Source organism: Notolepis coatsorum, assembly GCF_963971535.1.
Source record: "Notolepis coatsorum genome assembly, chromosome: 3".
NCBI lineage: Eukaryota > Metazoa > Chordata > Actinopteri > Aulopiformes > Paralepididae > Notolepis > Notolepis coatsorum.
The window spans coordinates 39,502,674-39,618,894 of NC_140167.1; the positions used below are offsets into that span (position 1 = coordinate 39,502,674).

The 116,221-nt window shown below is 45.1% G+C and overlaps 2 protein-coding genes across 5 annotated transcripts in view; one reads left to right on the plus strand and one right to left on the minus strand.

The window, feature by feature from the left end:
• Positions 1–5,359: 5,359 nt before the first annotated feature.
• On the minus strand, positions 5,360–62,594 carry rtn1a (reticulon 1a). 4 transcript variants are annotated; one of them, XM_084310940.1, is made up of 9 exons: positions 62,168–62,594; positions 21,184–21,930; positions 20,124–20,834; positions 9,843–10,050; positions 8,951–9,089; positions 6,410–6,479; positions 5,827–5,873; positions 5,678–5,736; positions 5,360–5,485 (listed from the first exon to the last, which is right to left on the minus strand). In XM_084310940.1, the coding sequence occupies exons 1-9, from the start codon at positions 62,388–62,390 to the stop codon at positions 5,443–5,445; spliced, it is 2,247 nt and encodes a 748-aa protein (XP_084167066.1). In that variant the 5' UTR covers positions 62,391–62,594; the 3' UTR covers positions 5,360–5,442. The 4 variants fall into 4 exon arrangements, with proteins under 4 accessions (XP_084167066.1, XP_084167067.1, XP_084167068.1 ...); XM_084310941.1 differs by lacking the exon at positions 62,168–62,594 and adding an exon at positions 46,309–46,543; XM_084310942.1 differs by lacking the exons at positions 20,124–20,834; positions 21,184–21,930; positions 62,168–62,594 and adding an exon at positions 15,449–15,589.
• A 25,475-nt stretch (positions 62,595–88,069) lies between these two features.
• The window catches only part of lrrc9 (leucine rich repeat containing 9), a gene marked incomplete at both ends in the record, with an annotated part of 76,473 nt that continues 48,321 nt past the window's right edge, over positions 88,070–116,221 (plus strand). The window contains 18 exons of the mRNA XM_084311177.1: positions 88,070–88,113; positions 89,213–89,282; positions 89,369–89,587; positions 91,009–91,149; positions 96,916–96,979; positions 97,078–97,148; positions 98,308–98,490; positions 98,761–98,916; positions 102,993–103,774; positions 105,503–105,634; positions 105,765–105,944; positions 109,002–109,119; positions 110,097–110,220; positions 110,319–110,465; positions 110,784–110,908; positions 111,020–111,181; positions 115,737–115,856; positions 115,978–116,169. Of these exons, the coding sequence (XP_084167303.1) occupies positions 88,070–88,113; positions 89,213–89,282; positions 89,369–89,587; positions 91,009–91,149; positions 96,916–96,979; positions 97,078–97,148; positions 98,308–98,490; positions 98,761–98,916; positions 102,993–103,774; positions 105,503–105,634; positions 105,765–105,944; positions 109,002–109,119; positions 110,097–110,220; positions 110,319–110,465; positions 110,784–110,908; positions 111,020–111,181; positions 115,737–115,856; positions 115,978–116,169 (3,030 nt within the window). The remainder of the gene's footprint in view (positions 88,114–89,212; positions 89,283–89,368; positions 89,588–91,008; positions 91,150–96,915; positions 96,980–97,077; positions 97,149–98,307; positions 98,491–98,760; positions 98,917–102,992; positions 103,775–105,502; positions 105,635–105,764; positions 105,945–109,001; positions 109,120–110,096; positions 110,221–110,318; positions 110,466–110,783; positions 110,909–111,019; positions 111,182–115,736; positions 115,857–115,977; positions 116,170–116,221) is intronic.

Here is a 116,221-nt window from a genome sequence, read left to right on the forward strand (position 1 = left end):
CAGTTTCTCTCACATGAATGCCATTAAAACCAGCAACGTGCCTCCTTGACAAATGAGCATTTGCATCACTGTTTGCGGGTAGCCCTCACTTCCTATGAACCCTCTTTCTCTGCCATTGCCCAGTCAAAGAAGTGCACTCGCTCTCATTAGATGTGTGTATGTAGGCTAGGCCTGTCTGCCCCCCACCCCCCTGATGTTTGAGAGTTAAGAGTGGACAATAAGTGCTAATAAGATGCTGTGATTTGCTGTTGTTGCACAGACATGAAGCACTTTTTCATAAGCTCAGCTGCACTATAAATGTGTTTTTTTGTTCAAGTGTTGATGTTAGAATGTTCAGATGCACATCATGCACTTGTTTGTTTTTTATTTTATTTTTATATTGAAATGTTGAAGAGGAGATGTTGCAGTTGTTGCACAGTCATAAATGAAGCACTTTCTGCAGGAGATGTTGCAGATGTGGCACATAAATGAAGCACTTTTTTTGAAAAGTATACTACTTTTGCAATGTAGTTAAATAAAAGTTGTGAAAATGTGGTTGCGTGTTGTGTCAAGTGTACATATATTCATAGCACGGGGAGGCGCCGTGGCAGTCCGGCCCCTGGCCCCTTGGGTTTCTGACAATGTGGCCCCCTGAACAATTTAGTTGAATAGCCCTGCCATAGACTGTTTGGATCTACCTCTCCATTGTCATTTTACTCCCTGTATCTAATTCTAATTATGTCCCCTTTTACTTCATTTACTAAACCTTAGTTATTTAGCAGGCCTACGTTCAGCCTCCAAACTGTTTCTCTGTCTACTTTTAAGATTTACTGTCATATGTTGCACTATGGTCTGATGTCTGTTACCCCTATCCTGCAGTCTTTCACTCTGTATCTGTCCCTTGTTGCCATGAGAAAGTAGTCTATCCTTGAGTATGTTGTGTGCGGGTGTGAGTAATGTGTGTATTCCCTGTCTAGTGCGTGCATTTCTCTTCATATATCCGTAATTCCCAGTTCTGTCATTTGTATATTCATATATTTGCTGATGTGTGTCCTCCATTTCTTTGTGCTTGTTGTATCCATGTCATAGTTTAATACCACATTAAAGTCACCTGTACAGATTAGAACCCCTTCCACTTACATCGCTATGATATAAAAATATATTCAAATAAATACCGCTCACTGTCCGGTGGAGCATATGTTACCATTTGTCCTTCCATCTTCCCCTTAACCATAACATATCTCCCCTCTCTATCCCTTATTTCTCTGATCATCTCAAACTTCACTGAGTTCCTAATTAATATAGCTACCCCTCTCCTAAGGTTGTTTAAAAGAACTAAAACTTATTCTCATATCCAAATCTCTTCAGTTTTTCGTGTTCCTGTGATATTAGATGTGTTTCTTGCAAAAAAAATAACCTGCATCTCTTCCTTCCTAAATTTAGTCATCACCTTACTCCTTTTGATTGGATTATCCATACCATTAACTTTCAACGACACCATTTTGATACCCTTAGCTTGCGTCATATTTCCTCCAAGTGCTCTCCTGTTCCACCCGTCACATAAAATAATATTTGCGGTTGTAGCCACTGCTATCTTTGCCTGACTTACATATAAAGAAAAAAGAAAATGACAACATTTGGTGCTTCCAAGGTGTTAGGGGATCCTAATCGTATCCCCCTGTGGCCTGTTCCCTGTTGGTGGGTGGGGAGTAGTGGCTCTCCTGATGAGGGCTCCCCCTAGTGGCGAAGATACCTCTTGTGACGGCTCTCCCCAGCGCACTATAATACGTGTCCAACATTGTTCTGTGAACGGCCTCAGAGCTCCCGGTCAAGGCTCTGTATGTCATTTTCATGTTCAAATTCACTTGCATTGTGTGTCACGTGTAATCCTGTGGATCCTTCATATCAGTCCAACGTGTACTACTCCCAATATGTTTCTTGAATCGCCATGTCCTCTTTTAAACACACGTATATATACCTTGTATGTATTATAAAATCGTATTGTTAATGTTCTAAGTTCTGAAGTTATAGTTCTCTAATTCTTCTTGGGATAATTGTTCATTCCCTTTTCTCCATTGAATATATTTTCACTCCTGTATATCCCCAAAGGCCCCCTGTGTGTTTATATTGGGTAGTCTTTCACATTGATACTGTTTTGTCCTTCCTTGGATCACGTGGCCCCTCCCGTCTCCTCTCCTCCGTGCCCCTTTTCTGTGTCTTTGTCGTTCTTCTTAGTTGATCTGCTTTGAATCAGTTCAGGTCCCCTCCTATCTTCTTTCCGTCCTCCTCCCCTCATCCTCATCTCTCGACTGATCCACCTGCGTGCCCTCTCCATCAGTGTAGGTCTCCTTCTCCCGGCACCGTCCATCCTCTCCGAGACATGTCCCTCGCCGCCTCCTGCACGTTGCTGTACACTGTGATGCCCTCCTTCCAATGTACCTTCAGTGTGGTCATTGGTGATTGGAACCGGATTCCTTTCTCTTTCAGAATATTTTTTATTTCTACATAACTCCAACGTTTTACAGCCACCTCTGTTGAATAGTCGTGATCAAAAGTCACTCTCTGTCCCTCCACCTCCATCTTCGCCTGCCAGGCTGCTCTGAGTATGTTCTCTTTGACTTCGAATTTCAAGAAGTTGACAATAACTGCTCTCTGTGGTCTGTTTGTTTGGGGCCTGGGCCCTGGCTATGTGCCCTTTGAATCTATCTTGGCGAGGTCTGACATCTTTTCGAATTAGGTTATTTACATACTTGGTCATCAAGTCTCCCTCTATCCCTTCTCTCAGTCCCCATATTCGGATAGTTTCTCCTTGACCTCCCCTCCAAGTCAGTTAGCTTCTCTTGCATTCTGTTTTGTTGTTCGAGAGTAGCTATTAGAATTTCTTGTATTTCTGTATTCCATTCCTGTCTCGGCCGTTCGTTTTTCTAACATCCCTATGTCTTTCTCTTGGTTCTGTAACTTTCCATCTATTGTCTCGAGTCGCTTATTTATTTCCTCTCTGAGCTCGTCCAGTCCCCTCTTTAATTCTCTGAGTTTGTCGATGTTCCTCTGAATGTTTGCGTGTTAGCTTGGTTAGCCATTATGTTAGCCTGCATGCTGGCCTGTATGCTAGCCTGTAGCTTCTCTGCCCAGCCGGGTACTTCTGCGTTGTCATCTTGCGCCATGCTAGCTTGTTCTACCTGTTGCGTCACCTCGTGTCAAATCTTTTTCTCCGGTGTATTCTTCATCTGGGGTCACTCTCCTTTCATTTGTCCTCGTGTTCATTCTTCCTTTCTTTTGTCATTGAATTGTCACTTTTTATTTTGTTTTATATCATTTTACTTCCTTTTTTGGATATTCTTTGACCGGGAGCTCTTTTCTGTGGCTGCTTACCCGAACATCGCAAGCCGGAAGTCGCTGTACATTGTGTTCTACTGCTGTACATCTTGTTCTGTCTGTACTACTGCTGTACATCTTGTTGTTCCGTCTGTACTACTGCTGTACATCTTGTTCTGTCTGTACTACTGCTGTACATCTTGTTCTGTCTGTACTACTGCTGTACAGCTTGTTCTGTCTGTACTACTGCTGTACAGCTTGTTCTGTCTGTACTACTGCTGTGCATCTGGTTCTGTCTGTACTACTGCTGTACAGCTTGTTCTGTCTGTACTACTGCTGTACAGCTTGTTCTGTCTGTACTACTGCTGTACAGCTTGTTCTGTCTGTACTACTGCTGTACAGCTTGTTCTGTCTGTACTACTGCTGTACAGCTTGTTCTGTCTGTACTACTGCTGTACAGCTTGTTCTGTCTGTACTACTGCTGTGCATCTGGTTCTGTCTGTACTACTGCTGTACAGCTTGTTCTGTCTGTACTACTGCTGTACAGCTTGTTCTGTCTGTACTACTGCTGTACAGCTTGTTCTGTCTGTACTACTGCTGTACATCTAGTTCTGTCTGTACTACTGCTGTACATCTTGTTCTGTCTGTACTACTGCTGTACATCTTGTTCTGTCTGTACTACTGCTGTACATCTTGTTCTGTCTGTACTACTGCTGTACATCTTGTTCTGTCTGTACTACTGCTGTACATCTTGTTCTGTCTGTACTACTGCTGTACAGCTTGTTCTGTCTGTACTACTGCTGTACAGCTTGTTCTGTCTGTACTACTGCTGTGCATCTGGTTCTGTCTGTACTACTGCTGTACAGCTTGTTCTGTCTGTACTACTGCTGTACAGCTTGTTCTGTCTGTACTACTGCTGTACAGCTTGTTCTGTCTGTACTACTGCTGTATAGCTTGTTGTGACAGTGCCTAAGCAGGGGGACTGTCTGCAGCAGATAAGGCTTCTCAATCATAGTCTCCATCCAAACATAGGAACAGTCTCATTTGCGACCTGATGTCCAAGTTAAATTTGTCACCACCTAGCGAACACACACACACAGAAAGGTGTTTCTGTGCCAGAAGGAATTGGCTTGTATTTATAGCATGCCATTTAAACTCCACGAGGTTGTACTGTACACACTGCGAACCCCCCTGTTACGTGTTAACACCTCACCTCAAATAGCACATGCTCAGCCCCCCCCCCCCAACTCCTTGATCCCAAATGAACCCTTCTCTCAGTAAGGTATCTGGAAGAGATGCGTTTTACATCAAGGTACATTTATTTTTCTTACTCTCGTAATTAAATACATACTGTAAGTGCAAATAGTTAAAGTCCAGGGTCTAAGAACTACATAGAGTATAGTTGGGACATAGTACAAAGTTGGACAGTTAATCAAACAAGCTAAATATCAGCAGATACTTCTTGTCTTCATAGTAGTCTAACGGTACCTAAAACATGAGCCTGTGTATATTTTCCTTATAGTTATACAAAAGCAAAAATTAAATAAAAAATTAAACCCTACAATTACCACATCTAAGACGCATATTGTCAAATTATTTTGTGCTTGAAAACACCAAAAGGAAATCGTTACATATTTATATATATATTGACATAATGAGAAGCCCCACCAGCTGACTCAGAAGCATGAAGCAGTATTTAACATTGGCAGCAAAGAGCATTTCTGTGGGTATTTCGACTTCTTTTTTTGTGCCAAACCGTACAGTTTATCTTAAGCACTGCAAAACAAAAGATGTAGCGTGATTAAAAACTGCACGAAAGATATCAAATAGTATTTACTCAAGGCTTGACTTCATGCACTTCATAACGAGCAACACAAAAGAAAGTCTTTTTAAATAGTTTTGAGTTCCCTGTCTACGTAGAAAGAGGATGTTGTACTGTATGTGTGACTGTGTTAGTGAGTTAACTAGACAGTTTACAGTAGGTGAGGCTTCACCGGTGTGTGTTTTTCTTTTTCTTTCCGAGAACACCAAGATGACATAGCACTACCCCCCCCCCCCCCCCCCCCCCCCACACAACATGATGACGCTGTGAGCACGCTGCCTGCCTCTGGGCTGGACTGGACCATTAGCTTTGAAGGCGAGGCAGGTCTACTCCTCCTTTCGTTTGGCCCCGGGGATCTTTGCCTGGATCCTGGAAGAAATGCAAAACAGGAACTTCAGTCGCAGTGTCTTATTTGGAGCGTGGAGATGGGAGTTTCACACCAACCAGTTCAGTCTTCACTGTGAATTCAACATGTCGTCCCTAGTGTCTGGAAGTCCTTACAATTTAGAATAGAAGTGTAAAAAGATTGTCTGCACATGAATGGAAAAATCAAATACTCACTTCCCCACCACAGAGTTCACCTGGGTCCGTATTAGTCCCACGTACTGGTCGATCTGTGCCTGGAGGTGGAAAGGAATCACCCAGGGGGTTAGAACAAAATCCTTTTCCAAACCAGAGTTGACTTGAAACACAGAGATTGTGATGCCTACCTGGTGCTTCTCATAGACCACTGGCATGGTGAACATGGAGACTACAACTGGTGAGAGAGAGAGGGAGAGAGATAGTTTAGTTTAGTATTCTGGCCTGGGGGGTGGGAATCTACTCAAATATAAACACGCTGCGTTAACAAACAAACCATACCCCCAGTGACTACACTTATCTTAAGTAAATAGGAAAATAACCAAAAATGTAGGTTGTGGTACATCTGGCTCTGAGTGAATCGTTTCCACTGAGGAATTTTGGAACATTTTGATCAAGCTGGGAATGCATAAAGTGGGGAAACCTGTCTGGTAGCTCACGTGTGTTACAGCTATTCTTTGAAGAAACAGATTCACTCTCATCATTAATAACATGACATGATGAAGCAACAGCTTTTGTCTCTCGGCGCTGATCCTGTCAGGTCACACTGCCTGGTCTCTTGTAAATCATTGACGGCATGGCAGGGCATCTCTCTTCTACACCGTCTCCTACCTCCACCCATTGAGTTTTCAACACAAGACTCGAATGTAGAGGAGATGCAGCTGATTTGTTTCAAGTGTGTGAGCTGAGTAGGAATGAGAACAAGATCCTCACCGAGAATAAGCAGAGTCAGGCCATTGAAGAGAGCTCCCACATAGGTCAGCAGCCACATGAGAACAGCAAACTGAAACACACACACATACACACATACGTGACATGGCTCTATCAAACCGGCTCATTCATGTGTGACACATTGCATGAGTCAGAAACTTGGCAATGTAAAATGGTAGCTGATAGCTGAATGATTTTCTGACATAATTGATCGTTTCGGATTATCTGCACATGGATGGATCAATCAATGACTGCTGCACAGTATGTCTGGATTGTTATGTAACTTAACTTTTTAGGAGCAATAGATCAACATCCTTAGCAGTGATAGATTTTGTGGAAAATATATCAACAGCAATCAATGAAAAACAACCCTCAATAGGTGTATTTATTGACTTCCGTAAAGCATTTGACACAATTGATCATTCCCTGCTTTTACAAAAAATGGAACGGTATGCAATAAGAGGTGTCACTCATCATTGGTTATTTAAATAATAGGTTTCAATATGTAAACATTAATAATACAGAATCACATCTTATAAGAGTAACTTGTGGTGTTCCACAGGGTTCCGTATTGGGACCCAAGTTATTTATACTTTATTTAAATGATATTGTTACAGTATCGAATATTTTGAAAATTGTTACGTTTGCTGATACTAATTTGTTCAGGGGAGGACATAAAATAATTATTGAAAACAGTAGAAAGGGAATTGATCAAATTAAAGAAATGGTTTGATAGGAATAAGTTGTCTCTTAATGAAAACAAAACTAAATTTATGGTATTTGGTGGTGTTCCTACCGACTGTGAAATTAAACTGAATTTAAGGGTGTGTTCACACCTGAAAGTCCGGGGATAGTCGGACTTTCTGGTGGACCAAATGTGAAAATGATACATTGTTTGATTTTGGTCTGCGTTCACACTACCCTGTTTGGTGCGGATCTAATTTGTAAACAAAGGACATGCTGTCGCCAAGTCGTTCATCTATTGGACTAGCACTCACAAACGTAAACAGTTGCCGACAGCGTCTCTTGTGATAAAGCAGAGACTAATGTCATTACGAGCGTGGCGCAAGTCGACTAGAGAGTAGAGATATAGAGAGATAGAGAGAGAGACTGTCACTGGGCACCTGTCACTCATTTGCTCTAGATTAGATAGATACTATATAAAGTTCGATCGCGTTCACACCAACAGCAAACGAACCATGGTCCACTTTGAAACGAACCGAGTCCCAACTTTTCAAGAGGACCATGGTTCGGTTGTTTGGTCCTCATTATAGTTCGGTTTGCGTTCATACCTGTACAAACCAAACGGACTATCGATCTAAAGGGACCATGGTCCACTTAAAGTGGACCAAACAGGGTAGGTGTGAACGCGCCCTAAATGGAACCTAAATTGAAAGGGTATATGAAAAAAAAATTCTTAGGTGTGATTATAGATCACAAACTCTGTTGGAAGCCACATATACAATATATCAAAGGTAAATTAGCCAAATCTGTTGGCATTCTGTACAAGCTGTTAAATCAGAAATGTTTGCATATATTGTATTTTTCACTTGTTGTGCCATACATGTCATATTGTGTTGAGGTCTGGGGGAATGTTTATAAAACAAATATAGATCCTATTATTAAACTACAGAAAAGAGCTATTAGAATAATAAACAAAGCTAGTTACCTTGAATCGACAAATCCATTATTCACATTGCACATTAAAATCTGTAGATATGGTGTACATAAAAACCTTGGAAAAAAAAATCGTGCTAAGAGTAAAAGCCTACCAGTTTGTATTCAATGTCTCTTAAAGGGTTGTGTATTCTTAAAACATGTAAAAAGGTAAGAACTAATGTAAAAGCTAGATGTGTTTAAATTTTGAGAATTAAATTATGGAATAGCCTTAGTGACGGGTTGAAGTTGTGCACTTCTCAGGGGAGATTTAAAAAAGCCTTAAAGGATAAAATAATTCAGGAGTACAGTTTTGAGTAAAACATCAAACATTTGTTTTTTTTCTTTAAAAGAAAAATATATCTTGCAGCATATTTTAAGTTTTTCTTTCTTATATTAAAATATATTTAGTTTTTAAGAATTTGTAAAGGATAGGCAAAAATAAGCATGTGCTTCAGCCTATTCCTTTTTTTTGTAGTTTTTTCGGTCGTTGATTTTGGATTTTGTGTGTGAGCTTGCCTTGTACATTTGTGATTTTCTATATATATATATATATATATTTTTTTTTGCAAGTCCACACAGGTGTTTTTGATTTGTCTGTAAATAAGACCGCAAAATAAAAACTAGTCTAGTGTAGGTCTTGCACTGACTTGTTTGCCTGTCCTTTCGGACTGCATGTGAGGTTGTGTTGTCCATGTACCATGTGACTTGTCATGTGCTATGTTGTTTAGGTCTCTGCATACTTGATGCGATACCGCAAAGACAAATGTCTGTACATTTATTATCATTGGTCGAATAGAAATGTTTTTCCGCTTCTGATTCGGGCGACACAGCTGAAGTTGTACTGTGATCAGTATGGCAACATGTCGGCACATGAGAGAAGCTAACCTTCAGCGAGTCGACCAGATCCTGGACCAGGAACAGCCTGCGGAGCTCCTTCATGCAGGTGTTGGTATACAGCAGGATTTTGTCTGCATATTTGCTGATCTGGTCCTGGGAAAGGGCGATCTCCACCTCCAGGAATGATCTGAGAGCAAACGCGCCGGAGACGAGAATAAAATAGTGTAATTTGTAAAAATGCAAGATCCACTTCAAAGTTAAAAGCCATGAATCTAAATTAAAGTTGCAGTAGGCAACTTTGGAGAAATTAGCAAAGAGTGAGTTTACCTGCCCGGCAGAAATGGAGCACGCTCTGTATCACTTTTCAAGCCCATGCACATGCAACAATGGTTTTCCCATTGACCTCCAGAGGTCGCCAGCAGCTTTAAGCTGAATTCAAAATATATGTTTCCTAGCCTCTGATCGACAAGTTGTTTAGCACATTGTGTACTTTTTTATGAGGAATGTGATGGTGGTATTGGTTTTCCAATGGGACCCCAGGAACACCACTTGACGGGTCAAAAACATCTGATTGATCAAAAACGACCGCTCCCTGCATCAATAACCAATCAAATGTGTTTGGCCGGTCAACTAGTGTTCCTGGGGTCGCATCGAAAAACTGAGACCACCATCGTGTTCCTCATCAAAAGGTACACACAATGTGCAAAACCACCTGCCTAGAGGTTGGAAGAATATTTGTATTCAGATTAAAGCTGCTGGTGCCTATGGGAGTCTGGAAAACCTTTGTTTTGTGCGTCCATGGGCTTGAAAAGTGATGCAGAGCTTAACTCAATAATTTCTCTGAAGTTGCCTACTTCAGCTTTAACCTACAATGTCTGGTCACGTAGTGGAGGTTAACCCTCTCGCACGCACACCACTCATTCCTCTACCTCTCACTCACTTGAAAGGATGTCCCTCATCGGTCTTCTGCACAGCCTGGAGCACAGACTTGTAGATCCTGAAGCTGATGGTGGCAGAGAGGGCGGCCAGTGCCAGGTAGGCGCCCACACTGACCACGCTGAACTGCGTCAGGGAAAAGAGGAGCAGGAGCACGCTGCCAAACACGGCCCCAGACTGCTTCACATTCCTCCAGTAGAGCAGGTCAACAGCTGTGTAGAGAGAGAGGGAGAGAAGAAGGGGGGGGGAGACAAACGAAGGACAGCAGGGTTAAGAACAGCAGACTCAACATGACACTGACGGCATGACCCCAGCTCACCCTGTGTGGGAGATTAAGGGTCTGCTCCTTCATGCCCATATCATTTACACTAGTGTGGATCAGCCTGCTGCGCACCACACACACACCACACATTTGGGTCACACAACTGGAAGCTGTTCACACCCAAGTTCCTCAGAGACCCCTGGCGGCCACGTGATTCTGCTCTAACCCAGCTTTTTCATTAGGTTAGGCTGAGCGGTGTGTGTGTACGCGCTAGAGTGAGAACTCTTTGGGTTTGCTTTCTTTATATATAGAACGACCTTTATAAAAGATAATAGCCGACTCTTGCTTCTAGAACAGGTGCCAGAGACGAGACCACACTGCCACACGACATACCAGTGGGACTTCTTATCTGTGTGTGATGTGTGATTATCATTGGTGGCCAGCACCTGGTCTGGTCACAGACACACACACACACACAGTCCTGCAGGACCCTACAACCCAGGTGCTCCTGGCCTCCTGCACCGGCCATTTCCAGAGCTGCATTAATGATTGACCTGTAATTCCATGAAGACTGCGGCAGAAATAGACGCTCTATTAGCAGAGTTCAGATAACTGCTCACGGTGACCTGGTCACACAGGCACCTTGGAAATGACGACGAATGAACGCACCTTGAAACTCGCTGCACGGGAAGTGATGTCACCTAACCACCTGACTCACACAGCGCCGTACTTACACAGTATACAGTGTAAGTAGTATCCATCGTTCTCTCAACCGTTTTCCATGCAATTTCAATCTTCAGTGATGTTCCCTCTTCATTTTGGTAGGTGAGAACCTGCGATCGAAAGCCGACTGCACCGGAGAGGAGAGGGAGACGTGACCCGTGGGGATCAGGCCAGTGTGTACCATCACAGCGCCGGTGGGCCTCTACATGGTCATTTCTACAGCAGCAGCCCTGTGTTGGCTGGAAACAAGGGCCCTGTTTCCATGAGAACCACTGCTTGGTTGGTGGGTTCACCTCTGCTGAGCTACAGTGCCTCCCCCACCATGACACGCAGCTCACAGCAGGTCTGATGGCAACAGCAGAGGAGTTGCTATAATTCACTGTTCATCTGTTGATCTTGACACCTGGGAATTCCAGCGTGTGGCAGGGGTGGGGGGGGGGGGGGTTAGAACAGTAGCAGGCACATTCCTGGTGTACAGAGAAGTGAATCACTGCCTGTCGAATCCCCCGGGTGTCCCTCCTCTTCCTCCCTAAGCCCTCCTGCCTGGCCGTGCGCTCGCCTGCTCTAATTTTAGCCGTGGAGCTGTGAACGGCATAGCGATGACGACGGCCATCTTTACTTCCTACAAAAAAGGCATCCGTGGATGTCGAAAAGGCAACGCTACCGCTGGGCACTACAGGGACGCCGCTGTTTTACCCGGAACATCTCTGGTTTGTAGGGAACAGGTGCAGTGTGAACCACATTTCTGTTCCAGCACTCTGGAATGAACCATATGGACGCCTTATCAATAGCCAATATTGACTGACATACCTCTCTGCCCCTCCTGATCAATGACACTGGTCGCTCTCGAGGGGTGGAACCCGACCCTATGGAACTTAACTCTGGTGCCTTTAACACATCTCTCTCTCTGTACAGCTGACAGAGAGCCACTCCCCATGAAGCCCATCCTCACTGTCACTCCTCCCAAACTCTCCATCTGCATTTCAATAGATGTGAATGGAGATGCTCTGGGATGCGCGCACACACACACACACACACACACACACACACACACACACACACACACACACACACACACACGCAGAGCCAGTCAGACGCAGACGGTGCACAAAAACGCAGCTCTACCAGCAGACAAGACAAGCAGGACAGCTCTGACGGACAGAAGGCGGGTGTTGGCGGACGTGCCCTGTGATGCACTGCGCAGAGCAGCCTGCACACACAAACACACACAGAGAAAAGCTTTAGCTAGTGCGGTAGAAGTATGTACTGACCTGCGGCTCCCATGGCTGAACAGGGAAAGAGGCAGCTGCTTTATCCACAGACAAAAGGAGAACATTGGAGGGGGAGTGCACCCTCCCCGTACGGGAGGGGAGTGGCCACAGCCGTGCCAGCCAATCACCATCTGCCTGAGCAGAGGGACTAGGGGAGGGGAGGGCTAAGGGGAGCGGTTGCCAAAGAACCAAGCCGCGATCCAGCACACACACACAAATATGCACATACACACACACACACCCTCCCTGTGAGCGCTTTTATACTCGGGCTTTAAAGCACAGCCTCACTGACAAGTGACATAGACTGCCCGGGCAAAGGACTAAAATAAAGAGACTGTCTCCCTGATTCAAAATGGTGGTTGGGTGGGGGGGGGGGGGGGTATCTCCCTTCACACCACAAGAAGAAGACCATGGAGTTATTTTTCTTCCTTTCCAATTATTTATTTATTCTCAATCTCCATCTATAAACGCCCCACATCATGTGACTCACACACATACACACTGGGAGCGGAGAACATGTGAGGGAGCAGATAAAAGGACGCTTACATGAAGATGAAACACGATGAATTCTAGCGCTCCATTAAAGGGAAAAGGCTCGAGCGGCAGGGATCTGGTGAGCACCTGCCTGATGCAGTTACCATAGCAACCGTGCTCCATTTCCTCCCCTCCACACACTCGGAGATGGAGGGAGGGGCAGGGAGAGAGAGATGGAGACAGTTCCTTGGGGAACAGAGACTTGCTCTAATTTGCTCTGAATCTGGGGAATCAGGGGCATGTAATGTGTCTCCACATACACACACAGCCACTCCCTTTATGGTGGAACACAAAAGGGACAATGGCCTGTTTTGACACCAGGCCAGCGTTAGTCAAGTTTATGTCAACAAGTGACAAGAGGGGGAAAATGGTGGAATGCTGATTTTCAGAGAATGTCACTGATCAGGATCAGACGGCACCAGATTTGGACGTCCAAGACACGGCCAGGTCTGGAGGCGGTTAACTGAATTACTGAATGAGCCGTCAACCTAGAAATGATGCATGTGGAAGCCTGTGAGGACTGTATACATCGTGGGTGAGGCTCCTTTAAAAAGGAAATCAATCCCAGAAAGATTGAACACGAGATGTGAGGTCAGGAAGCACGCTGCTGATGGCCAAGCCCTGATCGCTGATGTGATTCCAGCCTCTGGTATTCAAGAGACGCAGAGAGAAGAAATAACAGGACAATAAATCATTATGTTGATTTACTTTCTACACCCCCCCCCCCCCCCCCCCTTCCTTGTTTTATTTTTTTGCAGTGAAACTAGTTTTAGCCTGACCCCGTTAGAACACTCAGGACATCAACACTGCCTCAAACCATGCCCTCAGCCAGCATCAGCAAACATGCAAATGGAATGCTTCTACTGCTTCTAATGCTCAGTCACAGTAACTGATAGAAAATAGAAAATTCAACTGACTGTAATGATCTATTTCTCCCTCAGGTGCGTTGACCACTTAAAAAGTGCTGTAAAAGTGATATCTGCGTTTTGGCTAACTTCCTGTCAAACTATTTGCAGATCAAATATGAATTAATATTCAGCATTATCTTATTCCTCACCCTAAAATGTTGTCAGAAATATATTTTAGTGAACCGCTTGAGTGGAAAAAGAGAACGTTTACGAGCACAAGCCGCCCTTATGCTATGTGCCAACTAGCGTCACAGTTGGCATGCTTGGCTCACGACATTCAGATCAAACTGTCAAACTAGGTGTTGAAGATTAAATGTGAATTAAGATCCAGCAATTGCACATCCTATTTCCCGCCTAAAATGTTGTCAGAAACATAATTTCTAGTGAATCGTTTAGATGGAAAAAGAGCAAGCCGCCATGTTGGTTCTGCTACCCACGCCCAACTTTGTGTGGATCTCTCTACTGATTGGATAAAGTGGGAATGTGATTCCAGAAATGTTATTTTCTGTCTACTGCAGAGCAAAGGAACCAAGACACCCCTGTTACTGACCAAACACTCTATATCGGTGATGGCTGTCATAATGTAGAGCTATTTAACAAAAGAAAAAACACTTACAGTACAGCACCTTTAAATTCAACAAGGTGATGAATGAAGGGTATGAATGGATCCTAAACTGTTTTCACCCAGAATACAAAAACATGCTAAAAAGATGCTTATGACACTCTTTCAAAGTGAAGAGAATTCCATCTGGTCAATTTCTCCCTCGGATGTGCTCTGTGCTGAATAAATCAGAGAGAATCAGTTATGGATGGACCCCATCAGACAGCCAATCACAGGATAATAAATCATTATGTTGATTTACTTTCTCAGACCGTCATGTGGTCTGAAACGAGGATTTAGGCCACATTAAATGCCCCATGAGTCAGGGGAATGAGAACAATGGCAAATAATCATAGGCTTTATCATTGTGGTCTTCACATTTTCTATTAATCTGTTTATCCTAGAAATACCCCACTGTTAAGGTCTGTGTTGGGATACAATAACTCCACTGGCTATTGCAGTTCCACAGGAGTCCTGTGAATCCCCAGAACCAGGCTTTTGTGTGAAGAAACCCAACAGTGAGAAGGAAAAGGGAAGCCATTTTTTCTCTTGGTCCCCGCTCTTAACCGCGGGTGAGAGCGCATCGACGCACCCCATGCTACGGAAAGAGACAGACGGGAGGGGATGAGGCCCAGTCCCTGCAAGGTGCCATGGCAGCCGAGGCGGGGAGGGGAGGAGGACTGATGTAATGGGAATGGGTGTGCCCTGGTTGCCATGGAGACAGTCTGTCAGTGCCGTCAGGATGCTGCTCTGGGCAGCCTTGTTACACAAAAACAGCCTTTGGAACATACGGCATAAAAAAAAAGGAAAATAACTGCCCCCCTGCAGAGCCGCTAAACAGAAAGGTCTTAAAAAAGCATAACAATACGACACGCCCTGACGCCCCCCACCCCCGAACAATGCTTTCCACATTAACATGCACAGAAAAAGACAGACGGCTCAGCAGCGTGCGGCGGTGTGTACGTTCATCCTAAACACCCGCCGACGTCTCACACCACTTCCCCTCTTTGTCTGGCGCACGGCAGAGAGGAGAGAGGGATCGGCCATCAGGGCGTGTCCGTGCGACGAGACAGGGGGAAGGGGCTGCAGGTAAACAGTGATGTTTGATTACCCCGCACAATGGACGATAGACGTATACATGCATGACACACATACACACATACGACACATCACCTGCTTTCCGGCATCACGCACACACGTTCTACATACATAGCCTGTAGTGCACCGACATTATTTCATCACAGGCAAAATACACCAATGACGACGACACACAGAGGGAGGAAAAAAACAAGACAGCAAACACATTAGTACCCTGTCCCTTCCAACCGCTCCAGGAGCACTCCTTCTTGCCCACGTCTGCAGTGGCCTGCATGCTGGTGATCAGTAGCGTCCCTGATTTCTCTCCTCTCTCGTCTCTTCTCTATTCTCTTCTTTGTCGTCCTCTGCTGTAGCACTGACTCACTCAGTCATCCCAGAGAGGCATGAATGGTCGAAAGGATGCGGGGGGAGAAGCGGAAGCGTAGAGAGACACGAGAGAGAGAGAGAGAGGGAGGAGAGGAGAGGAGAGGAGGGGAGGGAGGTGAGGTTTCCAAGGTGCTGCCGGCTCGCGGAGCACAAAGAATGATGCTGTGGAGCAGCGTTGGCTATAAACAGGAGAGGGAGTGAGTGTGCGTGTGTGCAGGGGGAGTTGATCGAATTGTAAACTCCACACTACCGTTGCTACTGCAGCGAATCATCCATGCACTGATTAATTGAGTGCCTGGGGGGGACGGGGGGGCTACGGCTTTTTCTTTAAAAAGGGGAGGTAAGAACCTTTTCACAATAAAAGCCTTAATGTTATTAGCCTCTGGGAGTAATGGAAGTATAGGCAGTGAAAGGGTTAACCCACATACCCTACGATGAGACACCAAAACAGCCGGATGCACTGTCATGTAATTGTTAGCACGCCCCTCACGTTTCCTTTGTGACTTGATGTAATAACATTTACAAAAAATTATATATATATATATATATATATATATATATATATATATATATATATAGGCTAATGAATACAATCCACTGTGCTACCAGAAAGAAAGGCTAAAAATAACAACAGAATCGTTTTAAGAATCTGACGTCATGTTGCACAGCATTTAGACTGTGCGCAAAACTGAGCATATAGGACTCGGTTTTGTGGCAAACACTCAACTCCACAGTCCTTTATTCTGAATGTTTGCTTGTTGTAGCTAAGGAGATACAAATAGCTATTTTCACTGCCTCACCGATTATTGAAGAACTAAAGTGCTGGTTCTTTAATAATTCATAAGCATACACACTGCCCGTATGGCACAATGTTCTTTTATGATTTAGTGCCTTCAGGATATGTAGGTACGGGTCTGGTCTTTCGGGTCTTTAGGGCCCCCCCCCCGTCTGGTCTTTAGGGTCTTTAGGCCCCCCCCCCAGAATTAATTAGCAATGCAAATGACCCAAACAAAGATCTATGGCTCAAAGACTAATGCAGGATGCTTAAAAGCTACATTCAACAACCGGGCAGCAAAGTCTCCAAGGAAACCACACCTCTCAGAGAACAATTCTCATAGGATAATATAGCTATTATGAACCTGCTTAAACCTGTCCGACTGCCCACCGCCCTGCAGATGGCCCCCCCTCACACCTTCTGCTCACTGCAACCTTGACGGGGCTCTCTGCCACAACAGCCGATAGGCGGAAGGAAAAAAATCATCTCTGAGCCCGCCTGAGCACGCTCCCCTGTCACTGTTGCCAAGGCAACTGCTTTGAGCACAGACTGTGGAACATGATGTCTTCTTGTCTCCTATATAAATTATGGAGCTGTGGATGGAAGGCTGTGGTGCCCTGCACCCTCTAGTGGTGAAGAAACCAACCACCACAACACACAACCTGCTTCTTTTTCTTTTTTTTTTGTATTTCCAGAACCTTCTTTGTATGTTTGTCAACAAAAGGAGGAGGTGGTCTTTCTCAGCTCTTATTCAATCCAACAAGCATGTAAATAATCTGAGATTTCAAATATACCATTTAGTCACCTGATTCATCTTCCTCTCCCACTGGGAATGCAGAGCATCGTCCCAACACGCTATGCAGTTCCCAGAGACCCACACACCTGTCTTTGCGGAGCACAGGACCACATGGGAAAACAACAATTCCTCAGATAGTATCTCTTTTACCACTCGCGTCTGTCTGGGTGATCAAACAGAATTGTCATAAGCCCCCTAAGTCTGAGAGTGCCCCAGTTTTGATATGGCAGCATTACATAAACCCACTGTTTACAAGGACGGAGAGGACGGCCCGGCGGAATACAAACGCACCGGTGCCGTCGTGAAGCGCTCGTCGTCTGGGTGTGAATGTGACTCAGAGAGTCTGTCATGTGTGGGGTGTTTAACCAGGGGATACATATATATATTAGAAGGGTGTTGGGGGGACAGATGGCCAGTTGGGACGTGGGAGTGTGTCCTCACAGCAGGAAGCACGCGCCCGTTTCCTCTGAGAGCAGAGATTACGTCTATACAGCACTGACAACGTAGCGATCCGCTTTCTGCCGCTGCGGCGACTGTTATGATACAGATCCATGCAGCCTCTCTCAGCCTTTTTTCCCCTGTATACCAGCAGAGGGAAGCAGATCTTGTAATCAGACCCCAGATCAGGCAGTTCCCACCCACCCCCAACGCACAGAGCAACCCTTTCATTCCCCGGCCCCATCAACGACAACAACAACAAGAACAGTGAGAACAACACATCAAGGCCCCTCCATGCCAGCTCACACACTCAGGCAGATCAACATCAGGATGCATTGGTGTTAGAGAAGGTCTTCCGTACGGCAGGTTGGTCAAAGAAGTCGAGATCAAGCTATTAATGGTTTTCGTAAGTAATGGTTAGGTAATGGTGCTGTTTTTTTTTAACGAGGCAAACCCCACATGCGATGGATCCTCTATTCAGACACAGAGGCACACCGGCAGATGCAACAACGCTACCTGTTCCATACGCTGGCAGTGACTATTTCTGGGGTGACAGTAATGGGGATAGTGGCATAGAAGCTGATACCAAACAACTGCAACAGAAAAACACATTATGAAAGGGTGTTATGAAACCAAAACAAATCACAAAACACAACGAAGATATGACAACTAGGTTTGCCGCTGCTTCAAGCCACTGTGTTCCCACCAGGGTTTCCGTTCAGTCCACACATTATCTTGGAAGATTTCAATGTCCCGGGGTGAATGGGAGAAATTCTGGTAAAATATTATCTGTGTTTATTGCGCCTAATAACAATTGATAGGCTATATAAAGAATGACATAATCAAGGCATGTAAATAATTTCTTCGTATACATTATATTCCAAATAAAATGAGTCCCGTCAATAGACTCACATGCATAACTCATCCCAGAAGTCGGGGTGTCAGACTAGCTTAGCCATAAGGTTGTTGACGGAAGAATCTTGACTGTTGCCTGTGTTGTTAAGGCAACGGCTCACGGAGCTCAGAGGGTCTCTCCATTTATTTAACTCGACTCAACAACACGGGCAACAGTCTGAGTCTTACATTTTTTTTTTTTTTTTTTTTTTATCCACTTTTTCTCCCATTTTTCTATATTTTCTCCCATCCCAATTTCGTATCATCCAATTCAACCCTCCCCTGTCACGAACGCTGTTTCTTGCCTCCCACAAGCCGGCTGCAATGTGGACTAAGTCATACATAGCACAAGTCCCCTCCGGTACTTGAGGTAACAGCAGTCGCATCTTTTCACCTGCGCAGCTCGATCTCTCAGTGTCGAGGAGTAACGCGTGGGAGGCTCACGCTGCCCCCGACACTTCCTGATTGTACTGCGCAGGCGCACCAACCGACTTGTAGGAGTCGCTTGTTCACAACGTTCGATCCCCACCCTTCAGTTTTCCCTCCCCGTAATACGGCCAATGTGTATTACTGCGGACGACCAGCTAAACTGAAAACAATGTGGAGAGCTGGATTCGAACACGCGAATCCTAGCGTCTCCACACTGGTGGCGAGTGCCTTGCCCACTACACCACCTAGCCGCCCTACATTTTTTTATTTTTTTTTTATTATCTTTTTCCCCCTCCTTTTTTCCGATTTTTCTCCCATCCCACTGTTAGTCGTTATGCCAATTCCCAACCCCCTTCCTGGTTGTTGCGCACCCCCCCCCCTACTGTTGGTCCGGGAGGCCGGAGACTGTCACATGCTTTCCTCCGACACATGTGCAGCCAGCCGGCAGCCAGCCTGGCAGCGCAGATTCTCACCGGGAGAGTGTAACGTGTGGAAGGTCACACTACCTTTCTCCAGATCCTACCCTCGCTGTGCAGGCGCCCCGACCGAACTGTAGGGGTCGCTGTCCACAACGCCCAGGACCCACCCACGGCTTCCCTCCCCCTAACTCAGCCAAACGAGTTAGTATAGCGATCAGCCCAAGCCAAGGCAATGCTGACTCTCCGGGAGTCGAGACCGCAGCCTCTTGCATTGGTGATGAGCACAATCTCCGCTACGCCACCTGACCGCCAACAGTCTGAGTCTTCACCAACACTATGACTAAGCTAGTCTGACTTCAGGGACGAGTTATGAGTCTATTTACGGGAGTTGAGTTAAATAAATGGAGAATGAAAGTAGTCCCCAGTTAAGCTCCTGTCCGGTTCAGCACCATGGACAGCGCCCCCCCCCCCCCCCCCCCCCAACCACACGTACACATACACACAGCTCTGCTACAGAGAAACACTGGAGACGGTGATCAAGCAGGCTATTTTGGCCCACTCTGGGATTATTTTCACAGGACACTTAAATATTAAATAAAACAGATGTTCCCGGTTAAAAAAAACTGTACTTACCACTTACTGGATAACGGAAACCCTGGTACCAAACCCTGGAAACCCTGGTACCAACTTAATATCAAAAGCAGTGATTGATGAACAACAAAATACATACTAAAGGCCCAATGAGACCTGATAACAGACTGTTGGACTAACCTTTTTGTTTGTCAAAGCCTCCCAGGGACATGGGGGCGCTGGGCTTCCCTACGTCCGCTTTGCCCTCGCCGGCGTGTGTCACCTTACTCCCCACGTCCTCCTGGGGGGCCTTCTCGGAGCGTACCTCTGGGGGAACGGCTGCGGTGGGGGGCTTGGGCTTGCTGGGACGATCCTCCTCCATCTTTACCACTGGGCTCTTGCTCTTCTCACTGGCCGGTTTGCTCAGGGGCTCGCTTGGCGCCATCACCGGCAGGCTGCGGGGAGGAACGGCATTGGGAACCAGGGGAGACGGGGCGGTGACTCCCTGCTTGGGGCCGCCGGAGCCCTGCTCCCTCTTGGGACTCTCCTCTGACACGGACTCGATGAAGAGCTCACTGTCGAGCTCCGCCTCTCTCTCCTCCCTCAGGATACTGTAGGCCGAAGGAGGGCCCCCCTTGGTGGTGTTCGGGGGGCCGTCAAAGGGGTTGCCGGGTTGGCTGAACGTGCCCTTGCTGCCAGTGGGGACTTGGGCGAACGGGTTGTTGTTGCTGGCCTTGGCGCCGGGAGTGCTCTCGCGCACGGGAGGCTCCTCAGACACCAGCTCTATCTCGGAGTCTCCGGACTCACCGCTGCTGCCCTCCGGCTCCCTGCTGGGGGCCTTGCTGCCGGGAGGAGCGGGCTTCTTCACCCCGCCGGCCGCCTTGAACATGTCATGGGAAGGCGGGTCTTTTTCTGCGCAGTGAGAAAAGGGAACGAGAAAATGGAAATGACAGGCTAATCATACAGACACAACTACATCAGTCTTCAAAGCCAGGCACCGCTGAAGTAGCACTAAGACTTTCATATCTTTCGTTGTGGGTTCAAATATACCCTCTTTGATGCTTACAGCTTCAAACATGTGAAAGACATTAGACCAAACAACAGGTGTGTGTGTGTGTGTGTGTGTGTGTGTGTGTGTGTGTGTGTGTGTGTGTGTGTGTGTGTGTGTGTGTGTGTGTGTGTGTGTGTGTGTGTGTGTGTGTGTGTGTGTGTGTGTGTGTGTGTGTGTGTGAATGTGTGTGTATGAGAGAGATGTACCCACCTGTTGGTGAAGCGTTGGGAGAGGAGTTGGGGCTGTCGTCCTCTGGCTCAGACAGTGTGACGGTGGGGACACCCTGCAGACCCACACTGAGGACATTCTCACGGTCAGAGCCGCTGCCCGGGGAGGGGGCGCTGCTCGGGGAGGGGCGCTGCTGCGGCTCAGCCCTGTTGGTCGGGGGCTGCGACTCCGTCAGGGTGATCTTCACAGGGCTGGCCGTCTGCGGGGTGCCCCCCAGGTTACGGTAGGAGCGGTAGTCCGACAACTCCTCGTCGGACGGCTCCTCCACATAGGGGAAGGAGTGGGAGTCGAGAGCCGGGCCCAGGTTCTCGTCCTCCTCCTCTTCCTCCTCCTCCTCCTCCTCCTCTACTCCAAGGTTCTTCTCCATGTAGGCGCCCAGGGAGCCCACCAGGCCGTGCAGCGGGGCCTGGCTGTGGAGGTCATCACCATGGCTGATGTCCATGTAGTTGTAGGCCTCCGTCTTGTCCGAGCCCAGCAGGGACTTGGGCAGGTCGTCCGCCAAGTCCGACAGGCCAGAGGTGGTCTTGGTGCCGGAGCTGAAGATGCCATAGGAGTCGAGGGAGAAATGGTCCTGGGAGGAGGAGCCAGAGGACGGCTTGGTGAACTTCAGGTCCTCTGGCAGGTAGGAAGCCTCTTGGCCCGACGGGAAGCTCTGATTGGACAGCAGGGAGGTGTACAGGTCACCATCGTCACTCATTGGCTTCCTGAACAGGCCGGACATGGTGTCATCTAGAGAGAGAGAGAGAGGGGGGGGGGGGGCAAATTAAACAATTAAACTCAAACCAGCTTAATCGCATTTTCTACCAGGATATTCTTGTAAACAAATAAAGTATTCTGAAGGCAGACTCGCTGTGAGGGCCGACGTTCCACTCTACTGGTTAAAGTTGCTTACTCGCGAGTAGTAAGTTTGTTTATAATAAAGCATTACATCACGCGCAGGAGTGGGTTGTGAGAATTAGACCATGGTTTATTTTTCACAAATCACGACTGCAAGTGGTGTAATGCTTTTATACAACTGCCACATTCATTCAACCTTATTGCTATACAATAAACACACATTAATCGAAGATTTATTGAAAAAACCATCCGCCAGAAAAAGTAGTTCCCAAAAAAGAAAAAAAGAGAAGTTGCCTCCATGTGGAAGCAGCTCGGAAGTGCATTCAACTGTTCTCAGTAGGACATCCAACCAACTAACACATCCAACTGTCTTTCAACTAAGACATCCAACCAACTAACACATCCAACTGTCTTTCAACTAAGACATCCAACCAACTAACACATCCAACTGTCTTTCAACTAAGGCATCCAACCAACTAACACATCCAACTGCCTTTCAACTAAGACATCCAACCAACTAACACATCCAACTGCCTTTCAACTAAGACATCCAACCAACTAGCACATCCAACTTTTCTTTAGTTTTTAATTATGAAGTTAGTGGTTGTTATTGGAATGATTGATTGATTGATTGAACATTTTATTACCAGATGCAGAATGGGTACAATACAGTACGGGTCAATACACACAATTGTTAAGGGGATGCAGACCTACTTTCTATAGAACTTCATTCTTAGATGCTTCTATAGAAAGTAGGTAAAACAAATTAAAACGTTTTCTTTGCCCTATAGGGGAAAAAAAGTTTTCTTCGCCCTATTTTTTTATTTATTTTTTTAAACCTACTTTAGAGGGCCTAAACTTAACCAGTTGGAAACCAGGCGTACAGTAATAAAATTAGCAATCAACCAATCAATCAATTCAATAGGCCATGCTCTCTCTCAGTCTGACTCTCCTCCGCCGTTGCAGACAGGAGTGTGTGTGTGTGTGTGTGTGTGTATGTGTGTGTGTGTGTGTGTGTGTGTGTGTGTGTGTGTGTGGGTGTGCCAGACAGTCTGCAGTCAGGGGGAAGGAAGAATTTTTTTTTAATTGCAAATAATCAATCAATCAATCCGCGATTTTTTTTTTGTTCCACAATGATTCATGACCCATAGATTACACAATCCAACATTGTGTAAGAGACTAAGACATTCACTGTGACAGAATCTATTTATATTTAGTCGTTATGACGCTATCAACATATCCATTTGTAAAGATTATTGTCCCCTCTCGTCTCCTCCCCTCTCCGCTCTCCGCTCCCTCTACAAAGTCGAACGGCGGAGTGATGTGATTTGGTTGTGGGCGGGTCCTGGGACCAGGAGCGTGGAATGTGCCCTATACATACGTGTAAATGGACTGTTTCAGCCAATCAGAATCGAGAAATGTGCATGCCGTTGTATAGTGCTATACAATAAACACACATTATTTGAAGATTTATTGAAAAACCCATCCGCAGAAAAAGTAGTTCCCAAATAAAAATAAAAGAGAAGTTGCCTCCATGTGGAAGCAGCTCGGAAGTGCATCCAACTGTTCTCAGTAAGACATCCAACAAACTAAGACATCCAACTGTCTCTCAACTAAGACATCCAACAAACTAACACATCCAACTGTCTTTCAACTAGACATCCAACAAACTAAGGCATCCAACTGTCTCTCAACTAAGACATCCAACAAACTAAGACATCCAACTGTCTCTCAACTAAGACATCCAACAAACTAACACATCCAACTGTCTTTCAACTAGACATCCAACAAACTAAGGCATCCAACTGTCTCTCAACTAAGACATCCAACAAACTAACACATCCAACTTTTCTTTTGTTTTGAACCTACTTTCTATAGAACTTCATTCTTAGATGCTTCTATAGAAAGTAGGTAAAACAAATAAAAAAAGTTTTCTTTGCCCTATAAGAGGTTTTTTATTTATTTTTTAAACCTACTTTCTATAGAAGCAGCTGGGATGTGCGCTGTTTTAACTGAGCATGGGTTATTGAATTGATTGATTGATTGCTAATTTTATTACTGTCCGCCTTGTTTCCAACTGGTTAAGTTTAGGCACTCTTTCAAAGTCGCTCTCTTTCGAAGTTGGTTAAGGTTAGAGTTTGGAATCAGGGCTGGTGGTCTATCGCCCTGCTCTAAAGACAAACTCTAACCTTAACCAACTTCGAAAGAGAGCGACTTTGAAAGAGTGCCTAAACTTAACCAGTTGGAAACAAGGCGGACAGTAATAAAATTAGCCATTGATTGATTGATTGCTAATTTTATTACTGTCCGCCTTGTTTCCAACTGGTTAAGTTTAGGCACTCTTTCGAAGTCGCTCTCTTTCGAAGTTGGTTAAGGTTAGAGTTTGGAATCAGGGCTGGTGGTCTATCGCCCTGCTCTAAAGACAAACTCTAACCTTAACACTTTCCCGGCCACTTGGATGCGTCTAATATCACTCTAGACTGCCAGCATATCAAAACAGACTTGCATAGTTTGTGAGGCTGTTTGTAGAGCTAAATCTATACTTTATATTATTGCTATCTGTCCATTCTCATTGTCAATTGAGACCATAAACCGTCCCTTCAAAATGGCTTAAAGAAATAATTTTTTCATCAATACGTTCTCATTTTATAGCGTCTTGAATATAAGCGTTATAAGGGATTCCGGCTAGGATATTTCCTGGAAGGCTGGATAAAGGGCTAATAGCTACTAACGTTATATCCAATGGCATTTTGGTTATACAGAAGCTACAGTTAAAACTTAAAGTGCATATGATCCGTACGATCCTCAACCATGAATGCATGAAAGGGGGGGGGGGGCGGGGGACGTCGTTTCTGATTATTGATTGCGAATAACCGTGTTCGCCTCAGTAGCCACATTCATTGATCGGCTGGTTGAGTATGATAACAATGCCTGATCAGCGTGTAATTTACGTGAAAAAGATCTTACCGTGGGCCGGTTGGATCCCCCAGAGCATTTCCCAGTTATCGATCGACATCTGGTAGAAAGATATGTCCATTGGCTGATGATATATTCCGTTACTGCATAGTGAAATCCGCGTCCCAAAAGGTATTCCAAGCTACAGGCTACACATCCAGAATCCAGCTAACTTGAAACTACATTGAAAGTCAAAATAAAGAATGCCCCTTTCTGCCACAGGGCACACTGCATTATCGGGACAGCGCCCCTAAGAGGATCTGGCCGGTAATGCACTTTCCAGAATTCGAAGAGGAGGGTAGATCTGCAGTGCAGCTCGGTGACATCGAGTAGGTTATTACAATGTAATAAAAGCCAAAACAACCTTGCCACGGACATGTCCGTGGTTGGTCCTCAACCAGTGGATTCGAAACACGGATTTATCCGTGGCCCGTCCCGAATGTGTTAACCAACTTCGAAAGAGAGCGACTTCGAAAGAGTGCCTAAACTTAATCAGTGTTCCAGAACGTTCGGTCATGACATCATTATACTGTGCCATCACAAATGTTCTAGAACGTTCGGTCATGACATCATACTGTGACATCACAAATGTTCTAGCATGTTCTATTATGACAAATAAGACGGTTCAATGACTTTATCTAAATCCAATCACTATTCCTAATGCCGTTTCAATGTAAGGTTATACAAATAAACATATAAACATTCGTATAATACAATAACCTAAATATATAGCTTTGGCTCCTACACTCGCCAAAATGACAGTGCTGAGTGTCTGAGTCTCACAGCCACATCAAATCAGCCCCGTTCCGAGCTGCTGAATTAAAAACGTGGTCGGTTAAATAAACAGAGCCATGCTTGAGCCAGTGCTGCTGGTGGAGAGAGAAGCTGGCGATGTGCTGTGTGTGGGACTGTGAGAGCAAAGGGAGTCGGTCGGGGGGGGGGGGGGGGGGGGGGGGGGGGTCCACCGTCCAGATCAGTGAGGCTGCACTAACAGAGGGCACTTGTGCCCTGCGCTGGACAAAAGGTGATTGTTCAGACCCTAAAACCCATGGTGCCAGGGCTGGGGCTGGGGCCCAGACTAACTCATTATCAGTGGGGTGCGGGGGGATGGGCTCCCGTTTCATCTCTGCTCATAGATCTTTCCTGACAAGTTAGATAATTGTTCTGAAGACGTGCATACACACACATACACACGTACACACACACACACACACACACACAGACAAAGGTGGCTGTCTGTGCAGTGCTGTATTGCACATAGTCTGTCTGCTGTCTACTGAGAGAAACATCCATACGGAGCAGGGCCCTCATTTATCAATGGTGCGTACGAACAGATATGTGCGTGACCCGTGCGTACGATAATTTTTATTTTTATTTTTTTCCCCCTCCTTTTTCCTCCGATTTTCTCCCATCCCAATGTTAGTCGTTCCCAATCCCCTTCCTGGTCGCTGCGCACTTACCCCCCACAGTCGGTCTGGGAGAGTGGAGGCTACCATGTGCTTCCTCCGACACACGTCCAGCCAATCAACCGCTTCTTTTCACCTGGCAGCGCGGATTCTCACTGAGAGGGCGTAGCCTGTGGAAGGATCACACTATCCCACTTAGATCATATCCGCGCTTAGCAGGCGCCCCGAACGAACTGTAGGAGTCGCTGTTTACAACGACCCGGACCCACCCCGCCAGCTTCTCCCACCCTCTAATACTGCCAATTGTATCAGTGTGAACGGCCAGCCAAGCTGGTGACAACCCCGGAGCTGTGAGCTGGATTCGAACAGGCGAATCCAGCCGCTCCGGGGTTGGTGACGAACGCAATCTCCGTTACGCCACCTGACCGCCCGCGTACGATCATTTCTAAGCAAAGTGTGGGACTTATCAATTTGAACGTGTGCTTGACTTTGTGCGTGTATATACGCACAGCTCAAAGCATGCGTACCTGGCGCCCAGCGGTAGAATATGAAGACAACAACGCGGAAATAAGCTTCCGTGCATCAAGTCAAGTCAAGAGTTTTATTTGTCACGGCATACAAGTATACAATGAAATGCATTAGTTTCAACTGGCGTGTTCTGTATGACCCGTAATTCATTATAGTTCATTGTAAAATACAGATTTTTCTGTGCGTACACACATTCTAAATTCCATGCGTAGGAACGGAAATAGAACACTTTCTACGCATTATTGATAAATGAGGGCCTGGTCTTTAAAAGTCCGGCCCTCATTTATCAACAATGCGTAGAAAGTGTTTTATTTCCGTTCCTACGCACGGAATTTAGAATGTGTGTACGCACAGAAAAATCGGGATTTATCAAACGTCCGTACACAGGTTCTACGCACACGCCGTGTTGATAAATACCATTTGTTCTACGCTCCGCACTCGTGCATGATTTTAAGTATTTGCATATACTGTAGAACCGCCCGTAATTTACCATATACGGTAATGAAACACCCCCATGAAATGTGGAAAAGTGGACTAAGCCGAGCGAAGCGTGTTATGGGAGAAATACACGACAGGCTGACAGACGTGTACACGTACGGTGATGTCGGATATAATATCTATTAACTTCCTAAAGACCATTGCTGCCTGGGCAGCGCAAACACTAATAAAGACCGTTAAGGCGGTAACCACTGTTTGCCATTGGTGTCATTAATAACCATGCTGGAATATGACTGCCTTTTTTCGTTTCGTTCGATTAATACCCAGGGATTAAAGTCAATCAATTTGATTCCAAATCGCGACGGATCTTCCGTAAATTTTCTACCTGCATGGTTTAATATGATTTGTAGAGGCATACAATCTATTTTGATGTCGGTATTAGGTATAGCCTATATAAATTATATATGTATAGCCTACATTATGCAACAGTAATTTGCGCATAACGCAGCATGGCACAGACATGTCACACGGAGCCCCGCGAAGCCTGCATACAGTAAACTAACTTGATTGTTAATATAACTGTTGTCCTTGTATCTTTACGCTTATGAAAACATTTAATAATTTAATAACCTTGGGTCTCTTGAAAGGCGCTATATAAAATGAAGCTATTATTATTATTATCACGTCTGTGCGGGAGCTCACAAATAGACTGTGTTAGTCTCAGTGAAGTTTCAACGGAGGTCATCTATTCTAACCAACAAATTGAAGTAGAAAGCATTTCGTTGTTGTGACCAATCTTATTTGGAAACATGACAGACAAAATAATAGTATTTAACATTTTATTTTAAACAATATTTAATCGCGTTTGGAGATGGAGATGGCTGCACATTAGCCTAGCTTAGCACAATGAATGGAAGCGGACAGTGATGGGTAGCCTATTCATTGTCCAACTAACACCTCTCCCGAAGGCTTCCCGTCACTGTCCGCTTCCATTCATTGTGCTAAGCTAGGCTAACGTGCAGCCAGATAGCTTTCTACTGAACGCACAGAGAGGAAACTGGTATCTATCTTCTTGTCTCTCTCTGGAGAAGATGGTAAGCTAATTTCCCAAAATGTTGGCATGTTCCTTTAACTCAACCAGAGATGGGGCCACATCACCCTCTCTAAAGGTGGAGCATCTGCATCAGTACATCACCTGACAAGAATAGCATTCGACTATGAATAGGCTGAAAAATCAGGCCAATTTTAATTAAAAAGTGAATTGTGTGTTTATTTGCTGCTATTATGGGTACAGTAGTACACTGTCTCTGCCAGTGGGAATCCATCAGATTTGGACACCCGTGAGAACTGAGAACAAGAACCTGTGATGCGTTTTCAGTTCACCTCATATCAATAATGTATTTTAGTTTTTTTTACTTATTATTTACATCCGACTGGAACTTTGGTAGTCGAATTAATTAAAAAAGATCTAAATTAAAATGTTGAAATTCTTTCCGACAGCCCTACCTGCCGCTGTGTAGAGGTCATAGTTTACACCTCTGCAAACTGCTGTGAGTGTTTCTCCCTGTTCTACAGCCCCTCCCCCTCCCAGGGCAGTGGTGGCACTAGAAAATAGCAGCTGGCCTGGGGAGGGGGAGGGGGTTGTCTCGAGGCTAGAACCTAGAGAAGATGCAGGCATGAGTAACAGAGGACCCTATGAGTCAGGATGTCCCGCCCCTCCCCATCCTTCCTCTGAGCGGCCCGGCCACGCCACGACCCCCCCCCCCCCCCTCTCTCTCCTCCTGCTGTTGCACATGGTCATTAACAATACATCATACCGCAGCACAATGGCATCAACACCCCACAGTCCACACCCATACCGGGACACAGTGGAGCGGGTGACATAACACGGCGATAAGCCAGCGGGCGAAAAAGCCTAAACGTCTTGTGCTCTGGTCCACTCTAGTTTTTTACAGCCCATAATAAGTGTAGTAGCCGAGCAACATGTGAAGCATCCATGCACCGGGCTGTTTGTGAAAGCAGAGGGGAGCAGCTGTCCAGCTGAATGGAGTACAGTGACACGAGGGCCCTTGATGTGCTGCTAGAGCCCAGCGGCACCATGTATAATCCTCTTAGGGTGGGTGCCATCGTACAGATCCTCTCTGCCATCACCCTGACAACACCCGCATAATCTACCGCTCACTGACTCACTATGGAGCCGCTACCTCCTGTACAGAATGTGGGTAGCAGCACTCAGAGAGAGAGAGAGAGAGAGAGAGAGAGATGGCACACAAGAGAGGTGACCTCTGGAGCTGTGCATTGCCAGCAGCCCTCTTGACGATTTCATCGCTCTAGGTAACCCCCCCCCCCTCTCTCTTTCTCCTTATCAACCCATTCTACAGTGTGTACTGACAGAGCTGCATACTGCCGGCTCCCAGAGGCATGTGCACAGAGCGATGATGAGGATGGATGCTCAAACCGCCACGAGGGGAAGCGACCGAACAACCTCAGCATGTCGAGCAGAGGCCGCGGTGCATCTGCTGACGTGGCGTAGCACCCAGAGACACCGGAACCCCCCCACCGTGAGGCCAAAACAAGCACTCTGCTCCATTTACACAGGATCGGACGTGACAACAGAGGGAATTCTTAGCTTAAGACGTTTGCCACATAACATAATGATGCTACCGAGTCTGATGGCTTAGTTAAATGAACATGATGTCCTGGTGGATGTGCTGTGAAGGGGGGCAGTCTCTTTGTTATCCTTGTGTGCAGCGCCTGGCCTAACGCAGCCCGACAAGCTCTCTCTGCTGTGCCAGCCTCTTTTTAATGACCAGGAGAGCCGAATCCATGTGAGAACAGACAACATCAAAAGTACTGAACTGGCGAAAAGAAGATGTTAGTTTCCTAACCCAGGGTTTGCTGACCTGTGTGTGTAGGACTTAACACAAAGCAGGGGGGGGTCTCTCTGTACGACATAGCTGTCGATGGGCTGGTTTATTTTCTTCCCCCTGCTAATTGAATGTGAAATGATAAGGAATCGACTCATCTGAGGCACTGGAGGGAAACCCACAAGGGACGAGTGAAGTGCGCTAGTCCAGAATCTCTGTCACACACACAGAGTTGTTTTTAAAGCAGCCAGCCTGCGAGAAGCAGCGTGTATATATAGGCTAGGCAAGCCTCTGTCTCTGCCTCTCCTCACTTCTAGTGTCCCCCATGGAGACACCAGAGATGCTGCTGCCTCAGCAGGCTTCAGACACCAGCACCCTCTCTTCATCCACAAGCACTATTGACATTCAAATGAACTTTCAGAATTGATCAGGGCTACGTTGTGTCCAGTCAGACACTACGGTCGTCCACCGGAACAGTATCATCATAGCATATATAGAGACACATGTGGGAATCCACTGCATTCTCTCTAACGACACTAAATTAATCCATATCTGACCCGTTCGGTTCTGGTGTCACCTTTCGGGAGTTCACTTTCACCTCGTCCTGCAAAAGAAAGCCAATCCGCCAAGATGCAAACGCGCCTCTGTATTGACGACTCACTGAGCCGTTTATTCAAAAGAATACCATGTAGTATCTTACTGTTGTTGTTTTTTTGCACTCTGTAACATTGTACCACTAAATAAGATCGCCCTGGTAACCGTCTGGGGATATTGCTATGTTTTCCGGTTGAGACCTATTAGTGTTAAAAATGGTCTCTCCGTTTCACAAAGTTGGACCCTTATTCACTGTGACTGGAATAACCTCAGGCTGTCTAACCAAGAGTCATCGTTCTATGGTTGTGGTTGTTGTTGTTGTTTTTGTTGTTGTTTTTCTGTGAGTTTTCTTATTTTTCCCCCCTGGAGAATTGTGTTGACCATTAGCCTACTGTCTGGGCTGTCCTAGTCTGTAGGAGGAACAAAATGTGAATTCTTAAAAAACTAAAAACAATGCTGATTTATTTTGCACATAATCTCACACACATCCAAAAAATTGGGGTCATTGAATCCTTGAGTTGTGTTAATTACAGTTCAATTAAATTATGTAGATGAAAAAATAGCAATACCTTGTTTTATGTGATGGATCACAGTTTATGTGGGTTTTTATTTTAGTTTATTCTAGTGTGCTTTGAATGTCTTTCACCGCCGAAACGGAAGACCGTGGGGTCCTCAGTGAGTCAGAGCAAAGTGCTCGCTATTACTCATATAACTAGGGTTATAGGATAACCTTTGTTATATTTCATATATAGCTTTCGCTTTGCTCTGTCTATTGGAACACAAGAGCTGAGCAGAGCGGAAGCCCGACAGATGTACCCGCTGAGGTCCCCTACAACCATCAGAATACCGAGGAGGATCCGGTCCTAGGTCCTCCCTCCGGTCCTAGCGAGGGACGGGAGGGAGATCAGACCCTGACTGTGCGAAGAGGGTTTAGCGCCTCAACGCACAGGGTGAGCAGACCGTGGGACTTACCTTTGTTTAGAAGGGCCCGCGACTACTCAGACACGCATCCCACACGCCACTAGGGTTGCACGATTTTGGGAAATAATCTAATTGCGACAGATATTGCGATTGCGATTAATTTTGCGATTATAATAATTTTTTTTTAATCAGCCCCAGAGGTTTATTGTAAAATGCGGCTTGCATCTGGCCTACACATTGGACTTTTCGGGACACCGAGCCTGAATGTTTCTTTTTACCTGGGAATCGATACCGGTACCCAACGGTACCTTTTTTTCTGTACTTTACTCTCCCTCTCTGAAGTCTAAACTTCACAACACACAATCTAAAACCCCTTACCTCCCTCTCCCAAACCGATCTTGTATCTCAATGGGACTTCCTGGTTAAATTTTTTTTTTTTAAAGTTTGCGATTTTATTTTCTTTGTGATTTGATCATTTGCATCATTCCAAATCGCGATTTCGATTTAAAATCGATTAATCGTGCAGCCCTACACGCCACCAGGGAACAGACGTGAGCAAAAAGCCCCTGTCACAGCCCCCAACATCGCGGGGTCAGGGTCAAACTATCTCTGCTATACCAACACACCGGGGAGACAACCACCCCCCTATGTTTACTTTAACAGGAGGTGATTGCTCCCTTAACCCACTAAGAAACCCCAGAAAACATAACTACGCGTATACACAGGCTATACAATGCAGTTCAAGCGTTTCAGGTTTAAAAAGGGTTAACCCAGGCCAACAGGTCATTGAGGGCAAGGCCCGACCTGGGCCTGGTGGACCGGGACCTACACAGGGATGCATAGAGGAGTTGACAGAAGCAGCCTCCCCGACAGCCCCCTCCCATCCCCGGTTTAGCAGGGAGGGGAGGGGTGAAAACAAATGGAGAAGGACCAACCCCCTAACATCGTGCAAAAGGTACAACACAGTATGGACCAATGCACGCCACTGTTAAGGGCAACTCGTAGTGGCATCTATATGACACACACATTCATGACATCAACCCCTGTGACGTCTGGCCCAACCTGGCATTTTCCCCCCGGAAAAGCACAGAGTCCTTCGGGGTACCAGAACCTGTCTGCACCCCGGTGGACAACGGGTTAAACTGATCCGGTCCGGCGCGACCAGGACCAGTCCTGTGCCCTAGTCACGCCGCCGCCACCCCCAGTCCTAAGAGGGGGGTAGGTACGCGTGTCGATCCAAAACATCACAGAGAGCGCCACCAAGACGGTCAGTATGCGACCACACTACTCCTGGTGGCCCACCCAACGGGCGTGAGACCCCCCTGCCAATGTTTTGATCTACTCTGTCATCTCCCCCCGGAGATGTACGTGAGCCATCGAGTCTAACCTAGTGCACTGGCGCTCGGTAGAGAAAAAAATCTCCTTCCCAGCCGACCGCATAAAAAAAACGCCGTTTTTATGATGTTGGGCAACCAAGGCGCGCGGGACCCACAAAGCATATTCAATCATTGAAAAACACCCTAGGCCAGCACTGATCGGTCTCGTAAGACTATACGCTGATTTCATAAAACAGCGTATATGATTGTAGGGCGGCTACGTGGCGTAGTGGGCAAGGCGCTCGCCACGAAATCTGGAGACGCTGGGCTTGCCTGTTCGAGCCCAGCGCTCCACATTTGCTTTCAGTTTAGCTGGTCGTCCGTACTAATACACATTGGCCGTATTAGGGGGTGGGAAACTGATGGGTGGGGATCGGGCGTTGTGGACAGCGACTCCTACAGGTCAGTTGGTGCGCCTGCGCAGTAGAATCAGGAAGTGTCGGGGGCAGCGTGAGCCTCCCACGCGTTACTCCTCGCCACTGAGAGATCGAGCTTCGCAGGTGAAAAGATGCGACTGCTGTTACCTCAAGTACCGGAGGGGACTTGTGCTATGTATGACTTAGTCCACATTGCAGCCGGCTTGTGGGAGGCAAGAAACAGCGTTCGTGTCAGGGGAGGGTTGAATTGGATGATACGAAATTGGGATGGGAGAAAATATAGAAAAATGGGAGAAAAAGTGGATAAAAAAAAAAAAAACAGCGTATATGATTGCAAAGAACCCGAGAACAGGGACGGCGAATTTCTAACAAGAAAGAGCCTCACGTTTCCCCTTGCTGTCTCGGATGAGCAGCAGGGAGCCGGTCTAGAGACACAGACACAGGCTCACATACGACGAGCCTGGGAATAACAACCGCGTCAATTCTGCTCTTTATGTAAGAGGAGAAGACAGCGATTTTCCCAGAGAGACCACAACGTGAGTAAAACAATTGAAAAGGTTCATGTAACAATTGGACTAAGACTCTATGAGGAGGAGGCTATGAAACTCTGAGGAGGCTCTCTCACTGAGAGGGAGGTTCTGAATCTCAGAGGAGGCTCTGAAACTCCCTGAGGAGGAGGCTCTGAAACTCCCTGAGGAGGAGGCTCTGACCCAATATACACTACTGGTAGGGAGCAGAGCAGAAGAACAAATTGTCTCTACTGCATTGCATCACCTATCCTTTACAATGACAGTGGTCTGCAGCACAGGCCCTGTAACTCACGGACATGTAAACTCCATGATCAAAACTTAAAACTTACTCAATAACCAACTAGGCTACAGTAAAAAACTTAAAACCAGATTCTCAAACATAAACATAAAGACGGACAACACGCTCATCACAGAAAAGCTGGATGTAGCCAATTACTTAAATAGTTTCTTCACAAACATAGCCACAACACTGGTAAACAAACTACCCTCCCACTCAGGGCATTATGGGGTAGAACACATAGTAGCATACTACAAGAACCTAGGGGTCTTGTGACTGCAACTTGTTCCTGTTTGCGGACGACTCAGCCCTGCTGGTCTCTGACAAGAACAAGTTACAGGTTGAAAAAACCCTCAGCTCAGAACTAGGCAAAATCTGCATATGGCTCGCTGATAACAAACTATCATTACACATGGGCAAAACAGAGTCTATTCTCTTCGGTTCAAATAACAAACTCAGCAAGACCGACGGCTTCTCAGTTACAGTGGGTGACAATATTGTCACAAGGAAAGAAGATATTACCTACCTGGGTTCCACCCTAGAGGCAAATCTTTCCTGTGACAAAATGGCATCCAATGTAATAAAAAAAAGTCAACCAACGAACTCGTTTCTTGTACCGGATCTCCTCACTGGTAAACAAGAATACCCTGAAGACTCTAGCAGGAGCACTCATTCAAGGGTACTACGACTATGCTTGCACCTCATGGTACCAAAGCACCTCAAAGGCGCTAAAAACAAAATTACAAACATCTCAAAACAAACTGGTCAGACTACTGCTTGACCTTACTCCTAGAACCCACCTCACCCCTGCCCACTTTGACAACCTAGGATGGCTTAGAGTAGACGACAGAGTACAGCAACTTGCAATGGGCCTGGTCTACAAGATACACTACACGACCAAGGTACCCATGTACATGTCAAAATACTTCCCAAAGGTCAGTGAATACCACAATCACAACACCAGAGGGAGCTCCACAAATCATGTTAAACCCAGATTCGGCTCAAACAAGGGACTAAACACGTTTCGCAATTATGCCACATCAATGTGGAACGCCCTACTTAAAGCTGTAAAGGAATGTGAATCACTACCCACTTTCAAAAACACTCTCAAAAAACACCTAAGGGAGACTGCAACTCGAAACTGACCCCTGTAAATGTCCGAACACAACCCCCTCCAATGTACAGTAAATTACCAAGTATGGTCTTGTCAATAATCCAATGTACAGTTTTGTTTGTACAGTTGTACAGTGTCCCCCACCCACCCCTCCTACCCAACCTCCCCCCCCCCACTCCTACCCAACCCCCCCCCCCCCACCCAGCCAACCACCTCCAATGTACAGTCCCCCCCCACCCCCACCTACCCAATCCAATGTACAGTTTCTACGTCAAATGTATATACTCTTTTTCTGGTCTCTTTTTGTATCACAAACAGTACTGTAATTGCAAATCTGGTATGTCATAAATGTATAGATGTAGCAGTACTGTCTATCTGTATGTCATGTATGTCATATATGTTACGATGAATTGAAAATGGGGGACCCTGATGTAAACAAGACGAAAGTCTTTCTCTGGTCTGCATCCCCTTAACAATTGTATGTATTGGGCTGTACTGTACTGTACCCATTCTGCAATCTGTTAATAAAGTTTTCAATCAATCAATCAATGTCTCTTGGCCAATAAGAAAATGCGCTCGTGCTTCAACGGCCTCTCGAGCCTGGGAATAAAAACGCGTAAATTCTGCTCTTTATGTACTGTAAGAGGAGAAGACAGCGATCCTCCCAGAGACCACAACGTGAGTAAAACAATTGAAAAAGGTTCATGTAACAATTGGACTAAGACTCTGAGGAGGAGGCTCTGAAACTCTGAGGAGGCTCTCTCACTGAGAGGGAGGTTCTGAATCTCAGAGGAGGCTCTGAAACTCCCTGAGGAGGAGGCTCTGAAACTCCCTGAGGAGGAGGCTCTGACCCAATATACACTACTGGTAGGGAGCAGAGCAGAAGAACAAATTGTCTCTACTGCATTGCATCACCTATCCTTTACAATGACAGTGGTCTGCAGCACAGGCCCTGTAACTCACGGACATGTAAACTCCATGATCAAAACTTAAAACTTACTCAATAACCAACTAGGCTACAGTAAAAAACTTAAAACCAGATTCTCAAACATAAACATAAAGACGGACAACACGCTCATCACAGAAAAGCTGGATGTAGCCAATTACTTAAATAGTTTCTTCACAAACATAGCCACAACACTGGTAAACAAACTACCCTCCCACTCAGGGCATTATGGGGTAGAACACATAGTAGCATACTACAAGAACCTAGGGGTCTTGTGACTGCAACTTGTTCCTGTTTGCGGACGACTCAGCCCTGCTGGTCTCTGACAAGAACAAGTTACAGGTTGAAAAAACCCTCAGCTCAGAACTAGGCAAAATCTGCATATGGCTCGCTGATAACAAACTATCATTACACATGGGCAAAACAGAGTCTATTCTCTTCGGTTCAAATAACAAACTCAGCAAGACCGACGGCTTCTCAGTTACAGTGGGTGACAATATTGTCACAAGGAAAGAAGATATTACCTACCTGGGTTCCACCCTAGAGGCAAATCTTTCCTGTGACAAAATGGCATCCAATGTAATAAAAAAAAGTCAACCAACGAACTCGTTTCTTGTACCGGATCTCCTCACTGGTAAACAAGAATACCCTGAAGACTCTAGCAGGAGCACTCATTCAAGGGTACTACGACTATGCTTGCACCTCATGGTACCAAAGCACCTCAAAGGCGCTAAAAACAAAATTACAAACATCTCAAAACAAACTGGTCAGACTACTGCTTGACCTTACTCCTAGAACCCACCTCACCCCTGCCCACTTTGACAACCTAGGATGGCTTAGAGTAGACGACAGAGTACAGCAACTTGCAATGGGCCTGGTCTACAAGATACACTACACGACCAAGGTACCCATGTACATGTCAAAATACTTCCCAAAGGTCAGTGAATACCACAATCACAACACCAGAGGGAGCTCCACAAATCATGTTAAACCCAGATTCGGCTCAAACAAGGGACTAAACACGTTTCGCAATTATGCCACATCAATGTGGAACGCCCTACTTAAAGCTGTAAAGGAATGTGAATCACTACCCACTTTCAAAAACACTCTCAAAAAACACCTAAGGGAGACTGCAACTCGAAACTGACCCCTGTAAATGTCCGAACACAACCCCCTCCAATGTACAGTAAATTACCAAGTATGGTCTTGTCAATAATCCAATGTACAGTTTTGTTTGTACAGTTGTACAGTGTCCCCCACCCACCCCTCCTACCCAACCTCCCCCCCCCCACTCCTACCCAACCCCCCCCCCCCCCACCCAGCCAACCACCTCCAATGTACAGTCCCCCCCCACCCCCACCTACCCAATCCAATGTACAGTTTCTACGTCAAATGTATATACTCTTTTTCTGGTCTCTTTTTGTATCACAAACAGTACTGTAATTGCAAATCTGGTATGTCATAAATGTATAGATGTAGCAGTACTGTCTATCTGTATGTCATGTATGTCATATATGTTACGATGAATTGAAAATGGGGGACCCTGATGTAAACAAGACGAAAGTCTTTCTCTGGTCTGCATCCCCTTAACAATTGTATGTATTGGGCTGTACTGTACTGTACCCATTCTGCAATCTGTTAATAAAGTTTTCAATCAATCAATCAATGTCTCTTGGCCAATAAGAAAATGCGCTCGTGCTTCAACGGCCTCTCGAGCCTGGGAATAAAAACGCGTAAATTCTGCTCTTTATGTACTGTAAGAGGAGAAGACAGCGATCCTCCCAGAGACCACAACGTGAGTAAAACAATTGAAAAAGGTTCATGTAACAATTGGACTAAGACTCTGAGGAGGAGGCTCTGAAACTCTGAGGAGGCTCTCTCACTGAGAGGGAGGTTCTGAAACTCAGAGGAGGCTCTGAAACTCCCTGAGGAGGAGGCTCTGACCCAATATACACTACTGGTAGGGAGCAGAGTAGAAGACAAATTGCCTCTACTGCATTGCATCACCTATCCTTCACAATGACAGCGGTCTGTAGTACAGGCCCTGTAACTCACGGACATGTCTCTTGGCCAGCAAGAAAAAGCGCCTGTGACGTTTTCAAATGGCCGGGGGAATCCTGTGTCCCACCTATCCTGATTTGGTGTGGGAGACAGGAAACCCCCCCCCCCCCTGTGACGAGAGAGAGAACTCTCGTCATGGGGGGGGGGGGGGGGGGACTGATAGGTAGAAAGGCACAACCTCTCGGCCAATCAGTTTCGTATAAGGATATAACTATATCCGGGGGGGGGTGGGGGGGGTTATTTTATCCACCCCCTCACCACCTCACCCCTGATACGACGCCATAAGAAAGCAGAGCCGTGACACCAGTTGCATGGCGCGCCAGATGAAAGCACATACTTACCTGTAGAGTAAAAGCTTTACATCATGTACGGCAGCCATAGCCGATAACCTCGTTTGTGTAAAAAACTGGCTTTATCCACGGCTCTGGCTTATGTGTGAAAAACTTGCCACCCGTTATTTGTATCATTACAGAAAGAATATCAAGCCAAAGAGAGGGACTCAAGGCCCTTGGTCATATGCCACATATGTACAACTCTGTAGGCTAACACCCAGACCAGTTGTGGACTCAATGCTACGTTTACCTAAACGTTACCTGAAACACAAACACAACTCTCATCATACAATAAAAAACCCAAGTTCACTTTTACTCACGTAAGAAAGAACGCTGTCTTTAAGTAGAGAGAAGGACATAAGCATTGGCCAAGTGCTAGAACTACAAGCCTTGCTAAGTTATACACAATAGCGACCAACACAATTTTCAAAGAAAACTGCACAACACGCAGCCCCAGCATTTGTAGCCGTGAGTTCACATAGCACACGTCGTATCCCCCAAAATGCAGTGAAGTAAACACACGTTTTGTTAAACAAAAACATTGTTATTAACCAAAAACATTCGGGGACGGGGAGGAAGAGTGGGGCATAGTGTAATGTCCTACCTGACCCTCGGACGCAGGATGAATGGCCGCAACAAATGGCTGGTCCACCATGTTGACGAGGCCTCTAGCTAGCGGGGCCAGAAGTGCCGACGACTGGAGCCTCGCTCCGGCACTTCGCCCACATCCTGCGGCCGGTCATGGTACAGGCCGATGACATCTTCTGCCAGAGATGACACCAAGTCAGGGTGTTCAGGGCCCGCTACTTCCCCACGGCTAACGCCAACAGTTTAGCACAAGCTAACAGCTAACTCCAGGCTGACGGTTAGCAACAAGCTAACAGCTAGCCTCTTCACAGGCCCACCGTCGGCTCCGACCAACGGCCAGCTGCCGGCTAACAGCTAGCTCTTACCGGCCTATCGATAGCCACCAGCTAACGCAGCAGCAAGCTAACGATTAGCTCTGACGGGCCCACTGTTAGCTAACGGCTACTACTGAAGCTGTGTAACGTGAGGAATAGCAATGCAGGCCTGATCACTTCAGACAGCCGACTGCTTCTTCTTTATCCCAAAGAAAAATGGAGAGGCAACAACCGTCCCTCTCACAGAACGGTGTTACCAGAGATACAGTGGCATCGGCAGCAAAGCTCCGTTTTATGCGGGCTGCTGCCGTCTTGAGCTCGGGGATATTCTCCTAACGAAACACCAAACTCGCACCCCTCACGCCGGGAGGCTGCACTCACTGTCTCCATAGGATAGGCGGGAGCCAGCATCCGGTGCGGCTAGCAGAGGGCATCCCTCTTCAGAGACCCGGGACTCGAACCCTAGACTCGGAATCAGGGCTCCCAGGAAAACAAAGCTACGAACTTTCTGAGGAGGAGCACTGTGTTATCGTGGGGCGTCAAACAAGAATCCCCCCCATACCGCTATGGAGAGGCAACGAAGGGACTCTTGCTTGGAGCCGGCTGTTGTGCAGGGACGCAAGCTGCGCAGCTGCCCCCGCACAACACTCTCTGACATACCTGAGGCCCGCGTCGCAAGACACCACCCGCCCTAGAGAGACCGTCAGCTCTCCCACAGCCGACCGTCTCTCGCGGCATAGTATCCAGCTGCATAGCCGGAGCACAACGCCGGCGGGGGAACTGCTCAGCAACGCGCGCCCCAAATGCGAAGCGCCGGTGGAGGTCAGAATAGATCATCATCATCTAGACTCTCCGGTGGTGACGACATTATCCTTTCTTTCTCCCGTAAATTAGTGAGAGAGGGAGAAACAAAAGACAATGCCTACACAGCTCCTATAACTAACTAACTACTTTATCACTAAACTTAAAGCGGTGCTTTACACAGTCTTCTGTGGTGAAAGTAGGGAAGGAGCTGATAGTATGGCCATGACCCCGCTTATATAGGAGCGGATGTGGGAGTGGTCAGGCAGGTGGGCAGGTGCGTACACGTGGTGAAAGTTTTCATTATAGAATATGGTTAAAGGGATAGTTCCAATAGAGCAAAGCGTAAGCTATATACGAAATATAACTTTAAGACTCCCCTTTTTGTGTGTGTCTGCGTGTGTGTCCTACACCCACCCCCCAATCCTGACAGTTTTATAGGGACTGCTACATTATAATTTGATTGTGCTGTAATTAACACAACTCAAGGATTCAATGACCCCGATATCGTCACTGGTGGCCATGTTTCAAACTAATTTACTCTCAATAACTTGTCAAACTAAATGAATGTGTGCAAAACTGGTCATGGAATTTTTTGACGTGTGTGTGAGATAATGTGCAAAATAAATCATTGTTTTAGGGGAAGTGGCCCGTTAACATTGAATAGTATTTACGTGGAAGTCAGTAAGAAAGACACATACAGAGGGTAGATACAGTAGAAGAGGCTTTGTAGGCAGAGCTGATGCTCACACACCAGCCAGGGGAGAAATAGGAGAAATGCTATAGATGTGAAGTGAGGGTGAGGGGTTACAGTTATATAGAAGTGTATTGATCCATGGCATACAATTACTGTGAAACGACTCAGGTTAACCACCATCTTTAAAGAAAACAGTACAATGATTCACATTGTTACAAAGGGTCAGATTAAACCGAATATATATATTTATTACTTGAGATATATTGTATAGTATTTGTATATCGTCTGATATCCCTTGTATATTCTTTGTACATATACACGGAATATCCCTTTACCTAGTACAGGCCAGACCATAATATTCGTTCTCCTATTGGACAGCGACCCCCTAGGCGCCACGGCCATACCCCCAATGTCTAGTTCAAAGTCACCGCTAAAACATGTCTCAACATGCCCAGATTTGCGCAGTAATACGAGACAGAAATAAGGCTGGTACTAGATTATTCACCTTACGTATAAATACGTCGCAGGTGGATACAGCAGTTAGTTACCCTCAAACGAGTTACCCTAATAAGTTGAAGCCTTCACCACGATACAACGTGCTGTGAAGTGGGCCCGTTTTGCCCCGAAATAGAGCCTTGAGACCGCGTGCGAATTGATAGCTGAAGTGTCAGAGTTTAACGCTGTATCGTCAAGTTCGACTTATTCTATTATCAAGTAATAGTCTATTATGTATAGTGTATCGTGCGGCTACCGTTCTACAGTGACCAGCATTACCACCGTTTCATCGTACCGAGCTAGTGTGCTTATTCAGGCTGGGCGGCCTAACCTTGTGCCGTCATCCGAGGAGCCCTAGACGAGAACCGTGTGGATATGTACACTGGATAACCTACACCGACGAATGCAGAGCCCTTTTCGGCTGGATTATATTGCTTTGGTCCTGTGGCTGCTGGAGCAGAGAATCGTCTACCCCCACTACCGTGTGGGATTTACCCTGTGAGGAGCCCCGTCGAGCCCGCCTCTAGGACTCTGAGGCTGGCTAGCTTTCATCCATGCTGCACCGCATACCGGAGAATAGCTGTTGCTTTGTCTACGGACCAAGGGATTATTGCACTGTCTCCTGTACCTGGAGTCTCTTTATTCCTCGTTGATCCAGACTTTTGCTACCGACAAATCCTCTCCCCTGCTGGCTTACAACCGGAGGGAACCCCCCTAGTATCTCCAGCTGACCTACGAGTGTACCTTATATAATTCTTATGCTACAGGTGGTATTAATTATCCCCTTCGTAATATGCTCATGGACTTACGCTCTTGACCTATTCATGCACATTCTTCGCCTTACAAGCGCAACTCTAATTCTCAATAAATGTAAGATAATCTTGATGCTCTTCTAATAAATATTACAAACAGTACTTTCTTTGTTAAGCCGTGTTATTGTGTGGGTGTTCATCACATATACATGTGTACTGTATGGCCAGTAGTAATGTACATAACTCAGTAGTGGTTTAATGATACCATACTTATTCAATACAGTCAGGGAATTGTACCCCTCAGTTACACACATCATTGTACAATTTAGTCAGAAAAAGTTCAGATGTATCGATTAATTCGTTTTAGTGCACCCTCTCAAAGGGCTTTTGTCATCATTTATACAACAACAACAGTTCTAGAATTTAGGGTCATTTTACATCAATACTTCTGTAGAAAAATGCAACAAGATTGAAAAACACGATTTTCATTGAAGTCATTGAAGGCCCCACAAGGCAAATGTCGTTGGTTCAGCATTCTCTGACAAAGACAATCAATATAGGACCAGGTTAAAGCACATACAATAAAGCCTCATCTGTCCTCCATTCAGATTCTGAGGTCATGGCAGGCTTTGGTGCCCACCTGTCACTGTATCGATCGTAACGCCTCGCCTGGACAGAACGGTGTGGATGGATGGATAGGTTGTGGGTGGATCCAGACGGAGTGTCTGCATGCTGTCTTCTTTGCGATCTCAGCTGTCAATTGAGGTTCTTTCTATTGATGTTTCACTTTCACCGAACAGTAGGGCTGACCTCGACTAGTCGAATAGTCGACTAATCGATCGAAAGGAGCCGTAGTCGACTGCCAACCTCTTAGTCGAATGCAAAAAAAAAAGATATATATATATATATATATATATATATATATATATATATATATATATATATATTATTATATATATATATATATATATATTATTATATATATATTTTTTTGTATCATTCTTTCCAAAAGCAAAGAGGCCTAGAAACGTGGCTAACACTATTGGCGCACATACCAGCGAGGCTAACTGCCTAAGAAAACGAGCACAGAGGCACTGAAAGAGGATTTCACCCGTCTAATGAACACACTAGACAAATATCCATCAGTAGACCAATTGCATGTTTTCGCAGAGGACAAGAAGCCTTCAGTCGTCACGTTGTTTGTAGAGCTAAATCTATATTTTATATTATAGCTGGTCATTTGACAGTACAGGAGTTGCCCCAACGGGGGGGAGACATTTGAGTGTTACACCCGGTCTGGAACAGGGTTTACTGCACTCTCGATACTGCCTACTAGCAGGATCTGGCCGGTACTGCACCTTCGGAGTCCCAGTATGCCTTTTAACGGCAACAGGTCCCTGACATTGAATAGGATATTAAAATAGAAAAAAAGGGAAAACGATCAAATAACGTTAACTGTTGCCGCCCAATAACGTATATTATACGTTATTATCGGGGGACCCCCGATCCATATGTTGTGGTGGGTTATGTCGGGACCAGATGGGCATAGGATGGACCAGATGGCAATCAAATAATTGGAATATTATTTTTGGATCGTTTTCCCTTTTTTTCTATTTTATATTATATACGTGAATGGCCCAGAAAGTGTTACGCAGATTTTCTTTTTTTAATACATTTTGGCCAATCAAAGTCGACTATACAAATCCTTAGTCGGGGACAGGCCTACCGAACAGACAGACAGGCAAATGTTAAAATTACACACGGCCTGACTTTTGGGTGAACAACACAGACGGCCTTTGCTCATCGTGGGCCTAAATCACATTTGGAGTAATTTTCTATGGTTGTGGATCATCAACTGAATACAGCTCATTGTAGAGAGTGGAGTGTTTGCAGGCTCGCCTAATGTTGTAGAGGAAATGGAATGACTCTATTTGTGTAGCTATTTTAGCAGTAATGGCTGATGACACACCCATAAACCCAGTGAGCTCAAAGAAGAGGGCATTCAATTATAATAACATGGTTATCCAAGTGGAACTTGTTTGGGTGTTTTGGACAAACTTACATTGAAAGATATGAGCTGAATAGTTTACCGATGCAGTGACCATGATGCGTTGTTGTCCCCTGGAGGGGAGCTTCCCCTTCCCGTCTCCTGCATCACGTCTTTATCTGTGTCCTTCCCTCAGCATTAGCTAATTGGTCCTGGAGTCACAGGAAGATGAATGGTACTTGGAAGACAGGTTGGCGAGAAAACGGGGGAAGAGAGAGGCCAGAGTCACTCTGCAAGGCAGCAGCACCGTCACCGACACCGTCACCGACACACTGGCATAGAAATGTTTATTCCTTCTAGGCCAAGCCAGTCATCCACAGGCCCATTCCTGTTCACTGCAACAGCCCGGGGACCGGTCACAGGAGAAAGTGTAAACCTGTAGAAGGAACCTGTAGGAGAACCTGTAGGAGAACCTGTATGAGGAACCTATAGGAGGAACCTGTAGAAGAACCTGTAGGAGAACCTGTAAGAGAACCTGTAGGAGAACCTGTAGGAGAACCTGTAGGAGTTGCCCCAATATACAACAAGTATCACAGTGTTCTTGCTCCTCCACAGGTGCAGTCAGGGGGATTAGGTCAACAGCAAGAGCAGGTAGTTGCTGAAGAAGGGGGGGTGCTTCTCATTGTCAACCTACCAAGTTCAAGTAACCATTAGGCTGTGCCCCCCACCACCACCCCACATCCTGTATCTCTTTCATCCACTCTGGGCAGGACCCTCTGGGGATAGGTCGGTGCATAGCTCTTACTGGCTGTGTTGGGATATGCGGTCCGTTAAGTGCAGCTGTCTGTCTCTTAAAAGACAGATCTGGAAATGTCCCAGGCAACCACTATGCTTGATGCAGATGATATGCGGTGGAGGAAATAGGCTGTAGCCTAATCCGGCCATCAGGAAACTGGATTGTGCAAGAAGAACATTTGTTACCCATGACTGATGAGCTTCATCTGCCAACAGATGGAAGATGTGCGGTCGAAAATGCTGTTCATGAAAACGTTGTTTCTTAGAGAAAAACCCGGAGCTTGTTGGAAACAGTAAGCTGTCAAAATAACGTGCCATTGTCTCCCAGTAAGTGAGTCTATGTGAGTGTTGATTTTTTTTTTTTTTTTTTTTTTATTTCCAGCCAAAGAGCCGGGAAATCCATTAGATGCACCATCTGGTGTGTGAATGATGCGACGTCCTCTGTTTTTTTTCTTTCTTTCTTTTTTGCGCTGGTCATGATGCTGAGATGATGGGAGTTGTTTGACGGGGGTCCACCTCTTCTTGCTTTCTCATGCTTCACTTTTGCAGGATGGGATCCCCTGGGGCCAAGAAAGAGGCCAGACGTGCTACATGTGACCCTGGGCTGAGTCTCTCCCCTCTCCCCTGTTGTGATTCAGTGCAGCTGGTCTAGCCTTAATCAATGGTTTGGAAGTAGATGACCACTTAGGCTAAACACTGACCAGGCATGGATCACTGACATAAACCCTCAACAGACCCTGACACACCCTCAAGACCCCTGCACATCTTCTGGCCACCTGAGACCCAGTCCTATTCGAGCTCCTGGGAGGGTCATCAAAGCAAAGCAGGCTATTCTCTGTCCTCGCTCCACGGTGGTGGAACGAACCTCCCACCACAGTCAGCACAGCTGAATGAAACCTGCCCAATCTTCTGCCATCAACTAAAAACACACCACCTCAATCAATATAATAAAAATAATAAAACCTTCTTACTGTCTTTTACTATTATGTGCTATTATCTCTACTATGTATTATGCTACTGGCCCTATACTAATACCTACCATGCTAATATGTCTATACTACTGTGCACGTAGACTGTAAGACTCAAGTTCAACACTGTTTGACGAACAATATCACTTACCTTTAGCTGCCAGAGATGTATCCCTCCTGCTGTAAGTGGCTTTGGATAAAAGCGTCAGCTAAATTACTAAAGTAAATGTAGTTCTGATCCTGTGGAAGTGTACTGTGCTGTACAATAGGGTTGAGTGAGCTGTGTGAGCAGTATGGCTGAACTGTTGCAGAGGGGTCATCGGGAGCCTAGAGGTCCTTGACAAAGATCAGGGCAGACTGGAACATATCTCTCCAAGAGCTGAATGTCCGGCCTCTGCCCTGTTAGCTGAGCAGAGATCTATGCTGTGGCCACCAAGACCACAAGTGACAGAATCCATTAATTCCATGGTGTGGGCAGGGCTCAGCGGGAATTATATAAGTAAGGGACAGACATTTCTCCTATTTAATGAGACAAGGCTCACTTGTTTGTATACAGTATGTGTAGTTTGTGTGGGTGTGTATGTGTGTGGTGGTGGCTGACTATACTAGAATAGAATCCTTGCACAGCATGTTTGTGTAATTCTATTTCTTCCAGTATGGCTGCCTGTAACCATTGGTAACCACTTTCAAAAGAAAATGCCTAATTTATGTGCTGTGGTAGAGTAGGTAAAACACTGGAAAAGCACAATATTACTATTGTGACTTGTTTACAAGATCCAGTAATAAGACACAGATTTATTATGTTTTTGTTGATATTTCTCATATATTAACACATACAGTAGCAACCGAGCAACAAAGAGGCAGGACGGTAGGAAGGTACTACTGTATAGACCTACCATCTAGGATCCATGCAAAGGTATGGATTTCTACTATACCGCCGTCAAGGATATACAGTATAGGCTGCATATGCTAATAAATATAGCCTACCTACTGTATAGGCCTATTTATAAGGTAATCCAAAAAGAATGCTCTTGCAGCAGTATGAAAAAGGTACAAGAAAATAGACTGTTTTGAATTAAATAGCACATGACAATTGTATTACATTGTTAGATAAAGACATAATAAATATGTCATATCACACATGTCATTTGTACTGGAAAATGAAATACAGTAAAATGTCAATATTGTGATATTGTAAGTTCCGGTTCCAGGTCGAGGATGTAAGTCGCACTCTGCTAAGCTGCTACTCCAGTTTTTTTTATTTTGACTTCAAAGGCCTCTTTTTATACTCCCAACTCGGTTAAACCTGTATGTATACATCACCTTAGGTTTCCAATTAACTATATTGACTGAAAGAACCACAATGGCACCGAAGAAAGCAAGCGAGACAAAGAAAGATGACGCTTCCACCGATATGGAATCCATTGCTAAGATAATCGAAGAGCTAACACAATCCCAGATCAGATCAGAGCAATCCCAGATCAAGCTCACGCAATCCCAGCTTAAGCTCGAGCGCACCATAACGGAAGGTTTACACTCCCTAACCAACCAAGTTGCCTCTACCAAAGAATCTATCGAATCCAAAATCGACAACCTATGGGTAACGGTTGGTGCACAGACCGTTCGTCTAAACAATATGGAAACCGGCTTGAGTACTTGCACTGAGAAGGTGGATGTGATGGATGCTAGATGTGAAGATATAGAAGGAATCAACGATAAGCTAATGGCTAAGCTAGCCGACGTCGAATACCGACTCCGTCGACCTAATATTCGCATAATAGGACTGGATGAGTCCGTGAGTTGCGACCTACCCAATGTCTTGGCAAAGGTACTGGTTGAAATTCTGGGGGCGGAGATCCTCCCTACGACACCCGAATTGGATCAGTGTTACAGAATCGGAGCCAAAGCTACAAATAACTCCAGACCTAGAATAGTTATTGCTATCTTACGTCAAATTGGAATAAAATAAATTATTGTTCGAGAGGCACGGAAGAGGAGGGGTAAACTGGTATACGGAGGGCACATAGTCAATTTTTATGATGATTACTGCCCCGAAGTCGTGGAGCAGCGTTCCCATCATCACCAAAGAAGGAGTGAGGATACATATTCCCTCGCCTAAGGATGCCACAACCTTCTTGAAGAAACAAGAGGACACCACGTCATAGGCTGTATACTGTTTTTGTGCAGTTAGCACTTCGTTATGGCTTAAACGCCAAGCGGCGTCATATAATTTCGATAACTTTGTTTTTTATAAATAGGTTAACTATGTGACACTGGATATCGCCTAGATCAGGGGTTCCCAAACTTTTCAGGCCGGGGCCCAGAAAATAAGGCGTCAGAGAGCCACGGCCCAATGCACATCGTCTGGCTTTTTTTTTTTTTTTTTTGCCAGGCGACCGATTTTTTAAGCCAAATATCACTTCAATCCTATTAAGTTAGTTCAAGTTAGTTATTCATTTATATGTGCTATTTATGAGAGGGCTAACTTGTTGCAAAATAATAATGATAATAATAATAGCCTCATTAAAATACTATTGTTGCTTCGGTTGTTTTCAGCGTTTTATGTGCATAATCTGTTATTTAGTTTGAAATGTTCGTTGAAATAAGTAGATTTTTCGTTTTTGTTTATTTATTAAGTTAATATAAAACCATATAGTCACATTTTAGAATACAATAGAATAGAATTTTAGAATACGACTAGAAACACTGTCCTGGCCTGCTTCTAAGTTCAGTGGCCTGACAAAAAAAAATAAAATAAAAAATAAAATAAAAATTAAAATTAAAATAAAAATGTTTTTTTTTAAAAACATTTTTATTTATTTTTTAATCATCTCACGGCCCATCCGTGGCTGCTCGCGGCCCACCTTTGGGTCGCGACCCCGACTTTGGGAACCCCTGGCCTAGATACTTTATTTAAATGTTTCGCAACATCTGATATAAGGGGGGTTGGTCGGTTTTATTTTGATAACCATTGAACGTCCACTAAGGCTGGGGAGATAAACATTAGCTCTGTTTAAATGATCTATGACTTTTATGCATGTCATTTATGTCGAGCCATGACTTGGCTTAATACCTCTGTGGGTCCGTGAAGTTTTTTTTTTTTTTTTATCCACTTTTTCTCCCATTTTCTATATTTTTCTCCCATCCCAATTTCGTATCATCCAATTCAACCCTCCCCTGTCACGAACGCTGTTTCTTGCCTCCCACAAGCCGGCTGCAATTAAGCATTACATCACGCGCAGGAGTGGTTTGTGAACAATAAACCATGCCTAGGGGTGGTCGTTAGACCCCCCTAGGCATGGTTTATTGTTCACAAATCACGACTGCAAGTGGTGTAAAGCTTTTATACAACTGCCACATTCATCCAACCTTATTTCTATACAATAAACACACATTAATCGAAGATTTATTGAAAAAACCATCCGCCAGACAAAGTAGTTCCCACAACTACAAAAAAGACAATTTGCCTCCATGTGGAAGCAGATCGGAAGTGCATCCAACCAACTAACACATCCAACTGTGTATTATTGGAATGATTGAGAGAAGTTGCCTCATGTGGAAGCAGCTTGAAGTGCATCCAACCAACTAACACATCCAACTGTGTATTATTGGAATGATTGATTGAAAATTTTATTACCAGATGCAGAATGGGTACAATACAGTACGGCTCAATACACACAATTGTTAAAGGGGAACTATTTTACTATTTCTTTCACTATTTGGGCACTTTTACACAATTCCTGTGAGTCTATGGAACACCTCTGTAATATATATATTTTTTTTATTCATTGTTTTGTATTTCTAATCAAGTCCTCAAAAACAGCATTTTTCTACCTCAAGATCTCGAGCCGTTTTGAGCCTGGGCTCCTAAACCACTGCGCCGTGCCGGCGCCGCCTGAACATTAACATGCAGCGGTGTCTTTCTGACATCACATATTGCGCACATTTTCAAATGACTCAGTTCAGTGAGGGTGAATATTGTGAGAGGAGAATTGGAAGAATGCGCCAATATGAGAATTTTGAGACATAGATCATATTAATATAAGTTCACATAGCTAGGAAACAATGCTAAACACTCAAAAAGGCCATTTATAAGATAGTTCCCCTTTAAGGGAATGCAGACCTACTTTCCATAGAACTTCATTCTTAGATGCTTCTATAGAAAGTATGTAAAACAAATTAAAAAGTTTTCTTTGCCCTATAGGAAAAAAACGTTTTCTTCGCCCTATTTTTTTATTTATTTTTTTAAACCTACTGTACAGTCAGAGAGAAGGAAAAAGAAATTGAAAAAAAAAGCAAATTAATCAATCAATCAAATCGCGATTTTTCTTTTGTTCTAGAATGACTCAAGACCCATCAATTACATCATCCAACATTGTTTAAAGGACTAACACATTCGCAGTGACAGAATCGCTTCATATTTAGTCGTTATGGTGCTATCAACATATCCATTTGTTGTCCGCAATCTTGTTTTCTCCCGGAGTGAGCCGGCGGAGTGATATGTGATTCGGTTGTGGGCGGGTCCTGAGCCCAGGACAGTGGATTGTTGCCAATAAAGACGTGTAAATGGACTGTTTCAGCCAATCAGAATCGAGAAATTTGCATGCCGTTGTATAATGTGGACTAAGTCATACATAGCACAAGTCCCCTCCGGTACTTGAGGTAACAGCAGTCGCATCTTTTCACCTGCGCAGCTCGATCTCTCAGTGGCGAGGAGTAACACGTGGGAGGCTCACGCTGCCCCCGACACTTCCTGATTCTACTGCGCAGCCGCACCAACCGACCTGTAGGAGTCGCTGACCACAACGCCCGATCCCCACCCATCAGTTTCCCACCCCCTAATACGGCCAATGTGTATTAGTATGAACGACCAGCTAAACTGAAAGCAATGTGGAGCGCTGGGCTCGAACAGGCGAGCCCAGCGTCTCCGCATTCGTGGCGAGCGCCTTGCCCACTACGCCACGTAGCCGCCCCGTGAAGTTTTTTTTTTATGTATTCTTTGTGTGTGTACATATTTTTATTGGACTTCAAGATCCATTAACGTTTCAGACACGTTCTGCCAGCTACTTACTCGACATATAGTGGTTTCCACCGCCAGCTTCATCATCTATTATTACTTGTTGTCGACATATTAGAAGCTTCGGCTAGACATAATTATACTAAAATTGGAACAATACAGAGAAGATGCTAGAATGTCAGACGAACTGTTGCATAGCGCCCTCTACTGATACGATGGACTAAGTGCACTTTTACTAAGATGGAATGTTCTGTAACCTCTACATACGTTCTGCTAACCACACACACGGCATAGGTCGGCATCGGAGGAAACAACAGTCTTCATAGCGGAACATCGCCCTCCCCTGGCCTGGTGGACGCACTGCACACGTATTATAACCCCTCCTTCTTTTCTTTTGCATTAATTCCAATGCTAGGCCTTTTTTCTCATTCTTCTGCGTGTTTAAACTTAGTCATGTTCTTATAAGGTTTAAGTGAATGTACTCTACTTTTTGAGGCATGATTTATTTATTTAAATTTTTTTTTATCTCTTTTTTTCATTTTAAAGGGAGAGTGGTTAGCAGCCACTGAGAGAATAATCTGCTTATGGTAGATTTGAGAGTTTTAGACCCTATGATAATATGCATAGGGTCGTTATGGTCGATATGCTCGATATGGGGATACTGGTTAAGTATTTTAAAGGGGGGGAGGGGGGTGGGAATGGGGGGTTATGTGTTTTTTTGTTTTAAATGTTTGTATTTACGCTCATGCTCGGATCTCAACAGGACCTTAACAGTTGGATATTAGGGATGCCCCGATCATGTTTTTTGCCACCGATACCGATCACCGATCGTCGTGAGCCATATCGGCCGATAACGATCGTTTTTGATTAAAAAAAATTAAATTTTATTTTATAATTTTTTTTTTTTATATATAAAATATATATATTATATAATTAGACTTGTACTTGTATTATCTGCGAGCCATCGCCACCACGCAACAAGCTCCACTGTCTGTGTGTACTCTAGTAGCCTCCAGCTACGGCCAGGATTCTCCGGAGCTGCAGCTGGACCTATACTCGAGTAGCCTCGAGCTATGGCCAGGATTCTCCTGCGCTGCAGCTGGACCCTATTGGTATAACGCTACTGTGCTTAGCAAGCCCTCAGCTTGAATACGCATCGAATCAGTGTTATAAGACATTGATATCAGGAGCCAGGGGAGGAAATTAGGCCACTTTACTCGCCAAATGCGAGTATTTTTTATGTTTGGCGAGTGATTCATGAAGACCACTCGCCAGTCTGGCGAGTGTACAAAAAAATAAAACATTCTGCAATCACTGCACTGGCAAACGGTGCGCGTCTTCTGAGTGTTCGCTTTAGTTGACAGTGCCACGAGAGCACTGCACAAGACCACCCGCGGACATATAATGTTTAATAAACGTTTGCGCAGTACTGGCCAACCCGCGGACATATAATAATAAAAGTCCCGCGGTACTACTAGGCTAGCCATCAGGAGCACTCACAAACAGATAACGTTAAACACAGCAGAATATGGAAAACAGACAGACTGACCAACGGGGAACTGCATCCAACCCTAGTACAACCATCGAGTATAAGTTACTAAGGACACATTTAAATCACAGAGGTGTAATGTTGTCTACTGGAACTGTATACAGTGGTTACCTTCTAGTTAGCGTTTTAGCTAACGTTAGCCCCGTGTGCTCAAAGCAGCCAGCTAGGTGTATATCTGTTATGACTATAATGTTTCCAAAAAAGCACCGGACTACGACGTAAGGTTAGACATTTTATTTCATGCTCAAAAGCCCCTGGCTTGCACATCGCAGTCATGAAAGGGGCTAGCTCAACCAGTGCAGTGTGCACAACGTCAACAGCACACCAAACCCAACTGACGTTACCACAACACTTGACGGTACTTCACAGCACTGTCGTAAGACCACCGTGCTGTCTTAAAGGCACAGTGTGCCTACCCAGATGCATACACAACATTGACGCGGCTTGACATACAAAGAAGTAATTATCACAATTAGCGATTTTTTTTGTCTGGTAAAAAATCTGTTTGGCTGGTAAAAAAAATCAGATACTCGCCAGTTGGCTGGTAAGCCAAAAAGTTAGTTTCCTCCCCTGTCAGGAGCTATCTGTAGCTACTGCTAACCGGATATATAACGTTAATACAACGCCTCAGTGAATTATTTAGTTCAATGGGACATTTCGTTTTGAACAGTGAACTAACTTGCGCTAACGTGAGCTAGCTGACGTATCATACATGTCTCTACTAGACTTGCTGGAGCGTTTGTTGATGTCAGGAGCTATCGGTAGCTGGCCGGCTAGATACCGTTCGGTTAGACAATGCCTCATCATGTATTAAACTAAAAGTGAATAGTTGACTGGGTCATTTTGTAACGGTAGCTAAGCTAACGTTAGCTCAGGGAGACGCCGTCCTCCCGTGTCCCGTCCCACTAGACTAGACCCGTGTTTACATGCGTGCGGGAGGGGCTGGAGGGATGAGCAGACGCCGCACCACCCGGTGTCTGAGACAGAACTCAGCGACAGCAAGTGAGATCAGTTTTGACGATCGGCGAAAATAAAGCATTATCACCGATCACCGATCGCATATTTATACTGATTATCGGCCGATACCGATCGGTGGCCAATCGATCGGGGCATCCCTATTGGATATATATCTATTATGAAGTGCTACTCCAGATGATTTACACTCAGGCATACTACAACCTGTACAGACTATGGCTAATTTAAATATCTTGATTTGGAATACAGGGGGTCTTAATATTAATCATAAACGCACAAGCGTTTTAAAGGGGACATGCGTTGCTATTCCTAGCACTATTTGGGCAACTTTACACAATTCCTGTGAGTCTATTGAAGACATCTGTACGTTTTTTTTCAAAAAAATGCATTGTTTTATATTTCTAATCAAGTACTCAAAACCATCATTTTTCAGCTTCAAGATTTCAGGCTGTTATGGCCTGGCTCCGCCCATAAGCACTTTGAGTGACAGTCAGTCCACACAGTCTGCGACTGGTAGACAGAGAGAGATAGATAGAGAGAGGGTGGGAGAGAGAGAGAGAGAGAGAGAGAGAGAGAGAGAGAGAGAGAGAGAGAGAGAGAGAGAGAGAGAGAGAGAGAGAGAGAGAGAGAGAGAAAAAAAAAGACAGGCCGTTATTGATAAGGCCCCCTCTCTCCCTCTCTCTTCCTTTCTTTTTTTCTCTCCCTCTCGGGTGTGCCGCGCGGCAGCTTGTGGGGGGGGGGCTTCCTTTTTTTCTTTCTTTTACTCTCCCGTTCGGAGGTGTGTGCCGCGCGGCAGGTCCCCCCCCCCCCCCCAAGTTCTCCCGAATGCTCTCTATCTCTCTCTCCCTCCAGAGTGCATGCAGAGTATGAGGAAGTGGTTTCCACTCGCTGTGTACAGTCAGTCTAGGTAGATTGTGGGCGGGCATTAGCTACAACCACAGAGCCAATCACATCACTGTCTGCTACCCAGAGCCCTGAGTAACGTCACTCAGGCCTTCAAATCAGGATGGCCTAATTTACTGGAGCAGGAAATTATCTGAGCTGAATCAGAGCAATCCGCCAATATGGTATTTAGACACTAAAACACATTGATACTAACTCCTATTACTATAATACTGCCTCTCCCTGAACGTCAGCAAAACAAAAGAGATGATTGTGGACTTCAGGAGGTCGGGGGTCAAGGACTACAGCCCCCTCAGCATCGACGGGGCACCGGTTGAGAGAGTGAACAGTTTCAAGTACCTCGGAGCCCACATATCCGAGGACTTGACATGGACCACACACATTGACAGTGTTGTGAAGAAGGCACGACAACGCCTCTACTTCCTCAGGCGCCTAAGGAAGTTCCAAGTCAGTCAGAAGATCCTTAGGAACTTCTACTCATGTACAATAGAGAGCATCCTGACCGGCAACATCACCTCCTGGTTTGGGAATAGCACTGCACAAGACCGTAGCAGACTACAAAGAGTGACACGTTCAGCCGAACGCACAATTGGAGGGGGGCTTCCCACCCTCCAGAACATTTACAACAAGCGGTGCAAGGGGAAGGCTAAGAGAATTATTAAGGACTCGAGCCACCCGAACAACTGCCTCTTTGAACTGCTGCGGTCAGGCAAGCGATACCGGAGTCTTAAGGCGAGCACAGAAAGACTCAGAAGAAGCTTCTATCCCCAGGCCATCAGGCTGCTAAACGAACAATAAACACTATGCAACAACCATCAAATGCACACAGCACACACACCCACACGCACACACTCACTCAAACAAACAACACACTGCAGCACCCACTCTCCACACTTTAGATCACACAAACACACTTTACACTTTATATTTATTGATAAAGGATTTGCACTACAACTCGTACACCTACTGTGAATTGTACCTAAATTGCACCTCGTCCCATTTCTGCCTTGCACTATATAGTATTGTATATTAGTACACTGCACAGTATTGTATATTGTATGGTAACTACGTCTATTCTGCATCGAACATTGTTATTTTATTTCATACTTATCTTGTCTTGCACAGTCTCTGGAGCGTAACAGTAAGAAGCATTTTGTATAAAAGTATTCTGTATTTCTGTATGACAAATATTAAAGAAACTTGAAACTTGAACTTGAATACAATGCTAGAGACTGAAAAATGACATTTATAATGCATGTCACCTTTAACATGGATGAAAAGAGGGGGCGGCTACGTGGGCAAGGCGCTCGCCACGAATGCGGAGACGCTGGGCTCGCCTGTTCGAGCCCAGCGCTCCACATTGCTTTCAGTTTAGCTGGTCGTTCATACTAATACACATTGGTCGTATTAGGGGGTGGGAAACTGATGGGTGGGGATCGGGCGTTGTGGACAGCGACTCCTACAGGTCGGTTGGTGCGCCTGCGCAGTAGAATCAGGAAGTGTCGGGGGCAGCGTGAGCCTCCCACGCGTTACTCCTCGCCACTGAGAGATTGAGCTGCGCAGGTGAAAAGATGCGACTGCTGTTACCTCAAGTACCGGAGGGGACTTGTGCTATGTATGACTTAGTCCACATTGCAGCCGGCTTGTGGGAGGCAAGAAACAGCGTTCGTGACAGGGGAGGGTTGAATTGGATGATACGAAATTGGGATGGGAGAAAATATAGAAAATGGGAGAAAAAGTGGATAAAAAAAAACATGGATGAAAAGACAACAGGTTGATGTGGCTCTTTTAAGTGAAACGCATCTTTTATTGGCTGACAATGTAAAGCTGGCAGATAAAGTATATCAAAACATAAGCTCCTCCTCCTTTGGCACCAAGTCCCGTGGGGTAGCTATAGTAACTAAACGGAAGTTGAATATTAAATTAATAGACATATGGTCTGATGCAGATGGTCGAGTAACTATTGCTAAGATAGATTACTTTAACAGGAAAATTGCTTTGGTAGCGGCTTATGCCCCTAATGTTTATGACGCTAACTTCTATGCTTCACTTACTAGAGCGATGCTAGATCTCCCTGAGTATTCATTTATAATTGGTGCGGATTTTAATGCCATCTGGGATCCCTCGATTGATAAATCTAGTCTCACCACAACCTATGACCAGAAACAGTCCTCTACGGCACTACAGGCCTGGTCCAAGGACACAGGAGTAACTGATTTGTGGCGATCGCTCAATCCAACGGCACAAGATTTCTCCTTTCTCTCAGCAAGACACGGACCTTTTCTAGAATAGATTATGTTTTTGCATCCCCTGGCCTAGACTATTAATAGCTTTAACGTTGAAATGGGACCCATTGCACTGTCAGACCACAAGTATTTACTCCTAAAGGGCTCAATCAGTAGAATGACATCCCGAGCCCCAAGATGGCGCTTTAACTCGACATTGCTGAAAAACAATGAATTCATCCTGCAATTTAAAGTTAAACTCATGGAATTCCTGCAGTTTAATGCGGGTTCGGTACAAGACCCCAGAACTTTATGGATATCGGTAAAGGGTTTTATCAGGAATAACACTACTATCTTTGCCTCCAACCTCCGCAAGAAACGTCTATCCAAATTGGTAGAACTGGAAGTGCTTCATTCCTCGTTGTTCTCCTCTTTACAACGCAACTACTCGTGTCGACAGGAGTCTCAAATTAAAGTGTTGAAAAAGGAGATTAACTCCATCTTAAAACAACAATCTGAATTTCAAATACACAGAACAAGACAACATTATTACTTTCATGGCTCTAAACCTAGTCACCTACTAGCTATGAAGATATGATCCAGTGAACAATTTGCTGATATCCCTACCATCAAGGACCAACAGGGAATGGTTATCACAGACCCCAAAAAAATCAACGAGAATTTTCGTACGTTTTACTCTAACCTGTACGAGTCAGAAGTGATCTTCGATCATAATAAACTGGAGAAATTCCTTGATCAAATTGACTTACCTCAACTCTCAGAGGAAGACGCTAAACGGTTAGATGCACCTATTACACTAGAGGAACTTAGGGAGGCTATTTCTGACTTGCAAAGTGGTAAGGCCCCTGGCTGGGACGGCATTCCACCCGAACTGTACCTCTCATGCTGGGATGTAATTGAACCCCTATTACTTGATATGATTTTACACTCAGTCAAAGAGGGGAACTTCTCCAGGGATGTCAATATGGCACTCATATCTGTCCTACTTAAGAAAGACAAAGACCCCACCGAATGCGGCAGTTATAGACCCTTAAGCCTCCTTGGAACCGATCTCAAGCTGTACGCTAAGGTACTAGCCATCCGACTTCAAAAGCATATGACATCTTTAGTTCACCCTGATCAGATAGGCTTCATAAGAGGCCGCCTGATCACGGATAATATTAGACGGTTACTGCATGTGATAGATGCCAGCAAGGATGCCGTGCCTCCTACAGCTGTATTATCCTTAGATGCGATGAAAGCCTTTGACAGGTTGGAATGGTCTTATTTATGGGCAGTACTTAGAAGGATGGGGTTAGGTGATGGGTTCATTCATATGATCAAAGTACTATATACAGATCCATCGGCCATGATTTTAACAGGTAAACAAACGTCCACGATTAAAAAGATCCACTGCACAGAGAAATAAAACCGACGGGGGTTTAGCCTTTCCAGACTTCTACTATTACTTTAAAGCGTTCTCTTTAAGACCACTGATCACCTGGTTTGATTCTCAAGCATCGGTATCCTGGAGACCATTAGAGGAGAACATAGTGGCACCACATAGACTGCAGGATATAGTGTACACCAACTTATAAATTAAACAATGCAACTTGAGATTTGGCCCTCTTATTACACATGTGATCCGGATATGGCATGACACTGTCAGGGAACAAACTTAACTTTTTGACTTACCAGCCATTTGGCTGGTAGATTTTTAAAAGTACTAGCCGGGCAGATTTTTTACCAGCCAAAAATTATAAATAGCTTTTTAGTATATCGCCATGTGTTATTATTACATATAATACTCTCATATGCTATTTTCAATTAATATCATAAACAACATAAGGAATATTAGCATAATTTTAAGTGGACTGAAGGAATGAGTCAGCTTTAATAGTTTTAAATGCAAATAATTTATTGAAACATAGAAGTGGGGTCGGGACACACACACACACACTGTGTTTCAACTCACCACCCCCGCATCATATTGTAGTCTGTCTTCAAACTTCCACTCCTCTCGAAACTTTTTTATATTTGAATATCAACATTATCTGTCCATCCTCAGTAATCCTCAGTTTACTATAATATACTCCTGTCCTGAGTCCTGACTAGTGACTCCGTTGTCTTTCCAAACGCACACACAGGGAAGGGGAGAGTGCCCCCCCCCCCCCCATTTCCCTTCCCTTTCCCTCTGCCTCGTCTGATCATCAGGATTAGCTTGTTAGCTTATGTTAACGTTGTAGTGATTGGTACATAAACGTTAATTTCGGGCGATGTGGGCATAAAGGAATGGCGACGGTGCAAAGCATGTAGCTGCATTGGACTCGTTGTGAGAAGAAAAAAAACACCACAGACTTATTTTGAGTCTGTAGGCGCACTGCTGTGTTAACGCTGCTGTGTTTAACGCTGCTGCTCTGTTTTCAAGAAACACTGAGTGGGCGGATATCATATGACTTGCGCAGTTGCTACAGGGTTTTCAAAATAAGAGTATCATATGAACCTGAACGTTGCTAGCTGCCGGAGCCCAGATATTATGACTGGAGCTGCGCTTGGGGCGGCAATGAGACCTGCACAGGATTTTCAAAATAAGAGTATCGATATGAACTACACGCCAGCTGGCGAGCAGACTATTATTTTTAGCCGCCAGACGGTAAATCTACACGCATTTGGCGAATGGCGTCTAGTTATTTTGTTCCCTGCATGACACACAGAAAAAGTGTACTAACCACCATAAATGGCACAGGCATTCTCCACTATTTAATAACAATTTAATCCTTATTGCACAACAACCTATCAGATATCCTAGATGGGAAAAGAAAGGCATACACACATTGGGGGATATCTTCGATGACCATAGTCTCCGCAGTTATCAAGATATATTCAACAAATTTAACCTCACCAGTTCCACTTATCTCTTCTATCTACAAATAATAGCAGCTTTGAGGGCTCACGGAGTCCCATTAGATATTCCACTTGAGCACCACAGATTCCACAAATTATTTTATGACAAGGAGACGTCGAGAGGCTTCGTCTCTGACTTTTATCGCCACTTACTTACGTCCTCATATAAGGTCCTTCCCCTAGACTCGGTTTGGAGGAAGGATATCCCAAACCTGGAAGTAGATTTTGATTGGGATGCAGTCTGGGGAAATGTTCGGCTATCATCACGCAACCCAGATCACCAACAGATTAATCTTAATTTTGTTCATAGGATTTACCTGACCCCTAGACGATTGCACCTAATGGGTCTCAGAACGGACTCTCGATGCTCCTTGTGTTCAAACGTTGCTATTGGTACATATATGCATATGTATTGGGATTTCCCTCCTGTCAAGACTTTCTGGGAAAATGTAACCAATCAATTATCAGAATTTTTGTCTCTGACCATACCTACACTGCCTTCTGTATTGTTGTTGAATGATGTTTCTCAGTTATCGACCTCTGTACATGTAAAGAGACTCATTTTGGCGGGTCTTACGGCTGCCAAAAAGTTGATAGCGTCACGCTGGATTCAACCGGATAAAATGTGCCGGAAGGTATGGGTTCTTACCTATCTCGATGTGATTTATCTAGAAATATCTACTGCACGAATTGTAGGTGTTAATGAAGCCAGCATAGCAGTCTGGGTAGCTGTGGTGGAGAAGATAAAGGAACGCATATAAATTTGTAATTTTCTGATGTTAAATGTGTTAAATGTTAAATTTATTATTTTTATGTCTTTTAATCTACTTTCATTCTGATTTAATTACTGGACTGTCATTATTGTTATTATTATTTCTGTTATTGTCCTGTGATTTATTGTTGATTATTACTGTTATTGTATTGTTTGTCTTGTTTTATGTAAAAAAAAGGGAAAATAAAAAACATTTGGTCAAAAAAAAAATTGTGATATTGTGATATTTTTACCATATCGCTCAGCCCTACCTAGAGATAAAGAGGCCGAGCACGAGCAGTAACCAAAAGGTCGCTGGTTCGATCCCCGACACACAGGAGGGTGTATTCCAGCTGTAAACTGGTGACGTATGGGTGGCTGGTATAACGTTTATGTTGGCCTTTATCAGTGGACCAATCATGACATTTCTGTATTGAACATTGAAATTTTGTAGGCAGGTTCACTATTGCATAACCCAGATTGCGCTCAGATTAATTTTCCAAATTGTGGTCACGTGGCCTGTTAGTTTATGTACCCAGAAGACACTAATTTCCATCCTAGTTTCACTTGAAAGAGCTAATAATGAATGGGGAGAGGCCTGGGCGAAGAAGAGAGCAAACTAGGCAGTGGTTTGAAACACCAGCTTATGAATATTTCAGTGGAAGCGTGAATGAAAGTGCAGGGCTCCAGTTCCCTCCTCTCCAGGCGGATGGTGAGCCCTGTTTCTTCACGATTAAAAATAGCAGAGCTCTGCTGAAGGAGGGTTACTGGACTTATAATAACTGAAGCATGGATGATGTTCCAGCCACAAACAACACTGCTCTCGGGAAGTTCGGGAACCAGTGGCCACAGCCAGCTTCCCAATCGACCGTGGCTACTTATTACTCTACGACTGAAAAGGCTTCTGGATCAACTGTGATGATCCATGAAGCACAAATGGCTTGGTTGATACAGGCGGCAGGCCTAAACAAGTCATTGGTTGTGAGGGTGAGAGAAGCTTGAAGCCTACTTAAAAGCACCTGTTAATCTCTACCCAATGACCCAGGCAATATCAACGATGCAGATACAGCACTTTTTTCTATGCCGTTACCCAGACATCTAGAAGATGGGTGGTGGCACTTACAGAGATGTAGACCATTCCAAGATCAACAGGCTATAGTGATGCATACTGCTGCATTCCATTTTAGTACTTTAGTACCCACAGGAAATAAGCAGAACTCTTGTCAACACAGGAAACAATGTAGTACTGGACTGTTTTTGTCCCCATTATCCATGTATAGGATACAGTTCACAAGTGGAGTGACGTACCATTGTACTGTAGCCAAGAAGAAGACTATTCACGAACAAAGTTTGGAGAGATGTTTTTCTTGGCTTCTTTCCACTCTATTGCTATGAAATAAATGCAGGTGTAGGAAGCTATTCGTTTGAGAAATTTTGTTTAATGTACATTCAAACAGAGATTTTCTGAATGAAAAAGTAACAAGAGAATGTCTGGAATGCTTTGACTGACGAATGGTCCCACTTGCTTCCATCTCGCTCGCGCACTACACCCCAAATGGACATGGGTATATGGTCCCGTAATAAGGCGTTCCTCTCGGAACAAACTACACCCCATGCACCACAATAAGTCAACTGTGGCTACCTTTTAAGAAATAAGTAATAGTCGTTATTGATAATCCGCTTTACCTGTAGATGCAGTTTCCATGGCAACGGGAGGCCTTTTCCCGTCGTCCTGAAATTGATGAAATTGTTGGTCCAGGTCGCTCGTCCCCTCCCCGCTTTTTGGCTTAAAATCTTCACGGAGCTCGTCGAACCGGGGCGGTGTGCTTCCAAAAAGGCCATTTCTCTCACAATCGTCCCCGAACCACTTCCCCTCCGAACCTAGTTCGTCACCGGGTTTAGCAGACATGCTTTTCAGGAGAGGTTGCGCGGAGAGACGGATACCAGGCTTTTGTAACACGGGCTATACAACAACAAATGAGCGTTGTGCTATTAGGAAGATAATGAAAACAAATACACTGCAAGGCACAAGACTACCTTCGCCGAAGTGCATGCAACTGATATTTCTAAATCCCACAGACAACGCGGCCCGATCGGGGAGCAGGAGAGAGTGAGGACGAGTTGATTGTTTTAGTTCAGTGCTTCAATGCTGACGTCATGGTGTCCGTGTGTAGCTTATGGTTGGCACTTATTTGGGGCAGAGTAAATTCTGCGAGCTAACTGCTTCATATCGGGTGTACAAAACCAATTAAACAATGTTATGTAACGGTAGGCTAGCTATCTGGCCATTGTCTCAGCTTTGTCTTGGTTTGTGAGATAACGCTACAACACATATGCATTCATATAAATCAGTAAAATCTGATTGTACAGCCAAGGGACCTTATTTATATAGCTATTTATAAAGCCCGTACAACATACACAATAGACAAATGGAGAACAAGGGTATAAGGATGCACACATATTGAGTTTATGCAGTATGATTTGTCATTGCATGAGTTGAGTGTGTGTTTATGAAGGAAGGTTGATTCAATCTTGGTAGTGCTATTGTGAAAACGAGCTTGCCTTGCATTATAGCACCCCCGTGTGGCTTTGTAACGTATCAGGGAGAGAAAGGGGTTCAACATTGCTCCTTAGCAACCGAGACGCTTGCACGGTAGAAACCCGTAACCCAAACATTGTAAGAGATGTCCACAGCCTGAGAAATTAAGAAGTTGTTCGTCATGCATTTGTAAGTTATTGCCTTTTTTGTTCGTTTTCTTTTTTCTTTGCTAACTTTTGCCAACTGAAATAGTTATAACGTTAATAGACTAATTAGTATATGAATGATTAACGTTAGCAAATATTCCAAGCTAACTAACAATGTGAGTGTGTTGCGTGGGTTTAGCAAGCTTGTTTTCCCCCTGATTGATTGATTGATTGAAAATTGTAAGATTGCAGAATGGGTACAATACAGTACGGCTCAATACACAGGGGGACCCTGATGGAAACAAGACAAACGTCTTTCTCAGGTCTGCATCCCCTTAACAATTGTATGTATTGAGCCGTACTGTATTGTACCCATTCTGCAATCTGTTAAATAAAGTTTTCATTCATTCATTCATTCACACAATTGTTATTAAGGGGATGCAGACCAGAGAAAGATTTTCGTCTTGTTTGATTGATTGATTGATTGATTGATTGATTGAAAAGTTTATTAACAGATTGCAGAATGGGTACAGTACAGTACAGCTCAATACATACAATTGTTAAGGGGATGCAGACCAGAGAAAGACTTTCGTCTTGTTTACATCAGGGTCCCCCATTTTCAATTCATCATAACATATACATACATGACATACAGATAGACAGTACTGCTACATCTATACATTTATGACATATCAGATTTGCAAATACAGTACTGTTTGTGATACAAAAGTGTCCAGAAAAAGAGTGTATATACATTTGACGTAGAAACTGTACATTGGAGGAGGTTGGGTGGGTGGGGTGGGGTTGGGTGGGTGGGTGGGGGCTGTACATTGGAGGTGGGGGGGGGGGGGGTGGGTAGGGGGGACACACACATTTTACACTGTACATTGGAATACTGACAAAGCCTTACTTGGTCATTTACTGTACAACTAGGTTAGGACATTTGTAGGGGCCAGTTTCGAATTGCTGTCTCACGTAGGTGTTTTTTGAGTGTTTTTGAAAGTGGATAGTGATTCACATTCCTTTACAGCTTTGGGTAGGGCGTTCCACATTGATGTGGCATAATTGCGAAACGTGTTTAGTCCCTTGTTTGAGCCGAATCTGGGTTTAACATGATTTGTGGAGCTCCCTCTGGTGTTGTGATCGTGGTATTCACTGACCTTTGGGAAGTATTTTGACATGTACATGGGTACCTTGGTCGCGTAGTGTATCTTGTAGACCAGGCCCATTGCAAGTTGCTGTACTCTGTTGTCTACTCTAAGCCATCCTAGGTTGTCAAAGTGGGCAGGGGTGAGGTGGGTTCTAGGAGTCAGGTCAAGCAGTAGTCTGACTAGCTTGTTTTGAGATGTTTGTAATTTGTTTTTTAGTGCCTTTGAGGTGCTTTGGTACCATGAGGTGCAAGCATAGTCGTAGTACCCTTGAATGAGTGCTCCTGCTAGAGTCTTCAGGGTATTCTTGTTTACCAGAGAGGAGATCCGGTACAAGAATCGAGTTTGTTGGTTGACTTTTTTTATTACATTGGATGCCATTTTGTCACAGGAAAGATTAGCCTCTAGGATGGAACCCAGGTAGGTAATTTCATCTTTCCTTGTGACAATATTGTCACCCACTGTAACCGAGAAGCCGTCGGTCTTGCTGAGTCTGTTATTTGAACCGAAGAGAATGGACTCTGTTTTGCCCATGTGTAATGATAGTTTGTTGTCGGCGAGCCATATGCAGATTTTGCCTAGTTCCGAGCTGAGGGCTTTTTCAACCTGTTTACATCAGGGTCCCCCATTTTCAATTCATAATGACATTTATGACATGTACACAACATACAGATATACAGATATGTATCATGACATACAGATATACAGTATTGTTACATTTATGACATACAATATACACATACAGTACTGTTTAACAGATATCCTAACAGAAAATATATACATTCAAGGGGGAGGAAACTGTATATTAGGAGGGGGTTGGGTGGGGAGGGGGGGTTTGGACATTTACAGGGTCCAGTTTCGAATTGCAGCCTCCTGTGTGCTCTTTGAGGGCGGTTTTACATTTTACATTTACATTTAGTCATTTACAGTAGCTGACGCTTTTATCCAAAGCGACTTACATTTACATTTACATTTACATTTAGTCATTTAGCTGACGCTTTTATCCAAAGCGACTTACAAGTTCTGTACGACAAGCCATCAGGAAGAGCACAACTCTATCAGCTGAGTAACAATGTTCATCAAAGTGTTGAGTGCTACAGTGTAGGTTAGTTTATTAGGACAAGTGCATGACAGTATGGTTAGTTAGGGTTAGATTTTTTTTTTTATTTTTTTTTATTTATTTTTTTTTAATTCAGATAATGGTTGAAGAAGTGAGTCTTTAGTCGACGGCGAAAGATTGGACGTGTTTCGGCTGTCCTAACTGGGGTGGGTAGTTCATTCCACCATTGTGGGGCAAGGACTGAGAATAGGCGACTTCTCTTTGATGACCCTCCCGGAGCTTGGATAGGAGTAGGTCTGAGGCGGCCAGAAGATGCAGAGCGTAGGGGTCTTGAGGGTGTGTAGTTAGAGACCATTGACCGGAGGTAGGCGGGAGCAGTTCCCTTTGCCGCACGGTATGCTAGGTCAAGGGCCTTGAAGCGGATTCGTGCAGCAATGGGGAGCCAGTGCAGGTCCCTAAGAAGTGGGGTGACATGGGCCGACTTCGGTAGGTTTGAGATCAGGCGGGCCGCTGCGTTCTGAATGAGTTGAAGAGGCTTAGTGGCAGTGGCCGGGAGGCCAGCGAGCAGTGCGTTGCAGTAGTCGAGGCGGGAGATGACTGTTGATTGGACGAGGAGTTGGGTGGCTTCTTTTGTCAGGAAGGGGCGTATCCTTCTGACGTTGCTCAGGAGGAATCGGCAGGTTCTGGTTGTCGCTGCGATGTGAGCAGAGAAGTTCAACTGGTCGTCGAGGACAACACCAAGGTTCTTGGCGGTCGGGGACGCGGTCACAGCTGCATTCTCGACTGTGATGGAAAGGTTGGTCAGGGGGGAGGATTTGGCCGGCAGGTGGAGCAATTCTGTTTTGCTTAGGTTCAGTTTGAGGTGGTTGGTCGTCATCCAGGCGGAGATGTCGGACAGACAGGCCGAGATCCGCTCAGAGACGTGGATATCTGAGGGAGGGAAGGAGAGGAAGAGTTGAGTATCGTCGGCATAACAGTGGTAGGAGAAGCCATGAGACGTGATAATGTTACCCAGTGATTTAGTGTAGAGGGAGAAGAGAAGGGGTCCTAAAACCGAGCCCTGGGGGACACCCGTCCGCAGGGGGCGGGTGGCCGACAGGGTCCCTCTCCATGACACTTGGTAGGAGCGGTCATTGAGGTATGATGACAACCATGTCAGCGCAGAGCCAGCCACTCCCATTCCTGCGAGGGCCGCGAGGAGGATCTGGTGGTTGACTGTGTCGAAGGCTGCAGATAGATCTAGGAGAATCAGGACAGAGGAGAGGCCTTTCGCTTTTGCTAAGTGAAGTGCCTCTGTGACCGCAATGAGGGCTGTCTCTGTGGAGTGACCAGTCCTGAAGCCTGACTGATTAGGGTCTAGGAGGTCATTCTGTAAGAAATAAGCAGTAAGTTGGTTGGATACAGCACGTTCAAGTGTTTTAGAAAGGAAGGAGAGAAGAGAGACAGGACGGTAGTTGCCTATGACGGTAGGGTTCAGGGATGGTTTTTTTTATGAGGGGCGTGACTCTGGCTTGTTTTAGGGAGGTGGGGACCACCCCCGAGTTGAGTGAGGAGTTGATGGTTGCAGTTAGGAATGGGAGGATGTCTGGTGCTATGGACTGGAGGAGTGGGGAAGGTAGCCGGTCCAGCTGGCATGTAGTCGGACGGTTCGACGTTACCAGTGTCAGGGTCTCGGCTTCTGTAATGGGAGAGAAAGATGACAGAGTGAAGGATGAGGTTCTCGATTCAGCATTTGGAATGGGTGGGGGTTGGGAGAAGGAGCTGCGGATGTTCTCCACTTTTTCCTCAAAGAAGATCGCAAAGTCTTCGGCAGAGAAAGATGAGGGAGGGGGGGGTGGGGGGGGAGTGAGGAGGGAGGACATGGTAGCATGCAGTTTGCGAAGATTCTTGGCAGAGGCCTCGATCCTATGGTGAAAGAAAGAAGCTTTGGCATTAGTAATGGTTTTGGAGAATGTTAACAAGAGGTTGTGATATGTGTCGATGTCAGCAGTGAGGCGTGACTTTCTATACTTCCTTTCAGCTGCTCTCAGGACCTGTCTTTGTTCTCTCACTGGATCTGTCAGCCATGGACTGGGTGGGGAACGGCGGGCAGGTTTCTCAACGAGGGGACAGAGCTTGTCGAAGGAGGTTGCAAGGGCTGAGAGGAGGGTGGAGGTTGCCATCTCTGTGGAGAGAGCAGAGAAGGTGTCACTCAAAGGTAGAGTGGATAGTATGTCAGAGGAGAGGGTGGAGGGGGATAGGGAGGGCAGGTTGCGTCTGAGTGAGACGGTTTGAGTTGGGGTGAAGACCTTTCGGTTAAGCATGAGAGTTAGTGAGAAGGATATGAAGGAATGGTCAGATACATGTAGGGGAGTTACCGTGGTGTTAATGATGCTGGAGTTACGGGAAAATATGAGATCCAAGGAGTTGCCTGCTTTGTGGGTGGGAGGCATGGCAGTGGGAGTCAGGTCAAATGATTGTAGGAGGGAGACTACTATGACTGACTGAGATGAGTCAGGCAGGTTGAAGTCGCCCAATAGAAGGAGAGGGGTACCATCTTCCGGTAAGGAGCTTAGAAGCATGTCCAGCTCATCTGTGAAGTGATCGAGCGGACCTTACAAGTTCTGTATGACAGGTCATCAGGAAGGATACAACTCTATCAGCTGAGTAACAATATTCATCAAAGTGTTGCGTGTTACAGTGTAGGTTAGTTTATTAGGACAGTAAGGTTAGATTTTTTTTTTCTTTTTTAATTTTATTTCAGATAATGGTTGAAGAAGTGCGTCTTTAGTCTACGGCGAAAGATTGGACGGGATTCGGCTGTCCTAACTGGGGTGGGTAGTTCATTCCACCATTGTGGGGCAAGGACTGAGAATAGGCGGCTTCTCTTTGATGACCCTCCCGGTGCTTGGATAGGAGTAGGTCTAAGGCGGCCAGAAGATGCAGAGCGTAGGGTTCTTGAGGTGTAGTTAGAGACCATTGACCGGAGGTAGGCGGGAGCGGTTCCCTTTGCCGCACGGTATGCTAGGTCGAGGGCCTTGAAGCGGATACGTGCAGCAATGGGGAGCCAGTGCAGGTCCCTAAGAAGTGGGGTGACATGGGCCGACTTCAGTAGGTTTGAGATCAGGCGGGCCGCTGCGTTCTGAATGAGTTGAAGAGGCTTGGTGGCAGTGGCCGGGAGGCCAGCTAGCAGTGCGTTGCAGTAGTCGACGCGGGAGATGACTGTTGATTGGACGAGGAGTTGGGTGGCTTCTTTTGTCAGGAAGGGGCGGATCCTTCTGACGTTGCTCAGGAGGAATCGGCAGGTTCTGGTTGTCGCTGCGATGTGAGCAGAGAAGTTCAACTGGTCGTCGAGGACAACACCAAGGTTCTTGGCGGTCGGGGACGTGATCACAGCTGCATTCTCGACTGTGATGGAGAGATCGGTCAGGGGGGAGGATTTGGCCGGCAGGTGGAGCAATTCTGTTTTGCTTAGGTTCAGTTTGAGGTGGTTGGTCGTCATCCAAGCGGAGATGTCGGACAGACAGGCGGGAAGGAGAGGAAAAGTTGAGTATCATCGGCATAACAATGATATGAGAAGCCATGAGACGTGATAATGTTACCCAGTGATTTAGTGTAGAGGGAGAAGAGAAGGGGTCCTAGGACCGAGCCCTGGGGGACACCCGTCCGCAGGGGGCGGGTGGCCGACAGAGTCCCTCTCCATGACACTTGGTAGGAGCGGTCATTGAGGTATGATGTCAGCCATGTCAGCGCAGATCCAGCCACTCCCATTCCTGCGAGGGCCGCGAGGAGGATCTGATGGTTGACTGTGTCGAAGGCTGCAGATAGATCTAGGAGAATCAGGACAGAGGAGAGGCCCTTTGCTAAGTGAAGTGCCTCTGTGACCGCAATAAGGGCCGTTTCTGTGGAGTGGCCAGTCCGGAAGCCAGACTGATTAGGGTCTAGGAGGTCATTCTCTAAGAGATAAGCAGTAAGTTGGTTGGATACAGCACGTTCAAGTGTTTTAGAAAGGAAGGAGAGAAGAGAGACAGGACGATAGTTGCCTATGACGGTGGGGTTCAGGTTTTTTTTTATGAGGGGCGTGACTCTGGCTTGTTTTAGGGAGGTGGGGACAACCCCTGAGTTGAGTGAGGAGTTGATGGTTGCAGTTAGGAATGGGAGGATGTCCGGTGTTATGGTCTGAAGGAGTGGGGAGGGTAGCCGGTCCAGCTGGCATGTAGTCGGACGGTTCGACGTTACCAGTGTCAGGGTCTCGGCTTCTGTAATGGGAGAGAAAGATGACAGAGTGAAGGATGAGGTTCTCGATTCAGTGTTTTGAAGGTGGGTAGGGATTCACATTATTTTACGGCTGTGGGTAGGGCGTTCCACATTGTTGTGGCATAATTGCGAAACGTGTTGAGCCGAATCTGGGTTGAACATGATTTGTGGAACTCCCTCTGGTGTTGTGGGCGTGAAATTCACTGACCCTTGGGAAGTATTTCGACATGTACATGGGTATCTTAGTGGTGTAGTGTATCTTGTAGACCAGGCCCATTGCAAGCTGCTGTACTCTGTCGTCTACTCTAAGCCATCCTAGGATGTCAAAATGGGCAGGGGTGAGGTGGGTTTTAGGAGTAAGGTCAAGCAGTAGTCTGACCAGTTTGTTTTGTGATGTTTGTAGTCTTGTTTTTGGTACCATGAGGTGCAAGCATAGTCGTAGTACCCTTGAATGAGTGCTCCTGTTAGAGTCTTCAGGGTATTCTTGCTTACCAGAGAGGAGATCCGATACAAGAATCTTGTTCGTTGATTGACTTTTTTGATTACATTGATTGCCATTTTGTCACAGGAAAGATTTGCCTCTAGGATGGAGCCCAGGTATGTAATTTCATCTTTCCTTGTGACAATATTGTAGGGCTGTACCGAATGTCATTTTTTAACATTCAAAGCTTCGATTGAAGTATTCGAACGAAGCTTCGAATGTCTACAAAAAAAAAATTACTTCATAAAAAAAATTAAAATAAGAAAAAGGATTTAAAATTATAATTTTTTTTAACTAAATCCTCAATTTGAATAAAGTGATTAATCTGATTAAATGAGTATTTTTCTTTTATTAAATACACATCAGTTTCGTCAACATAAATAATCCAATAAGGGCACTGTAAGATCCTGATCAAACTGGCCAGTATCACGTCTTCGTCTGTTTGGCCCTCCATCCAATTCCTCTGCGTTGTGTCATTTTAATGGTCCTGACGTCTCCGATACTGGTAGATAAGATCCTTATCTCCCCCGTTAGTGCAATCCATAAACCATACTAATTCTCCACCTCCGTAAGAATCCGACACTTCGACACCGTGAGATACCTTATGAGGAAAAGCGTTGTTTTATTGCTATAAACAGAACCTCATAATCAGATGTTGTCAGATGTTATCAGATGTTGTCAGATGTTATCAAATTGTATCGTCCTTGAAGAGTCTATTCTAATGATCTTTCGGTGTGTTCGTCTATCGTCCTTTTGTGATTCAGTCCAATAGTGTTCAGGCCTGTTCGTTAGCCTAACCCTCCTCGCGTTAGCCGAAGCTACTGTAATGATGATGTGGCATTCTCCCTTCCCCCCCCCCCTCCGTGGTGGAGGAGGAAGAGAGTCTCTCCTGGTTTCTTCCCTCTTAGTCTCAGCCAGATTTTAGTCCTACTCGCTCTTGGTCAGATTCTAGTCTGCCTCACACCCGGAAACACCGTTCGACTTATAGATGTTCGTCGTCGCAACGACGGCCCCACCTTCTGGTTGTCATGCGACGTGTTGTCATGACAACTGCGTTTAACCTTTACACACACTTCAAAACGTTTCTCTACTGTTGCATTAAAGAGGTCACCCCTCTCCCTCGCTCTGGGCATACAGTACCCTCGCTCTTATCTGTGTTCTTCCAAGGAATGCAAAACAAAACACCCTCGCTGGCAGTGTATTCAATCCACTGGTCACCGTTCTATCACCGTCTTCCATGCACATTTCGATCTACCATTTTAGCTGTGGTCCCCCCAATCTATACATCACATACATTGAAAAAGCACCCCAAATCCTTCATTCCCCCCTTTGATTCTTAATCAACCTTCAGAATCATAAATCATTATTTGTTTTTTTTTTATTAATTATGCCAAAAATAGCCTGTGGTTGAAGCAAACCAACCCCATCTCTCGTGCACAAGAAACGAAGACGGCCCACGGTCAACCCAGTGATCTTGCTGCCTGATGTCTGTTTGCGCCCCCCTTCGTGCACAAAGGGAACCGAAACCGACCACCAAAACCAACAACATCCAACGACTCATCACAATTGGAGCTCCTCTGTCTGCTCCCAATAATTCTATCCTGTTGTTTTACTGTTTTCCCTCTTATCAACCTTCTATATATATATCCTTCTGTACATATATCTTCTATATGAATCCTCCATTTATATCTCATACTCCTAATCAATGAACACCGGACTTCTCGCTGTTGTCTCGTCTCTCGATCTCCTGATTGACTCTGAAAGGAAGTCCCTGTTTGTCCATGATTCACCACCCGTGCTCCGTTGTTTCAAAACGCTCTCTAAACAGCGTCTCCGCGGGGAAACCCCCTCCGATGTCCGCCTCGTTCTCCCCTGGGCAAACACCGCATGCGACCGCTGGACTCCGCCTCGTCGGCCGTCTCCGCCCCGTTGGCCGTCTCCGCCCCGTCGGTCATCTCCGCCCTGTCGGTCATCTTGGTTGAGGCTCATCTCCACCGCCGTCGGCCCTCTCCAGACTCTGAAAGCAGAAACACCACGCCGGCAGTTTTTCTGTACACTCGACCCTGTGTTTTCTATTAGTCTACCGTGGCTTTGGGCCTGCAGCTCGTTCTCTATATATTTTTTCCTCTGCAAGCCCCTGCCATGGCCACGCCCTTTCAGACTGTTGGACGGTGTGAGTGTCCTACAGCCCATGGCGCTATTTGTTCTCTATTACATTTACATTTACATTTAGTCATTTAGCTGACGCTTTTATCCAAAGCGACTTACAAGTTCTGTACGACAAGCCATCAGGAAGAGCACAACTCTATCAGCTGAGTAACAATGTTCATCAAAGTGTTGAGTGCTACAGTGTAGGTTAGTTTATTAGGACAAGTGCATGACAGTATGGTTAGTTAGGGTTAGATTTTTTTTTTTTTTTTTTTCTTTTTTAATTCAGATAATGGTTGAAGAAGTGAGTTTTTAGTCGACGGCGAAAGATTGGACGTGTTTCGGCTGTCCTAACTGGGGTGGGTAGTTCATTCCACCATTGTGGGGCAAGGACTGAGAATAGGCGACTTCTCTTTGATGACCCCCACCTTCTCAACACCCATATCTAATCCTACAGGGCTGTTCCCTGTTTTGTTGTCTTCCGGCGTGACACCAGCAGCTAAACGATACCCACTCGGCGCTCTACGTTTGTCCCACGGGTGACCCCCAGCGCGCGCCAGTTCTTTCTGGTGACGTGTCCCCTCAAGACTCTGCCTATTTATTAGGTGTGAGAAGGCCCCACTGGAGATCGAACTCCCTCTTATTTCATAATTAAACTTATTTAATTAAACCGCATCTCATCTCTCTGTGCAATTCTTATTTAACCCATTCAATAATTAAACTATTTAATTAACCTGTATATCGATATTATTATTATGATAATAACATACAACCGAACACGCTCTAACATACAACAGAGCAGGTTGGTTCCCTGCTCCTAACTCACATACGTACTCGTACTATCATCTAACATACAACAGAGCTGTCCGTCGCTCTATACCCTACGGGGCTGTCTACCGTCGCCCTGGAGCTGTCACGTCGCTCTATACCCTACGGGGCTGTCTACCGTCGCCCTGGAGCTGTCCCGTCGCTCTATACCCTACGGGGCTGTCTACCGTCGCCCTGGAGCTGTCACGTCGCTCTATACCCTACGGGGCTGTCTACCGTCGCCCTGGAGCTGTCACGTCGCTCTATATACCCTACGGGGCTGTCTACCGTCGCCCTGGAGCTGTCCCGTCGCTCTATACCCTACTTTGAGTTCCTTTACAAAGTTCTCACATACACCACCGTGTATACACACAAGCAGTTGGTAATTTTGAAAAAATTAAACTCCTTAATTAACTTAAACTCTAAATATTCCCCTATGGGTAATGGAAACTCCCCAGCACTACCCCCCCCCCTCCGCAATTAAACTCCTTAATTGAATTAAACTCTAAATATTCCCCTATGGGTAATGGAAACTCCCCAGCACTACCCCCCCCCCCCCTCCGCCACTAGGTGGCAACCTACTCCTCCTCCATTTGCCTGTATTATCCCACTGCCCCCCTAGATGGCGGCCAAAACTCAGTCTAGAGGATTGTAGGTGACGTGTCACTTCCTGATTCTAAACCCCTCGTGGCTCTGCGGCCATTTTTGTCTGCTCAATTTTTTCTTCTTTTTTTTCCCCCACCGTCCCTTTAATGTCTCAAACATTCTCTCGCTACCGACCACACCCGTAACGTTTGTTCACTGCTCCCTTCACGTCACAGTCCCGCTCCCCGCTTTCTGCGTTTTGAACAGTAATCAAACTAAATACGATGTTGCCCCTTTAACTGAATGAACATCTCCCCTTTGCCTCCCTTCCCATCTCCTATACAGTGGCTTCTGTGCTCTGTAGATAAGACTCGATTTTCAAAACAAAAACCGGTGCCGCTCTGCTGTTATTCAAACACACTATTACAGCTGGCATTCTCTGTGTCAAACTAATTACGTTTACGGATACACTATTGTTCGTTTTCTTATTGGCTTGTGAAGTTGTTGAGACTCACTTTATCTTTTCACCGTCAGTTGTTCTGGTCCATGACTGGGTCCATGGCGTTGTTTATCTCTCCGGCCTTGCTCGGCTCGCTCGCTGGGTTGGCTCGCGTCCATGGCTACCCCTTCACGCCTCGGCACTGCACACAGTCTCTTCCTTTCAAGCAACTTCAAAGCAAGCAATAATCCGGGTCCCAACGGTATCAACTGTAAGATCCCGATCAAACTGGCCAGTATCACGTCTTCGTCTGTTTGGCCCTCCATCCAATTCCTCTGCGTTGTGTCATTTTAATGGTCCTGACGTCTCCGATACTGGTAGATAAGATCCTTATCTCCCCCGTTAGTGCAATCCATAAACCATACTAATTCTCCACCTCCGTAAGAATCCGACACTTTGACACCGTGAGATACCTTATGAGGAAAAGCGTTGTTTTATTGCTATAAACAGAACCTCATAATCAGATGTTGTCAGATGTTATCAGATGTTGTCAGATGTTATCAAATTGTATCGTCCTTGAAGAGTCTATTCTAATGATCTTTCGGTGTGTTCGTCTATCGTCCTTTTGTGATTCAGTCCAATAGTGTTCAGGCCTGTTCGTTAGCCTAACCCTCCTCGCGTTAGCCGAAGCTACTGTAATGATGATGTGGCATTCTCCCTTCCCCCCCCCTCCGTGGTGGAGGAGGAAGAGAGTCTCTCTTGGTTTCTTCCCTCTTAGTCTCAGCCAGATTTTAGTCCTACTCGCTCTTGGTCAGATTCTAGTCTGCCTCACACCCGGAAACACCGTTCGACTTATAGATGTTCGTCGTCGCAACGACGGCCCCGCCTTCTGGTTGTCATGCGACGTGTTGTCATGACAACTGCGTTTAACCTTTACACACACTTCAAAACGTTTCTCTACTGTTGCATTAAAGAGGTCACCCCTCTCCCTCGCTCTGGGCCTACAGTACACTCGCTCTTATCTGTGTTCTTCCAAGGAATGCAAAACAAAACACCCTCGCTGGCAGTGTATTCAATCCACTGGTCACCGTTCTATCACCGTCTTCCATGCACATTTCGATCTACCATTTTAGCTGTGGTCCCCCCAATCTATACATCACATACATTGAAAAAGCACCCCAAATCCTTCAGCACGGTTGGTATGAAAGTGATGGTGACGTCTTATAGTATAATATTATTATATTTTTTTATTATCTTTTTCCCCCCTCCTTCTTTTTCCGATTTTTCTCCCATCCCACCCTTCCTGGTTGTTGCACACTTTCCCCTACTGTTGGTCCGAGAGACTGGAGACTGTCACATGCTTTCCTCCGACGCATGTGTAGCCAGCCGGCAGGCCAGCCTGGCCGTGCAGATTCTTACTGGGAGAGTGTAACGTGTGGGAGGCCGCACTGCCTCTCCCCAGATCCTACCCTCGCTGAGCAGGCGCCCCGACCGAACTGTAGGGGTCGCTGTCCACAACGCCCAGGACCCACCCGCCAGCTTTCCCACCCTATAATACTGCCAATTGTATTAGTGTGAACGGCCAGCCAAGCTGGTGACAATGCCGGGAGCTGAATTCGAACACGTGAATCCAGCATCTCTGGTGTTGGTGACGAACGCAATTTCCGCTACGCCACCTGACCGCCTTTATAGTATAATATTAGTGTAGCCTAATCTTTAACTGCAACTGTGAAGAAAACCCCCATTGGTTTAAACAGATTGAATAGACCAAAAAAATATAGAATTCGAATGTCATCATCATCACCATCACCACCACCCACTAGGGGTGTAACGGTACACAAAAACCACGGTATGGTACGTACCTCGGTTTTGAAGTCAAGGTTCGGTACAGGTTTTCGGTACAGTGGCGGAAAGTTTGGCTTTCCATGTTCCACTCAGGGGTGATTGGCGCAGTGGGCAAGGTGCTCGCTTCCAACGCAGGAGACGCTGGGTTCGAGCCCAGCTCTCGGCGTTGCTACCGGCTGGCCGGTCGTTCATACTAACACAATTGGCAAGTGTTAGAGGGTGGGAAAGCCGGTGGGTGGGGATTTGACGTTGTGGACAGCGACTCCTACAGGTCGGTTTGGTGACGCCGGTGCGACGGAAGCAGGAAGTGACGGGGGCAGCGTGAGCCTCCCACGCGTTACTCCTCGCCACTGAGAGTTCGAGCTGCTGCGGTGAAAAGATGCGACAGGCTGCCTCCTCGTGTACCGGAGGGGACACGTGATGCAAGGCTTCTGTCCTCACTACAACCGACCTGTGGGAGGCATAGTCTAGCAACGTTCAAGACAGGGGAGGGAAGAATTGGATATACGAAATTGGGATGGGAGAACAATAGAAAATGGGGAGAAAAAGTGGATACAAAAAATTATGTATTTTATTTTAAGACTTCTAAAGAATGTCATGTTTTTAGACATATTTCTATATTATTCAAATGGGAGCTAAATATAATATACTTTATTATTATATTACATTATATTATAATATATAATATTACATTACATTACATATTATATCATACATATTGTTACGAAGGATCAGATTAAACCGAGTATATATATTTATTTGTTGATATATATTGAATAGTATTTGTATATCGTTTGATATCCCTTGTATATTCCTTGTACATATACACGGAATATCCCTTTAGCCTACTATAGCCCATAATAGTTCATTCTCCTATTGGACAAAGGACCAGGCGCCAGGGGACCAGCCCCCGGAGTCAAGTTCAAAGTTACCGACAAGACATGTCTGTACTAGCCCCGGCCCTGCCCAGGGATACGGCGACAGAAATGAGAGTGGCACTATTTGTTCACCGTGCATATAAATATGGCGTAAGTGAATACAGAGGCACTTAGTCAGAAACTTAGTAACCAACGTGAAGCCTCACCCACGATACGACGTGCGGTGAAGTATGGCCTGTTTGGCCCCAGAATAGCATTGAGACCGCGTGCGAATTAATAACTGAATTGTCAGAGTTTTGGCACTGTACCGTCGAGTGCGACGTATTTCTATTAAGTTAATAATAGTCTATTGTGTATGGTGCATCGTGCGGTTAGAGTTCTAAAGTGACCAGCATCTCCAACGCTTCCTCGTGTTAGCTAGATTCTTATCCAGGCTGGGCCGACCACATGGCGCTTTCATCCGAGGAGATCTAGGCGAGGACCGAATGGACATGTACACTGGATTACCTACCCGACGTCTGCATAGCCCTGTGCGGCTGGAATATATATTTGCTTTGGTACTGTGATTTGTGGAGCGGATAATCGCCGACGCCTGTGAGTGTTGGATTTACCCCCGAGAGGAGTCAAGGTCGAGTCGGCGCTCAGAGAGCCTGAGGCCGCCTAGCTTTCTTCACTGTGGAGCTACAGCCTACAAGAGAACCAAGCTGTATTCGTCTGCGGATCAAGAGTCTATCGCACTGTCTTCTGTACTCGAAGTCTCCCTAGATATCGTTGACCAGACGTTCTACTACCGACAGCTCTCCTACCCCCCCTGCCGGCTTACAACCGGGAGGACCCCTTCCAGTATATCCCGCTATATCATTAAGTGTACCATAGATATAATTCCCTAAGAGCCAGGTTGTATACTTGCCTCCTGCGTAACCAGAGAATGGACATTCAGTGTTGATTTGCCTACGAATACTCATTTGCCTTACAAGTGCAATCAAATGTAATATAAGTATCATATGTACCTTTTGCTCCATTAAATACTTGATTAATACCTTTGACTGGAACCGATTTCATTGTGGGAAGTGTTCATCATATTCATATATTGTGTACTGTATGGCCAGTAGTTAAAGTACATAAAGCGGTAGTGGTTTAATGATACCATACTTATCAATACAATCAGGGAATTGTACCCCTCAGTTACAATTGGTCCTTCGAGCCGGATGGTAACTAGTGTAATATTAATATAGTGGTATTAATATTGAAATGGCCTATGATGAACACTCCACAAAACGGTCCTCCTAAAGTAGATCGCCCGCAGCGTAGACGGCAGCCACCTCAGTACTTAGAGGATTACGCTGCCAGCAGTGGAGGTTTCTCTATGACAACACGTGAAATACAAATTCACTCATAATTCATAATTATTATTAATTTACATATATATATATATATATATATATATATATATATATATATATATATATATATATATATATATATATATATATATATATTTTTTTTTTTTTTTTTTATTATTTTTTTTTTTTTTATTATAAATGTTTTCTCCTGTAAAAAATGCCAGTGAATTTTTTTTTCTTCAAAAATGGCCAAAATTTACAGCTCTGAGCAGGCCTGCACTGCAGTATTGCATGCAGTAATTATTCGTGCAGAATATCTGCACAGGTTGACCCATTGTTAAATAAATAATAAATAATAGCCAATCGAAATAGGCTATTAACTTCATCTAAGCACGGACTGTGCAGTTAAACTCTTGCCATTGAATGGAGGATTTAATGATTGACAGCCCTTGACATCCAATACACGGAGGTTGAATGATTGGCAGCCTTGCAAATCCAATCAGAGTCTGCCTGGTAAAATACATGCAGAACTGCAGCTGGGTGTTCTAGTCAAAGTTGTGTTCCATCATCTCATGTGTGCATTTTGCCTGAAGAAGAACATTAATTTGCCTAATATAATCATTCATATTTTAAGATCTTTATTCACTTGTTCACTTATTGTTGTGCACTGGATGATATATATATATATTTTTCATCTCAGTTGAAGACTAGTGTAGTTGTAGTTGACGTGGACGTGCCATCTTGGACAGTGAAGGCAAGCTAACTTGTAGCTAGTAGTTTACAGTACAGCTGTAACAACACACAGTAGGCTAAATTAAACTTTGCGCCAACATTAGGACCGAAGTATAAACCAGCAACTGAGCAACATGAAGAAGTGGACTTATGCACCTGGATCAGAAAAAAGTAAGTTGTAGTGTTTGTAAAACGAAAGCCTGATTAGCCTGGATGCTAACGTTAGCTAACTGTTTAGAGAACAATGTTGTTAACTTGGCTATGTCACACATAAACACAATGTAATGTATCACGTTGGCTGCTAATGCAGCCTGCAGATAATATTTGCATGTGCACTGTGTTAGTGTAAATGAATTAATGTTGCCGCTAGCTTGTGGCTAGGCTAATGTTCTTTGCTAATGGCTAATGTTAGCTAGCCGAATTGTTTAGACTTGATTAAGGGATTGAATGAAACGTTGTTAACTTGGCTATGTCACATATAAACACAATGTAATGTATCACGTTGGCTGCTGGCTGCTAATGCAGCCTGCAGATAATATTTGCATGTGCACTGTGTTAGTGTAAATGAATGAATGTTGCCGCTAGCTTGTGGCTAGGCTAGCGTTCTTTGCTAACGTTAGCTAGCCGAATTGTTTAGAGACTTAAGGGATTGGAACGTTGTTAACTTGGCTATGTCACATATAAACACAATGTAATGTATCATGTTGGCTGCTGGCTGCTAATGCAGCCTGCAGATAATATTTGCATGTGCACTGTGTTAGTGGTGCTGCCTAAATGAATGAATGTTTGCCGCTAGCTTGTGGCTCAGATCTAGTGCCTCTGTGGAGGAGGAAGTAAACATTGCCAGGCAATCTGGTCAATGTAGTTCGCCCTCTTTTCACTCAGTTAAAGGAGACATGACATGCTGGTTTGATGAAATGTATAGTGTAAATGAAATGAATAGTGTATGTATATTCAATAGTAGTATTGATAGTATATTAGCCACTGTATACTGTACATGGTCTGCTTGGTTTGATCGGGCCGCCGAGCCATGGTCTGCTTGGTTTGATCGGGCCGCCGAGCCATGGTCTGCTTGGTTTGATTTAGGGGAGTGGTCTGCCCTGCGGGGGGGCCCTGACATTTTGCGCAACGCCACTGCATACCATTGACTCAGAAAGGTCTGTTTTATTGAAATCGTCACAGCAGTATAGTTTGTTTATACTTCAGAAGGATGATATTTAAACATGGCCCCCAAAATGAATGGAAGCGAATGAGGAGCCTGACACCTGGGAGAAATGGGGGTGTTGCAGCGTTGGGGATGTTTAAAAAATATAATTTAATATATAATATAATAATTTGTGCTTCACCTAAAAATTTGGTCAGCAGCCTCCACTGGCTGCCAGTATACTACCTAGCCTTCTACAGACGGTAAACGCGGTAAAAGTAGAAAGTAAAATTATGTCCGACCCTATCAACCAGGATACCCCGACCACAGAGGCCCTAGTGGGTTCTAATGTAACTGACCAAGCTCACGGTGGGGACCAGGAGGGAACCGACACGACTTTACCCCCCGCCAAGACCGAAGAAGTAGTCCCCGGAGAGCTCCGGGAGGAAGACAACCCTCCAGAGATGGAACTCTGCACGGTACAAGATGAGGAGAGCGCCGCGGAGATAGAGCTCCAGGACTCCCCGCAGGAGAACGCATCTCCAATGAGTACTGCCAGGAGCGGATCACCTCAACCAGCGTCTTCCCCCAGCGAGGCGGACAAGATGCTGGCACAGGCGTTCCTCGCCAGCCTAGCAGCCTCAACAGAGCGCGATCGACTCCAAGCACAGACGCTTAGTGAGCGCGAACATTCTTCCATGGAAAGAGAACGCATTCAAGCGCAGCAACGGAGCGACGAAGATCGTATACGTCTAGAGATTAGACGCCTTCAGACGGAAGAGAATATGGCAAGAGACCGGGCCGACACCCAGCGTGCCGCTGCCGGTGCCCAAAGAGAAGCAGAGCGCGACAGAATACAAGCGCAGCTAATGGAGCAGCTGATCGCCAAGGCAACACCCCCTCCCTCCGCACGGGGTTCCAGGGCCTCGTCAAGACACGGGTCAAGGGCACCCTCCCCTAACCGATCAAGCGACCCTGAACTCGACCACCAGAGAGAGCCTATACCCCCCTCCGAACCCCTTCCCCGACCGGTCCCAGTGAGACCCAGCTACAAGGAAGGAACGGTGTACACCGCGGAGAGGCTAAATAGACGACAGATGACCTGACAGAAGAAGAAGAGGGAGAGGAGGAGAGTCAAGCCCGACAGCAGCACAGTACTCCACAGGACCAGGAGGTCCAGTACAGCCCAGGCTCTACCCCCGCGGCTCTGCGCTACAGACCCCCGACTCTATTCACGGGTGAGCATGACGCACGACCAGTCCCGAGGAATAGCACCTGGATACGCGGGCCATGGTACCCTGCCGGTACCAGCCCACCGAGAGGCGTAAGAGGAGACTCGCCTAGGAGGCCTCTCTTCCAACGCTCACCGATGTGCCAGCCATCTACGGCGTCATACATTGGCACACCGACGTTTCCAGACTTCACCCATGAGAACCGAGCACAGTACACGGAGTTACGGATGTGCTTAGAGACAATGATGGTTGACGTAGCTGATGAACGCCACAAGTATGCTATCCTATTGAAGCACCTCAAGGTGCCCCGAGCGCACAACATAGCGCTGGCCTATGCCACCTCTACTACCCCATACACAGCGGCTCTAGCAGCGCTCGACCAAAGATATGGACGCATATGGGATTACGTAATACAAGAGATAAGGCATATTGACCGCCTACCGCCAGCAACAGACAATCGCTCACTAGACGACCTGTCTATCAAAGTACAATCCCTGGTAGGGATGCTGGGGGCGCAACGAGAAAAGGGTATGCACGAACTATACGCAAACTCTAATGTCGAGAGGATTTTAGAGAAGCTGCCGCCCACCCGACAAGAGCGCTTCCGGCGGCAAAGAGACCACCGTGATCCTAGCGGTCCCGAGCCATCCCTCCTAGACCTAGCCGACTTCCTGGCGAGAGAAGTCAGCAGCCTACGATTGGATACGTTCGTGCGGAGCACACCAAGCTCCAGAGAGGGACCTAGGAGAGCAAACGATGGCCGAAGATTGGTGACTGTCATGCACCAATCAGAATCAGTACCGAGCAGCAAGAACCACAGTACCCCCTCGATGAAAGAGAAGTGGAAGATGGTGTGCCCGTACTGCGAAAAGGAACACTGGTTGTCACAATGTGACATGTTCAAGAAGATGACCGCTGAAGAAGTGAGTCAATGGATAAAGTCCAACCGACGCTGTTACCGATGTGCGCGCAGTCACATGGCAGCCGATTGCCGCTTGAAGAAGAGGTGTAGTCGGTGTGACGGAGCCCACCTAGATGTCCTACACGACAGTAACAGAAGAAAGCCTGCACCTTCCAGCAGCACAAAGGCAAGTGTTATGTACATTGACCCCGCTAGCAGCGGGGGCGCCCAGGTGCTCTTAAAGGTGGTCCGCGTAACACTGAGTTACCAAGATAAGGTCATGGACACTTACGCCGTCCTTGACGACGGGTCAGAGAAGACCCTTCTCCTCGCGTCCGCTGCGGCCCAGCTGGGGCTGCGGGGGAGCGAAAACCAGATGACGATTCGGACAATAAGAAGAGATCTAAAGACGATAAAGGGCGAGAATGTCTCCTTCACTATCGCAGCAAGCGGGCAGCCAGAGAGACGGTATAGGATTACTAATGCTTTCACCAGCCAAGAAATAGGCCTATCACAGTACACCTACCCCATCGCCAAGCTGATGGATAAATATGTGCACCTGCGCCAACTACCTATCCCGCTCATAGACGGTGCCACCCCGACCCTGCTGATAGGCTCCGACCATGCAGACCTCATAGTCCCGATAGACCGGGTCCACACAGGACCCAGAGGCTGTCCTGCAGCAGTCGAGACCCGCCTAGGATGGACATTACAAGGCCCCCTCGCTAAGTCTCTTAACCGAACAGCAGCCACTAACTGCCTCCACTCCAGAGTGACAGAAGAAGACACCACTCTCCTACAGCACGTCGAGAGGCTATGGACACTAGAGACAATGCCCTTTAAGAACGAAAAGAAAGACATTCGTTCCAAGGAAGACATTTACACTATAGCCCTCCTCGAGCAAGGGACAAAGAGAGTCAACGTCAACGGAGTGATGAGATACGCAACTCCACTCCTGAGGCGAGAGGGTATGCCTACCTTTCACGCCACAAAAGAAGCGACGGAGCGGTATCTATTGAACACAGAGCGGCGCCTAGCCAGAGACCCCGCTCAAGAGACTGTGTACTGCGCTGAGATTAACAAGCTAATCACAGCGGGACACATAAAGAAAATTGACATTAAAGAGGCCGATCAGACGACCGAATCATGGTACGTGCCGCACCACAAAGTCCACCACAACGGCAAGGATCGTATTGTGTTTAACTGCAGCTACCAGATCGGATCACAAAATCTGAATAAAGAGCTCTTGCCCGGCCCAACACTCGGCCCCTCTCTACTAGGCGTGTTACTACGTTTCCGCCAGGACCAGGTGGCCATCAGCGGCGACATCAAAGGGATGTTCCTGCAGGTGAGACTAGTGGAGGAGGACAAGCCCCTGCTGCGGTTCCTATGGAGAGAGAGGATCGGGGATGAGCAACCAGCCATCTATCAATGGGAAGTCCTCCCTTTCGGAACCACATGCAGCCCATGCTGTGCTACGTTTGCACTGCAAAAACACGTCGCAGAGGACCCAGCAGCAGATGAAGAGGTCCGACAAAGTGTAGGAAATAGTTTCTACGTGGACAACTGTTTGCAAAGCGTCTCGACGCCAGAAGAAGCCGAGGCTCTTCTACTCAAGCTCCGCGCCTCCCTGATCAAAGGCGGCTTTGATCTCAGACAGTGGGCCAGCAGCGACCCGCAAGTATTGCGCAGCCTCTCCCCCAAGGACAAGGCAGCGAGCAGCGAGACCTGGATGGCGACCATCCCAGGAGAAGCCCAAGAAATGACACTAGGACTAGTCTGGCGCTTCAAAACAGACTCACTCCATTATAGACACAAACCCCTGACCAAGGAGCAGGGAAGGTCGACGGCACTACCGACCACCAGACGGAGTGTATACAGAACACTCGCCAGACAATATGACCCGTTGGGATGTATTCTACCTTACACCACCAGGGCAAAGATGATTGTAAGAGCGTTATGGGACAAGGACCAGGGCTGGGACGACCCCATACCCGAACACCTTGCATCCACATGGAGAGAGTGGGAGACGGAACTCCGCTCACTCCCAGGTGTTAACATACGCCGCAGCTACTTCCCACCCACAGTGAGGCCAGAGACATGCAAGATGGATCTACACGTCTTCAGCGACGCCTCCGAAGTAGCCTACGGTTCGGTGGCTTACTTGCGTGCCCGAGAGGAGGGAGGAGAAATACATACTGCTTTCATCCTGGCTCGCTCAAGAATAGCCCCACGAAAGCAACAATCTATCCCGCGTCTAGAGCTCTGCGCAGCCCTAGCAGGAGCGCAGCTCGCCACGTTAATCCAACGTGAACTCACCATTCCGGTGCAAAGAACAATCTTGTGGTCAGACTCCACGACAGTACTCACATGGATCCGGTCTGATTCGTGCAGATACAAGGTCTTCGTGGGAGTCAGAGTCACAGAGATTCAAGAGTTAACAGAAGTAGCGAGCTGGAGGTATGTGGACACAAAACACAACCCAGCTGACGTCATCACCCGGGGAATGTCCCTGGATGACCTCACCCGTCACAACCTATACAGTGACGGACCAGAGTTTCTCAAGCTCCCGGAAGAAGAGTGGCCTACACCCACCCCACGGGAGGCGAGTAAAGAGGAGGCCGAAAACAAGAAATCTATGTTCTGTGGATTGAACACACTCGTCTCCACAGACCCCGACATAGACGATTGCCTCACCCTAGAGAGTGCGCAGCTAAAGACATTTCTGTGGCACCACCCAGAGGTTCAGCCCACTACTGACATTTCAGCAGCTGACTACGAAGAAGCAGAACTTCTTCTACTACAACGAGCCCAGAGAGACTCGTTCCCCGACGAGCTAGACTGTCTACAGGGAGCAAAGCCCGTCCCATCAGACAGCAGACTGCTCCACCTAGCACCCGAGAGCGACGCCCATAGTCTCATCAGAGTGGGTGGTCGTCTGCGGAGAGCCCCAGACTTACCGGATGACGTCAAGTACCCGATAGTCTTGAACAGCCGACACAAGGTCACAGAGCTGATCATAAAGAAATACGACGAGGATGTGCACCACGCAGGGGCAGAGAGAGTCTTCGCGGAGATCAGACGTCGTTATTGGATACTGCAAGGGAGAGAAGCAGTGCGGCGCTTCCAGCGAACCTGTTTAGACTGTCGTAAGTGGCGAGCACAGCCCAGTATACCCCGGATGGCAGACCTACCTCCCTGTCGCCTCCGACTCGGCGACAAGCCCTTTCACTCCACCGGTATGGACTGTTTCGGCCCGCTGTATATAAAGAAAGGAAGAGGAACCGAGAAGCGGTGGGGTATTGTATTCAAATGCATGACCACCCGAGCGATACATATCGAACTCCTTCCAACCATGAGCACAGACTCATTCCTTATGGCCTTCCGAAGATTCACATCACGGAAAGGAAAACCGTCTACATTATTGTCTGATCACGGGACAAACTTCAAAGGCGGAGAAAGAGAGCTGAGAGAGAGCTTCCAAGCTATGGGCCCAGAACTTAAGACCCACCTCGCTCCATCCCAGATTGACTTCCAGTTTAATCCCCCGAACGCACCTCACTTCGGTGGAACTTGGGAACGAGAAGTACGTTCTATAAAGACAGCCCTGTACGCCGTGCTTGGGGCCCAGACCGTGGCGGAAGAAGTCTTAATGACAGTCCTCACGGAGATCGAGGGAGTATTGAACTCAAAGCCCCTCGGTTACGTCTCAAGTGATGTAGCAGATGTCGACCCAGTCACCCCCTACACACTCTTGATGGGGCGGCTGGACCCCGCGCTACCCCAGACAATGTACAGGCCTGAAGAAGCGAACGTCCGAAGAATGTGGAGGTACAGTCAAGTATTGGCTGACAAGTTTTGGAACAGCTTCCTACTCCACTACCTACCGTCTCTACAGACCCGCCAGAAATGGGTAAAAGAGAGAGACAATTTGACAGAAGGAACAGTCGTCATGATTATCGACCAGTCACTACCCCGAGCTATGTGGCCGGCTGGCCGCGTAAGCAAAGTGATCACCGGTGCCGACGGAAAGGTCAGAGCAGCTGAAGTGCTCGTCCAAGGGCGGACCTACACCCGACCCGTGGCGAGGCTAATAGAACTGCCAAGGCTCCCCGATACCATCGATGACGACCATGACCCCATGACTTTGTGAATTGACTGACCCTCACAGCAGACATTGAGTAGTGGACAGTGCGGTTAATCTGTCTCTGCTTAGCTAATTAGGTGGGACTAATTAGGGGGCGGCTGTTACGAAGGATCAGATTAAACCGAGTATATATATTTATTTGTTGATATATATTGAATAGTATTTGTATATCGTTTGATATCCCTTGTATATTCCTTGTACATATACACGGAATATCCCTTTAGCCTACTATAGCCCATAATAGTTCATTCTCCTATTGGACAAAGGACCAGGCGCCAGGGGACCAGCCCCCGGAGTCAAGTTCAAAGTTACCGACAAGACATGTCTGTACTAGCCCCGGCCCTGCCCAGGGATACGGCGACAGAAATGAGAGTGGCACTATTTGTTCACCGTGCATATAAATATGGCGTAAGTGAATACAGAGGCACTTAGTCAGAAACTTAGTAACCAACGTGAAGCCTCACCCACGATACGACGTGCGGTGAAGTATGGCCTGTTTGGCCCCAGAATAGCATTGAGACCGCGTGCGAATTAATAACTGAATTGTCAGAGTTTTGGCACTGTACCGTCGAGTGCGACGTATTTCTATTAAGTTAATAATAGTCTATTGTGTATGGTGCATCGTGCGGTTAGAGTTCTAAAGTGACCAGCATCTCCAACGCTTCCTCGTGTTAGCTAGATTCTTATCCAGGCTGGGCCGACCACATGGCGCTTTCATCCGAGGAGATCTAGGCTAGGACCGAATGGACATGTACACTGGATTACCTACCCGACGTCTGCATAGCCCTGTGCGGCTGGAATATATATTTGCTTTGGTACTGTGATTTGTGGAGCGGATAATCGCCGACGCCTGTGAGTGTTGGATTTACCCCCGAGAGGAGTCAAGGTCGAGTCGGCGCTCAGAGAGCCTGAGGCCGCCTAGCTTTCTTCACTGTGGAGCTACAGCCTACAAGAGAACCAAGCTGTATTCGTCTGCGGATCAAGAGTCTATCGCACTGTCTTCTGTACTCGAAGTCTCCCTAGATATCGTTGACCAGACGTTCTACTACCGACAGCTCTCCTACCCCCCCTGCCGGCTTACAACCGGGAGGACCCCTTCCAGTATATCCCGCTATATCATTAAGTGTACCATAGATATAATTCCCTAAGAGCCAGGTTGTATACTTGCCTCCTGCGTAACCAGAGAATGGACATTCAGTGTTGATTTGCCTACGAATACTCATTTGCCTTACAAGTGCAATCAAATGTAATATAAGTATCATATGTACCTTTTGCTCCATTAAATACTTGATTAATACCTTTGACTGGAACCGATTTCATTGTGGGAAGTGTTCATCATATTCATATATTGTGTACTGTATGGCCAGTAGTTAAAGTACATAAAGCGGTAGTGGTTTAATGATACCATACTTATCAATACAGTCAGGGAATTGTACCCCTCAGTTACACATATTATTTATATTATTCAAATGAAGTCAAACATGTTTCATTGTGATGTCACAGTATGATGCCATAATCAAACATTCTAGAACGTTTGTGTATCTATTCAACATGTTCCATTGTGATGTCACAGTATGATGTCACAGTATGATGTCATAATCAAACATTCTAGAACATTTGTGTATCTATTCAACAATTCTCTCAGAAGATATCAGATCTCAGTAGACAAGCGAAGATATCACTTGTTGTTTCCGGCTACTTGTCTGTAAGCTTGAATATATACTGTAGATACAATTAAAAAATCACCACATGAAAGAGGAAACAAGCACTGAGTTTAATGCCCACCAAGGCCATCCTGTGTGACTGCAGCGCCTATTTCAAGTAAGTTATCTTGTTATCAGGTTAGCTGGCGATTCTAGGAACTTTTAAACAAGGGGGCACAGCAAGAGCTAGTATGGGGCGGCACAAAAAAAAAACTGAAGTAAAAAATATTTTTTTGACATGAAATATTTATTTTAAATGTTTTATATAGCTAAGTATGACCGGTAAGTATAAAGGAAGTTGGGTTTATCTAGACAGGTACCCTAAGTGTAGCAGGTAAGATCATAGCTGTCAATAGGGCTGTACCGAATGTCATTTTTTAACATTCGAAGCTTCGATTGAAGTATTCGAACGAAGTTTAGAACGTCTACAAAAAAAATTTACTTCATAAAAAAAATGTAAATAAGAAAAAGTATTTAATTTTTTTTTAACTAAATCCTCAATTTGAATAAAGTGATTAATCTGATTAAATGAGTATTTTTCTTTTATTAAATACACATCAGTTTCGTCAACATAAATAATCCAATAAGGGCACGGTTGGTATGAAAGTGATGGTGATGTCTTATAGTATAATATTAGTGTAGCCTAATCTTGAACTGCAACTGTGAAGAAAACCCCCATTGGTTTAAACAGATTGAATAGACAAACAAAAAAAATATTGATTTAGAATTCGAATTTCAACATTATGATCAAAGCTTCGAAGCTTCGAAGCATTCGGTACAGCCCTACAATATTGTCACCCACTGTAACAGAGAAGCCGTTGGCCTTGCTGAGTTTGTTATTTGATCCAAAGAGAATGGACTGTTTTACCCAGGTGTAATGATAGTTTGTTATCAGCGAGCCAGGTGCAGATTCTGCTGAGTTCAGAGCTGAGGGCTTTTTCAACCTGCAACTTGTCCCTGTCAGAGACCAGCAGGGCTGAGTCGTCCACGAACAGGAACAAGTTGCAGTCACAAGCTGATGACATGTCATTTGCATAAATTAAGAACAGTAACGGTCCTAGTATGCTTCCCTCATAATCATATACTCAATCCAACGAGAGGCACATGCACCTGTATTTGTTTACACAACATGCCTGCAATCTTGGTGTAGTAACTGCAATTTAATCAGCTGTTGCCCCCGTTTCATGATGTATTCCTTACACTGTTGTCAATTTCAGGACAGAAAGTTATGATAGTGAAATACAGAGGCACGATGGCATTGGTGAAGAGGAGGTTGTCAAAGAATTGGTGAGTTTGCTTCTAGTTAAATTACCTATACATGAGGTGTAAATCAATTGATCTCTACTAGTTACTGCATTTATACTTTCTAACAGTGTATGGCCAATGGAGTGTCGTTTGAGAAGATATCACAGAATGGGTGTACCGTCACTTCCCTGGAGGTCTTCTTCTCTGGGTACCCCCGCATGGTGGGGCTTTCCCTCTTCCCGAGGTTGTGCCAGCTCACAATAGTAGGCCAGAACATAAGCCATATCCAAGGCCTCGAGTGCTGCCCGTTGCTGCAAGAGCTCTGGGTGGTCGAATGCCAGCTGAAGGTAGGTTTCTCATGCAAGTCGTAGGGTGGCCACTGTACTCAGACTGTGTATCCAGTTATTAGTCTATATTATTAAAGATGGGGGGCATGCACACAATATATACTCCAATTAAGATATTCTAATTCTAATTCATACACCATCAGAAAGCTGGGACCTATAGGGAATCATTTGAGATGCATCTCAACACTGTATGTCAGCCTCTTCTAACTATGTAATTAAGTAATTTTTAGAATCTCACCTATTAAGACTCTGAACATTTTGAGTGTAGAGAGGCTCAGGACATTATGTGATGACCTAATGATTGGCAGATATGATTGATCAGATATGATTGATCAGATATGATTGATCAGATATGTCTCGTAAGTTGCTGCAGCAATGTTTGGGGTTGATAACAGTAGTTCCACTGATTCAGTAAAAAAAAAATTACCTTGAGAATTTAAAAGAAATGGTAAAAAAAGAGAGAGAAAAAAAACATTACGACCATGAGACCTTGAAGATTTATTTTTTTAAAGTTCAGCCACTTCGGCGATTGGATGGCGAGCACTCCTCTCTGAAAATGAACAAAACCCCTGTGTCAAGGTACCTACGCAAGATTGAAGGAAATAGATATCTGCACACTGGATTACAGCTCCCAATACTTTATTGAATAAAAAGAAGAGGAGAGAAGGTAGGGAAGGGGAAAGGGAGGTGGTAGGTTGAAGGAGGGTGGTTATGGGTAGGGAAGGTTGAATGCTTGGGAGAACAGGTGCGGTTTGAGTTGGGATTTACTGCATGCAAAAAACTGCATGGTTTTGGCCCAAAACAGCATGGGACTAACATACCATGGGCATGGCAGGACAGGGGACACTCCTGTGGTTCCACTGAGCCCATTTTCATTCACACATGTTGAATCTACCAACTTTTCCAGTGACCTAGCATGACATGACTGGTGTCCACAGATTGTTGATGATATCTAGTAGTAGTTTCATATAATACCACTACCTCCACAAAGTGTGGAGGTGTTTAAAAAATTAAAGAAAACTAGAGCCTTATGTATGTTTGAAAAATAGAAAATGCCCCCAAAAAACTAGAGTCTGTGAAAGGAATCACTTTCACAGACTCTAGCTTTTATAGTGTATATATATATATATATATATATATATATATATATATATATATATATATATATATATATATATATATATATATATATATATATATATATATATATATATATATATATATATATATATATATATATGATATTCAGGCTAAATAAGTTAATACCAGCCACTTCTAGAGGGTCCATTATAGCTTACATAGCAAGTACCTCAATATCAATATAGCCAATTATTATACTTGATCATATTGTGCTGAAATGTACCATACGCCTACAGTACACTCACATGCATTTTTATTGTCTACTGTCCTTTTATTTGCAGGAAATATCTGGACTTCAGAACTGCCTTCAATTACAGAAACTGTACCTTTATGATAATCAGATCAGCAAAATAGTACATTTGGAGTTGCTGATCAATCTGCAGGTGCTGTGGCTCAACCACAACTACGTCACTCACATCGAGGTGTGAACATTTTTATTTTCTTTACACCATACTGTGGCCAGCATTACTATTTATGCATTCCCATACATAGATACATTATTATTTGTGCAGTGTTTCCCATACATAGATACATTATTATTTGTGTTTTCCATACATACATTATTATTTGTGGTGTTTCCCATACATAGATAATAATAATAATAATAATAATAATAATAATAATAATAATAATAATAATAATAATAATAATAATAATAATAATAATAATAATAATAATAATAATAATAATAATAATAATAATAATAATAATAATAATAATAATAATAATAATAATAATAATAATAATAATAATAATAATAATAATAATAATAATAATAATAATAATAATAATAATAATGACTTGGATTTATATAGCGCTCTTCATGAGACCCAGAGCGCTTCACAGAGTCCATTATTCGTTCATACACAGTCATACCGGTGGTGGTAAGCTACAATTGCAGCCAGAGCTGCCCTGAGGCAGACTCACGGAAGCGTGGCGAATAATCATCGCCTACGGCCCCTCCGACCACCACCAACATTCATTCACATGCATACACATTCATACGAGGCAAGTAGGTTAAGTGTCTTGCCCAAGGACACAACGGCAGTGGGATGGACATGGGCTTGAGCGGGATTCGAACCACCAACCCTTCGATCATTGGACAACCCGCTCTACCCCTGAGCCACACCGCCCCACGATACATTATTATTTGTGTTTCCCATACATAGATACATGATTATTTTTGGTGTTTCCCATACATAGATACATTATTATTTGTGTTTCCCATACATAGATACATGATTATTTTTGGTGTTTCCCATACATAGATACATTATTATTTGTGTTTCCCATACATAGTGTGACGAGCCTGGTGGGTTTCAGACTCGCCATGGTTCAAATACAAACAAATTTGAATGTTCACACAAGAGCAATATCAATCATTATTACATGGCGTTTTAACATTTGCCGAAATGCTTGATTGTGATTGGTCAATAGCGCTCGGTTGCCCCTAGCAGCGGTCCGTTATTACTCGATAACGGACCGCTGCTGAGCAATAATGACCGCTGTTCGCAGCTGGAGCAATCAAGCCCACTGACACACACTGCATCAGTGCAATCAGACACACCTGCCGGCTGCCGGCGAAGCTGCCGGCGATGACAGCGCGGAGCGACAGAACAGAACTGTGTCTGCATTTGATCTCGTCTTGTCGATGGTGTAAAATGAATTAGGTATATTGTTAGTAAGTTAGCCATGTAATAAGCGGGATAATGTATAGCTACGAGGTCATTGTCGCAAAATAATTGACCGACACAGAGTTTAGAATACCGAGGCGCCTCGCAGAGGTGTTCTAAACGTAGTGAAGGTCAATTATTTTACGACAATGACCTCGTAGCTATACATTATCCCGCACATATTTTATTGAATAAGGGCAGAATTCAGTTCGATAGGCAAGAGAATGGTCGTAATACCGTCCGATGGTCAAAAACACAAAACAGGCTCTCGTACACAAAAAGGGATTGTTCAATACTCAGGGTAGTCGTCCGGTCCAGGGTCAGTACACAAGGGGGTTTCTCAGCCAGTCTAGAGTCCAGTACACAATGAACACCTTCTCGCCTTCACCTCTCCTTTCACTACCTCTCACCTTACACAACTCCGAATATCTCAATCTCTCTCTCTATGTCACAACTCCAACCTCACCTCCACTCAACTTACTTCTGACTAACCTAGTGGCTTTGTAGTGTGTGTCTCTGGGGTGTGTGCACGTCAGATGTGGGTGAACTAATGATGCGCAGGTGTGTTCTATCAGTACTAATCAGCAACCTAATTGTTTCTACTCCTTCCGTGGCAATAATATCTCCCATCCTTCTCATGTCCATGAGAGGGGGGGGGGTGATATCTGCCACAATAGATACATTGTTATTTGTGGTGTTTCCCATACATAGATACATTATTATTTGTGGTGTTTCCCATACATAGATACATTATTATTTGTGGTGTTTCCCATACATAGATCATTATTATTTGCGTTTCCCATACATAGCTACATTATTATTTGTGTTTCCCATACATAGATACATTATTATTTGTGTTTCCCATACATAGATAGTTAGTTAGATACATTATTATTTGTGGTGTTTCCCATACATAGATACATTATAATTTGTGGTGTTTCCCATACATAGATACATTATTATTTGTGCAGTGTTTCCATACATAGATACATTTATGGTGGTCCACAATGATATAAAGCAGTAATTGGGAAATAAGTTTAATAAATGTAATATTTTTAATCTCACCTATTCAAATTCGGAACATTTTGGACTACATCAACTCCAACATTGACCGTGTCACCACCCTTAAACAGATGAATACATTCCCCAATCAGAAGCCGTGGATAAACAGAGCTGTCCTTTACTGCTAAAGGCACATGACACCACTTTTAGATCTGGTGACAACTGACAAGCAGGTCTACTGTTCAGTGAGGCCTAACCTCAATAGGGGAATCAAGCAGGCCAAGCACAGCCACAAGCTAAGGGTTGAAGAACACTTCAACAACTCTGACCTCCGGGCGGCTAAGTGGCGCAGTGGGCAAGGCGCTCGCCACTAATGCTGGAGATGCTGGGTTCGAGCCCAGCTCTCGGCATTGCTACCAGCTTGGCTGGTCGTTCATACTAATAGGGGGTAGGAAGCTGTTGGGTGGGGATCGGACGTTGTGGACAGCGACTCCTACAGGTCGGTTGATGCGCCTGCGCAGCAGAATCAGGAAGCAACGAGGGCGGCGTGTCCCTCCCACGCAGACCCTCGCCGCTGAGAGATTGCGCTGTTCAGGTGAAAAGATGCGACAGCTGCCTCCTCGAGTACCGGAGGGGACACGTGATGCAAGGCTTGGTCCACATTGCAGCCGACCTGTGGGAGGCATGGCCTAACAGCGTTCGAGACAGGGGAGGGTAGAATTGGACAATACGAAATTGGGATGGGAGAAAAATAGAAAATGGGGGAAAAAGTAGATACAAAAAAAAAACTCTGACCTTTGACGCATGTGGCAGGGCATCCAGGCCATCACGGATTATAAACCCACCAACAACTCTCCCCCATCCACTGACCCCTCCCTCCCTGATGAGCTCAATAACCTTTATGCCTGCTTTGACAGAGACAACCAGGAGGCGCCCATCAAGGCTGCCCTCCCTGCTAACCTCCAACCCCTCACTCTCTCCCCCACCGATGTGTGTGCCGCACTGAGCCGGACTAATGCATGTAAGGCGGCTGGCCCTGATGGCATCCCCGGCCATGTGCTAAGGAACTGTGCTGAGCAGCTGACCGAGGTCTTAACCAACATTTTTAACCTGTCACTAGCCCAGGCAGTTGTCCCAGTGTGCTTCAAAATCACCTCCATCGTGCCAGTGCCGAAACACTCCGCTGCCCTCAATGACGACCCTCAATGACTTCCGCCCTGTTGCACTTACCCCAAATCATTATGAAGTGCTTCGAGAGGCTGGTCCTGGTTCACCTCAAATCTGGCCCTTCACCCTCACTGGATATACACCAATTTTCCTACCATGAGAACAGGAGCACAGAGGACGCCATCTCCTCAGCACTACATTCTGCCCTCTCCCACCTGGATGAGAGCAACACCCATGTGAGAATGCTGTTCATCGACTTCAGCTCAGCATTCAACACCACCTGCCCCTCCAAACTCATCTCCAAACTTGGTGACCTTGTGGAAACTAAGGACCTCGACATTAACCGCTCTGTCTGCAACTGGATACTTGACTTCCTAACCAACAGACCCCAATTTGTTAGGATAGACAATCTCACCTCCACCCTCACCCTGAATACCCCCGCAAGGCTGTGTGCTGAGCCCCCTTCTCCACTCCTATAAATGGCACCAACACCATTATCAAGTTTGCAGATGACACAACGGTGGTGGATCTCTTCAAAAACAATGATGAGTCGGCCTATAGGGAGGAGGTCCAGGTCCAACCCACCTGGCAGCATGGTGCACTGACAACCTAGCCCTCAACACCAAGAAAACCAAGGAGCTCATCGTGGACTTCAGGAAGACTAGAGCTGCACGCCCCATTCCATATCAACAGAACGGAGGTCGAGCATGTCTTCAGTTTCAGATTCCTGGTTGTCCACATCTCAGAGGACCCTCAACAACTCATCACTGGTCAAAAAGGCTCACCAGCGTCTCTTCTTCCTGAGGAGACTGAGGAAAGCTCACCTGGCCTCAACCTTTTCCGGTGCACCATAGAAAGCATACTCACCAGAAAACACTGCAGAGGGTGGTGAAAACCGCCCAACGTATCACCAGTACATCACTCCCTGCAATTGAGACCATTCATCACAAACGGTGTCCGAGGAAGGCATGCACCTCTCATCCCAATCATGGACTGTTTGCCCTCCTCCCCTCTGGGAGGTGCTACAGGAATCTCCGCTCCAAGTCAAGCAGACTCAGGAACAGCTTGTTCTCCTCAGCTGTCATCTCCCTGAACTCTGTACCACAATGACAGCCCCACCCCGTATGCATTTTGAACTCCATTGCCTACACTCTAGGCTCTCATTGCCTATACTCTAGGCCCTGTTACCCATACTCTACAAACTTTGAACTATGTTGCCTATACTCAATTTATACCTGCCTACTGCTTTCACTGTCTACACTGCCTTACACTGTAATCATAACTACCTACTTCAAACTATATTCTACCCATATAACTTTGTATGATAGCATGCACAATAATGCTGTATACACTGTATATATATATATTTATATATTATTTACGGTGTATATATATTGCTATATTTCCATATCTGTCTGAATATACCTGCATATAATCCCTATACCTATTTCTACACCGGCATATACCTATATAACTCTGTATGATAGCATGTACAATAATGCTGTATATACCGTATACATATATTTATATTTACCATATATATCTATATCCACATCTGTCTGTATATACCTGAATATAATCCTTTTTACATATCTGTAGATACTATATCTATTGATTGATTGATTGAAAATTTGATTAACAGATTGCAGAATGGGTACAATACAGTACAGCTCAATACACACAATTGTTAAGGGGATGCAGACCAGAGAAAGACTTTCGTCTTGTTTACATCAGGGTTCCCCATTTTCAATTCATCATACATAGCATCATATATCTATAGCTGTATATATCCCTTACTCACTCTTACAAGTTACTGCTGGCCAGTATGACTTACTACTATAGTGCCTTTATACCTTTATACCACTGTACATAACAATACTATAACACTGTACATACATCTGATCACTCAGTAGTACTCATTTATATATTTTATATCTAGTTTAATCACCTGTATATTGTATATTTCTATTGCACTTTACTGTTACATTTGTACTCTGGTTAGATGCCAAACTTATTTCCGTTGTACTGTACTTGTGCTGTATAACGACAATACAATCTAATGATCTAATCTAACACATTTTAATCTACTTTTGAGTGTAGAGGCGCTTAGGACATTATTTTTCCCAATTTGCTACAATAACACGTTAATAACGTCCCCTTTTGCATGGCCCGATCCTCTGCTTGACTGTTCCAGTTCGTCAACCACCACCAATTATCTGTGAGAAATGCTGCTTGCCATAGAATATAAGACAACTTAGCAGTCTTGATAAGTTTTACTTTGTAAGAGTAACGTTAGTATGCAGCCTATTTTTATGGAATTTCTCATCTGTTTTTGTGCTTCCACAGGGGTTGGACACTCTTCAAAACCTGAAAGAACTGAATCTTGCTGACAACAATATTGAAGAGATAGGTAGGCTTGATGATCTTCTATGTTTTGTCCCAAGCTAGATTGTGTTTGAGCTGTTTTACAAAATACATAATCAAATAATTTGTTATACTCTTTCAAAGGATCTAGCCTTGACTCTAATGTCAACCTCCAAAAACTTAATCTTTCTGGGAACAAAATCAGCTCCTTTAAGGTAAGAGGAACCTTTTCTATCTTTAATCTTTTACTTCTTATTTACACATGACCTTTATTTCCACATCGTTTTTGAAAATGTTTTTTTTCAAAGCACACAAACTCCCAATCTAGTAGAACAGACCAGAGTTGGTGAACAATGTTGAGATGCTTTACACAGTCAATCATGTAGATAACACAAAATCAATAGGGGAGAAAGAAAAGCACAAAAGAAAATACAGATGATAGATGCAACACAAAAAGACAAGACAAGTAGGCAAAGTGCCCACGTACCTACAGACAAACTCAGAGTCCGATTCTTCTATTTCAGTGAGGAATAAGGCCCAGACCTCATTTAACCCTCCAGTCACCCTTGTCGCAATTCTCGGCAAATAGCCTTTTTTTCATGTGTGTGTGTGGATAGCGTTGGCTATATTTTATGTATATGCCGGGAAAGTAGCTCAGTCTCACATCTTTGACTCACATTCCAATAATCCATGTTTGTTTGTTTTTCAAAAATCACTATTAAGCGCACTGCATAAATGTGTCACACCTTCCACCCTAGTCGCAGAAATGAACAGGTTAGGGTAACCCTAACCCCCTAACCTTAACCCTAACCCTAATTTAAAAAATGGTTAAAATCCTGAAAATGAATAAATATTCGATATGTATGGTGAGGACTGAAGTTAATAATGATATTCATGAAAATAAATTGGAACAATACATGAAAAAGATATGTTTTACTGAGATCGCAGTTTTCGGCAAAGGGCTAAAGGTGTGATTTTTTTAAAGGTTGACTCAAGGGTTAATATGTTAAAAAATTTATCACCCAGATTATAATTCTCATCCAGGGAATGTATATACATTTAATCTATTCAACAAGGATATGTATTAATATATATATATCCAGTACAATTGTGATTGGTAACCTGCTTCAGTAGTTTGTTAATGCCAATTCCCTATTGTCATAGACGTCTTGCATATCTGAGTTTTAAACTAGGCTAGCTGATCTATATAGCTTTGCAACTGGATAGCTTTCTAATGAATGCACAGAGAATAAATTGGTATCTATCTTCTTGTCTGACTCTGGAAAAGACATTTCCCATAATGTTGCCATGTTCCTTTAAAGACCCCCCTCCCCCAACAAACTAACCTGTCTGCCCCTGTGGTGAATGTAACAGGAGCTGACTCTTCTCAGCCACTTGCCCCGTCTGAGAGAGCTGGGACTGAACAACCGGGAGTCTACGTCCAACCCTGTGTGTATCCTCTGTAACTACGCCACCCACGTGCTTTACCACATGCCAGGCCTCCAGAGGCTCGACACCTATGATGTCACGAGCAAGCAAGTGAAGGATGCGGCTGAGGTACGGTAAAAGCCAGTGGGCACTAGGGCCAACTTGATGTCATTGGGGGCTCTAGTAGCCAGCTGCCTTCAGTCCCTAAAGGAATGCTGTTTTCTGGTCGCTGCACAACAGCTTACACAACACAGTGGAGTTATCGCAACAACTTAGTTTTCCTAATCTTCGGTGAGGCTGATCTATGTCAATTCTATATTGTGTTTGTGCCTACGATGTACGTTAGACCTGCCACATTTACATACAGCAGATGTTTTTTCTTCTGCTCTTCCCTCCCAGTCCACGGTGATGAAGAAGATGATGTATTATAACATGCGTGTTTGTACGGCTCAGAGGAACCTGGCAGAGACGCAGGCTAGTCTGCTGGAGCAAAAGAGGCCCCTATTACAGTTACCTGGGGAGCGGATCAGGACACTCAACTTTGCCATAAAAAATGTACGCACAGATACTAGACAATTTGTTGCTTTAATATGACTACAGCTTTGTAAATCTTTAAAGGGTTTAAAGAAAATCTTTAAAGAATTCCACTCTGGACTATTCATGGAATAGGTTGCTTTACTACAGAGTAAAATGAGCCCACAGCCAGCTCTGTAAATTTTGTCAGGCCAGAGATATTAGCCCTAAACTACTGCACATGCTCCAGCTTCTGGCTTTACAAAGAACTAAACTGAGGTGAAAAAGGGCGGGCGTCAAACAATGCCAGTTGAAGGTTGCCTCTCCTGGGGGCGTCTGGGTAGTGCACCAGCTTAATCAGTCGACCCTACGAACAGTGTTCGTGGGTGGGAAGGGGTATAAGCCCTGGTCGTTGCAACAGCGACTCCTACTGGTGGGTCGGGGCGCCTGTTCAGCAGGGAGGGGATCTGGGGGAGATAGCATGGACCTCAGCTCAGTGTTACGCTCTACCAGTGAAACTCCTAGCTGTCAGGTGAAAACGCCATCCTCAAACCGGCAGTAGGGCAGCATATACCAGGGGGGTTTGGCATACCGACTAAATTGGGGGATGGGAGAAAAGGTGAAAAAGCTACACTTTGGTAACACTTTATAATAACACTCAGTTATAAGACCTTTATAAAGTATTTGTAGATAATGAACTAATCATGAACAAACCATTTATATACATTCATAAATGATTATTAAATCATTTATAACTATATTTGTATAACATTTACAAATTAGTTCTACATTATTTATAACTCATTATCAACATTGTTTGTACTTGATTTGTTCATCATTAAATAATGTTGTTTAATGTGTAGTAACACATTTGTAGATGCTTTGAAAAATGGATATGAAAGAACTACTATACTGTACCTCCATTTATTTGTTCATGTTCAACAAATGATTTGTAAAACATTCATAAAACATCTATAAATCATTTGCAGATGCTATTGTGTGCCCTAATCTAAAGTGAAGACTATTCATCATTAACAAATGTCTAATACAGGGCAGCTGGGTGGCGCAGCGGACATTACGCTTGTCACCAATGCAAGAGACACCGGGTTCGAATCCGGCTGTCTGCGTTGCCTCCGGCTTGGGCCGGCCGTCATACTAACTCAATTGGCAGAGTTAGCGGGTGGGAAGTCGAAGGGTGGTAGTCTGGTCGTTGTGAACAGCGACTCCTACAGGTCGGTTGGGGCGCCTGCACAGCAAAGTCAGGAAAATGGCGGGGGCAGTGTGAGCCTCCTACACGTCACTCCTCGCCAAATGAGAGTCCGTGCTGGCAGGTGGGGGGCATATGCGAACAACGATCAGGACAGGGGAGGGAGAATTGGCACGAGAGGTAAATTGGGATGGGGAGAAAAATCACAGAAAAAGGAGGAGAAAAAAGTAGATACAAAAAAAGAAAAATGTCTAATACAGTTAATTATTTGTTGACTTTTTCATCACCTGTTGTTGACAGCTTTTGGATCCACCCTTCTTTGTGACATCAAACAGTGACAGAATTAGGACTATAGATAAATGCAATTTTATAAAATACATGTGCAGTGCACACATAACATATAGTGTAACGTGGGGGACACTAGGACCCAGGAGTACCCTGGCCAGGTATTGCTAGATTATGTAGAGGGAGTCTCACGTGAGTGAGACTTCACGCTTGTTCCCGTCTGTTTGAATGGAAGCTACATACACGTTATACATTAGCAGAGCCAATGAATTTGTGCTGCCCCACGCTTTTAAGGTATGAGCAGGCTAAACACCTTTTTTGTTGGTAAATCTATTCCATAATTTCCGACCTACAACTTAATCGTCCTATATTTTGTGTAGACGTACTTGATGTGGTTGGACCTTTCCTCATTCCTGTGAAAGCAGTTGCTGGCTGGCTAATGTGCGCTCAGTATATGTATGTAGTATGTGGGCAATAATTATTTGTATTTGCAGGCTGTATAGGCGCCGATACAGCCTGAAAATACAAATAATTATTACCCTCATGTCATCATCACATACCACAATATACTGAGCACGCATTAGGAACAAACACATAATTCAAATGTAACGTTAGTGCCCACCACATCAAGTACGTCTACACAAAATATAGGAGTTGTAGGTCTGAAATGATGGAATAGATTTACCAACGAAAAAGGTGTTTAGCCTGCTCATACCTTAAAAGCGTGGGGCAGCACAAATTGCTAATGTATAACGTGTATGTAGCTTCCATTCAAACAGACGGGAACAAACATGAAGTCAAGTCTCACTCGCGTGAGACCCTCTACATACTCTGGCAATACCTGGTCAGGGTACTCCTGGGTCCTAGTGTCCCCCAGGTTACACTATATGTTATGTGTGCACATGTATTTTATATGTTAATAAAATTGCATTTATCTATAGTCCTAATTCTGTCACTGTTTGATGTCACAAAGAAGGGTGGATCCGAAAGCTGTCAACAACATTTGTAACGTGATGAAAAAGTCAACAAATAATTAACTGTATTAAGATAAGATAAGATATTCCTTTATTGATCCCCTTGGGGAAATTCAGGCATCATAGCAGCATGGGGGGGAGGGGGGGGGGGAGGGTACAGGTAGTAAAACAACACAGTATACAGGTAGTAAAAGACAACACAGGCAGTGTAAACAAATTGATCAATATGGTCAATATAATTTACTATCTGACTAGCTGAGGAATATTCACATTGTTCACAGTGTCACATAAGGTGCAGTATGCATGAGGTAGTGTTATAATTTACTATCTACTGAGTATACATTAATCAAAGTACCAGGGTAGTCTACGTTGTCCCCCTTGGGTTCCTATAAGTCCCAGGTCAATGTCTGGTAGCAGTCGCTGTCGCTGCCCCCTGTTGTGGGGCCTGGAGGCTGCTAGTCGCTGCCCACTGTTGTGGAGCCTGATGGCCGCTGGTATGAAGGACTGTCCGAGGCGGTTAGTTGAGTGTCGGGGGGGAATGAGTCTGTGGCTGAACGAGCTTCTCATCTTGACTAGCTCGTCGTAGAGGGGGTGGTAGGGGTTCTCCATGATGGCATCCAGCTTCCTTATCATCCCCCTCTCTACCATCACCTCAAGTCTAGGTAGCTCGACTCGTATTAGACATTTGTTAATGATGAATAGTCTTCACTTTAGATTAGGGCACACAATAGCATCTGCAAATCATTTATAGATGTTTTATGAATGTCTTAACAAATCATTTGTTAAACATGAAAAGACAAGTCTGGTAATTGCTTTGTGTGTATTCATAAATGTCCACAAATAATAAACTATTAGACATTTGTTAATGATGAATAGTCTTCACTTTAGATTAGGGCACACAATAACATCTGCAAATGATTTATAGATCTTTTAAGAATGTTTTACAAATAATTTGTTGAACATGAACAAATAAATGGAGGTACAGTATAGTAGTTTTTTCATATCCATTTTTCAAAGCATCTACAAATGAGTTACTACACATTAAACAACATTATTTAATGATGAACAAATCAAGTACAAACAATGTTGATAATGAGTTATAAATAATGTAGAACTAATTTGTAAATGTTATACAAATATAGTTATAAATGATTTAATAATAATTTACAAATGTATATAAATGGTTTGTTCATGATTAGTTCATTATCTACAAATACCTTATAAAGGTCTTATAACTGAGTGTTATTATAAAGTGTTACCAAAACGGTAACTCTGTTACTCGTTTTGGATCTTCCTTAACTCATTGTAAATCAGAATATATGTCTGTTTTACTCCAGTGTTACAAACTTTACCAATGTAAACAAACCTTTCACTGCCACAAAATACAGTAAATACAATTAAAAACACATTAATTACCTGTTACCTAGTGTTAGTCCTTCTACCAAGAGCTCAAACAGTTAAAGAGTGAAAACATGTCTCCATTGCTACTTGTTTTTTGGCGACGGGCGCCACCCATTTCTTTACAATTGAATCATTGAATATTTGAATACAAATGATTGGGCCTTTAAGGATAAAATGTTGTCGCAGTCTCACTTCAAAAGCTTATTTTACACAACTAAGATCTGTGTTGTATATCGGTGTCAATTCCCCAGCTGGAGTGTGAGTTCTCGGAGGCGCAGCAGGCCAGTGGCAGGGAGTCCGCTTGTACCTGGGAGGACAGGACACCTTGTCTGGCTGAGAGTCCAGAGGACAGAAGTGGCGCCCACGTGGACATCAGCCGAGGTCCTCCCAGCTCGGACGGGACACCCTGTCTGGCTGAGAGTCCAGAGGACAGAAGTGGCGCCCACGTGGACATCAGCCGAGGTGCTCCCAGCTCGGACGGGACACCCTGTCTGGCTGAGAGTCCAGAGGACAGAAGTGGCGCCCACGTGGACATCAGCCGAGGTCCTCCCAGCTCGGACGGGACACCCTGTCTGGCTGAGAGTCCAGAGGACAGAAGTGGCACCCACGTGGACATCAGCCGAGGTCCTCCCAGCTCGGACGGGACACCCTGTCTGGCTGAGAGTCCAGAGGACAGAAGTGGCGCCCACGTGGACATCAGCCGAGGTCCTCCCAGCTCGGACGGGACACCCTGTCTGGCTGAGAGTCCAGAGGACAGAAGTGGCACCCACGTGGACATCAGCCGAGGTCCTCCCAGCTCGGACGGGACATCCTGTCTGGCTGAGAGTCCAGAGGACAGAAGTGGCGCCCACGTGGACATCAGCCAAGGTCCTCCCAGCTCGGACGGGACACCCTGTCTGGCTGAGAGTCCAGAGGACAGAAGTGGCGCCCACGTGGACATCAGCCAAGGTCCTCCCAGCTTGGACCAGCTGATCCTCAGAAAACTGGAGGCGCTGAGACTGAGGCTGAAACACTGGAACAGGAGACTAGAGGAGTGAGTTCACGTTAAGGAGATGTGGGAACTATAAATATCATGATAATCACATGGGATTTCTTTTTTCATATTGATTGTATGCCATGATTTCTGCTTTTGGTTGAAAATCATCACATGTTAAATAATCCAGTTGATATTCATCATTTTGGACTGAATCGTAAGGGTGTGATTTCAAACTGAGTCTGTAAGTTTCCGTTGACATTGTCAAATATTTTCAGGAATTATATGGTGAGAAATGTCACTTAATTTCTACTTTCTATTATTGATTTAGACAACATAATTGTATATCACAGCGGCTGAGTGGCGCAGTGGGCAAGGCGCTCGCCACTAACACAGGATATGCTGGTTCGAGCCCAGCTCTCTGCGTTGCTACCGGCTTGGCCGGCCGTCATACTAACACAATTGGCAGTGTTAGAGGGTGGGAAAGCCGGTGGGTGGGGATTGGACGTTGTGGACAGCGACTCCTACAGGTCTGCTGGTCCGCCTGTCCCCATACAAAAAAGAAAGTTTCCATAACATAGTACATATCTTTTGTCCTTTATTTGAACAGGTCTCATTGAGATTGAGATGTCTTTTTCAAGAGAGACTTGTATATAATAGTCATACAAACACAATGGCCAAACGAGTGCAGTTCAAACATAGATCACCATACAGTAGTCGAACAACAAGTTCAACAAGTTCAACACTTTAGACTTCTAACGGAATGAAATTTTCTAATTTCAAGGTTTTCTGCTATTCATTCTATAAAACCAGTTTTACCAAACTTAGTTTTTATATGTGGTGTATCTAAAGCTAAGTAATCCTGTGTGACCTAGTACCATATTTAAAGCAATCAAGGAGCAGAGATAATAGGGACGTTTCATAAGCAGAGCTTTATAGATCAATTAAATACAATGCATACTTTCTCTTAGTTAAAGAAGGCCATCCCATCTTTTCATATAAAACACAGTGGTGAGTGAGAAGTTTATCTCCAGTGATAAAACGCATTGTGCTATGAGGAACAGTATCGAGGAGTTTTAAGGTGGAGGGAGAGGTATACAAAATGTCACCATAATCAAATGCAGACATGATTGCACAATGGTCTTCCAACTGGCAGTAGAAAAGCATAATTATACGATATAGACATGAAATTTGACACAGTGATAGATGTTGGTGTACCAGTGATGGTTGCCCTATAATCAGAGGTCAGAATTCACAATTTGACAATACATACCGTAGGTCCAATTGACACAAGACTTCATACACATCTCCATCTAACTTCTGTCTTCAACTTAGCCACTATGCATTGCATAAAGACAATAGCTACAGAGCTTGGGTTGAAGCACATATTGATATGATCACACTGACAGACAATAGGTGATAAATATCGATGCATTGCCCCATCCTTGAGATATTGAACAGATTACTTGAGAAGTAAAGTATTTCAAGTTCAAGTTTTGTTTTATTTGTCACATATAAGGTGCATGTACATTTTAGTGAAATGCTTGGTTCTGTATGACCCTCCTGAAAGTGTGCTTCATATAGTAAAATGTAAAAGAATAATGACCAAACACTATACAAAATATACAATATACAAAACTAAAATGTACAAAATGCAAAAACAAAATGCAAAAATGAGGTAGAGAGGTAGTGCAAATCCTTTAGTAATAAATAGATAAAATATGGTATTTATGATATTTGTTGTTATATACATCTGTTTCCCATTGTGTTTTATTATTTGTGCTCCAGCATTGAGGCCTGGCACCAACAGGAAGTGACACGAGTCACAAACAGGAAGGACCTGACGGTGCACTTTCTGCTGATGGAGCTGGAGACGGTGGGGAATATCCGCTTTGAAGAGCTCTGCTCCACCGATCCCTGGTACATCAAGTCACAGTGGCATTACTATCCATTATAGCCAAGGAAATTATGAACAGATTTATTGACGTGGAATCTAAATGAAGAGCTCACTGACCCCCATAATGTTTTGTTTTTGTTACGCTCTCAACAGGTTCACATCCTGTTATGACCTCTTTCTGTCCCGGTTCTGTGCTTTGGACTACAAAGGTTACAGCATCACTGGCATCAAGGTCAACGGTATTATCCGCATCCACAACCGTGCTTTGAAACGTCGCTTCGAGGACAGGCTTGACTCCCTGTTAGCCAGCAAAGAATCAACAGGATTTTCACAGTGCGTACATTTTGTATCCGTTGGTATTTACAGTAATTTACAACCATGTATTAAAAACTGCAATTGACAGTGAGTTTACCTGCCCAGCAGAAATAGAGCAAGCTCTGCATCACTTTTCAAGCCCATGCATGCACAACAAAGGTTTTCCACAGACTCCCAGAGCCACCAGCAGCTTTAAAGGGGCACTTCACTGGGGGAAAAAACCACACATTTATTTTGTACATAATCTCACACATATCCCAAGGCTCAAAACAGTTTTGCACACATTCATTTAGTTTTACAGTTATTGAGAGTAAATTAGTTTGAATATGGCCACCTGTGATGTCATCAGAGGACACTGTGTTGTGTTAATTACAGCAAATAGCTATCCTTATCTTTGTTTGATCACTGGTGGCCATACTCAAACTCATTACCTCTCAAGTCATGTTGTGTCTTTTGACGAGGAGCGCGATGGTGATCTTAGTCTTCCAATGGGACCCTGGGAACACTACTTAATCAAATCAAATCAAATTTATTTATAGGGCCCGACAACACACGTTAATGTCCCCATGGGCCGTACAGATCTTCTTTAAACAAGTCAAGAAGAAAACATAACAATAAGTCAAGAACAGAACAAGAACACCATAAGGTGCAAACATTTTTAGATGGATGCAAATAAATGAAAGAATGCAAGCACTCCCAGACATACCCCACGCGAAGGTAAGGAAAAACTCACTAAAACCTAACAATAGGGAAAAAAGCTCCACAGGCAGTGTGGAGGAGAGAAACCTTAGAAGGGCCATTCAAGGGGGGATCTCCCTTCTTAGATGTTGGTGATAGTAGTGTTGCAGACGGACAGTTGGTAAGCATGCACTCATGTGTGTAGTGGAACACAGATGAGTGCATGCAATAGCAACTGTACATTTTGAAAAATTAAAGATAGAGCTAATAGCGATAGCAACTGAACATTTTGAAAGATTAAAGATAGAGCTGATAGCAATCTATTTGAGGCACAGGGGCGGCGCAAAGAGGGTCACGTCCTCCCCGTCTTAGTCAAGGGACATTTAACACTCCGGTCGTTGCTCAGGGACAGCCGGAGACAGGGAGATAGGGGGCGGCGCAGAGAGGGTCACGAACTCCCCGACATCATCGCGGGACATCCGGCACTCCGGTCACCACTACGAGACCTCCGGAGACAGGGGGGCACGCAGAGGGGGTCGCAACCTCCCGGCCTTCGTCACGGGACGTCCAACACTCCGGTCAACACTCCAGGACAGCAAGTCATAGGGAGACAGGGAGACGGGACAGGCGTTAGACAGCTCATGAGATTGTAGTAGGCGGACATAGCAATAGATACAAGTGGTAGGCATATATGTGAATGGAGTAGATATATGAAGTAGGCGTATTATGTGAATAGAAATGGAAGTACTTAACCCAGCAATGAAACCGCATTGACTGTTAATCTGTTAACAGTGTTAATACTGTTAATCAGTTGACAGGACCACGGACAGACGGCGGTGAATAACTGATCCAAGGCCTCGGATGTGCATGTAGAGCAGTCACTACAATCTTGGCCAAGACCCCGAGGCATCCATCACCTTAGTCAGCGCCAGGAGACGGGCACTCAGAGAGAAGGGGGGGGGGGGGGGGGGAGTTAGAGAGTTCCCATGTTTGTGGTGCTGCAAAGGAGCAGACATGTAGTACCCTGTAGTGCCATGTAGTACCATGTAGTACCCCGTAGTGCAATGTAGTACCCTATAGTACCCTGTAGTGCCATGTAGTGCCATGTAGTACCCTGTAGTACCCTGTAGTGTCATGTATTACCCTGTAGTGCCCTGTGGTACCCTGTAGTGCCATGTAGAGCCATGTAGAACCCTGTAGTGCCATGTAGTACCATGTAGTACCATGTAGTACCCTGTACCCTAACTAAACTACCCTGTAGTAAACTACCCAGTGGTACCATGTAGTACCCTGTACCATAACTAAACTACACAGATTAATCTAAAGGTCAGTCCCCGACCAGGTGAGATCAGGGTAGGTTGAAGGAGAGAGAGAAAAGATGAGTCTTAAGCAGGGATTTAAAAGCTTCGACAGAGCAGGCGCCCCTGATGACGGCAGGTAATTTGTTCCACAGGTAGGGAGCGCGGTAGACAAAGGCTCTGTGGCCGGCGGATTTCTTTTTAACCCTAGGGGTCGATAGAAGCCCCGCATTTTGTGAGCGCAGAGCACGAGCGGGCGAGTATCGGGAGATGAGATCGGATAGATAGAGCGGTGCAAGCCCATTTAAAATTTTGTAGGTGAGGAGTAGCACTTTAAAGTCAGAACGGGCTTGGATAGGAAGCCAGTGTAGGGCGGACAAAACTGGTGTGATGTGATCAAATTTTCTAGTTCTAGTTAGTATCCGTGCAGCCGCATTTTGCACGAGTTGAAGATTTTTGATGCTTGAATTAGGTAGGCCTGAAAAAAGTGCATTACAGTAGTCCAGACGTGATGAGACAAAAGCATGAATCAGGGTTTCAGCATCAGCCAGAGTTAAAATGGGGCGTATTTTTGCGATATTACGAAGATGGAAGAATGCAATTTTGGTGACATTTTTTATATGTGCATTAAATGAGAGGGAGGAATCAAAAATGACTCCGAGGTTTTTTATGGTGGAGCTCTGGGATACATGTACTTGGCATCTGATTGGCCAAAAACATCAGCTCCCTGCATCAATAACCAATCAGATGTTTTGGCCAGTCCAAGTACACACAATGTGCCAAACCATTGATCAGAGACTGGGAAATATTTATTTAAATTTGTATTTTTATTTAAATGTGTAAAACTTAAAGTTGCTGGTCCATCTGGGAGTCTGTGGAAAACCGTTGTTTTGCGCGTGCATGGGCTTGAAAAGTGATTCAGAGCTCTATTTCTGCTGGGCAGATAAACTTAAGTTCTACAAAGTTGCAAAGCAGCTTTAACTTATATAGTGATGGAAAGAGATCATGTTTATGATTAAACAGAATGAGACCCATAATTTAACCATGCCTCATCAACTACAGTGCATAATTGTTTGAATCTAATCTGAATTGTATCTAGTAATCACAAGCGCTGGCTGGAGTACTTGTTCTACGTGGCTGACCCTGGAAAAACTGACGAGAGGAATGAGCTGTTATACATTCTAGAGAATGGCTTCAAAACAGCAGAAAATTACAAGGTGCATATATTGTAATTGATCATTGACTCCATCAGGCATGCCTGGGGGAGATCATTTACTCGGTCCGATGTCTCTGTGTGTGTGTGTCCACAATGAATCTCGCAAACTACAAGGCTGATTCAGATGAAACGTCGCCAATAGGCTAACAGCTGGCCAAGGACCTGAATTCTCTTAATATTTTTCTAATCGGTCAACGACAAATATTTTATTTGAATTTATTTCCACCATTATCCATTAAAAATGAGATATTCAGTATGAAGTTACACCTTTTGAATACAAGAGGGCGATATTGTACAGGTTCCCTGCTCTGAGCCTCCAGTAAAATCAGCTCTCTAGCCCCTGTTTACAACAATGGACATGCCATAGTGAACCTATTGTTGTTGTATGCATTAAAAACATTTATGAATCATTTCCATCATTGTCCATTGAAATAAACCCTGCCCCTTTCATATCTCATTAACCATTTGTTGTAGAGACTTATGGGACTTTCATAGATTAACCACGCTCCCATGATTAAGTGTGTAATAGTGTTTTAGTTTAATGTATAATAGTGTGCTAGTGTAATAATGTGTAATAATGTAATAGAAATAGTACAGGAAGATCTGCTTTCATTGGTCTATTTTTTCCCCGCCCCCTACACTTAAACGCTGCGTAATGTGTAGGCTACTGTCTGTCACAGTTGGGATTTTTTTCTCCCACTTTTCACCGACAGTGGATGACAGTAGATGTGTATCATGTGCGAGTGTGTTTGGATACTGATAATTATAATTCATGTTAATAGATGGTCTCTGCATTTGTTACTGTAGTTGCGTTTGTTTGCTCTAAGAGAGAGAGAGAGAGAGAAACGTGTGGCTGGTGGAGAACTACACTACTGTGCGCACCTAGTTTTCCAGTTTCTCATACAAGCTTCACATCTTTTATATTCCTTCACAAGCTTCAGAGTTTCCCCCTATGGTTCTATGTTGTGATTCTGCCAGGCCCAGGGGAGAGAGTGTGCTGTGCCCTTGTCCAACAGCCTAAGTGTGACTGAACAGCCCAGGATTGAGTACACGATACGCCAAGCCAGCCAAGGCTCTGCGGACTTTATCCCCTTCAGACATGGTCTGTGAGTTGTACTGTGACAACCCCCTGTATCCCTCTCGCTGTCCGCGACTGTCCTCTGAATAGCTGACCTTGCGTTTTATTCTTTCTGTCTTCAGGACAGATCATTGTGTCCAAGGTGTTCCTGGGCCGGAGCTTTCCCGTCCGAGAGGCAGAGCCAGTGGACAGCTCCGTATACCCCACAGCCCACTCCGTGTATCGCAGTGTCTGCAGTGCCAAGCATGGAGCTACGCTGGGTGCAGCAGGTACGTATCAAAGGCATGATTTCCAAACAGGCACATGCACATCCATAGCATTCTGCAGGTGCCTGGTAGCAAAAGCGTATCCTAAAAGCATTTTTGTTTCAAAAAGCACGTTTTCTTTTTTTTCATTTCATTATTTAATGCTGTGCTCAATGCTGTGTTCGCAGCATTTAAGTAATGAAATAAAAAAGAGGAATCACACTTGCGAACACAAAAGCAATGTGTGGGTAGTTTTCAAAGACAGGCATTGCTTGAATAGGAACCCTTTTTCCCCGGAGTGCTGCACATTGTTATTTCACTTTGGGTTGTTTTTCCATTCAGGGGGACCTTGCTCTTTCAAACTGAACACCAGCTGTGAGTGCAGTCTCAAACAAAGCCAGTGGTTTGTGTTTGATCACAGTCTCGCCTCACCTGAATACATCATCGACTTTGAGTATATCTCCAAGGTAATGGGTTCCTGCTTTGTTACAAATTATTTACCTTATCAACAATACTCTTGCTGAAAGTTGCTGTTTAAACCTTGTTTTTCTTTTTTTGCATGTGTTCTGTGTCGCTAGGACCCAGCTCAACGCGGCTTCTCGGACCTCCACAGTGACATCGCCCTGGACATGGAGGCCCTCGACATGGAGCCTGTGGTGATGCCAAAGCCCAGGATGTTGAGCCTGGATGAGAAGATTCTGCTGAACGTGGCCAGAGCTACTGTCCTCAGTCAGATTACCGTAAGGATTTGGGAACTTTTAAAGGAATACCTTTTTAATTATTAATAGATTTTTAACTTTAGTTTGGCAAATGTTCTCTTTACCAAACACTTTATGAGGGAAATAAGTTCCTGTATCTGTGGCTCAGCTTAACTTGACATGTTAGCATTGTTAGCACTCCTCACTGGAACCAAGGGGCACCACCGCTGGCTACAAGTGTCTGGTTAAGAAGAATTATTCAAAATATCACTCTTCCTACTATAATACTATGTCTCTACTACTATGCACTCAACACTGCAGCACCCAAGTTTCAACACTTTTTGATGAACAAGACCCTCTTCTTGGGACCAAGTAAGGTTTCGTCGATAATCCAATGTACAGTTACCCCCCCCCCCCCACCCCGCCTACACAACCCCCCCCCCCCCCCACCACCTCCTATGTACAGTTTCCCCCCCACCCCACCCCACCTACCAACGTCCTACCTACCAACCTCCTCCAATGTACAGTTTCTTCGTCAAATGTATATACTCTCTTTTTTAGACTCTTCTTGTATCAAAAACAGTACTGTATTTGTAAATCTGGTATGTCATAAATGTATAGATGTAGCAGTACTGTATCTTTATGTCATGTATGTCATATATGTTATCTTACTTACTTAGGCCCATCGCTCACAATGGAGCATAGGCCATCTACGACTTTTCTCCATCCAACACGGCTTTGGGCTGTCCTTTCTGCCTCCCCCCAGGTAGTTCCTTGTCTCTTGAGCTCCGCCTCAGTGTCCTGCCTCCAGGTGTTCTTAAGCCGCCCTCTCTTCCGCTTCCCTTGGGGATTCCAAGTCAGGGCCTGGCGTGTAGTACTGGTAGCCGGTTTCCTCAAAGTGTGGCCTATCCATCCCCACTTTCGTCTCAGGATCTGCTTCTCCACTGGTTCCTGTCTTCCTTTCAGCCATAGTTCCTCATTCTTGATTTTGTTTGGCCACCGGATCCCAAAGATGCGTTTCAGACAGCTGTTTATAAAGGTCTGTATCTTCTGCAATGTTCTTTTCGTCATTCTCCAAGTCTCTGAACCGTAGAGAAGGACAGATTTGACATTTGAATTGAAGAGCCGCACTTTGGTTGTCATGGCGATGTCCTTGGAGGACCAGATGTTCTTCAGAATGATGAATGCTGCTCTGGCTTTGCCTACTCTTGCTGTGACGTCGCCATCTGTGCCGCCCTTCTTATCCAAGATACTGCCTAGGTAAGTGAAGGAGTTGACTTCCTGTATGGATTCATCACCTACTGTGACTGTGTTGTTGGTAGAGGTGTTGATCATCATTAGGTTGGTTTTCTTCCTGTTTATTCTCAACCCAGTCTCAAGGGATGTAGTTGCCAGCTTGGTTGTCTTGTCCTGCATCTGGTTGTAGTTGTGTGACAGGAGAGCCAGGTCATCAGCAAAGTCGAGGTCATCCAGTTGTGTCCATAGGGTCCACTGTATGCCGTTTTTATTTCCTTTTGTGGTGGTCTTCATAATCCAGTCTATGACTAGAAGGAATAGAAAGGGCGATAGGAAGCATCCCTGACGCACACCGGTCTTGACCTCAAAACTCTCTGACAGTTGGCCTGCATGTAAAACTTTGCATGATGTTCCTTGATAGGTGTTTTGAATCAGAGTGATGATTTTCTTTGGGATACCATAATGCCTCAGCAGTTTCCACAGAGTCTCTCTATCCACACTGTCAAAGGCTTTTTCATAGTCTATAAAGTTTATGTATAATGGGAGTTCCATTCGATGGATTGCTCTATAATGATGCGCAGGGTGGCGATCTGGTCCGTGCAAGATCTGTTGCTCCGGAAGCCTGCCTGCTGGTCTCGAAGCATGGGATCCACAGCAACACTCATTCTGTCCAGTATAATTCTGTTGAGTACTTTTCCCGGTACTGATAGAAGCATTATTCCTCTGTAGTTGTTTCAGTTGGTAAGATCTCCCTTTTTTGGTAGCTTGATGATGATTCCATCTTTCCATTCTTCTGGAATCTTTTCTTCCTCCCAGATCTTGGTGAAGAGGCTATGAAGCATATCTACCGCAGTCTTCAAGTCGGCCTTGATGGCTTCCGCTGGTATTTCATCTGGTCCTGCAGATTTTCCGTCCTTTGTTGAGATAATAGCTTTTTTGATCTCTGCTTTGCTGGGTTTATCACAGTTTATTGGAAGTGTTCTCTCCGCTGGTGTAATGTCCGCTGGCTCTGTCGGGGCTGGTTGGTTCAGTAGTTCTTTGAAATGTTCAGCCCATCTTCTCCGTTGGTCCTCTGTTGTTATAAGTGGGTTTCCCTGTTTGTCTTTTACCGGTTTGTCCGTTTGTTGGAACTTGCCTGCTAACTTCCTAGTGATCATATAGAGGTCTTTCATGTTGCCTTGCCCTGCTGCTGTTTCTGCTTGTTTGGCTAAGTTGTCTATGTGATCTCTTTTATCCTTCTTAATGCTACTCTTCACCTCCTTATTGGCTTGGGTGTATTCTTCCTGTGCCTTTGCTTTTGCTGATCTTGTTTTGCTTGTGTTCAGTTTCTCTTTCCTCTCCTTTCTTTCTTTCAGTTTCTGGAGTGTTTCCATTGAGACCCATTCCTTGTGTTTTGTCTTCTTCTTTCCCAATATTTCTTTGCAGGTGTCCAGCCACAACGTCTTTGTGTGCTGCCATTGAGTTTCTATGTCCACATCTGTGTCTTCATCCTGTTCCTGTAGTTGCTGGTACCTGTTGGTAAGGCTGATCTGGAATCTACTCTGTATTTCTTTGTTCCTAAGAAGTCCAACGTCATATCTGGTTCTTGCGCCGGTGGTTGTGGCATACTTCTTCAGACGTAGTTTTATGATCGTCAGCACGAGATGATGGTCTGATGCCACGTCTGCCCCTCTCTTGACTCGTACATCTTGCCATGACCTCCTGAACTTTCTGTTGATGCATATGTGGTCTATTTGATTCTCCGTAACTTGATCTGGAGATCTCCATGTGGCCTTGTGGATACGTTTGTGGGGGAAGATGCTGCCTCCTATTACCAGTTGGTTGAGGGAGCACAGGTCTGCAAACCTTTCTCCATTTTCATTCATCTGCCCCAATCCATGTACGCCCATGATGTCTTCGTAGCCTATGTTGTTGGCTCCTATCTTGGCGTTGAAATCACCCATGAGGATGGTGATATCTTTTTCTCTCCGTCTGTCCAGTACAGCCTGCAGTTGTTCATAGAAATTGTCTTTCTTCTCGTCTTCGGTGTCGTTTGTCGGCGCGTAGCACTGAATGATGGATAGTCTGATGTTGTCCTTCTTAGTGGTGAACTTGGCGGTGATGATTTGTGGGTTCACCGGTTCCCAACCAATGAGAGAGCGCTGTGCCTCCGGAGCCAGCATCAGGGCCACCCCTTCCGTGTGTGGGGCGCCTTCTTCTGTATGACCAGAGTAGAGCACCATCTCCCCAGATGCCAATCTCAGTTGTCCTGCTTGTAGCCACCTTGTCTCACACAAGCCAAGGAGAGAAATGTTGTAGTTCCTCATCTCCTGTGCTACCTGGACTGTCTTCCCTGGTTCGTACATCGTCCTGATGTTCCATGTGGCAATTCTAGTGGTTTTCCTGGGGGTTAAGAGGGGAGTCGGCCTTACAGCTTCCTTTCGGCTTTCACTGCACGGCGTCATGCGCCTCCTGTGTGGGAGCCCTTCTTTTCCCAGGTCGAGTTGGTTTTGAATTATCGTAGATGCTTTAGTAACGTGCTTTTTTTCCAGGTAGGGTTGTTGGCCCTACGCAAACCCATTTAACCTCTGGGGGAGGGTTTTGGAGTTGGCTTGTTAGTCCTCTTCCCACGCCTATTGTCTTCCAGGTGATGGATTGCAGCCTCATACCACGTGAGGCCAGACAGGCTGAGGGTCGTGTACAAGCTGTCTCGGCACGTCAAGCCCAACCAACTCCTGCTACTGTGTATTGAAAGCTGCACTAGGCGAGCTAACCCTACCAGCAACGCAAGACAGAGATAATATATAACATATATTATATGTTATGATGAATTGAAAATGGGGGACCCTGATGTAAACAAGACGAAAGTCTTTCTCTGGTCTGCATCCCCTTAACAATTGTGTGTATTGAGCCGTACTGTATTGTACCCATTCTGCAATCTGTTAATAAAATGTTCAATCAATCAATCAATCAATCAATCAATCAATCAATCAATCAATCAATCAATCAATCAAACATAGTTACTCAGCTGAAAGAGTTGTACCCTTCCTGCTGACTTGTCATACAGAACTTGTAAGTCGCTTTGGATAAAAGTGTCAGCTAAATTACTAAATGTTCCTTCAAGTGAGTCTGATACCATGTCATTGACCTACACTGACCCCCTCTGTCACTCCGCCGCATACATGCAGCAAGAACAAAGAGACTCAGACTCAGCTTCTTTCCCCAAGCCATCAGAACACTGAACACTGATCTCTCCACATACAAGCACACATGAACACACGCACGCACGGGCATGGCCACCTTTATTTCACTACATGTCTCGTGTATGTATGTGACTAATAAATCTCTTGAAACTTGCATCTTGAATCCTCCTGCGCCCAAGGTGCTGAACCTCCATGGCAACAGTCTGAATAAGCTAAAGGAGATCTCCTGCATGTTTTCCCTGCGACACCTGACCATCAGCTTCAACAAGTTCACACACCTGAGTGACATCTCACGCATGGTGAGAGCGAACACAACTCCGCCTGCACTGGCCACCAATCACATATTGCCTTTTGATGTCCATTTCCGGTTTTGTTTTTATTGTTGTTGTTGTTGTTGTTGTTCTTGTCACTTCCCTTTAGCCCAACCTGGAATTTTTGGATGCCAGCCACAACCAGATAGTCACTCTGGACGGGATGCGAGGCCTGGTACGGCTGGAGCAGCTGGACCTGAGCTGGAACAGGCTGACCAAGGCCAGGGATGAGACAGCTGTGCTCCGAAAACACGCCCCTGGCCTGTTGAGACTGGATGCACGACTCAACCCCTGGCACAGGGTACAGTTCACAACCCCTGGCACAGAGTACAGTTCACGACCCCTGGCACAGG

What these genes read in the sequence shown, in the direction of transcription:
- rtn1a (XM_084310940.1), bottom strand. Translation starts at nt 62,390, where the DNA reads ATGTCTGCTAAACCCGGTGACGAACTAGGTTCGGAGGGGAAGTGGTTC. An exon ending in CATGGAAACTGCATCTACAG is followed by an intron (nt 21,931 to 62,167) that starts GTAAAGCGGATT and finishes CTCTCTCTCTAG; the next exon opens with ATGACACCATGTCCGGCCTG. An exon ending in GATGAGGGACATCCTTTCAA is followed by an intron (nt 9,090 to 9,842) that starts GTGAGTGAGAGG and finishes GTTTGCTCTCAG; the next exon opens with ATCATTCCTGGAGGTGGAGA.